This window comes from Cnephaeus nilssonii, assembly GCF_951640355.1.
Source record: "Cnephaeus nilssonii genome assembly, chromosome: X".
NCBI lineage: Eukaryota > Metazoa > Chordata > Mammalia > Chiroptera > Vespertilionidae > Cnephaeus > Cnephaeus nilssonii.
The window spans coordinates 70,085,375-70,225,164 of record NC_137071.1 but is presented as its reverse complement, the minus strand read 5'-3'; the positions used below and the strand labels follow the sequence as shown (position 1 = coordinate 70,225,164).

At 43.1% G+C, this 139,790-nt stretch overlaps 4 protein-coding genes, 1 long non-coding RNA gene and 1 pseudogene across 11 annotated transcripts; 3 read left to right on the top strand and 3 right to left on the bottom strand.

Annotated features, from left to right (window-relative positions):
• Positions 1-20,943: 20,943 nt before the first annotated feature.
• MORF4L2 (mortality factor 4 like 2) lies at positions 20,944-33,265 on the top strand. The gene is made up of 4 exons (XM_079765292.1): positions 20,944-21,068; positions 22,486-22,557; positions 29,587-29,687; positions 31,710-33,265. Exon 4 carries the CDS (start codon positions 31,734-31,736, stop codon positions 32,598-32,600), a length of 867 nt encoding a protein of 288 aa, XP_079621418.1. The 5' UTR covers positions 20,944-21,068; positions 22,486-22,557; positions 29,587-29,687; positions 31,710-31,733; the 3' UTR covers positions 32,601-33,265.
• Positions 33,266-60,790: 27,525 nt separating this feature from the next.
• Positions 60,791-64,687, bottom strand: TCEAL1 (transcription elongation factor A like 1). Of its 2 annotated transcripts, none has more exons than XM_079765543.1 (2): positions 63,634-64,687; positions 60,791-62,820 (listed from the first exon to the last, which is right to left on the bottom strand). In XM_079765543.1, the coding sequence occupies exon 2, from the start codon at positions 62,806-62,808 to the stop codon at positions 62,284-62,286; it is 525 nt and encodes a 174-aa protein (XP_079621669.1). In that variant the 5' UTR covers positions 62,809-62,820; positions 63,634-64,687; the 3' UTR covers positions 60,791-62,283. The 2 variants fall into 2 exon arrangements, with proteins under 2 accessions (XP_079621669.1, XP_079621668.1); XM_079765542.1 differs by having other exon boundaries at positions 63,661-64,687.
• Positions 62,848-87,347, top strand: LOC307095929. The gene is made up of 4 exons (XR_013813239.1): positions 62,848-63,232; positions 81,631-81,793; positions 82,170-82,271; positions 84,882-87,347. It is a non-coding gene; the product is annotated as an uncharacterized lncRNA (long non-coding RNA).
• A 12,962-nt stretch (positions 87,348-100,309) lies between these two features.
• On the bottom strand, positions 100,310-114,034 carry TCEAL3 (transcription elongation factor A like 3). 5 transcript variants are annotated; one of them, XM_079765527.1, is made up of 3 exons: positions 105,412-108,249; positions 104,490-104,556; positions 100,310-104,159 (listed from the first exon to the last, which is right to left on the bottom strand). In XM_079765527.1, exon 3 carries the CDS (start codon positions 104,135-104,137, stop codon positions 103,499-103,501), a length of 639 nt encoding a protein of 212 aa, XP_079621653.1. In that variant the 5' UTR covers positions 104,138-104,159; positions 104,490-104,556; positions 105,412-108,249; the 3' UTR covers positions 100,310-103,498. The 5 variants fall into 5 exon arrangements, with proteins under 5 accessions (XP_079621653.1, XP_079621649.1, XP_079621651.1 ...); XM_079765523.1 differs by adding an exon at positions 113,614-114,034 and having other exon boundaries at positions 100,310-105,502; XM_079765525.1 differs by having other exon boundaries at positions 100,310-104,164; positions 104,490-108,249.
• A 25-nt stretch (positions 114,035-114,059) lies between these two features.
• TCEAL4 (transcription elongation factor A like 4) lies at positions 114,060-117,607 on the bottom strand. The gene is made up of 3 exons (XM_079765528.1): positions 117,484-117,607; positions 116,831-116,901; positions 114,060-116,500 (listed from the first exon to the last, which is right to left on the bottom strand). The coding sequence occupies exon 3, from the start codon at positions 116,471-116,473 to the stop codon at positions 115,844-115,846; it is 630 nt and encodes a 209-aa protein (XP_079621654.1). The 5' UTR covers positions 116,474-116,500; positions 116,831-116,901; positions 117,484-117,607; the 3' UTR covers positions 114,060-115,843.
• A 9,600-nt stretch (positions 117,608-127,207) lies between these two features.
• On the top strand, positions 127,208-128,252 carry LOC307095334 (tubulin alpha-1B chain-like; annotated as a pseudogene). Its single transcript has one exon. The product of its transcript is annotated as a tubulin alpha-1B chain-like (transcript).
• The last annotated feature ends 11,538 nt before the right edge of the window (positions 128,253-139,790 follow it).

Sequence of the window (139,790 nt, the reverse complement as noted above, 5' to 3'; positions counted from 1 at the left end):
TTCTCTACCTCTCAGCAAGGTTGGAACAGTCATGGGCTGCATTGGGGTAGGGCATTGCTATACAATCCAATGAGAGGTCTTCAGATCTCCTACGATGCTCAACACTGTCAGAATGGGATCAGGAATTTTGGACTTTTAGAAAGACCATCCTTCCAGACCTACCTGAACTTCCTGGTCTCCGAAATATGTTTTTCCCTAACTAGCATGGTGACAGGGCATGCTTAGCTGTCAGAGAGTATAAAAAAATGCTTACTTTTTAAGGAACTTACCCACTGATGTTAGAAAACTTTTAAGAAAAGTGAAATCCAAGGTAGTAGAACCCAGGAGAAACTATCCTCAGAGTCTTTTGTTGGCTAGTTTTTCATTTGTTTCTTTTCTCCAAAGTCTCTTTATTTCCCAGGGCCCCTCATTTCCAACTTGCCCCATTACCTCCTGTTAGTAAGTAAATAATAGTGTTATGCAACCTTTTCCAGGATAAAGTGGGCTTTGAGGTGCCTGGGAGGAATTCTATCCTCCCAGGATAGAGGACCCCTATCCTGGACAAACACTGACTTGGCCAACCTTAGGGAAGTAGTTATAGAAGTTAGAGAGCCATAAGTTGGAATTATTTCTTAACCCTTCTCTTGCTTTCTTTTTCCTTCTACAATGAGGAAGGTTAGCAGTCATTTGAAGATACCAGAAATGTCAGAATAGAGAGGATGTAGAAGAGTCCATTTTGAGCCTGATATACCACATGGACATGGGGAAGCATGGACCTGGTACACTGAGTCCTTTGAAATGACCCAACTGTGGTGAGAATGAAAAAGGCAATATTTAAGTGCAGGGCTAACAGTTGGAAGGCAGAGGTAATCAAATGATTTCTTAAACATCTTGACCTTTCCCTGGACCTAGAATAAATAACTATGTAAATCCAATCTCTCTCTCTCTCTCTCTCTCTCTCTCTCTCTCTCTCCATCCCTCCCTCCCTCCCTCTCCCTCTCCCTCCCCTTCCCCCCTCTCTCCATCCTTCTCTTTCCTTCCTCTCTTCCTCAAATATTGTTCGGAATTAAAAATCAATAAATCTAGTAACCAAAGTAAATCCTATATTCAAACCAAGAACTCAGCTTCCCACTCCCTCCCCCCTTTTTTCTATTGATCTTGCCTACTCTTTCCTGTTCACTGAGATACATCTCTTGCCCATCTCTTGATTTTGAAGAGAGCATTCTGAGCTGACCAGGATAGCTGGACCAGAAGTTAATCTTATCAATGATATTATGACTCTGGTGCCAAGGAGATTCAAAACTAAAGGATCAGATTAAGGGAAGAGATTGAATTAAGGGGCAGAGAGTCCCTGTTTTCCCATTTCTGCCCAGGTAGTGCCAACCAATGAGATGCCACAAGCAATACCCTTTTGAAAGAAGCAGAAGAGTGTCTCTTTGATACTCTCTGTGCAGGGTTGGGGTGTCAGGCTGCTGCAGCCCGAAAGCGGGGGTAGGGAGGGGTGGACTATGGAGATGAGCTTATTGCACAGAGCTCTACTTGTTATAGATCTTGTCCAGATGGGCCAACTGCACAAATCTGCCCTGTTGGAAGTCTCAAGAACAATGCCCTGGAGACAGCTATAACACTGAGCAAAAGAGCCTGCCCAACTGGGACTCAGCTCAGGCCGTCAGCTGGTGCTGGGAGCCAGAGAAGCCAAAGTACAAACCAACATAATAGTCCAAAGGAGTTCACAAAGCTACTCAGAGGATATGCCAGGTGTAAGGTACTCTCCCGCCCCATCAGTGCTCCCAAGTGGAGAAGGGAGACACATGGTATCAGAATCAGGTACAACTGGCTTTAATTTTCTTCACCTTTCCTACACGTGCATTGGGGAAGGGAGGAATACTGGGTTCCACCGGGAACATCTGATACCTATAAATCTATCTGATCATGAAATTCTTGAACTTGGACCCTTCTCACCACAGTGAGTTGGCAGGAAGTAATATAAGAGACTCGGTTGGAGGGCATGTCCATTATTCCTCATTCTTATAGTACTCACCCCTCCAGAGACTCATACTACTTTCTGCCTGGATTACATATGAAGTGATTTTGAGTTTTAAAACAGCATATTTTCTAAAACAAAAAAACTTCATACATAAATAAAGTGTTTTGGTGTTTCCATTGATTCACTGTTAATATTTAATGCCAGTTAAATACTTTAGACATATATTTTTCCAGAGAAAATGCTTTATTCAGTTGTTGAGGCTATCAGTACCTCCATCTTTTCTTCAACTTGCTCTGCTCTTTGAAAATCCAGTGATTTGTCTTCCTCTTGCCCTTCAATGCACTAGCAGGGCCTCTTCCTCTCCCAGAATTCACAATCAAATCAAACAGAGCTTTCTGTGTGGAAGAAAGGTAAGGAATGCCATTTATTCCTTTTATTTTTCTCCCATAAGTCTTTCCCCCACCTATCACCAAAGAACCGACACTCTTCTAGTTGAAATGTTGACTCTTGAAGCTCTTTTCCATTTTCACTGAGCCATGAAAATATCCCAACTTTGTCCAGAACATATCACCTCTTGGGAATCTTTATATATGTGTCTCCACTTACCTCTCTCTCTCCAGTTTTTATTTACTATTACTAGTGTTGTGTTCATTATTATTATCTTATCATTTCTGGCTGTCAAAACCTTAAATTCAAATTCACTGTGTTGGGATTAAAGATCTTCCCAGGCTGCTCTGCTGATGAAAGACAAATGAGCCAAGCATTGGATCCACCAAGGAATTAGGAACCCAGGTAGTATGATGATCACTTGCTGAATGGAAGAAGTGTAGAATCAACCCATTGAGAGTAGAGATCACATCTTATATAACTTTTTTTCCTTTAATCCTCACCTAAGGATACTTTTTCCATTGATTTTGAGAAAGAGGGGAATGGAGGGAGGGAGGGGCAAGGGGGAAGAGAGGGAAGAGAAGGGAGAGGGAGAGGGAGAGGGAGAGGGAGAGGGAGAGGGAGAGGGAGAGGGAGAGGGAGAGGGAGAGGGAGAGGGAGAGGGAGAGGGAGAGGGAGAGGGAGAGGGAGAGGGAGAGGGAGAGAAACATCGACATGAGACAGACACATCAATTGGTTGACTCCCACAGGCACCCCAACTGGAGCCAGGGACCAAACCTGTAACTCAGGTATGTGCTCTTGACTGGGAATTGAACCCGTAACAATTAGGTGCATTGGCTGACGCTCTAACCACTGTGCCATATCAGCCAGGGCTCTTATATAACTTTTTAGTCCACACAGTTCCTGATATAGAGCATATACTTCTTGCATAGTTTATTATATGTACAATATTTCTATTCATTCTTTTTCCATTCAGCTATTCACCACAGAAAAACAGAACTGGAAGGAAACATAAAATCAGATAGCATGCACACACACGCGCGCACACACACATACACATATATAGGCTGGTCCTTGGGTATAACAGAACTAAAGTTAAAAAGACATCAAAACCCAGTAAATAACATTTTTGAATAAAGAATGATAATGATCTGATTAAACATTAATCATATTCCAAATATGAAGATTAGTATCAAGTTATATTTCAAAAACCAATTACCAATGAAAACTCTGGCAGTGACAAGGGAGTACAGTGAGGGGTTTTTGTCAATACAACCACCTGCCTCTCCCTGCTCCACTGGAGAGCCAGTCAGCCCTGAAGGGGTGGCAATTAGGCTATTCTTCCTAGCCTCACACTCCTTGCTCCATTGTACTTCACATCTAGGATAACATTTACAAGTCTACAAACTTGGACTGGTGACATCAGAACAGCATTTTAGACAATCTTAGGCCAGGGGGAGGAAGGACAGCTGATTCATGGGCTTTCTCACTCAGAAAAATTTTTCCATGGAAGAATGAAGTATGGCTGCTGTCATGAAGTCATGTGAAAAACTCACGTGAGAATTCAGCTATTGCCATCCCGCCTGAGTAGCTGTTTGTCTCAGTTGCTGCTTTCACCATGTGGCTTTCTATACAAATGTCCTGGATGCATTATACTGGGTGGTGCATTACCAAGGAAGTACATGCTCACTGTCAACATCCCTTAAGTCTAGGGAATGCTTTGTCTTACAGAGCTGAATCTAGAAAAATATGCACATATTCTCTATTTTAATAGCTTTCATGCATGACAATGTAGTGATGATTATGAGTGTGGCTTCGGTACCAGGCAGAGCCTGGGTTTGCATTACAAGACCAACACTCACTGGATACGGGTTCTTGGACAAATGACTTGACCTCCCTCAGCTTCACTTTCCTTCGCTAAAGGGTCATTTGAAGGCTCCGAAAATCTAGCACAGAATAACTATGTGGCCTTGAACAAGTCATTGAACCTTTCTGTGGGTCATTTTTCACATATGTTAAATCAAAGTGATACAGTACCTACCTCATAAGGTTGTTGTGCGAATTAAATGAGAGTGTGTAGGTAAAGTGCTTAACTCGGTACTTGGCACAAAGTAAGTGCTCAATAAAAAGTAGCTATTACATGACCAGACCACATCATCATAACCTCTTTTCTACACCTGTCAAATTTCTAGCACATAGGCCTGATTGGAACTTCAGATTTCCATTTTGTATGTCTCATCTTGCTGAGTTCACACTCACAAAAGCACAAAAGGGGTCAGGTTAAAATTACTTTTATATTTTCAGTGTCTCCTGCTGGCATATAACATGCTATGTAACCATGACATATCTTAATCTTTCTGAGCCTCAGCTTTTTCGGGGGGGGGGGGTAGAAGGAGGAGGAGAAGGGGAAAGAAGAGGGAGGACTAGTAAGGAGAGAAAGGACAGGGAAAGTCTCCTATTCAAAATGAAAAATAAAAACCACCCTCCTTTTTACTGTAAATTTCTCTCTAGCTATTGATTTATTGCCCTCCTTCATCACCAAGTTTCTTTTTTAAATTTAAATTTATATATGTTTTTACTGATTTTTGAGAGAGAGATTCAGAGAGAGGAAAACATCAAGATGAGAGAGAAACATAGATGTGAAAGCAAAACATCAATCAGCTGCCTCCTGCACATACCCCGACTGGGGACCAGGAAATGGATCAAACCGGTACCTTCTGGTACATGGGGTGATGCTCAACCCACTGAGAACACAGGCCAGGGCATCACCAAGTTTCTTAAAAGAGATATCCTTATTACATGTTTCTGCATCCTCATGACTACCATTTAACTCCTCAACACATTGTAATATATCCTTTGCCTTCTCCTGAACTCCCTCCTGAAAGTGTTTTTCCCATGTTCCTTACACTGCCTTATTAATTGCTATGTCAACTCAACACTTTTCTGTCCTAATTTTTCATGATTTCCTATAACATTTGTTGAATCTGCCACACCTTCTTTGAAATTCTCTTCTCCCTTGGTTTTCTTGTTTTTATTATTAAATTTTTTTCTTTATTTATTGATTTGAGAGAGAGAGAGATTTGTTGTTCCACTTATTTAAGCATTCATTGGTTGATTCATTTTTTTAAAATTTTTTTTATTGATTTCAGAGAGGAAGGGAGAGGGGAGAGAGAGATAGAAACATCAATGATGAAAGAGAATCATTGATCAGCTGCCTCCTGCACGCCCCCTACTGGGGATCAAGCCCACAACCTGGGCATGTGCTCTTTTTTTAAAAATTTTTATTTTATTGTTTTAAGTATTACAAATACAGAAGGTCCTCGGGTTACGTCAGAGATCCATTCCTAGACGTAATGCAATTTTCACCATAAGTCGGAACCCACCTACATAAGCACCTACGTCACTTACCTGGAGCACATACACAGCAGTAATGAAGTGAAACAGTAAAAAAAAATTGAAAGAAAGATAACAATTCCTGACCTTTACTTGTGGAAAATAAATAATCTACACTAATAAAAGAGAAATATGCAAACTGACCGTACCTCTGCGATGCCCACCAGCCAATCAGGAGTATGCAAATTAACCCAACAAAGATGGCGGGTTAATTTGCATATGCAGGCGCCGAGCGAAGACTGAAAGCTCTGGCCTGAGAGAAGACTGAAGACTGAAGACTGAAGACGACTAAAGACTTAAGACTGAAGAGGCTTGGCTTCTCTGCTGCGGCCAGAGCAAAGGCCTGGGTCCCAGGTGCCAGAGGAAACTGGTGCCGGCAGCCAGGGGAAGGAAGGCCTATTGCACGAATCTTCATGCAATGGGCCTCTAGTAAAAAACATAAAGCACATATGTACATACGTCAAAATGACGGAACTTTTTTTTTATAAATAAATGGGAGATGGTGATGTAACCACGAAACAACATACGTCGAGTCCGACGTAACCCAAGGACTACCTGTAGTAGTACATATGTCTCCTTTTTTTCCCCATTGACCTCCCCACAGCCTCCCCTACCCCCAGGCACATGCCCTCACCCCCCTCCCTGATGAACAAAAATAGATACAGAGGCAAAGAAGCATCGAACAGACTCTCAAACTACAGGGGGAAGGCAAGGGAGGGTTGGGGGGTAGTAAGAGATCAACCGAAGGACTTGTATGCAAGCATATAAGCATAAACAATGGACGCAAGACACTTGGCATGTGCTCTTGACTGGAATCGAGCCCAGGACCCTTTAGTCTGCAGGCCGATGCTCTATCCACTGAGCTAAACCAGCTAGGGCCTCCCTTGGTTTTAATTCTCCAGTTTCTTTTCTCGCCCCTCTGGCCATTGCTTCTTGATGTTCTTATTCTCCAGGATTTCATCTTTGGCTTTCACCTCTCTTCATTATATACTTACTGCTTGGCTGTTCTCAACTGTTTCTATGAATGTGGTATGACAATTCTCAAATTTCTACCTTCAGTTCAGATTCTCCACAGCTCTAGTCCTATTTTCCAATTATCTGTTGAATAATTCCACCTGAATATCCCACAAGTACCTCAAACTTAACAAGTCTAGAACCAAACAATTCACAATCATCTCCTTCAAACCTCCTCCTCCACCATCCCATCCTCCAATCTTGATGAGTGGTACTTCCACCTACCCAGTCACCTAAGACAGAAAACTGGGAGTCAGGCTTGATAATTTCTTTTTCCACAGCCCTCAAATCAAATCAAGCATCAAGTCCTATTGAGTCTACATTTCAGAAATCTGCCTCTTCTTCTCTATCCTCCCTGACCTCATCTTGGTTCAGATTTTGATTCTAGCCTCATTTCCTATCCTCCACAGTATCGTATATTTGGCCTTTCTAAAACATAAATCTATTTATGACACTTCCTTGCTTTAAATCCTTCAATAGCTCCCTATTGTCTTCAGGAAAAAGTCCCCATTGCTTAAATTGACCTCCAAAATATTTTCTGCTCTGGCTCCTGCCAGTGCCTCCAGCTTCTTCTCTCATCACTCCCGTCTCCCCTAAATTCACCCTGCATTTGATGCTGATCCACCTACATACCCCTGAACCCAATAACTCATCCTGTCTAATGCTCTGTGACTTTGCACATGCTGTTCTCTAGCTTTTAAATACCCTCCTCTGGCTTCTTCCACTCTACTCATCCATCAAGACTCTAACCAGATATCACATTTCCTGTAAGGCTTTCTCAAACCCCTGTCACCTAAGCATCCATATAGATTTGGGTTCTCTAATAATGTCCTGTACATAACTCTACATCTGTATTTGTGAGATTATGTAGTGTTCTTTTGTCTCTCCCTCACACATAAACATGAGTTTGAGGTAAAGGATTATAATGTATTTACCTTTGAATTCCCCATACCAAGCTCATAGCACGAAATGAATTAGTGTATGCTAGATAATTTTTTAAAGTGGTGAGTACTGTAGTTCTTTTTTTAAAATATATTTTATTGATATTTTACAGAGGAAGGGAGAGGGATAGAGAGCCAGAAACATCGATGAGAGAAAAACATCAATCAGCTGCCTCCTGCACACTCCCTACTGGGTATGTGCCCGCAATCAAGGTACATGCCCTTGACCGGAATCGAACCCAGGACCCTTGAGTCTGCAGGCCAACACTCTATCCACTGAGCCAAACCAGTTAGGGCAGTACTGTAGTTCTTAAAAAAAATTAACCACCCAATTGCAGCATCAGTCCTCACCAACTATACTTATTTTGTATCATGAAAGACTATAATATGAAGGTAACAAACATCCTGTATTCTTTTCCTTTTCAAAGCACTTAAGTATGTCATCCTCAAAGCAAACCTTAGGAGTAAAATAACCATATATCCATGCAAAAGATGAGACAATGAGGCTCAAAGAAGCCAAGTGACGTACCCAAACCTCACAACGAGTTAGTGACAGTGGCAAAACCAAAATCCAGGTTTCCTATTTTTCAGTTCAATCCTTATCTACTGGTCAAGGGATTTTCAAAGTCAGTTTCAAGGAGTCCTAGAACAGGCAGCCACCACCACCACCCACACACACACACACACACACACACACATACACACTACACACTTTTCAGGCAGAGTCACTCTAAGCTGATATATTTCCTTCACCATAATATTTTGTTTGTGGTGGGAAGGGGGGCAAAGGGAGAGTTTATTGCTGCTTTTACATTTAAAAATATATATATTGCATCATCTACAACTTTCAGAGATAATCCATTTATTGGATTGATGACTATTATAACTGTATTATTTGGATAAGAGTATAGAAAGTTGTTTTTTGAGAATAGACCAAAATGAAGGGCTATCATAACAAAGGAATCTAAAAGTTGAACATTTATATGAAGTTCCTCTTCAAGTTATCAACCTACATAAGTCCTAAATCCTATCAGTGTCTCTTCCCTTGCACTTACTAACATTGCCTTCCTGGTTTGTCTTCAATTTAACACTAATCCTTTACTACTTCAAGCCGTGAGAATCATTGTTATGAAGAAATCCCTGACCATAACAAGGGCAAGACTGCTTGGGACCATTGGTCACAGCAGAACATTTGCTATCTTGACTGCATTTACCACTATCCTCACACAAAGAAACAAACAATTGGCTTTTTTAGAAAACTAATCTCTGATGGGATTCCCATAAGGCAACCGAGTCAATGGATCACAATGTCTTAGAATTCTGAAACCTGGCTCACCAGAGCTGGAAGGGCCTTCCCAGATCTTTTAGTCTGGTCTGCTCATCACACAATATGGGAATCTGATTGGGCAAAGCCTACGCCCTAAGTGTAACTCCTTAATTTTGCAACTTAGTTGAACCTGGGAAAGGAAAGAATTAAATAGAAAGTGAAAACCAAAGTGTCTCATATTTTATTAGCTCCAAAGGCTCACTTCTGAGACTGGTCTGACACATAGATTGTGACAGATTCAAGGCTTTAGCTGAGGAAACTTTTCCTGTGGTGATCATTCAGTCCCCAATCTCTGCCATGTTAATCTGTTGGCTGATACCCATATTAGATGTCCACAGTCCCCATAGAAAGAGGATATCACAAATCTTGCAAGTTATTATATTACAGGTGTGAAATGGTCATGCCAATCTCCAAATTCTACAAACTCGGGCTATCTTTCTTCAGAGTTCCTTTGGGAATTTATTTATGAATCCCTTAGACTTATACTTCTTCTAGCCTTTCCCTAATAAACACAACCTGTTGTCACAGTTTGATTGGCTTAAGCTTCAGGTTATTCCTTTAAGGGAGGACACAATGTGGTTTCTCATTAACACATTGTTATCCTTCTATGAAATATACTCCATTGATTTGGGAGTCAACCCTTCCTGTCCCATCTCTCAAGATTTCAAATTCCACGTGTATGAACCCTCTTCACCCAAAGCTGCCTAACAGAGTAGAGCAATGAATCATGAAAATTAATCTCATTCTTGTCTATTTACTACTTATGTAACCTCTCTCCCTGGTATCCTGGTGGTGGATTTGAGTTCAGGGTAAAGGATTCAGGAGAGAAAGGGTCAAGACTAATGAATATATCTTCAAAGTATAACTGATACCATGTTTGATGTTATCCCTCAACCAAGAGATAACCAGTTAGGACTGCAGCTACAAAATAGTACACATTTCTCCACTTTACCCTTCCTTGGGGGGGCGGGGAATAGGGGTGTACTGCCTCTCTGACATCCTCAATTGAAATCTTCCTAGCCATATGGGATCTGGATCTAAGATGAAAAGAAACCATCCCCTGGCATTAATGTCTACCCAAGGGTGAGGTTGGGTGCTTTCTGACTATCTTGGAAAGTTTTCTTGGAGCCACATTTTGTTTCAGGACAGGTGCTCAATTTTTATTGGGAAATCTAATTCCTTTTCCTGTCATTCCTTGAGTTTCTCCACTCTGCCTCACTCAAGGGGTGCATCGCCTTATTAGGCCCAGACTCATAAGGATAAGGAATGGCTACTGCCTGAACACCCTTCCAGACAATCTCCACCCTGCCATTTAGCCTCCTAATGAAAGTATAAAAGTCTAGTGAATTGGCATATGCATCCACCCTTTGAGTCTCACCAAATGCTCAGTTTGACAGAGGACCTACCCCTGGCATTTAGGTCCTTTTAGGCACTTAGTGCCCTGCTAAGTCTCCCTGAGTCCAGATAAGGCAAAGCTTTTCACCAGAAATGTGAAGTCATCAAGTGAGTAATCGGTAAGAGGGGTTCCCTCAATTTTGAACTCCATTAAGGCAGGAAAAAAGGTCTTCTTAATGTGTGGATAAGAGCAAAGTGCTTGAAACAGTGGGGGTGGGCAATAAATGCCTACTGAATGAACAACTGCACATGTATAAGTGCATTTGGCCCTACTGTCAAATGTCTGGTTACAAAAACCACCGTTTTCTTGTGTTTTTGGAGGAGGGAGTGGTGGTGGGAACAGATAAAGAGAGAAAATAAGTCCACACGATAATTGGAAGGCTAGGGTTTGGCGTAAGCTGAGGATGGAGTTCTCCGTTTTGTTTGAGTTTTTTTGGTTTGCTTTTTCAAAAGTCAGTGTTGTCTAATGATTTCTTCATCCCATAATCAAAAACTTGTAAAGGTTTCCCTTTGCCCACAAATGTAAAAACAATCTTTTCAGGCTGGCTTTCACCAACCAATATTGCCTCATCTTCCTTATATTAATTCACCTATTTTTGTGGCACACCTACCAAAGTATGCCAGGCACTATACTAAATACAAGGGCAGCACAGTGAAGAAGAAATATAGCCACTGCCTCAGAGGGCTTATATCCTGGTGGGGAAGACAAATTTGGACTAAGTTATTGGAGAATAGTAAAATGGAAAAAATGTGGACGTACTATGGAAACATATGAGGGGGACTTGATCTAGTTGTGGTAGAAGTTGGGGGAGGAATATCATGGCTTCTCTAAGACAGAGACATTTAATATATAACCTCAAGGAGCCCGGCTGGTGTGGCCCAGTGGTTGAGCTGGCAACCCATGAACCACGGTTTGAAACCGTGACCTCAACCCATGAGGTCACGGTTTGATTCCTGGTCATGGCACATGCCTGGGTTATGGGATCAATCCCCAGTGGGGGGCGTGAAGGAGGCAGTCAATTGATCAATGATTCTCTCTCATCAATGATGTTTCTCTCTCCCTCTCCCTCTCCCTTCCTCTCTCTAAAATCAATTTTAAAATATTTAAAAAATTTTAAACAGAATTCTTAAAATAAGTAAGAGGAAAGGAAGCATGAAGAACATAAAAGGAAGCAGAAAAAGAATGAAGGGATTAGGGATAGGAGAGTTTTAAAGAGGGAAGTGATGTAACAGATTTGCATTTTGCAAAGAACATCTTAGTCCAGTGTGGAGAACAAATTGTGGGGAGATAAGAGTAGGTCATTAGGTGAAAATGGTTGTGGCTTAAAAGAATGAAAGTAGTAGATGCTAGGGGAACATAGTAGTAAGCAAGGGTACTTTCCCCAAAGTAGACACATTTCAATTGAGACTTGATGGCCGGGTCAGTCATGGTAAGAAGTTTGAGGTGTGTGTGTGTGGGGGGGGGGGGGGGGGTGATGAAGAGGGTCTCCAGCACAGTAATCTTCTGCTTTAGCCAAAGCAGTCCTCATTTTTGCTAATGCTTTAGTGCCAACCTGAAATGTCATGTGCCTTTTACTCCTAACCAAATGATGTCTATCTTTCTAAGGCCCTCTCAAATTCCACCTTTTCTGATCACACCCAGATGTGGTTTCTCTTGTTTCTAGACTCCTACTCCATATTTGTCACTTAGCTTTTAAAAATACACTACTTAATGTTATTACTTAACTTGATGCATTTCCCAACCCCCTTGTGGGCTCCTTGAATTTATGAACTGTCTTCAGTTATTTTGGCATTGCCAGGGTACCTGGCACAGTGATGGGCACTGATCAGTAAGGTGCTCATTGAATAAATGAAAGAATGAGGCCCTAGAGTCCCTACAGGCCTCCTTTAGTGATTCACTATTATCTGTGAAACTGACAAGGAAAAGGGGCATGCTTTCCCTAAAAGATTCTACTACTTGCATCCAAAGTCCTAAGATTTGAAGTCAATAGCCCCTTCTCACTGGTCACTGCTTCTCACCCCCTTACAATCCTGCCCCCTCCCACCACCACCACCACCTTCTATTGTTTCTTCTGTCTTCTGGTTGTCAGCCAGGATGAGAAAATGGTCTAGCTGTCCTCAGAGACTTACACCAGCCAGGACTGCTCCACAGTGCCATGAAGGGCCAGGACTTTTGTTTACAGCTGGGACCATGGTGAGGCGGTGAGCACAGCTGACAGCCCCACTCTGGAGCAAATATCAATCTTCCTCTGTCCTCTCGGCCAAGTTTCACAGACCAGCTCTATTGAAAGCTGGCTACACCGCCTGGGTCTCACTGATGTCCCATCCACAACTCTGGCCTGGGAACAGCTGGGTGAATCTCAGCTTTGTACCTTTTAGGAACTGCCCTGACTCTCTTCTCTGTCCCCAGTTTCTAATCATGTTACCTCAACCTCGGAGGCTCGCATGAACATGTCCTCCTAGGTCCCCTCACCCTAAACAATACCCCATGTCTCCAACCATATCTTCTCACTCTCAGCAGTGTACCAACACTCTCATTTGCTCAGTCACACAGTAAAACAGCACATAAAAGGACCAAACCAGTTTTCAATGTGTACTTTATGGATCCTGCCTTTCCAAGCTGAGTAGACTGGATTCAGGTACTTGAGCTGTGCACAGGCATGTGTAATCTTTGCCTTCAGATAGCTTTTCCACTGTTTTTAAACCTACAAATCATACCTGTTGCTGGTGTTGCTCAGTTAGTTGAGGGTGGTCCCGTGCACCAAAAGGTAGCTGGTTCGATTCCGATGGGGGGCTCGATTTCCGGTTGCAGGCTCGATCCCCAGTGGGGGGCATGCAGGAGACAGCCCATTGATGTTTCTCTCACATGGATTTTTCTCACTCTCTCCTTCCCCCTTCCTCAATAAAAACATATAAAAAAATAAAATAAAACCTACAAATCAGATGGGTCCTGAGGCCTTCAAAGAATATCCTTTGAGATCCCAAGTGAGAGCCTCTTTTCCACATTCTGTTCCCTGGTCTACTCCTTCCTTAGTAACTTTTCCACCTCTGGCACTCACCACTCACCTGAGGTGAGAATTAAGGCCTGATACACTACTAACTGCCTCTTGTCCCCAGGTTCCCTTTGCCTGTGTCTCTCTGCCTGCTGTCTAACAGAGTTTTCACCAATTCACTTGGGCCTGTTTCCGTGGTTTTTCAACCTCCCCCCAATTCCCCAACACCCAAGGAATATGATTCACCTCTTTCACTATCAGCAGCTCATTACATCAAGGCTTCTCCAGGGGTCTGGTGGAAGGGGACTACAGGCTGGAGATGATTCCCCCTCTAGGAGACCTTAGAATTTCTGGCACAGAGGCTTTTTCAAACTAAAACACCTCCCTCCCCAGCTTTTTACATGGCACATTGCTACTAAAGAGGCGTGCATTCCACCCAACCCCTTGGTTAATAAGTACTTTTCTAAAGAGAAACCCACGTGTGTTTTCCTCCCCAGGACTGATTAATCACTTCTAATTTTTGTCTTTATAAAATATTTTATTGTGGAAACCTTCAAAAACACACAAAAGTAGGAAGAATAGTATAATGAACTCTCCATGTAGCCATCATTAAGCTTCAACAATTGGTTTCCTTAAACCAGCAGTCGCCAACCTTATAGACCTCACGGACCACCGGTTGGCGACTGCTAATTTAGACTAAATATGCAGTATTTTAAGTATTCCTGGTTTGTCCTCTTTAATAATATGACAATTGAAATCTCTGAGAGGCATAGCTTTTAACATTTTCAGTAAAATGGGGATTTTGGGTACATAGGTATAAGCATGAACCAAGTTACCTCTGGAGAACTGGCTTAAGGCATCCTCTTAGGCAATGCTTGTATTGCAGGAGTCAGCTTAGACTGGTAGAAATCAGTACTCATCTCTGTTGGTTGATGTGTAACACAGATGATTTAACATGATAATTCCAAGTGAAGTCTGTGGTTAGTAAAGCCACAAATTCTGTAAGTTGCATACTAAACTATTGACTGAGGAAGGGGGAAACAAGGGATTATGTGCAAGTCTGGCATCCCAAGGTCACTCAAGGACTACATTCAATAAATTAAAATTCTCAGTGATTTGAAGATCCTTTTTCTGACAAATGAATGGGTCAGTTGGAGCAGGAATGGAGGGAGTTGATTAAAGGAGGAGAAAAGAGCTAGAAGAGAATAGATACCGCTAACAGGATATAAAATTTTCCCATGACTATTTCCATCCTTTGCCCTGTCTGTCATGGGCTAGCTAACTAGACTGATCCAGACTAATTTGCTGAACTAGTTTTAGGAAATCCCTATGGAATGAGGCAGGTACAAATAGATAGGAAAACACTTATTAAAGAAATATCATTAGCTAAGATTTGGAAACAGCCTAAGTGCCCATCAGCAGATGAGTGGATTAAAAAACTGTGGTACATCTACACAATGGAATACTATGCTGAGGTAAAAAAAAAAAAAAGGATGAATTCTTACCATTTGCAACAGAATGGATGGAACTGGAGAGCATTATGCTAAGTGAAATAAGCCAGTCAGAGAAAGATAAATATCACATGATCTCACTCATTTATGGAATATAATGCACAACATAAACTGATGAACAAAAACAGATCCAGAGACAGAGAAACATCGACCAGACTGTCAAACCGCAGAGGGAAGGTAGGGGAGGGTGGGGGTAAGGGGAAGAGATCAACCAAAGGACTTGTATGCATGCATATAAGCCTAACCAATGGACACAGACAACAGGGGGGTGAGGGCATGAGGGGGGGGCAATGGGGGGATAAGGATACATATGTAATACCTTAATCCAGTGGTTGGCAAACTCATTAGTCAACAGAGCCAAATATCAACAGTACAACGATTGAAATTTCTTTTGAGAGCCAAATTTTTAAAACTTAAACTATATAGGTAGGAACATTGTTATTAACTTAATTAGGGTAATCCTAAACTGGCCTTTGCTAAAAACTCAAGGGGCCAAAGAGCTGCATGTGGCTCACGAGCCACAGTTTGCCGACCACTGCCTTAATCAATAAAGAAATTTAAAAAAGAAAAAAATTAATTAAAAAAATGTATTTATGCCAAAAGTAAAAATAAAAAAGAAAAATATTTTGCTTAGCCTTGAAATATTAGGGTTTTGTTTTGTTTTTTTAAATATATTTTATTGATTTTTTACAGAGAGGAAGAGAGAGGGATAGAGAGTCATAAACATCGATGAGAGAGAAACATCGATCAGCTGCCTCTTGCACACCCCCTACTGGGGATGTGCCCGCAACTAAGGTACATGCCCTTGCCCGGAATCGAACCTGGGACCCCTGAGTCCGCAGACCGACGCTCTATCCACTGAGCCAAACCGGTTTTGGCAATATTAGGGTTTTTTTAACTTTTAAACTAACCAAACGTTCTTTTAAACATTATCCAATAAATTAGTCAGAACCAAATGAAAAAAATATCAAATTGACTTTAGAATGGAGCAATTTTATCTACTAACCAGAAGTCATGGGAAGACACTAATGTCCCTATCCATCATCCAGAACAGACTGACCACTACTTTCCAGGAAGGCTCTCTTAGCCACAAGATAGGCAAGGCCAGCAGATACTGTTGGACAGGACATGCTGCACCCTGTACAAGGTTACCGAACTGAAAGGGGACAAGCGGAGGCTGAAATTCATTCAATTGTCCTGATGAAGTTCCAACATTCCCGAGAAAGAAGAGTATTTTTCTCCTTGTTCCACTGGAGTGGACACTTTTTTGCAAACTGTCTGCCCCCAGGTGGCAAATGTTTCTAATCAGCACAAAGACATTGTATGAGCAAATGGTGGCCTTGAAAATTAACACAGAGATCTTGGAGCCATTGGGCACTCTGTGAAGGCTGGGGCCATAGTCTTTGGCTTTGGGTCTTGAAGCCAAACACACACTGACCTAAGCTATCTTTCTCTTCCAGCTGAAACAATGTAAAGACAGTGGTTCATAACCCCCATTTTCTGAATACCCATTAAGACTCAGAAATCTGCTGAAATTTGATCCCACTAATAAGTGGAAGGGACAGGAGAGTACTCACATATATGAGGATAGCATGACATAATGGGGGGAAAACATGGGCTTTGGAGTCAGAGAGAAGTCAGAATCTTTGTTCTGACATTTACTAGCCTGCAACTTGGAGTATTTAACTTCTCTGGGGGTTTCAGAAGACTAAGATAATAGATGTAAAGAGCTGAGCACAGTGCTATCTGGCACATAGAAGGCATTCAGTTTTTATGCCTTTTTCTGCTACTACTCTGACTACAAAGTTAATGCACATTAACACCCTTGGCCTTGAAACCTTACTCAGTAGAGCATAAGGATGAGTCTACTAGACAGAATATGGGAACAAGAGTCAAGAGATGTCAGTCCCAATGCCAGACACATCACCTTGGGTAAATTGCTTCCAACTTCTGACCCCATCAATAAAACAAGAGAACATGCTTAGCTTTGATGCTGAAAGGAAAGAGCAGGAAATCACCTTTCTTGGGTACTTGCCATGAATATGCACTATGCTTGGCCCTTTCACATAACTTATATATTCTAAATTAGCACTGTCCCATAGAACTTTCTGTAATAGAATATTCTGTATCTACTGGTATCTAATACAATACTGTTGGGGAGGAGAAGAATTCCCCACTTCTATCCTTCTTTAATTCTTACAGATGGACCAATAATAAAATAATAAAATCGACACAAGACTACATTAACAGGAGAAACAAATGATTTAATACTTGCACATTGGATAATCACATTATGATGCTCAGATCACAAAATGAGGCTCAAAAAAATGATCAAATAGGCACCTTTTAACCTTTTTCGACAAAGAAACAATAAATTTGTAAACAATTGACAGGACAAAAAAAGTTAGTGCTCATTAGAAAGGAATCTAAGCAAGGTTTGGCCTTAGGTAGTACATTACTAAAAGCTTTACAAGGTCTGTTTATATAGACTTTTTTTGACTCCGGATTTTATAACTCTTGTGATAAGGTTGTCTCTTAGTCCTTGGGAGAAGGGAGGGCAGTTATCACATGGATATTTCCTGCTTTTAGAGAGACAGAGGAGAGTCAGAGAGCTCCTCCTGCTGCTGTTGCTTCTCAAATTTTACTTCTAAATAATCAATATGCCATTGTGGGATATCTTGGGGAGGCCTGCTTTGGCCCCTGACAGTACTAACACTAGCCATAAGTAGTAATCACATGTCTAGTGGTTATTGTATTGAATACTGCAGCTCTAAGATTATGAAGGGGAAATAATTATTCCCACTTTATAGTGAAACTAAGGCTCAGGAAAGTTAAAAAAAAACTTGCTGAAAGTCACATAAATACATAATAAGTAGCTAAACCAGATTCAAAACCAAGCAGTAGAAAATTTAGCAGGGAAAGATCGCCTAGGTCAGTGTTTGTTTGGCTTCAAGACCCAAAGCCAGACTATTTATGGCCCCAGCCTGGCTCTACTACTTACAAGTTATATGACCAAAGAAAAATAATTATAGTCTCTAGAAATCACTTTCATAATCTATAAAATGATTATAATTGTCACCTAATTTGCAGTCCCATTGTTGGGATTAATGGGTGTAGAGCCATATAGAGTGTGGTACATAACAGGCTTTCAGTAACTGTGTTTCTTCATCATCCTGAACCCACACACACACATAGAAGAGGTTCAGACATAAACTAAAAAAATCACTGCAGGGTAGAGAGAGCATTTGGGAAATATTAAAGCAAGAAGGGAAACACTTATGATCTTTTATGTGATATCTTATTATAGAATGGATATGAGGAAGGGTATGAAATCATCAAAATATTTCCATTTATTTAGTTTGCTTTCCTATCCTCTTATTGACACTCTAGTCAACATTAGCCAAAGCAGAGAACAAGGGTATCGTAATGTATTTTGACACCCAGAATGACAAGCTATTATGGCTGAACAACAGAGTACTGTCAAGGGCTTGGGCTCTAGAAGCAGGTAAAATTCATATCCTGGTTCTCATTCTACACTGAGAAAATAATTTGACACCTCTACACATTAATTCTTAACCTGTGTAACAGGACTGATAATATGCAAGGTGTCTTAATAAGACATATAGATAATTTACTATTTTGCTTTACATTCTATAGCACCCTCTAGTGGAGTATACAAAATAAGCATTGCATCTCTGTCCTCCAAAGCAGTGGTTCTTACTTCAGTGTGCATTAAAATCACCAGAAATTCATTAGAACACAGCCACATTCTAACCCTAGAATTTCCTTTGAGATGGAGCCTACGAATCTGAATCTGACAACTTCCTGAAAGGTGATAATGATACTACTGAGGTGTCTGGAAAACACTTCTGAACCACTGTTCTAAATCCAGCTCCCCTCCCCTGTGTGTGTGTGTGTGTGTGTGTGTGTGTGTGTACGTGCACACACACACATATATGACTGATAACTAAGAGATATAAATTTTGCTGTTTGATTTTGATGTATTAGTATCCATCTAGTAAGAATTTTGTGAGTAATAAAAAGAATATCCATATGAAGGATATGACACAGCACCTAAAATATATAAAGCATGCAACAAACCAAGGATCACAGAACAGAAATCATTTGCCCATGGCCTCAAAGCTAGTAAGTGGTGCAATGGGGGTTAAAATTAGGTCTCTGACTCCGAAGACATAATAAAGTTTAGCAGTACCACTACAGAAGATAGGGTATAAACTCATGTCTAATACAAATTTTCAAGGGAAAAGATCAGTTTTCAACACCAGGGTCCAAGTTCTTATATGTCTTTACTGACCAAACAATTTGGTGGGGAGAGGAGTGTGAATGGGGGTTGAGTATTTGAAAAGGTGCACAGAAAGGGTTAGAATCTTCATCAGCATCAGTCCCTGGGGTAATTAATGAACTCTGACCCCCCCTCCCCCTCCCCCCGCCCCCAAAAAAGGCAAGGAAAAAAGAAGACTGGGATGGAGGGGGAACGGTGTTCCTTTTTTTAAGAAGAAACCAGGAAAAACATTTGGATCTAGGGCATAGTCCCCTGCCTGGTAGGGCTATTTATAGAAGTTAGTTAGTTTAATTTTTCCCTAGCAATAAATGACCACTCACACACACACACACAGTTCAGCAAATCAGAAAGGGGGAGAAGAAAAATCCCATCATTTCAGGTACCAAACAACCAATCCTTTGCTGGGGTTTGGCGGCATCTGGCGGCAGACTCAAGAGGTATAAACCTCTCAGAACTTGCTTGAAAATTAACTGAGTGCGTAGTTGCCTGAAATACACTGTGCTTGAAAATCAGGACGAAATGGTGAGAGCTTCAGCCCCCATAGGAATTGGAAGTCCAAAGTGGAGTGGAAGGCTGTCTATACAGATATTCTCAGCGGAAAATTTTGTGCCAGAATTGCACGCAACTTTGCGGGAAGGGGAGGGCTGGGGAGCAGGGAAGGAGGAGAAAGATACTAGAGAACAGGAAAGAAGCTACTCCTTGGGCTTGCTAAGATGAGAATGCGAGAGTTTGGCTCTTACCCATCGGAAGGCTATGGTTTAGAACAGGATTGTGGCACAAAAGAAGAATGTGGGAAGAAAGTGTATTTTTAGGCTTTAAACTTAAATTATAGAGGAGATGGAAATAGTTCTACCAAAGGCCCGTTATTACTGGTATGATCGCCTTGGCTTAATTATTTTGTTTTTCATTAAAACAATTTTCAAAAATAAAAGTACAGAACGCTCCCCACTGAGCGCGCACGCGCGCCTACACACACACACACACACACGCGCGCGCGCGCGAACACCCTCGCTCCCCGACCCAAACCAACGTTAGCGGCGCGCGCCTGCGCACACCCACCGCCTCCAGCGCCAAGAGGGTTGGCGCGCACACCCCATCCCCAAAGCCGAACGAGCTCGCCCGCGCATATTCACACTTGCCCCACCACCACACGCCCGCAGCACCCACCGTCCCGACTCTCACACACATCGAAACCGTTACTCTGCCTTTTTTTCCTCCAAGAGTTGCACAAGTGGCTCGGGGGTGTGGCCCCAGATATGACCTCGCGCTTCCCCACTCGCGGGAAGCATAGCTCATTTCCGCCCATCCTGTTTCCGTAGGCCACGTAGACACTTCCTTTCCCAATGGGGAAAAAAGCCCCCATAATGCCTCCCTGCAGAAAAAAAAAACAAAAAACCTGTTCTGGGGAACTCTGGGTCGTGAAAATAGGCCACGTGAACACCCTGCCCTATAGACTTCTAACCCACCAACTGTCGCGCTTTTGGAAGGCGGGCTAAGAACCTAAGAGAACGAATGTCATTGGCCAGGGCCAACACTAAAGAAGGATGGTGACTGGTTCGCTTCAATCCTTAACCGTGAAGAAGCAGGTTGCTCACCCCCCCTTTACTGCGGCGAAGTATCATTGTGACGTGATGGGCCTTGTCCAATCATTTGGTTATGGAACATTCTAAAACTAAGACAAGACGATTGTGATTGGCCGAAGGGTATAAGCCCGCCTCCTGGGTGACGTGTCTGCCTATGGATATCAGTTGCCAGAGAAACCTGGCTTTACTATGGCTGTTGGAGGGACGGCGGAGATCACACGTCCGCTGCTGGGAAGAAGTGGATTCCCATTTCAGGTTTCAGGGTGGGGGTGGGGAGAAAGGGTTGACGATTTCCTCTTCTCGCCGGGTATATAGAAAAGATTAACTAATGGTTTCACGATAGGGCAAAGCTGAATTCAGGTTCCGACGCCAACGCCCAGCTCGGGCTGACTCCTGTTCTTTCTGTGTCTCGGTTTCCATGTTTGTGAAATGGTGATAATAAGTCTTTACCTCAGAGACGTGTACCTCAGAAGCGTGTACCTCAGAAGCGTGTACTGTATGTTAGAGAGTATAAGGTATTTAATAGGAAGCCTAGCTCCAAAAGATAGTAGCTATTATTGTGGAGAGAAAAATCCGCGTAACAGAATGAGAAAAAAAACATAAATTATGTAAATTCGTTCATTATAGTGCGTTTCTTGCCCATTGATTTCTTTCCTAGAAGAAATTAGAGCTATAAGAGAGATATATCAATCTTCACTGACGAAATAATGTACTATTTGGAAATTAGCTCAGAATAGCGGGGGTTGGAATTTTCCATATTGAAAAGTTTAAAAAAAAATGGGGGAGGGGGAGAAAGAGATGGAGAAGGAGAGCGAGCTGGAGATGAACCACATGCGATGAGTAGGCCTTGTTTGGATCCTGATTCGAACACACCGACATTAAAATAAAAAGCTGTTTCAAATACATCGGGAACATTTGAAGATGGATTTGATATTTGATGTGTTTTTAAGGAATTGATGCCGATTTTTTTTAGAGGTTATAATGGTATGGTGGTTATGTTTTCAAATTGTCTTTTTTCTTACAGAGATATAAACAAAAATACGGATTAAATTTTTAAAATGTCAGGGATTGGCTTCAAAATACATTGATGACTAAGATTTGTTTCAAAATAATCACAGCAGTAGGGAGAAGTGGGGAGGGGTATAGATAAAACAAAATTGGCCCTAAGTTAATAATTGTTTAAGCTGAGTGATGGGCATATAGGGTTCCTTATACTATTGTTTTCCTTGATATATGTATGAAATTTTCCATAATAAAATCCAGAAGGTCAGCTATTTTGTGAGCTTTAAAAAAATCGGACTTGGGGGGAGCAGTGGGTGGGGTTAGGGATGAAACAAGATGGCCTTCAGTTGGTAATTGTTGAAGCTGGATGATAGATTTGAAAGGGTTTATAATATTCCCTCTACATTTTTAACCATTTGAAATTTTCCTTAATAAAAAGTAAAAAAAAAAAAAGGCAAAAACAAATTACTTTCTCAAAAATCAGGATAAATGTACACTAAAGTAAATTTGAAAATGTAACCACAATGAAGGAAAAAGAAACACTTGTACATTATTTATCAGCTTTGCTGTCCTTTGTGTGTGATAAAATGCAATGCTTGATGGAGGAGGAGAAAACCATCACCTCATATCTTTTTTATGTCCTTTCTTGTCCCCTTGTTTGACCTTCTAGGCCATTATCAGAAAAGCTAAGTTTGCTGCATAGTAAGGATCAGAAGGCCTGATCCTGATTACAGAATCTTGGGTAAGTGCCTCCCTTCTCCTGGCCTCTGTTCTCAAACAAGGTAATTCCACATAACCTTCTTTACTGTCCAGGAATATTTTGAATATTAGTAAGTATCTATCAGGGAAAGCACTCCATTCTAAGAAGGGAAAAATGGAGCTGAGTCCATTGGTGCTTCCAGTACATAAAGTACCTAAAAAACAGAGGGCTGTGTAATCTTATATTCCTTAATAAAAGATACTACAGTTGATCTCTAATAGTTCCATACATTTATGTATTGTTTTTCTTTGTGACATCCAGTATGCAGCATAATTTAGTGGTTAAGAACAAATACTGACTTCCTGAATTTAAAACCTGGCTCTGCCAATTAACTGCATGATCTCTTAGGCAAGATACTGATTCACCTTATCCCTAAATTTCCTCAAAAGTAAAATAAAGGTAATAATAGTTCCTACTTCATAGGATTGTTAAGGGGATTACATATAAAGTATCAGGACAATGCTTGACATTAGTTAAGTGTTTGATTTATTAATAATTATGGTTCTATTAGTCCTTCTGGTACACTTCTAAAAGCAATCGATACCTCTTTTTGGAATTGTAAAAAAAAAATAATAATACTGTTGGTTTCTCTCCTGATTTTCCAGAAGCGGTAGTTACTATTAGAACTGAATTCTGAAATTATAACTTCTGATTCACCCTAACAATCCAGAAAGATATTGAGTCTATTGATAAGGGAATTTCCAGAAACTATAATTTTAACCAGCAAATTATAACCATATTCAGTCTACTAGCAGCTTTTATATTATTCCTCCTTTGTCTCAGATTCAAAAATATCTGTGACACATAAAGTAGTCCCAAGATCCAGGAGAGATTTGATATCAATGTAAGTGACACATACAGGTGCATTAAAAGGTTTATTCCAACAAACTGTAGGAGATGTTGTTCATACTCATTTTTTACACACCCATACATAAAAATGTTAGTATTTGGAGTCTGCATTTCTGAATGACCCATCACTTACATGAAGAGAGATGAAGGTTTTCTGTTTCAACCGTTTCATTTACCTATGGAATCACTATATATTCCTTTTATATTTTTATTTTCTGAAAGCGAGGTTGCAGAGGAGGGCACTACCTGGTGGAAAACATGCAATAGATGGGTAGACACAAAACTCCTTTACAAGACGCCATTTGAGAATGATTAAAGGATACAGGGAGGGAGGTAGACTGTTAGGCCAATAGGAGCTCGGAGAAGGCAAGAGCCAGAGTAGCCGGAAATGGAGAAAGACTCTAGGAGAAAAAGAAACTTGACCTGGCCTTTGAGGATGGGCAAGACTTTACAAGGAGGGAGGGAAACCAGTCTGAATGCTATGCCTACAAAATATACGGTATACTGTGATAATGAAAAGCCTAGCTATATGTGAAATCCATGGATAAGAATAGATCAGAAAAACATTGTGGGTTAAATATGTATATTTCAATATAAATTTTTAGTCACAGAATTGATATGTGAATACATTCTCCTTATAATATAAAAATTTTAAATATTGCAGAGTAGATTTAGGTTTTCTTTCTCACCACCCCAATTCTCTTACTCTTCCCAAAATTAACAATTATTATCAGTTCTATTTCCTTCTAGATCTCTAAATTATATACCTGTTTTAAAATGTGTATGGATATATATATATATATATATATATATATATATATATATATATATATAAATAATATTGTTTTGTTTTACTTAAATATGGTATCACACTATAGGTACTGTTTTGCAACTTGCTATTTTGTTGTTGTTGTTAATCCTCACCTGAGTATGTTTTCTCATTGATTTTTTAGAGAAAGTGGAATAGAGAGGGAGAGACAGAGAGAGAAACATCATGTGAGAGAGACTCATTGATTGGTTGTCTCCCTGACGCACCCCAACCAGGGCTGGGGATCCAGCTTGCAAATGAGGTATGTGCCCTTGATGGGAATCGAACCAGCCGACACTCTATCCATTGAGCCAAACAGGCTAGGATGCAACTTGCTATTTTTAATCAAATTGTTTGGGGTGTCTTCATGTCCATTCATAGAATTCTATTCCTTTCATAGTGGCATTCCTTTAACTAGCATGATAGTCCATATTATGGATAAACCACCTTTTATTTTGCCAAATTGCTATTGATAGTCCTATAGCTAAAGTCCAGCGTTTTTATACTTCAAATAATATTGCGTGGAACATCCTTGGAATTAATTTACAAATGTTACCCTAGGGCAGGGGTGGGGAACGTCCAGCTGTGTAAGGCCTGCAAAATCATTTGATCTGGCCCTGCCAAAGTAACCGCAGGACAGACTTGAAATTCAATAAATCTAGGAGCTTTTTTTTTCATAGCAACAGATGTCTATATTAAGTGAATGGTGTTATAAATATCCAAATGGCCCTTAGCAGAAACAAGGTTCCCCACGCCCCTGCTCTAGGGCAACTTTTATGGCTTTAAACTATGATAATTAAACCAATGTGATAACTGGTGTGAGAACAGACATATTGCTGTGACAGAATAGATAACCTAGAAACAGTGATAACTTTAAAAATTGAATAATCAGCCCGAGTGGTGTGGCTCAGTGGTTGAGTGTCAACCTATGAACCAGGAGGTCACGGTTCGATTCCTTGTCAGGGCACATGCCCTGGTCTCGGGCTCGATCCCCAGTGTGGGGCATGCAGGAGGCAGCCCATCAGTGGTTTTCTCTCATCATTGATGTTTCTATCCCTTTCTCTCTCTCCCTTCCTCTCTGAAATCAATAAAAATATTTTTAATTGAATAATCAAAAATTACTGGGAAGAGAGTACCTTAAAAGAGACCCATATACCTATAGGAATTTAGAATGTTAAAATAGCATATCAAATCAGTGGGGAAAGGATGGACTCTAATATTGGGAAAATTTGTTATATATAAGGAAGAAACTGTAAAAAAAAAATAATATAGGAAATTATTTTTAAACCACTTTGGGAGCATTTTTCCTAGGCATGACATAAATGCCAAACAAAGTTCACAAATGAAAAGGTTGACACATTGACAGTTTGGACAAAATATTTCCAACATACCAAAAAAAGCTTAGTTTTTAATCATTAGGAATCAATAAAAGAAACAACCTAGTAGAAAAGGGGCCAAAATATTTACATAAGAAAAGGATATCTATGAAAAAATGCTCAATATCACACAAATTCAAATAAAATACCTTTTTAGATTGCCCCCCCCAAAAAAAACACAAATTTTTCTTTAAAATGTTTATCCAGTGTTGCTGAAGGTGTGGGTGAACGAACTTTTACACTTTTGCTGGAAGTGCAAATTAAAGCAGTTCTTTACAAAGTAATTTGCCTCTATCTCATCAAAGAAATTAGCAAATCCTTTGAACAGTTTCCACTTCCTAATGCTCTAATATATCTGTAAACTGATGTCTATTATAGCATTTCTGTAATAATGAAGTATTGATATAGGACTGGTTAAAGTGTGCTGTGTATGTTAATTAATATGGAACTGGTAAAATTATGCTCTGTAGAAATTATAGAATGATGTGGATATTAAAAAGCATGAACTAGGTATATGCAGACAGAAGAAGGTCCATGAGAAAAGATTCAGAGCAATATGTATTTTACTTTGTCAAGACCAAGTTAATGCATGATGATATATATATATATTCACATACGTGTATAACATACACACTTAGTTTTAAAGGTATGTTATTTGTGTAAATGTGTACATAAAAAGATTTGAAAGCATGCACACTCATTCTGGGATTGGGGAGGGGGTGTGGTAAGGAGAATGCCTGCATCTTTATGTATTTGGTATTTGTAGGTATATAAAGAAAAGATTACTCAATAAGTGGTGCCACAAAATAAGTTAGGGAAAAGTATATAGATTTTCAGTCCATAATTTACATAATAAATTCTGGGTAGATTAAGGAATTAAAATATAAAATCCATAAAAGGATGCCATCTTAATTTTTAAACTTAATGAAAGGAAAAACTACACATTTCATGATATAAAACTTAATCTTAACATCAGACGTAAAATGTCTGAGCTGTAAGTGTTGGAATCACTAATAACGGGGTCAGTGGAAAAAGGGGGACATATGTAATACTTTCAATAAATATTTTTTAAAGAAAGAATGGCAAAGAGCAAGAGCTAAGATATAAATGGCCAATAGACATTTTTTAAATGTTTAGAACATCATTAATAAAGAAATGCAAACTGAAAAACCAAACCCGTTTTCTTTACCAAATCTACAAATTAAAAGAGGATAGCCAAATAGCTAGCCAGTGCTATTTGACCAAAGTGTGAGATGGGAAATTGGTAAAACTTTTGGGGAAAGTAATTTGGCAACATATTACTTCTTGACCCACTAAATTTGCATCTAGGAAACGTACAGGAATAATATGAAATGCTTTACTATAGGATAAATTGAGGGGGCAGAAATAGAAAAAAATTTTTAAAGGGAATATCTGAGATTTGATATGCAGTAGGAGCTCACCTCTATTTAAATGAATATTTACACAAAAATTTAAGATAGAAAATTGAGGTAAACACACAGATATGTTTTCATAATGCCTGAGCTTGACCTATAGAAGACAAGTAAAAAAATATTTGACAACTTATCCCTAAATTGTGCCTCCATTTCCCCCATTAGTTGAATCACCTCACTTTGATTCACTATAGTATACCCATTGGGGACATAAGTGTTGCTTCAAAATTAAGCACTGTAAAGTGCCAACTTTTTAAATGAAGGATGTGCCCAGCACATCTGTCACCAGTCCATAGAGGTAGAGTGCAGTGACCTGAGTAAGGCTATCCATAAACTTCTGTGACAAGTAGGAACTAGTCAATCAAAAGAATGGTATTTCTTACCTTTGATGCCTGGCTTCTGGCTCACAGGTAATAATAATTGCTTGATCTGTAGGGTACTCAGGTGAAAATAAAGGTACTGAGACAATTCTTCAGAGAGGCTGCTTCCCTGGATTTATTCACTGGGCACAAACCTTGACTAGTTGTACAGGTATTTTCTGTGCAGTATCAGATATTTCATTGAACTTGGGACTTTATATAAATGATAGAAGCATTTGTAGAGAATGACGGAACTCACCCACTTAGAGAGCCAGGTAGAATTCTTTTTGTAGTTTTATGCATACACACATAATCAATACCAGTACGTTCAACTATCACTCTTAAGTTCCTCCTCACTAAGGAATTGAGGATGACCAATGTGGCTTCCAAAATAGTTTACTGTCCAATCTGGCTCTACTTCTGTGTGTTTTACAGTCTGGTTGGCACTGGCCCATCTTATTTTCTCTAATTTATAGATTAACTATTCCCTTGTTTATGGAAGCTCTATACTATATTAGCCCCAGGTGGGGGGGGGGGTTAATTTCACCTACATTACTTAACCATGTCCCCGTCACAATTTTTTTTTAGAAAAATTATTTTGTAAGCATGATAGTTTACAATATAATGTCATGCCACACTGGTCACTGATACTTCACAGATTCCCAGAGGGTCATTTTCTGTATTCACAGATTTTGATGCTCTCTGAGGCCCACAGTTGCCATTTAATTTCTGCTCAGAACTTTGTGCCCTTTCAGTTAGAGCAGTGGTCGGCAAACTCATTAGTCAACAGAGCCAAATATCAACAGTACAACGATTGAAATTTCTTTTGAGAGCCAAATTTTTTAAACTTAAACTTCTTCTAACGCCACTTCTTCAAAATAGACTCGCCCAGGCCGTGGTATTTTGTGGAAGAGCCACACTCAAGGGGCCAAAGAGCCGCATGTGGCTTGCGAGCCGCAGTTTGCCAACGGAGTTAGAGGATATCATTTGTTTAATGAAAGCACTAGCACCAGGCCTTTATTCCCAATAACTGGCTTCCCTGATTCAGGGCTGTAGCTTTCTAGCATTGCTTGCTTCTTTATTTCCCCCTCAGGGTTTCCCTGACACCTGCCTATGTTGTCTTAAGAACTAGAGGTTGGCTAGAGGGCTTTTTCTGTGGGTGAAAGTTGTACTTACCAGAGAAACCTGGCCCATTCTTTCCTAGAGGTTACCCTGACCTTAATAGTCTGGTATTTCTCCATCAAGATATTTTTCTATGCACTTAGGCACATTGACTTAAAACAGAAATTGGATCACACTGTATATTAGAATTGAGACTGATGCTTATTTCTCGCCCTGTGCTGTCTCTTTGGGGTCCTATTGTACCTATTATGCAACCTGCCTATTTACCTAATCTATAATAATAAAAGCATAATATGCTAATTAGACCAGACGTCCTTCCGGACGAAGCTGGGGCTGCAAGGGCTGAGGTGGCTGCTGGGGTGGGCAGAAGCCGAGCCCCTTGCATGAATTTCATGCATCGGGCACCTAGTAATATATAATTGAATATCTTTCCATGTCAGTACATGGATCTCTGCTTAATTCATTTGAATGTTCTTCCATAGTGTGCATACATAATTTAAATTGCCATTTCCCACCCTAGCCAGTTTGGCTCTGGTCAGGGCTCGTGCAGGAGGCAATCAATGTGTTTCTCTCACACTGATTTTTCTTTCTGTTTTTTTCTCTCCCACTCTCTCCAAAAATCAATGGAAAAATATCCTCAGGTGAGGATTAAAAATAAAAATAAATTGCCATTTCCCTATTGAAGAATAATTAGGTATTTCAGCTCTCCAGCATTTAAAAACATCACTGCAATGAACATCTTTGTGTCCTTGTCACATGTGCAGGTATTCCTGCAAGGTACTATGCTAGCTGTTTAATCACATATTTATGAAATTCTTAACATGAACCTGTGAAGGCTACAGGTAATTTGCCACATTCCATAGATGAGAAAAAGCTTACATATCTTGCCTAAGACCTGACAACTCCTATATGGTGGAGCCTAATTAAAATAGAAGTACGTCTTAACAGCAGAACTCATTTTTTTCTCTAATACTACAATTGTAAACCATATGTTTATAATTATATTTTTTTTCTGTGTTTCACAAAAATTCATCTTCATTGCAGATACTTGCTTTCCTTTCTAGGTTGTCTCCCACCTCATCCTTCCATATCTTCTCAGAAGATCTGTAAGATTCCATCTGGGAAAGCACTAGAAGTTCTTAGAAGACCAAGAAGAAAGGATTATGTAAGTCAACGAAATTGTTGTTATTTGTCACACCATAAGAATCCTAGAACACTATTTTTCATCTTACCTTACTAGCCCTTGCTTCTGCATTTTATACTATAGATTGTCCCTTTTCCTTATTGAAACTCAACTTCTTTGGCTTCCAAATCAACGTTCTCCTAATTCCTCTATGGCTACTTTGACCACTTTGTTTCACCTGTGGTATCTCTCTCTCTGCTCACCCCTTAAATATTCTTTCCTAGTTGTGTTGTTTTTTCCGAGAATCCCATACTTGGTTCAGTTTTTCTTCCTCTCCTCTCCATGAATGATTTCATTGATTCTCCTAATTTCCGCTACCATCTGTGTAGTGATTAGGCTCAGATCTCCATTTCTGGCTCTGGCCTCTCACCTGAGCTTTAAAGTCATATGTTTACTGCACACCTCACACTTAATAGATCCAATACTGAACTTCTTTCTTCTCTAACCCATTTTCTCCTCTGGATGCAGTCTCATTTGGAGATAATACTAATGACCTAATTACCCATTCTCAGTAGTTGGAGTCATCACTGACTTCCCCCTCACCAATTTACCATCTCCTCCAACAGGCTATCATGAAAGTGTATCATGCACCATTTATTGTTTGCTCCCAAATAGTCTATTTATAGCTATTATTGTACTAACCTTGTTATTTTTAATTTATTTTTTAATTATAGTGATTAGACATGTATATACCTCACGACGTGATCACCATGATAAGTCTACTACCCATCTGACACCATACATAGTTATTGACTATAATTCCCTATTAACTGGTAGTTTGTACTTCTTGATCCACTTCACCTTTCTCACCCATTTTCCCACCCCCTCCCATCTGGCAGCCATCAGTTTGTTCTCTGCATCTATGAGTTTCTTCCTGTTTCGTTCATGGATTTTGTTTTTTAGATTCCACATATGAGAGAAATCACATGATATTTGTCTTTCTCTGAGTTATTTTACTTAGCATAATAACCTCTAGGTCCATCCATGCTGTTGCAAATGGTAAGATTTCATTCCTTTTTATGGCTGAATAATAAAGATGTGGTGTATATATATATACATCTTTATCCATTTGTTTATCAATGGACACCTAGGTTGCTTCCATATCTTAGCTATTATAAATAATGCCACAATGAACATAGAAATACATTTATCTTTTCAAATTAGTATTTTCAGTTTCTTCAGATTAATACCCATCAGTGAAGTTGCTGGGTTACATTGTAGTTCTGTTTTTAACTTTTTGAGGGATCTTTATGCTGTTTTCCATAGTGGCTGCACCAGTATGCAATCCCACCACTGTTCTTGTTTTATAATTGTCACTTTAAATATTTGAATCGCTAGCACATAGCATAGTACCTGTTCTGAAACAGATATGCAGTAATGTATGCTGACTGAATAGATGAATGAATGGATGAATTACCTATTTCCTATTGTTTTATTGCTGATTCCAAAGTAACCATTAAAAGTCAGTGCTTTTATTAATTCATTAATTACCCAGGTTTAAAATGCAGAGCCACTTTTGACTCCTCCCTCTCCTTCGTTTACCAAATTCTGTATTCAGTTTCTCTTGACTCATCATTCTAGTTCAGGCCTACCTGGACTTCTACAGAAACCTGTACTGTTACTCACTTTGCCTCCAGTTAAGTACATCTTTCTTATTTCTTTCATGTTGTCATTCTTCCTGTTGAAAAGTCTTGAATTTCAATTCCACTGCCTTTTGTAGTTTCTTCCCCACTTAATTTATTTTCTTCTCCAAAATTATATTCCTGTCTTTTGGGTGATAATCAAAAAAAAAAAAGAATTTATGGGCAGGTCTGATGAGGTAGTGGGCAGTAATGAGGATAAAGGGAGGGGGTAGTAAGTCACTTAGAAATGGTTCTGAAATAGGACTTGAAATTCAAATTCCAAGAGAGTAGCATATACTGGGCTTTAATGGGCCTTTATGAAGCATAGTGTGTTAAAGGTCACTATAGAAAACAACCAAGTAAAATACTTTATATATTACAGTGGTTGAAATAAAAACAGGGTTGAATGAGTTCCAGAAAGCAGGGTTCTCAAACTCGTGGACAACAATCTGCAGAAGAAGACAACTTCAAAAAGCCAACTAGAAGCAATATGCAGAGAAGTAAGATGAGAGGGGCCTCATCAGGAAAGAAGACAGCTGGTCCACAGCAGAAGAATCTGGAACCAGCCCTCCCGGGCAGATGGGGGGGTCGCTCTGCAGAGAATCCCCCTTCTGGAACCGTGAGGAAGACCAGAAAGAACAAGCAGAAGACTCCTGGAAACGGGGATGGTGGCAGTACCAGCGAAGCCCCTCAGCCACCTCGGAAGAAAAGAGCCCGGGCTGACCCCACTGTTGAAAGCGAGGATGCATTTAAGAATAGAATGGAAGTTAAAGTGAAGATTCCTGAAGAATTAAAACCATGGCTTGTTGAGGACTGGGACTTAGTTACCAGGCAGAAGCAGCTGTTTCAACTCCCTGCTAAGAAAAATGTAGATGCCATTCTAGAAGAGTATGCAAGCTGCAAGAAATCACAGGGAAATGTCGACAATAAGGAATACGCAGTGAATGAAGTTGTTGCAGGAATAAAAGAATACTTCAACGTGATGTTGGGCACTCAGCTGCTCTACAAATTTGAGAGGCCCCAGTATGCTGAAATCCTCTTGGCTCACCCTGATGCGCCCATGTCCCAGGTTTATGGAGCACCACACCTACTGAGATTATTCGTAAGAATCGGAGCGATGCTGGCATATACACCCCTTGATGAGAAGAGCCTTGCATTATTGTTGGGCTATTTGCATGATTTCCTAAAATATCTGGCAAAGAATGCTGCATCTCTGTTTACTGCCAGTGATTACAAAGTAGCTTCGGCTGAGTACCACCGCAAAGCCCTGTGAGGGTCTACTGACCACTCACTATTATGTCTGGTATCTGTAAACACTCTTTTTGTTCTTAGTCTTTCTCTTGTATAATTGATGTCCTTTAAAATTGTTAATGTATAACAGGGCTTATATTTCAGTTTTTCTGTTTTGTTTTAAACAGAAAATAAAAGGAGGAGTACAAGCTCCTTTTCTCATTTCAAAGTTGCTACCAGTGTATGCAGTAATTAGACAAAAAAAAAAAAGAAACATTCAGTAGAACATTTTCTTGCATAGTTGACAACATTGCTTGAATGCTGGTGGTTCTATCCCTTTGACACTACACAATTTTCTAATATGTGTTAATGCTACGTGATAAAAATGCCCTGATTCCTAGTGCCAAAGGTTCAACTTAATGTATATACCTGAAAACCCATGCATTTGTGCTCTTTTTTTAATGGTGCTTGAAGTAAAACAGCCCATCCTCTGCAAGTCCATCTATGTTGTTCCTTAGGCATTCTATCTTTGCTCAAATTGTTGAAGGATGGTGGTTTGTCTCATGGTTTTTGTATTTGAGTCTAATGCACGTTCTAACATGATAGAGGCAATGCATTATTGTGTAGCCACGGTTTTCTGGAGAAGTTGATATTTTAGGAACTGTATTTCAGATCTTAAATAAAATTTGTTTCTAAATTTCAAAGCAAGTAATTTTGCATTGTGCCTTTAATATTACTAAAGCTGACTCGTCAGCAGGCCCAGGAAAGACCTGGGTGGTGTCAATTTTCTGACTCCTGGTGAATTCCTTTTTCTGTTGGGTGTGGCAGCCTGGAGTGTGCCCTGTCAAGCCAGTTGCCCCTCCTCTTCACTTCCTCTCAGTGTGGCTTCTTAAGGTGGGATCACTTTATACTGCTGCTTGGAAGAACCATCTTTGGTCTCTGCTTCTTGCCCCTATGAGTTGGGCTGGGTTTAATAGGATACTAGAGGACCAGTGCATGATTTAATCATGCACATGTAGGCTGTCTGTCCGCTGGTCAGGACCCGGTGTGGCCGGCAGCTCCTAAGTCCCTGGGCCCCTAAAGCGAGGCGGGGCGGGGGCGTGATCCTCCTGCGGCCGGAGCCCAGGCAGGGGTCTTGCCTTTGCCTCCCGCCCAGGAAGGCTGGGGCCACCGCCTCCTCTGCCTTCGTGGAAACCCGTGTCCTCTGCGGACACCAGGACACCGCCATGGGCTCCTGCGGCCCAACTGCCGCCAGACTCCTCCCCCGGGAGCCGCGCCGCCTCCAAACCTCCAAACGCCCTGGCTCGCTGCCCCAGAGACCCGTCTGTGCTGCAACGCGAGCTCAGCGTCCTGCCGGCCCAATCACCACCCCAGCCACCCTGAGTCCCGCCCCCTGTGTCTCCCGCTGGCCCAATCGTGGGCGTAGCGGAGTGATGGTAATTTACATACTACCTTTTTATTATGTAAGATTTTGTGGGTATTATAACAGTCCCTTAAACTTATTCTTTGCTCTTTCCCATAAGAGGAAGCATGGACAGCCCCCTCAGTATTACCTCTATCAGAAATACTTGAAGATTTTGGGGCAAGGATAGCAAGCAGCTTTCCCTTGTTTCAGCATTAATGTCATATTTCCTGTTTTTATAATCCCTTGGACACAGCATTGGGAATCCTAGAGTAGGGGATCTGTGGAGGAGAGGGGTGGATGTTGGATGCCTATGCTTATGAGTCTACCTTATATGGAAATTTATAGTAAGAACAAATATGGAAGAATCACATATACTCCTACTGGATCAGTTCAGGGTCCCAGCAGGAAATAAGTGGGACTCAAAATGGATGATATAAGGGGCTTAATAATGAATTTTTCCCAAGCTGTCAGCAGAAGAGTAGGAGGATCATGGTCTGCTAGGACTGCCACATTAAAGCCCCACAGACTGGGTGGCTTAAACAACAGGAATTTATTTTCTCACAGTTCTGGAGGCTAGAAGTCAGATCAAGGTGTCAGCAGTGTGGTTTCTTCTGAGGCCTCTCTCCTTGGCTTATAGAAGACCACCTCCCTGTGACTTCACATGGTCTTTCCTCTGTGCCTCTCTGTCTTAATCTTTTCTTTTTTTTTTTTTAATATATTTTATTGATTTTTTTACAGAGAGGAAGGGAGAGGGATAGAGAACTAGAAACATCGATGAGAGAGAACCATCGACCAGCTGCCTCCTGCACACCCCCTACCTGGGATGTGCCTGCAACCAATGTACATGCCCTTAACCGGAATCGACCCTGGGACCTTTCAGTCCGCAGACAGACGCTCTATCCACTGAGCCAAACTGGTTTCGGCTGTCTTAATCTTTGCTTATATGGAACCCAGTCATTGGATTAGGGCCCACCCTGAGGACCTCGTTTGACCTTGATTCCCTCTGTAAAGACTATCTTCAAATACAGTCACATTCTGAGGTACTGGGAAGGTTAGGACTTGTACATACGAATTTAGAGGTGACACAATTCAGCTTGTAATATGGTGTTACTACCTCTAGGAAAAAAAGAGGAGGGGGGAGGAGTAGGAGTGGATGTGAGAGTAAGGAGCAGGGTAAAGAAAGTGGGAGCAGTGAGGGCTTACTGGAATGGTAGACAGCTGTATGGTATGGGCCACTTAACAGCAGCTGTGATCACACGGATGTAGTCAGCTTACAGAGACCTTAAAGAGAATCAAAGGGAGAATCCAGGATGGGTGGATATACTCGACCTCACTCTTCCCTCCTTTCTATCTCCTACTGGGTATTTCCCTTTGGCCAAACTAAAAGCCAAAGGGCCAGGAAGACCTTTGATGTAGTTTACAGAGACCCCGAGCAGGGAGGAAAAGTAGATCAGGGAGACAAATGAGAGGTTTCTAGCACACATTCCTGAAATATATTCTTAGAAGAATTGTCCTCTGTGGGACGTAGGGCTTGCAACTACTTGAGTTCTTAAGAACTCATCAATTCAGAGGACAGTTGTAAAATAGCTTGTGATACTCATGAAACACTCTATAAGGGTTTCCTTTGTTACTAAAACTTTGAATAGGAGGTCTAGCAAACAATTGGATCTTAGCTCACATATTAGAAATACCACATTTTAAAACTACCTTTAAGTGAGCATAAAATGACCTTGAGATATAACCATAGCATGTTGGTGGGATACCCACTTAAGTTAAATTGGGGATCCTCATCTCCATTAGCTGTACAAACATCCTATGGTGTTAGCTAGCATCAGATCGCAAGTAGATTCCCACTGTCATCAGATGTCTCCACACTGGTTAGGGATGAGACGCTCATTTAAAGTATCTAGCTCCCTTGTCCCTCCTGCCTCTATCCAATTCTCTGAGTAGGGGAATATTTGGCAAGACTAGGTGCCCAGCTTACCTGAGCCTACCACAGAGTCTCCCTTGGGTCCTGACATGGAAGAAATAATCATATCTCTGCTACTGGAAGGACTTGCAAACCCTGACCTCTCCTCTTAATGCTCTCAAATGCCCTCCATTCCCATCCAGGGACATCTGGCTTGATTTCATCAATCCTTTTCAAAATGTAAAAGCCACTGGCTTCCAGCAGCTTCTATTTCCAGTTCTGCTACAAACCTCCCTCCTGGATCTCTGCAGGGCATGGAAGAGAGAGAAAATAGAAGAATACAGCCGAAACCGGTTTGGCTCAGTGGATAGAGCGTCGGCCTGTGGACTGAGAGGTCCCAGGTTCGATTCAGGTAAAGGGCACGTACCTTGGTTGCGGGCACATCCCCAGTGGGGAGTGTGCAGGAGGCTGATCGATGTTTCTCTCTCATCAATGTTTCTAGCTCTCTCGCTCTCTCTCCCTTCCTCTCTGTGAAAAATCAATAAAATATATATTTTTTTAAAAAAAGAAAGAAAAGAAAATATAAGAATACAATACACACGTTAGCATCTCAATGACTGATAATTCAGTATTTTCCAGTTAAGTTCATAAGTGGTTTGTTTTTATTTTAGCTGATTTCTTCTTTTAGTTCCTTTTTTTAAAAATGCCTTAGAATACTGAAGAGAAACCTAAAGTACTTTATTAGGATCTAAGTCAGACCATCCTATTGATAAAAGAAAGCAATTATAATAAGTGTTCCCAAACTATTACCTAAATATCTGTTGATTTAGCCCTAGCTGGTTTGGCTCAGTAGATAGAGCGTCTGCCTGCAGACGTGGGTCGCAAGTTCGATTATGATCAAGGGCACATGCCTGTGTTGCGAGCTTGATCCCCAGTAGGGGGCATACAGGAGGCAGCCGGACAATGATTCTCTCTCATCATTGATGTTTCTATCAACCTCTCTCCCTTCCTCTCTGAAATCAATAAAAATATGTTTATTCTTTAAATATATGTTGATTTAGCAAGATTCTCGATTCTGAAACTACACAGGTGATATAGTTTCATCTAACCATCTAGATGTCTAAATGGCTTCCCTTCTAAAAATAAAGGGTGGTTTTAAAGTACTGTATATTTTCCCCATGAGGTTCAGCACACAGCTGACAAGGTGGGTCCACAATAAACAACTGTAATAATTATTATTTTCATCAATATAATTATCAACATAAATGAGCCCATTTTCCATTCAGGGGAATGTATGTGGATTGGTACAGAAGCATGTGAAATAACTCTCATGACACCATGAAACACCCAAAAAGTAAAGAAGGTGGCCATTAAGTATAAGGCTCGTCTTGCCTAAGACAAACTTCTGGCACAGAATAAATGTTCAAAAAGTATAATTCTCTCTTCCTTCCCAAAAAGAAAGGGTGAAAAATGCATGCCTAAGATCTGTGGTTCTCAACCTGAAGTCCACACATTCTTAAGGTCTTTAAAGATACCATTAAAAATTAAAGAGCTTTTTTCTCTTCTCTTTTTTTCTTCTTTTTTTTCCTAATTCATTATGAAGGTAACACTTAGCTGAGCTTTCTCTACAATCAAATGAACAGTGAACTATAATAATGGTTAATAGTTTGCTTGCTTACAGAAATGCCAATTATCATAAGTTGCGTACATTTTTAAAATTTCAAAATGTAAAAGTTTGTATGAGGAAGAGAAGCTGCCCTGGCTGGTTTGGCTCGGTGGACAGATTGGCCTGTGGACTGAAGAGTCCCGGGTTCGATTCCAGCCAAGGGCACATGCCTGGGTTGCAGGCTCGATCCCCAGTAGGGGCTGTGCAGGAGGCAGCCAATTGATGATTCTCTCTCATCATTGATGTTTCTATCTCTCTCTCCCTCTCCCTTCCTCTCTAAAATCAATAAAATATTTTTTTTAAAAAAAGAAAGAGAAGCTGGAGATAGTCACAATTTTGTTTAAAATATAAAAAATATACTATTTAATAAATTCTTATGATAAGCACTGAAAGATTAAAAATAGGATATATAAATTCCTAAATACCAACGAAAACTCCATTGGCCAAACAAAAGCAGGAAAGGCGAGGAGGAAAAGGACACAAAGAAAAAAAAAAACATGGTAAATAGAAAACACAAAGGAGGAAGGTAGAAATATATATCTACAGTATGTCAGTAGTCATAATGTACATGCATTAAAATCATATTAAAGGGAAAACCTCAGATGGGATTTTTTCAAAGCACAGAATCCAGTTTCATGCTTTTTCTCAGAGATATTCTAAAATTATCCATAAAAGTTCAAAATAATGGAATGGAAAAATATATAATGTATATTTTATACTTAATATACTGTATAGGCAAATAGTACTAAGCAAACGAAAGTTGATGTAGCAAAATTAAAGCAAAAACATTAGTAGTATTCACCCTCAGGACATGGCATATCTCCTGTGCCCCTGGGCCTGGGCTGATGCAGACTTCACAAGCACTGCGCCAGGCACACACACAGCTAAAGTCACCAGAGAACCAACCAAACAGGCTGGGACACATTTAAGGCCCTTCTGGGAGTCTGGGCAAGGTGGGTAAGGGAGTGATGGGTGTGGTCTTGTCGGAGGTGGGGGCACTTCACTGTACTCCAAGGAAGGGCCAGCCCCTTCTGCTTCAGCTCCAAGTTACCTGGTCAGGCTCAGGTCAGACATCTTCTTGCTCAAAGATGATGCCAACCAATGTTCGCAGTTAGAAATGGGGCTTTATCTCCTCCCCTACAAAGTTCTCCAAAAGAGAAACAGAGAAGGAGGGAAAGGCCAAGTGCTCTGCCTTCAGATGGGGCCAGCCACCGCCCTCCAGGTTAGTACTAGTATGTCCAGGACTGCCTGGCCATCAGCCTAGGAGGGTCCGGTGCCTGCTGCAGGCTGGAGCAGAGAAGCCAAAGCCAGACAACCTGGAGATGAGTGTGGGTGGGGTGAGTCCTTCTAATCCTCAGAGCACCAGGGCGATGGATTCATCCTGTCTGTCAAACTGCCACAGTGAGCCCCTGGACCCTCATCTCACTCCAGCTGGAATCCAGCCCCACCAGCATCCACCAGGCTGCCATAACCTTCAAGACTGCTCTGGAGACACGAAGATCCCCAAGATGGTTTCACAAAGAAAACAAGCGAAGGGCACATTCAATCTTGCTTTGCTTCATAGATACCTAATTTTCTTGTATTACACTTGTCACTTTTTAATTTTTAGTTTTAGTACTTTAGAAAGGCATTCCCCTTGAATTTTTATGAATATTTTTCTTATAGCTTCTTTCTTCTCACTCTATATTATACACTCCCTTTGAGCACACAGAAAACTATACTTACTTCCTAGGCCCATAGCCACCCCCAATCCTTGCTGTTAGGTGAGGCCATGTTTAGGCCAATCAGCTGTGCACAGCAGTGATTTATATGTTACTTCTAGACTAAAGTTACTTTACAAGAGTGAGTGAGATTGCCAGGACACCCTCCCCTTGCCAGTGACCAACGATGTTCCGGTTGTGAAACCTCTGTCAGCCAGTATCGCTGACAGACTATGGGAAGCAGGGCCTCCTCACGCCTGACCTTCTCAACACATGTTGGCCGTTTATTGTGATAGAAATACACCTCCTCTGTGTTAACCCACTGAGGTTTAGAAGTTGTTACCTCAGCACAGGATTAGCCTAACCTGACAAACTCAGTGGTGGCTCTCAAAGTTTAGAGTGTAATAGAGTCACCTGAGAAACTTGTTAAAATGTATATTGTATGACTAAAATATATTGGGAGACAGGCATGGATTAGTGATGATATGAGAGAACTATTCAATTATCAGCTCATTGACATATCCTTTAGAATATTTTATTTTTTCACTATTAACCTTATAATAATATTTGTTACACAGATACAGATAATCTATTTGGAGAAATGAGACGGCACAAGCAAAGAGGAAAAATAAAAATCCAGAACTGACACACAGAGATATCTTGTTAACCTTCTGGTGTGTTATGTCAGAAATTTTCTTGTGGAAAAAGACCTTCTTTTTCCTACAGGAGAGGAATGGAAAAAAGAATCCATAGTACTACTTTTGTGAACTTCCTGTACACACGCACACAAATGGCAGGACAAGAGTGCAGGAAATGAACACACACAGGGAAAGGTGGCTATAGGGCAGTGATGGGCAACCTTTTGAGCTTGGTGTGTCAAACTTCGCCAAAAAACTGAGCCTAACTCGGGTAGTGTGTCACTTTGAGGAAAAAACATTATTTCGCAAATGTTTCATCCTCGGCATGCGGCCGCCTCAGCGGCCGCGTGTCATCAGAAATGGCTACGCGTGTCAGTGCTGACACGCGTGTCATAGGTTCGCCATCACTGCTAAAGGGAATGCACACAGCAGGGCAAGAGTAGAAAATGCATAACTATGGCAGGATGAGTGTGGAAAATACAACCATGGCAGGGTGATAATGCAGGGAATGCACACACACAAATGGCAGGAGAAGTAGAGTGTGGGGAATGAACAAACACAAGGCAGGAATAAGCATATGGCAGGGTGAAAGTGTAGGGAACGCACACACACAGCAGGGTGAGAGTCTGGGGAAGGCACAAAACACACACACAAAAGGGGGAGAATGTGAGGAATGAACACACAGCAGGATTAGTGTGTGGGGAGTGCACACACACAGCTTGGTGAGAGTTTAATACTCATACACAGAAGGAGGAGGGAGTATAGGAAATTCCTGTTTCTCATGGCAGGGTGAGAGTGTGGGGAATGCACACGCGCACACGGCAGGACAAGAGTGTGGAGAATACATACACATATGATGAAAGTGTATGTAATACACATAGAAGGACGAGAGAGTGACGAATGCACACCCATGGAAAGGCGAGAGTGTAAGGAATACATACAAGCTGCAGGATGAGAGTGTTGGGAATGCACACTTACGGCAGGGAAAATGGTTTAGAAAGTACACTAACGCACACGGCGTGTCGAGTTGTAAGGAATGCGCGCGCGCACGCACGACACACACACACACACACACACACACACACACACACACACACAGCATGGCGAGATTATAGGGAATGCACACACGCGCGCACAGCAGGGCCGAGTCGGAAAGGCACACGCAGCGGGTGAGTAGGACATGTCCACACCCACACAGCAGGTCAATAGCGCGGCACTGTACACACAGCACACTCCGCAGGGCGAGAGAGCGGGGGAACGCACTCCCGGGCAGGATTCCCATCCACTCCCAGGCCTGAGAGCTGCAGGGATGGCTACTCCCGCCCCCGGCGGCGGAATCCCTGGTGCTTACCTCTCTTCCTCCATCTTTCTCCCCCGGACACGCCCACTTCCTCCGCAACCGGAAGCTGGCGCGCACGCAGGCCCCAGCATTCCCCATTGGTCACCATTTTGTGAATCAAAATGGATAGAGGGCGTGGCTGTGCTGCGGGTCGCTGGCGCCCCCCTTTTCCACTCAGGTACTTGGTGGGTGGCTCCCACCTTCACGTCCAATTACAGGCAGCCTCCTGTTTCTCTGGGCCTGAGGCCAGCCTACTCTCCTTGCAATAGTGAGCTCGTACCGCCGGGCCCTCTGGACCCCTCCCCAAAACGGACCGGAGCAGGGGCAGGAAAGGGAGGTAGTCAGTGTAGTGCTGGACCCGCTTAGGTGTTGGCCTTCGCATGCGGATATCCTCTGCTCCTTCAGACCTCCTCAGATCCCGGGCAAGCGGTAGTCCTCCTCTTAGGCTGGTGTCCAGAAGCGTGCCCGCCTGCTTCCAAGGTGTAATAAGATGATGCCCGGGTGGGAAAGGACTCAAGCTATACGGTGACTTTAATTCACATCAGCCCTTTGTCCAGCGAGGCCCATGTTAACAGTGAGCTTGCGTCCCAAATTAACCCAACAGCGCTACCACAGGAGCCGGGTGATCTCTCCTGGCCCAGCCTCCCCTCCCCCCCCCCCCCCCCCATCTTTTCATTCTTTGCCAGAAACACGGAAACTGTATCATCTCCCTGGAATTTCTATTTGCCTTGATCAGATTATCAGATAGGATCAGCCCCCCACCCCGCACCACCACCACCACCACCACCTTGGGATCAATCCACCATGTCTCCTTTTTTTAACTCCTGCTCCCTAGACTCTCCGTCCACCTCCCCTCCCCAAAGACCTAAAGGTCTACCATTTTTCTTGCAGTCCTGTCCAAACACTGAAATAGGGCTCAGGAAATGAGGCTCAGAGTGAGAGTGAAAGATTTTTTTTTAATATTTTTTAATATTTTTAATTGATTTTTTACAGAGAGGAAGGGAGAGGGAGAGAGAGTTTGAAACATCCATGAGAGAGAAACATCAATCAGCTGCCTCCTGCACACCCCCTACCAAGGATGTCCCCACAACCAAGGTACATGCCCTTGATCAGAATCGAACCTGGGACCCTTCAGTCCGCAGGCCTATCCACTGAGCCAAACCAGTTAGGGCGAGAGTGAAAGATTTTTACTGGTTTGATCAAGCAATTGAATTGATACCCCTCGCCCGGGAACTGGCTTTCCAGGTCATTTCACTATGGACATTCCCTTTGCTGAGACCACATTTCACTTGCAGTGACCACATTCCATTATCTTCCCTCCAGGTATGCATAAAGAAGCCTCCGCCCAGAAAAAAAAGGCCACCAAAAGTCCTTTAAAAGCCCCTGACTCCTCTTGTTGTAAGGTACCCCACAAGTAAATACTCAGGACGCAAGACCAAATTAATGAGTCATTTAATCAATAAAGCCGGCGACTGAGAGGGAGTTATGGCTCCAAATCTCACAGTCCCGAAATGGTGGCAACATCAGGCTTATATAGGCAAATATCACAAAGGTATCGATTACATCTTTAGGTTTGGAATGATGAACCTGGTTTGCAAAAAGTTACAAAAGCTAAATTGAGCAAGTTCGTTATCTACAAAGATTAATTATAGTTTCGGGTCTTGGGACCACTGAGTCAACGGAAACACATTATCTGGAGCCACTGAGGCAATTTAGAGTAATCGTGCTGTCCTGGTCTCCAGGTGCAGAGGAATGTGTTTCGAAAGGCCAATAAGATCACAATCAATGGGATATTCAAACCACAATCAATGGAGTATTGAATCGAATGGGATAACTTATATAAGTTCAGAAAATCAAAATAACTTTTCTATTATTTTAGCAAGCAAATAAGTACAGAAGCCAGAACAGCAGGGTTAAAAATTAAACAGCAGTTTTTACCCGAGATGATTGCTACCATGCTTCACCCTCACTGGGTGCTGGAGCCATCCAGGCTCAGCCATCTGGTGTGTGGTGTGTGGATGATGGGATAAATTCGTAATCCCTCACCACTCTGGCATTCCTCCTTCGGCAACCAAGGGTGGGGAGCCATTGTCCAGGCTTCGGTCACCCCGAGTAGACAGTGGCAGCTGGTCCTGATTGCCAGCCTTGATCAGGCCTCCCTCCCTTATGGGGTCCCCCCCCCCCCCCCAGCCATCCAAGGAGGACGCGTGATCAGGATCTCTCCTTCTCCATTGCTGACCCTCCATCCTACACCGGCCAATCTTCTCTAGGTGAGTGACTTTCCACAAATTCCTCATCTGGAGTCTTCTGCCCCCACTCTCTCACTGACTTTTAGAAAGTCTCTTCCTAGCGCTAGGCCAGTAGACTCCTCAGCGGTTTGGCTTTGGATCCTTCTGGATTGGGGCCACCCAGTCCAGACAGTCACCCGTTACTTCTCATGGTGACTTGTTTAGCAGCAGGGACGCCTGCCCTAAACAGTCACCTTTGGATTTGTGGTCTGTCACTCACCCTTCCCCTCTCGTGGGCCACACCACACTCCCTCTGCACACTCACGGGGAGATCACGCCCAACCACCTCACTTTATTTTGTAACACTGTCTGGCCACAACCTAAACTAGATAATAAGTCTCAATGGCCTGAAAACGGCACTTTCAATTTTAACACACTGAACAATTTAGGTAATTGTTGTCACGGCAATGGAAAATGGTCAGAGATTCCCTACATCCAGGCCTTTTTCACCCTTAAGTCCCAATCCTCTTTCTCAGTCCTGCTCTACCCATCAGATCTTTCTCCTTCACACAAAACATCATACCCCTAACAATTCTGATTCTGAATCTACTCTTGACCCAGCAGATCACCAATCTATACCCCCTTATATATCCCCTTCCTCACCTGCAGTAGATTACCAAAACCCAGACCCTCTTAACCAGCAACCACCTTCTCCCCAATTCCTGAGAGGCCAAATCCTGAGAACATGAGCTCCAAAACAGCCCTTTCCCACCTAACACTCACTCTCAAGCTACCCAAAGAATGCCTTCCTCAACAACCACTTCTGTTCCCTCCCCACTCTACCCCTGAGGGAGGCAGCAGGAACTGAGGGCATAGTCTGAGTCCATGTCCCATTCTCAATGTCCAGCCTCACAGATTGAGAGGCATCTCAGGTCTTTTTCCGTGGACCCAACCACCTTTACTAAGGAATTTGAGTGCCTGACCCAGTCCTATGTCCTGACTTGGCATGACATCTATGTCCCCCTGTCCTCCTCTACAGAAATTTACCACCTTAGACCCCACCTCCCCAGAGGGAACCCTTCTTCTGAAATCCCATTTTATATCCCAATCAGCCCCCAACACACACCATAAACTTCGAAAAATAGATACAGGTCCACAAACCCCTCAAAAAGACCTCGTTAACCTGACCTTTAAGGTCTTTAATAATAGAGACAAGGAGACCCAAATCTAGAAACAAAGGAGAGATCAGCCAAGGCGGAGGCCCAGTAGGGGGCCTTCCAGCTCCTAGCCACCACTCTCATGAACCCCAAACGAAGCGCCAGTCCCCCAACCAAGGGTAAGTCAGGGGCTAAGCCTCCTCCGGGCCCATGCTTCAAATGCAGCAAGGAAGGACACTGAGCCAAGTCCTGCTCAAACCTGAGACCCCCGTCTGGGCCCTGCCCAAGGTGTGGAAGGGAAGGCCACTGGAAATCAGACTGTAGTCTGGCTCCTCCCGGTCTGGCCTCAGCCAGTCCAGCAGGCCGCCCTCTGGATCGGTTTAGAGCTCCCAGACCTCCTGGGACTGGCCACTGAAGAAGCTGCCCAGGCCCTGACAGGACCCCACAGACTTACATCACCAGGACAGAGCCTCGGGTAATGACTGTGGTGGCAGGTAAGCCGATCTCCATTTTAATTGACACTGGGGCCACTTACTCGGCCCTCTCCAAATTCGCTGGAACCCTTGTCCACTCCTCAGTCTCTATTATGGGGGTTGACGGATTAGTCTCACAGCCATTAGCCACCTCACCTCTACACTGCATCTTACTAAATACCCCCATTCACTCTTTTCTCATTCTACCTTGGTGCCCGGCCAGGGCTACCATGCATTCCCTCAATAAAACCCAGTTGTCCCAAATCACAGTTACCTACCTCAGTTTTACTCTCTCACCCCACAAGGCCAAGCCATTCCTTGGACTGTAAACGCCTTATCTCCTTATCTCCTCTATGACTGTCCCCTCCTCTGAACAAGAAATTTTCTTCTTTCTCAGGCTCACTGGGTACTCTCACCTCCAGGTTCACAACTTTAGTCTTATTGCAAAGCTCCTCTATGACATGACATGGTGAAGGGACCCCTCACTGAGCCTTTAGATCTGAAGGCCAACATTCTCACCCACCTTAATGCTCTGAAAACTGCTCTGACCTCAGCGCCTTCTCACACCCCACCCCACCCTACCTTTCCCAAAGAACAACTTTCTTTACTGCACATGCTTACTTAACAGTCCACTATTATCAGAAACTGAACTCATTATCTCCCAAACCTTAGCATGTTATCTCTAAGGAAAAATCCAGCAGTTTTGAATCCAAGTGTCTAGAGGCCTGGGAACAGTCTGCAGGGCCTGCTCCCTCCTCCCCCTGCCTTCTCTCCAGCCTCATATGCCTATACATAATTTTCCAAAGTCTATGGTAACTTAAAGACTTTGGAGCATTGCTGGGTTAAATGATAAACATCTAAATAATTTAAAATACCATACAATACTGAAACATTGATTGCTAGACACATTTTAATTCACCTGCTCTTAGTTTTTATCATAGAATGTCTCTTGTACTTTGTTGAATGTATATTTTCTTGAAACTAAGAGTGTGCTTAAAGTGTGTTAATAAATGTCAATCTAAGAAATGCTGGCTGTTTACTTTTTGGTTATCATTGAAAAAGTAAGGTTTCTAAGAGTGAAGAATTCTAATACTTTTTTTTAAAAAAGAAATAAAAGGTCTGTACAAGTTGCTGAAGGTATGAGAGAAAGAAAGAATATTAGCCGAAACCGGTTTGGCTCAGTGGATAGAGCATCGGCCTGCGGACTCAAGGGTCCCAGGTTCGATTCCGGTCAAGGGCATGTACCTTGGTTGCAGGCACATCCCCAGTAGTGGGTGTGCAAGAGGCAGCTGATTGATGTTTCTCTCTCATCGATGTTTCTAACTTTCTAGCCCTCTCTCTTCCTCTCTGTAAAAAATCAATAAAATATATTTTAAAAAAAGAATATTAGAGTAGAAATACTTAATGGAAGGTCTGAGGCATGGTTATGCATTTTTTGAAGGACATAGAAAGAAGGTTTGAAGACTAATTTGAAAGTGTGAAATTTATGAAGATTGCGTATGTGATGAGAAGGAAAAGAGAAATGTTGAAAGAAAGAAAGAAGTTCTAAAGTTCACTATTTACAAGAATTGTAAAAGGGCCATTTTACTCTGAGCAAGAAAGTGAGGTTTCAGTCGCCAAGCCTGGCAGGACAAGGTTGCTGGACACTTCTTAAGCTAAACCAGAATATTCAGCAGCAGAATTTTAAGACAGGAGTGTACATAATGCCTCAGACCCCCACTCAGCCTACTCTTCAGATTGACTGGGGGAGGGGAGGGCATCGGTATTTCATGGGTCAAATGTATGTTTGCTTACTTTGCTTTTCAATAAAGGAGCATTCTTTAATTACTTAATAAGTTAGCTTTTCACAATATAATCAAGGTCTCATATAAACTCATTCATATGAGAAGCCAATATTTTATGAGCAACTGGTTCTAGTAAAGTCCAAAGTAAAGTTTGCATATATATGCTATTGAGCACTAGCCAAAAAGAATGCTGTTTAGAAGTAAATTTAAGCTTAAAAAGAAGAAATTTAAAAATATCTTCCACTACTATTTATTGAGTAAACTAAAAGTTATTATTCAAGCATTAAATCTCACCATTAATGAGACACCATAAGTAAAAAGAAAGTTACTTTTACTTGAGATGTATGCATTGCAGCATTAGCCATGATATCTCTCTCCTATCTGTTTTTCTGGAAGGCAACCAAGTTGGTTGCTCTGTTTGAAAGAATGTAAAAGTAAGTTAAGGTCTAAAAGTAAAAACAGTAAGGATTAAGGTTCAGTAAAAATAAGAAGTTAAGCTAGTGAATGGGAGATTATAACCTCAGGAAATTTAACGTTCTAAATTTGGCTGGTCTGAGTGCAGTGGTGTCTTACAACTAATTGATCACAGCCAGTCTAGTCTGTCTTACTTCTTATGCAACCATTTAGGTGCCTGGCCTCAACTGCTCCTTTCCTTCCCTTTCTCTTTTCCCTTGGATAACAGCCCATTCTAGCATTCCCTCCCACTTTCATTGCAATAGAATTTCAACCACTCATCTGTCACCCCTTATTGGTAGCGCCATGGTGACTACCCTCTCAGCTTGGAGCGTGGAACCAGGAAAGGGCATCTCATTCCCTTTAGTCCACCTCTTCTCCTTACATCTTCCAGCTTGTCGCCATGATCAGAAATTTTTCTTCCTCTGTGGGAAAAACACATACATTTGTCTCCCCATCAGCTGGACAGGAACCTGTACTCTAGTCTCTCACCCAATATAGATGTAGCCCCCAATGATCAGTCTTTACCTGTCCCCGTAACCCATCATATCTGATACAAAAGAGGAGTCCTTTCTCCTAATAACTCTGGGCATCACAGCAGGGGTTGGAACAGCCATAGGGAGCTTAACCACTGCTTGCTCTACCTATTTTGAAACCCTGTCTTAGGACCTACAAGAAAGCTCTGGATGCCCAGCAAGGGGCAAAACTGGGCAAACAAGAACCTCACCCCCAGGGTAACCTATTCTCCCCTTTCACATCACTAGTCAGGCAACTGAGACCCCTAATCTTTCCCCCTCTAAAGATAACATCTAGGCCTCAGTTATATTTCAGCTCCAGGCCCAGAAAAGCAGCAAAACTAGACAAGTGACGCTATCGCAGCCTCAGAACCAGCTTTTACCTCCCAAGTCACTCAGCAGGACCCTTTTCGAGCCTTCACCAACCAGTCTCTCGGGGGAAATCTTACTGCTGCACCCCTCGTTCAGCCCACTACTATCAAAGTCCATTCCCCTGTGGTCTCCACATCCCCCCTCAGCAGGAAGCTGTTACAGAAGATATTACCTTTGTCCCTATTCCATAGGACAAAAATGCTGGAATGTTAAGTTTGATCGAGTAATTTAACTGATACCCCTCCCTTGGGAACTGGCTTTTCAGGCTATTTCACTAAGGACATTCCCTTTGCGGAGACCACATTTCACTTGCGGTGACCACATTCCATTCTCTCCGCTCCAGGTATGCATAAAGAAGTCTCCACCCAGAAAAAAGCCCGCCAAAAGTCCTTTAAAAGCCGCTGACTCCCCTCACTGGGTGCTGGAGCCATCCAGGCTCAGCCACCTGGTGCAGGATGATCGAATAAATTCGTAATCCCTCATCACTCTGTCCTTGTGCGTTCTTCCTTTGGCGACCTAACACAGCCTACATCTTGTTAGTTATTAGAGAATAGAAAAGAGCTATCTATGGCCATTTGGGAAGCAGGAGGTAGATTCAAGTGTGTGGGTAGCTAAATAACCCAGCCACCTGTTTTTCCTGCCCAGTGATAATACAAATACAGATCCTTTAGGCAGCCCCTTTTTTGGACGTTTGAAATATACAGAGCATCTGGAGGTATCCCTTGTGTGTGTGTGTTTGTGTGTGTGTGTGTGAGAGAGAGAGAGAGAGAGAGAGAGAGAGAGAGAGAGAGAGAGAGAGAGAGAGTTGGGGTGGAGGCCTTTCCATGAAGTCAGCCTCTGAGGTCACATAACCTCACAGTACTCGGAATTTCAAATTTTAAAAGCTGGTCACAATGTTCTGGTTTTCAAAAGTATTATTATTAAACTTCCACAACTGCTCTATTTGCCAGTTCTCTACCACATCCACATCCCTAGTAACCCTTTTCAATTGTAACCAAAATGTCCTGCTACACTTACCATCTCAGGAACAGATCTATGTGAGAATAAGCAAATCATCTTTTCTGTCAAAGAATAGTTTAGACAGCTGCCATTTTGGACTGTGTGACTTGGCAGGCACCATGTTGACCACATGGCTTGCAGCTCCCCTGGGGGCCGCCATCTTGAAACAGCAAAGGCCAACCCCTCCCTTTGAATTAGCCAATCATGAAAGACTGTGCACCTGAGTTCCAATCAAGAGTGAGGGACAGGTCATGTGTGTAAAGGGTTATATACCTGAGCAGACTGCCTGCTCAGTGTGGGCATGCTTTCAGACCATGTGTGCACACCCTTCTACGTAGAAGTAAAGATATTTGCCTTGCTGCCTGGCTCCCGAGTATGTTTTGTGTTCTATAAGGACCCCTGACTTGGGCAGCTTGCCTTATTTCTTACAATCTAGGTTGTGGAGCCTGACACTTTCAATATGGGGGACCCTCATTAAGAAAAAAGGATTTTTTTGCCCTAGCCGGTTTGGCTCAGTGGATAGAGCGTTGGCCTGTGGACTGAAGAGTCCTGAGTTCGATTCCGGTCAAGGGCACATGCCTAGGTTTCGGGCTCAGTCCCTAGTGGAGGGTGTGAAGGAGGCAGCCGACCAATGATTCTTTCTCATCACTGATGTTTCTATTTCTCTCTCTCCTTCTCCCTTCCTTTCTGAAATCAATAAAAATATATATTTTTAAAAAGAACAAAAGAAAAAAGGATTTTTAAAAAGGTAAGGTCAATGTAGGCAATTACGTACCAAAGTTAATATCTTACCTTATAATAGAGAAACATGCAAATTGACCGCACCTCCGCTATGCCCACGATTGGGCCGGCAGGAGGCTGGGGGCGGGACTCCGGGTGGCATATCCGCCGTTGAGAAGATCAAGATGGCGGTGCCCAGTGGCCGGGCCCATGCCGCCGCTCCCGGGGGTGCCTGGGGCGATGGCACCCCGGGGGGACGTGGCCGGGCGATCGGCACCCCGGGGGGGGGCGTGGCCAGGCCCATCGGCACCCCGGGGGGGCATGGCCGGACCCATGCCGCCGCTCCCGGGGGTGCCTGGGGCGATCGACACCCGGGGGGGCGTGGCCGGGCCCATGCCGCTGCTCCCGGGGGTTCCGGGGGTCGATCGGCCACTTGGGGGGGTGTGGCCGGCCCCTCCCGCCCCTCCCAGGGTTCCCGGGGGGGGGGGGCGATTGGCCACCTGGGGGGGCGTGGCCAAGCCCATCCCGCCCCTCCTGCCGCTCACGGGGGTCCCGGGGGTCGATCGGCCACCCGGTGGGGCGTGGCCCGGCCCCTCCCGCCCCTCCCGGGGGTTCCGGGTCGATTGGCCACCTGGGGGGGCTTGGCCGTGCCCATCCCGCCCCTCCCGCCGCTCCCGGGGGTCCCAGGGGCCGAGGCTTTCCGGGCCTTGGGCACCAGCGGGGATCCTGCACTGATCGCAGGAAACCACTGGGGGTCGGCTCCTGTGATCGGTAGCAGGGACGCTGGGTGCGGCGAGCCCAAGGCCAGGAAAGCCTGGGGCGGAGGCTTTCCCGGCCTTGGGCACCAGTGGGCAGCCTGCACGGATGGCAGGAAACCACTGGGGGTCGGCTCCTGCGATCCTTAGCAAGGATGTTGGGTGCCGCCGAGCCCAAGGCCACCGCCCGGGGCCAAGCCCCGACCCTGAAAAAGGCAGAAGGCGGTGGCCACAGCCAAGGCCTGGGTCCCTGGTGCCGGCAGAAAACTGGTGCAGGCAGCCAGGTGAATGAAGGTCTATTGCACGAATCTTCATGCAAACGGGCTACTAGTATATTTATAATGAGAAATCACGGCAAATTACAAAATTTGAACAGCTGATATATATATAAAACATTTCAATTTCCATACAAATAACAGTTTAGTTAATTAACTGCCTGGTACACCTCTGAATTTTTTCCCTACAATTTGTGACTACAAACCTCTCTTCATATGACATCTTTGTAATGTCACTTTTTCTAGGGAATATGTAAACATAATTCAATCCTTTTGCATGGTGAATCTATTATTATTATGTATAAAGGTTTCAGCTTTACAACTCATTGTTGGTAATGGAAAATTTTTAGTATTGTTAAATTTGAGTAAACTGCTGCCAACCTCTGTCTAGATTCTTAAATATTATTTTAAAAAAATATTTTTATTGATTTTTTTTTAAAAAACAGAGGTATAGAGAAACATCAATATGAAAGTGAAACATCGATCAGTTGCTTCCTGAAGGCCCCCCCACCAGGGATCAAGCCCACAACCCAGGCATGTGCCCTGACTGGGAGTCAAACTGGCAACCTTTCAGTGCACAGGATGGCACCCAACCCACTGAGCCATACTGGCCAGAGCCATAAATATTCTTAATAACAACACTCACAATCCAGTTTGATGTCAATATCCTAAAGAGGAGCAGAATTTGCCACCCCAAAATATGCCTCTTAGGCATAATTATTTTAGGCTGATTATTTTTTAAAAAACAGCATAAGTAGGAAAAGCTCTGAAAACTGAGTAGAAGTTATCCTTTTGTAAAATACATTTACGTTTATAGGGAAAACATTTGTAAGGGTATCTCCCTCTCTGTACCATGAAGAAAAGGATAACTAAAACTTTAGAAACTCTAATAAAGGGAGAAAGCAAAAACTGAAATCTGTATAACAACCTTTCCCTTGGTTACTGACACTTTGCCTGGTAACCTCCCATACCTGGCCTCCCCCACCCCATCTTCTTTTGTCTCTAGCTGGAGATGGTATTTAAAGTGGTGACTTGGTCCATTTGGGGGAGTTACTCAATTTTCCTGGTCTCTCCTAAGTATACAGGAGGTAGACATGTTATTACACTTCTGTTTGTTTTTCTCTTGTTAATCTGTCTTTTTTATGGGGGTGGATTTAAGGGGGCTCTCTGCCAAGAACCTAGAAAGGTAGAAGAAACATTTTTTCCCTCCCCCACAGTCCATTGTAGATTTTGTGTATTATGGTATCTTTGTCAATGCCAGCATCTCCTTCGAAGTCACCAAGAAACTAATATGAACCTATGTGGATGTGATTGGGCAAAGCCACAGGCATGGTTGGTTTTACAAACATCTGGAGTCCATTTTTGATTAATCATATTATATTTATAGGGTAGCAATGGGAGCCAAGACTACAAAAATTTCTTGAAATCAGGTAATGAAGTTGGAGTTAGTATCAAATTCTGGTAAGTGGCTGATGTTAAACTATCATGCTCTTAATTTGAGGCATGAGATATGAGATATGTTCATGGTTCACTAAACATATGAAAGACAATAGAGTGTAGCCTTAGACTCATTAGCATTAGAGTCAGACAGCCCTAGTTTGAGTCCTGGAGCTACTCAGTACCCTGTGAAAATCTTACTAGTAATTACTTAAATACACATGCAAGGGACTGAGAAACCCATGAATAAACTATCCAATTAAACCCAAACTAAAGGTAATTCCAAGTCAACTTCCCCTTAGCTGGATCCCAAACATGCCACATTCATCATACCAACAACAAGAGAAGTCAGAGTAGGAAAAGATAGTTGTCTCAAATTGTGGTTTTAGCTAACTTTACAAAAATATGAGAGGTAGTGTAGCTCCTATATTAGTTTTATATTGCCATGTAACAAAATACCAAACTTAGCTTAAGTTTATTTAGCTCACAGTTGGGTAAGTCAGTCCAGACATGTTGTGACTGGGTTCTCTGCTCAGGATCTCATATGACTGAAGTCAAGGTATTAGCCAGGCTACACTTTTATCTGGAGCTTAGAGTCTTTTCCCAAGCTTACATGGTTGTAGGTAGAATTCAGTTCCGTGTGGTTGTAGGATTGAGGTGCTGTTTTCACTGTGTCCATCAACTGGGGACCGCTCTTAGCTCAGATATCACCCATGTTCCTTGCCACACGGCCCCTCTATCTTCAAAGCCAAAAGTGGAAAATCTCCCTTACATTTAATCCCTTTTATGCTTCAAATCTCTCTGACTTAAGGAAAGGCCATCTCTTTAAGGGTTCTTCTGATTAGGTCATTGGCCTTTTGATTAACTCAATGATTTGGGCACTTGATTGTATCTGAAAAATCCCTTTTGCCATATAACGTAACATAATCATGGGAATGATATCATATTTACAGGTTCCACCTATAATCAAGAGGAGGGAATTACACAAGTGCAAAGGCCATTGGGGATCACCTTAGAACGCTATCTACCATAACCCTTTCTAGAGGCCTTAGATGGTGCCCATACAAATGAAAAGGCCATGAAGCTTAAGCTTCATTAGCTTCAAGGTGAATTCACCTCTGCATTTCTGTACCCATTCAGAGTTTTTCACTTCACCTAAACAACTGTCTTCTGCTAGTGAATCCCCCAAACTTCACTGATGCATGATCATGGATTAGTTACTGCTTACAATTTAACAGAAATCAATAAATAAAATAATATAAAAATAAAATAAAACAAAACAAAATAACATAAAATTGCTGGCTGTTTGGTCGCTGAAGGAGGAATGCACGAGGCCAGAGTGGTGAGGGATTATGAATTTATTTGATCATCAGAATATCAGATGGCTGAGCCTGGATGGCTCCAGCACCCAGTGAGGGGAGTCAGCGGCTTTTAAAGGACCTTTGGCGGGCTTTTTTTCTGGGCGGAGACTTCTTTTTGCTTACCCGGAGGGGAGAGAATGGAATGTGGCCATTGCAAGTAAAATGTGGTCTCAGCAAAGGGAATGCCCATAGTGAAATGACCTGGAAAGCCAGTTCCCGGGGCGAGGGGTATCAATTCAATTGCTCCATCAAACCTAACACCGGCTCTAAAATTAAACTGACTGACTATATGGGACACATATCTGGATTTGAAAATTAGAAGCTTTTAAGGAAAAGCATAGAAAAAAAATTCTTCAAAGAAAAGGAAAGTAATAAGAAATTTTAGAGACTGTCTCAGAACTATTCTGAAGCTAATAAGTGCCTACACCCCATATCCCCCCCTTCCTTTCTGAGCTTCCTTGTCCAAACTTGCCCTTTCCTCTCCCTTTTTCCTTCCCCTTCTATCTCCTCCACTACCACTGACTTGAAGGAAAAAGAGAATAGGAATTCTAACAAATCCCTTTGGAATAAAGCTGGTCTCAGCTAGAGAGGAACCAGCAATTGTTCCCGACTTTATCCAGGACCCTGATGGATTCACAAAATTTAAACTGTTGGAATATGTAATCCTGGCTAATCTGACCACTTTCAATTCTCATACACCTACTGGTTTCTGAGAGCAAGGCAACAGAATTATTAAATAAAGTCTGCTGTGAAAGTGTAGAGGAATCTTTTTGCTGTTTTTTGTGTGTTTTTTTTTAAAAGCCAGGTCACCATAAGAAAGATTGTAGAAAAAAAAAAAAAAAACACTGAAGTGTGATTTACAAAGAGAAAACAGAAGCAAACATAGGGCTGCTCCAGGACTATGAGAGGATATTTCCCCCTTCTCCTTACTAATATTTTAGGAGAAATTGAAATTATCATAAAAGGGGAAGTTACTAAGAGTCTTGTAGATACTGGGGCTACTTTATCTGTTCTTAACACTACCCATCTAAGTTTTCCTCTCCCTTGGAGTAAAGCTTCTGTACAATGGTAGGGGCAGAAATAGAATATTGGGGACCAGCTGTAATTATAAGAAATATTAACCATGCTCTGTTAACTGACTGTTTTGTTCTGATTAAAGAACGCTCATTCTAACCTGGCTAGGAGTCAGGGCTCTCATGCACTGTCTTCTAAGAGCCAGAGCATCCTGGTTAGCACAGGGCTCTCTCTCCAAGGTCCTAGACCCTAGATCAGTGATGGCGAACCTATGACACGCGTGTCAGCACTGACACGCGTAGCCATTTCTGATGACACGCGGCCGCTGGTTTATTAAATACAATTACATATAACAATTATACATTTATGTTATTTAAACTATAAATATCGCGAAATAATGGTTTTTCCTCAAAGTGACACACTACCCGAGTTAGGCTCGGTTTTTTGGCGAAGTTTGACACACCAAGCTCAAAAGGTTGCCCATCACTGCCCTAGATGCTTTCTGCTCTGGATTTGGCCGGGCAAGTGGGACCTAGGACCTCACCTGGAAACGCAGATTATCATGGAAAGATTAACAACCTTGTTGCAGAAAACAGAATCGCCAGCCCTTTGAAGACCCTCAACTCTGTGCATATTACTAAATCCTTTGAAGGTCCTTAGCCTTTGCATATCACTAGCCCTTGAAGACCCCCAGCCTTTGCAGGCCTGCAGGCCTTTGCAAATCTCCAGCCCAGCCCGTAATACCTGTAAACTGCCCATTTGGCATACCCCTTTGCCTAATTCCCCTTATAATCTTTGTCCTTCTACCCCATATAAGCAGCTGGCTTATGGGGAGAGGCAGAGCAGACTTTTGTGGATGACCTGCTGCTCTCCCATACTGCTGGCAGTATTGGAATAAATGCTCATATATGATTTTTTAAGAAAGAATGAAAAGAAAAACCTTTCACAATCTCTTATCAAGAACAGACCAATGGTCCAGAAAACATTGTCCTTTTAACAGAGAAAAAGAAAGTTAAGTTTTAGTTTTATATAAGTATACTATTGACATTAAAGCTTATGTTTAAAACCCTTATATTAATTTGTTCAATTTTAGCCAGTTTGACTAGGTAAGATTGTCTCTCGCATCAAGGGGTGTGGTTGTTATAATACCCATATTGGATGAATGTCATGTGCATAGAAAACAGACAAGAATAAATAAAATATATAAGATATAACTACAGGCTTGGCCGGTGTGGTTCAGTTGATTGAGCATCATCTCGTGCACCTAAAGGTCACCGGTTTGATTCCCAGTCAGGGCACATACCCAGGTTTCAGGCTTGATCCCCATTTGGGGTGCATATGGGAGGCAACCTATTGATGTTTCTGCCTCTCTCTTCCTCTCTCTCTAGAAATAAATAAAAATATATAAAAAAGACATAACTACAAATATACAGGGTGTCCCCAAAAATGTATATACACTTTGAATAATTATAAAGGCAGTGTTTATTAAAATACATTTAATTTTCAAAATGTAATAGAATTTATAGACATTTTATATACATTTTTGGGACACCCTATATATATGAATACATAAAGGTATTTGAATGTATAATAAAGTAATATACATATATACTATATAAAAGTACATTGATAGAGTATATAAAAGGAGATATTTATACACACAATATGACTACATGTATGTTAATATTTACAATTATTTTCTCCAGGTAAAGGAACTATAAATAACTTATATCTTCTTTTATACTTTTCTACATTTGATGTTTTCTAGTAGAAACATATAATTTCCACAATCAGAGAAAAAGTGAAAATAAGACCATCCAATTTAAACACCCATGCACACACACACTTATTTTGACTTGAGACAAGAAAATAAACATCTAACTACTATATGTTGTTTCTTATATCATCTCATCCCTCACCCCAGGAAGAGGCCAGTGTGGGTCAGGGTGGAGGCATTGCCCTCCATAATAACAAGTCTTCTCCCCACATCCACCTTCTTCTGTCCCTTCCCTCTCTGTACTTTGTTAGCTGCGTTCAGCTCGCAGTTCTCGCTCTGGTCACCAGATGGCGCGCTGACCTCTATTTTCTAAATACTCTTCAAAGCCAGGCTGCGGGCTCAATTCCCAATAGGGGGCGTGCAGGAGGCAGCCGATCAATGTTTCTCTCATGGATGTTTCTCTCTCCCTCTCCCTTCCTTTCTCTCTTTAAAAAAATCAATAAAAACATATTTTTACAGGGTATTGTCTTGGTAAAAGGAAGGTTTAAAGAAAAAGTTGATTTTTATACATAGGTTTTGAATCAGTCCATTCAATACAACCCCACTTTACTTTGAAAAATATATATTCATATTAAAGGCTAGAAGGAAATACAATTAAATTCTTCATTCATTCATTTATTTCAATAAATATTCATTCATAGGGTGCTTACTATGTGCCAGGTATCCACAGTCTCAATCCATATTTCCAGGCTGATTTCTTTTCCAAACTCGATAATTAAATCTAACTATCTGGACAATAACTACCTGCTGACCGGACAATTCTATGTGGGTAAATATAATGTGAAAATTCACCCAAATGCAAAAAACCAACAAGGATATAATACTTAGCAAGTCTAAGTTAACTACGTATTCCCTAAACCCTGAAGAACTACAATCAAAATTGAAGGCAGTATGGTAGAGTGGGAAGGAAACAGAATTTTATTCAGACAAATCTGAGTTAGAACACAGGATTGGCCTCTTGTTAATCTGTATAAGCTTATTCCTCCTTTGTAAAGGTAATTGAGTTTCTATTAGTATTTCTGAATTGGAGAGAGAGGAATCTCTGGGTATTTTGCAAGGACCGGAAAGCTGATCCCTCTCCACTGCCTCACCACAGGGCTCTCATGCACTGTCTTCTAAGAGCCAGGGCATCCTGGTTAGCACAGGGCTCTCTCTCCAAGGTCCTAGACCCTCAATGCTTTCTTCTCTGGATTTGGCCGGGCAAGTCACCTCTTGGACATGTGATGGAGATACAGCATTCTACATGGGCAGGGAGATGGTGAGGGAACCGAGAACCAGGCTCTGGATGCTGCTGATCCTCCACCATCAATGTCTTCAGAAGCATCTTCACACCAATTCACAGCTTGACCTCCTTGGCCCTAAGTTGTGGGCTGGACTTGCAGTGCATGGGGGTGTTCACACAGGTAGTGACACCCTTTTCCCCCTGAATTGAAGGACCACATGGTTTTGCAAGCTCCCTTTACCTGGGGTCTCCTGTGCCCCTGGGCCTGGGCTGATGCAGACATCACAAGCACTGCATCAGGCACACACACAGTGAAAGTCACCGCAGAACCATCCAAACAGGCTGGAACACATTCAAGGCCCTTCTTGGAGTCTGAGCGAAGTGGATAGGGGAGTGATGAGAGAGGACTGCTTCAGGCCCAAGTTACCTGGTCAAGCCCAGGTCAGACATTTTGCTCAAAAATGACCCCAAGCAATGTTCGCAGTTAGAAATGGGGGCTTTATCTCCTCCCCTACAAAGTTCTCCAAAAGAGAAACAGAGAAGGAGGGAAAGGCCAAGTGCTCTGCCTTCAGATGGGGCCAGCCATCGCCCTCCAGGTTAGTACTAGTATGTCCAGGACTGCCTGGCCATCAGCCTAGGAGGGTCCGGTGCCTGCTGCAGGCTGGAGCAGAGAAGCCAAAGCCAGACAACCTGGAGATGAGTGTGGGTGGGGTGAGTCCTTCTAATCCTCAGAGCACCAGGGCGATGGATTCATCCTGTCTGTCAAACTGCCACAGTGAGCCCCTGGACCCTCATCTCACTCCAGCCGGAATCCAGCCCCACCAGCATCCACCAGGCTGCCATAACCTTCAAGACTGCTCTGGAGACATGAAGACCCTCCCAAATGGCATCACACAGTGAAAAAAAATAAAAACAAAGTCAAGCCCAGCCGGGGCTCAGTGGTTGAGAGTTGACCTATGAACCAGGAAGTCAAGGTTTAATTCCCAGTCGGGGCATATGCCAGGGTTTCGGGCTCGATCCCCAGTGTGGGGCATATAGGAGGCAACCAATCAATGATACTCTCTCATCATTGATGTTTCTATCTCCCTCTCCTCCCTTCCTCTCTGAAATCAATAAAAATATATTAAAAAATAAATAATAAAAATTAAAATGTGCTTGAACAAGACTTTCACCCTTTTAATTTTGATACAATCATCTGTATTTTCTTCTGTGTCATAGTTTATTAGTACTAAAGTCAGGAGTATATTGCCCAGCTGGTGTTGCTCAGTGGTTGAGCATCAACCCATGAACCAAGAGGTTATTAATTCAATTCCTGGTTAGGGAGTATGCCTGAGTTTCGGGTTCCATCCCTAGGAGGGGGCATTCAGGAGGCAGCCAATTGATGTTTCTCTCTTATTGATGTTTCTATCTTTCCCTCTCTCTTCCCCTTCTCTCTATAAAATCAATAAAAAACATTTTTTTAAAAAAAATCAGGAGTTGCCCTAACCGGTTTGGCTCAGTGGATAGAGCGTTGGCCTGCGGACTCAAGGGTCCCAGGTTCGATTCCAGTCAAGGGCATGTACCTTGGTTGCGGGCACATACCCAGTGGGGAGTGTGCAGGAGGCGGCTGATCGATGTTTCTCTCTCATCGATGTTTCTAACACTCTATCCCTCTCCCTTCCTCTCTGTAAAAAAATCAATAAAATATATATTTTTAAAAATCAGGAGTATATTGTATACAGCAGTGGCTCTGTGATTTGTATGCTAATTTATAGAAAAGCAGATTTAGTGGGTCTGGGGTAGAGCCCAGGTCTCTGCATTTTTAATAAGGGAAACACTGATATATAAAATATATAACCATCAAAACAACAATGAGGTACCATCTCACACCTGTCAGAATGGCTATCATCAACAAATCAACAAACGACAAGTGTTGGCGAGGATGCGGAGAAAAAGGAACCCTCATGCACTGCTGGTGGGAATGCAGACTGGTGCAGCCACTGTGGAGAACAGTATGGAGTTTCCTCAAAAAACTGAAAATGGAACTCCCATTTGACCCAGTGATCCCACTCCTGGGAATATATCCAAAGAAACTAGAAACACCAATCAGAAAGGATATATGCACCCCCATGTTCATAGCAGCACAATTTACAATAGCTAAGATTTGGAAACAGCCTAGGTGCCCGTCAGCAGATGACTGGATCAGAAAACTGTGGTACATCTACACAATGGAATACTATGCTGCCATAAAAAAGAAGGAATTCTCATCATTTGCAGCAACCTGGATGGAATTGGAGAATATTATACTAAGTGAAATAAGCCAGTCAATGAAAGAAAAATACCACATGATCTCACTCATTTATGGATAATAAAGAACATTATAAACTGATGAACAAAAAGATAGTTACAGAGACATTAAAGCAACAAACAGACTTTCAAATTACAGGGGGAAAGGTAGGGAGAGGGGGGGTAGGTAAGAAATCAAACGAAGGACTTGTATGCATGCATATAAGCATAAACAATGGACGCAAAACTCTGGGGGGTGAGGGCATGTGTGGGTGTGGGGTGGGGGGGGTAATGGTAAGATATGTACACATATAATACCTCAATAAAAAAAAATTAAAAAAAAAACAAAAACAAAAAAATAAATAAAATATATAACCAATTTTAATGTTAAATCTGGGAAAATAATCCCTCCACCCCACCATGATCCTTTTGGAACTGCAAAGTATACCTTCTGGAGAAGTTAACACTCACTGAAGCTTATTAGTCAAACAGAAATTAGGTTTCATGACTGAGTCATACTTTTTTTTTAAACATATTTTTATTGATTTCAGGGAGGGAGGGAGAGAGATAGAAACATCAGTGATGAGAGAGAATCATTGATCAGCTATCTCCTGCACGCCCCACACCAGGGATCGAGCCCACAACCGGGGCATGTGCCCTGACCAGGAATCAAACCCTGACCTTCCAGTTCATAGGCCCAGTGGATGCTCAACCACTGAGCCATGCCAGCCGGGCCCGAGTCATACTTTTAAAAAATTATTAACCACCATCTGTGTGTCTAGAATTAGCATAATTAATAGAACAAAATCATAGGTTTTATAAAGGTAGTTTAACAGAGGAATCCTAATATCTGACACACACACACACAAAAGTACTTTGTAAATGGGGTAGAAAGGAAAAGTCCAAGCTTGGGCCTTACTTTCCTCTTTAGTGTAAACAAGTTGAGCAAGTCAGCTGAATTGATCAGGCAAGCCTGCCAGAAGAGAACTCAGCCTAAAGCAAGTATTAAGCACTTAAAACCAAAATCATTGGAGATTATTTGGGAAGGAGGTTCCAATTCCAAGTACACATCATTGTGTCTGGCTCACAAATTTGCTTCCTAGCCAGGACCCAATGAACTGATGGTTGAGTCCAATGGAGAAAAGGGAAGCTTTCAGAAAAAAAAAATAGAAAGGACTATTTTGCTAAGAGTTCTTTAAGACATTGACATTTAAGCAGCACTGGGATGGTATCCACCTGGGTAAGTATAATATTAAAGCTGGAGGAGGGGCATTCACTGAATATTTGTAGGAGACACAGTTCAGCTTTGGCTCAGCAGGGACTCCAGAGCGATCAGTGAGACTTGCATTCAGTGATGGGGGTCATGGAAGGAGCAGGACCCAAAAGAAGGGCAGTTGTGCCTAACAGACATGACAGTATCCAAGGAAAGCGAAAAGCAGGGCAGGAATAAAAGGTGGAGTTCACCTGGAATCTCACAGGAATTGTGAATGCAAGTGAGCCCTCCTTCCTGGCTTGAGTTTGACATGCTTGCTCTAGGGGTTGGGGTCCTGAATGCTGCAGGTGGGGGAAAAACACACAGCTCACATGATTTTTACCTCATTTTGTTCCACAGCAGCCCTGTAAGTCAAGTATTACTCCTATTTAAGTGGGAAAAGATTGACCCTTAAACAAATACATATTTCTGCCTGAGATTCAGAAGAAACATGGGATTTACTTTTTAATAGTTCTGACGAGTATTTATTAAGTGCTACATTGTCTTTATAAGGTGGTAAGTGTGTAAATTGCTTGACATTTCCCCCATTATATTGGGGTGTGGAATTTTTTGCAACACAAGTAAAATGTGTTCGTCCCTAAAAAAATGAGACGTTCCAACAAAGCAAAAATGAAAAACAAACACCTATTATCTTACCACAAAGACAGCCACTGTTAAGCCTTTGAAGTATATACTTTGCTTTACTTTGCATATTAATATATAAATATACATTTTTTACAAAAATGGGATACTACATATACTTTTTGAAAATTGCTTTTTTCACTTCACAATATATAATGTCCATCTGTCCATGCAAATGGATGAGACACATGATTGATAGGGAGACTTGCAGATGGGAGGGGAAGGAAGCCCAATTTTACACCAGTTACAAGCGAAACACCTTAAATAAAGCCATGCAAAAAAAAAAAAAGTTAAAATTAGGAAGATGGCGAGAGGGATTCGAGTGGCAATACTGAAATTAGGCAAACCAGCATTAAAGGCCGGACACATTAAATAGGATAAGGACGGTTCCGTCTCGCCTTCCAGTGCATGATCATCAATTTGTTTCGTACTCTTTTCATCTCTTCCATCTCCTCGGCTACCTTTATCATCTCCTCGTTGCTCAAATTTCTGCCGTGTATGTCCCCTTTAAATTGCGGGCGAGAGCGAGCCAGCCGCTCCTTAAAGCTCCCTTCTTCCAGCTTGTGCTTTCCCACTCCGCACGGAGGCTGCTCCATGGGGGGGCGCGCCTCGAACAGGTCCGGCCCCGAAAGGCGCTCCTCTGGGGGGCGCCCCTCGGACGCCAGCAGCTCGGGAAGGAGCTCGGGAAGGAGCTCCTCGGGAAAGAACTCCTCCTCGGAGGAGGACTGCTCTTCCGAAGACGGCTCCTCGGTAGAAAGCTCCTCCGGACAAGGCTCCTCGGGACGATGCTCCTCCGGACTAGGCTCTTCGGGCGAGGGCTCCGCCTGAGGCTGCTCCTCGGCCGTCTGGGGCACGCCCTGTGGCGGTTCCTTCGCTGGGCAGGATCTGTCCATGTTGGGAACAGCCTTCATAAGCACAGTTATTCGGAGGAGACAAGAAAGGCAGTCGAGTCAGCAGATTTGGTGGCTGGACCAAAAACCCCGGCCCTGGGCTCCAAAAGCTGCCTTTTCCTGATTCGGGGACCAGGTCCTCCCACCCACCCGGGCCGAGAAGCCCTGACCTCCGGGACCCCGCCCAGGTCGCCCCCTCCTTCCCGAAAGCCCACCATTTTCCCAGCAGGCCTTGCCCGCGGCCTCTCCCGCGGCGGCAGGGGCGGGGCGGTAACGCCACCGCGACTCGGTTCCCACCCGCGGCCTTCCTCGCACCCCAGCGCGGTCCCCTGCCCACCCCTTCCCGGACCCGGACCTCTCCAGGCCGTTTGCTCCCAGGCGCTCTCTCCGCTGTGACCTGCAGACCCGCAGCCGGACGCCAGACAGGGTAGGGGGAAGGGAGTCGGGTAGGGAGGAAGGACTGACTGACACTCGCGCCCCTTTCTGGGCACCAGCCGCCAACCCCGCGCCAGCCGGCTCTGCTTCCCCCTCAGCCAGGCACCCCCACCCCCTCCATGTCTCCCTTCGTCTCAAGCTTTGTCCTTCGTGCCCCCCACCCCCACCCTTCGGTGCTCATCATTTCTTTTCAGGCGGGATGTGGAAGCTAAGGATTATTTAGAAACTGTATCTAAGTGTCTGTGGCTCCCTCCCAGGGTTGGTCCACTCACCTCCCCACCCCCAAAACCACCATTTTCTGCACCGAAGTGCGGGCGCGGGGCTGGCATAGGGAAAGGCCTGGACTCTGCCATTCTGATCCCTAGGATTACTGGGCAGCACTGACACTCACACCGATTTCAGAGGACCGCGGGGACTTACTTCCTTCTGCTTTTCCCCTCGACCAAAGGGCAGACGGTGTCTGGACTGGCAAAAAGGACCAGGATGAGAGGGACTTGGGCAGACATAGGCTCCTGGTCACGTGAGGGCCTCGCGTCACCGCCGAGCTCAGATCCCCAGTTACCACTTTGACCCACGGCGGTGCTGCAGCAATCTGCCAGTATTTCCAGATCCCCAATGCACTAGGCATCGTCACTCACCTCTCTTTGTTTATATTTGCCTTTTCCTGGTTACCAGGGACAGTCAGTATCCAGCCTTGGGGGTTATTGCCTCTTCCCCTCAGCAGCTTCCCCTGATACCACCTCTCCCCCTTTCTCACGTCATCAGTCACCAAGGCCCATTATTTCCCCTTCACTCCAGATCCTGCACTGAAATTTGACTATTTCTCCTTAATGAATCAATATCATATGCCACCTCTCCCAGTTTAAATCCACATCCATAACTCTGTCATGTCCATGTAGGCTCTGTCAACATGGTTTGCATCTCTTATCACTTTCAGGGGAGATAACCTTTCATTTTTCCATTACTTAAGAATTTTATTTTTTTGTGAGCCACCACACCTATATCACAAATAGAAGCTCTAGAGTCTAGTCTAATTTGGTAGTCATTCAGTTCTAGAACTCTAGAAAGAATTAAGTTTGTAAAGTATGTAATTCTAAAAAGACTGAATACTTTGAATTTCATAAATCAAATATATATTTGTCCAAGTACAAATAGTCTGGAAACTTATCTGAAATGGGAGCATTTTTGGTACAGAGTGTGACATTATATATATGTGTGTGTGTGTGTGTGTGTGTGTGTATATATATATATATATATATATATATATCCCAATGCATGCAAGAGTAGGCCTTCCTTTCCCCAGCTTCCGGCACCGGCTTCCCTCCAGCAACCGGGACCCAGGCTTCCCTCTGGCCACCGGCAGGCACCCTGGACCCGGGCTTCCCTCGGGCAGGCACCCGCGACCTGGGCTTCCCTTGCAGCCCATCTTCGTCCAGAAGGTCTTTCGGAAGGACATCCAGTCTAATTAGCATATTGTGTTTTTATTATTTTATATATATATATATATATATATATATATATATAGAGAGAGAGAGAGAGAGAGAGAGAGTAATGTAAATAATATAAGTATACTAGTATACAGTATATACTATTCATAATATAAGTATATATATATACTTATATTATGAATAGTATATAAGTATATATATAGTATATAAGTATATATATATATATATATATATATATATATATATACACACATATATATATACTAGAGGCCCGGTGCACGAAATTCGTGCACGGGGGGGGGGCAGCAGGGAGTGTGTCCCTCAGCCTGGCCTGCACCCTCTCCAATCTGGGACCCCTCATGGGATAACCAGCAGTTGGACATCCCTCTCACAATTCAGAACTGCTGGCTCCTAACCGCTCACCTGCCTGCCTGATTGCCCCTAACTGCTTCTGCCTACCAGCCTGATTGTCCCTAACTGCTCCCCTGCTGGCTTGATTGCCCCTAACTACCTCTGCCTCGGCCCACACCTGGTACCCAGGATTCCCTCCTCCAGCTGACCACAGGCACCCAGGATCCGGGCTTCCCTCCCTCTGGTCAGCCATAGGCGCCCAGGCTGGCTGCAGCCTTAGGGGATGGTGGACAGGGGGCTTCGCCTGTGCTGCAGCTGCAAGTGCTGGCGCCCAGGACTGCAGGGTGGGCGGCTTCTTTGTCTCCCAGGCCACAGCCAGCCACAGGTGCTGGTGCCTGGGACTGCAGGGTGGGCGGATTCTCCATCTACCATGCTGTAGCCAGCTGCAGGTGCTGGCACCTGGACCACAGGGTGAGCGGCTTCTCTGTCTCCCAGGCCACAGCCAGCCGCAGGTGCTGGTGCCCAGGTCCGCAGGGTGGGCGGCTTCTCTGTCTCCCAGGCCACAGCCAGCCACAGGTACTGGTGCCCAGGACCGCAGTGTGGGTGGCTTCTCCATCTCCCGGGCTGCAGCCAGCCTCAGGTACTGGTGCCCGGTTTCTCCATCTCTCCCAGGACGTGGGGCGGGTGGACATGGGGTGGGCAGCTTCTCCAGCTGGCTGTAGCCTGGGATCATAGGGCAAGTGGCTTCTTCATCTCCCAGATCGCATCCACCCTCAGGTACTGGCACCCGGTTTCTTGTCTCCCCCAGGACGTGGGGAGGGCGGCTTCTCCAGCTGGCTGCGGCTTGGGATCACGGGGCAGGCGGCTTCTTCATCTCCCAGGTCGCAGCCAGCCTCAGGCGCTGAGGCCGGGTTTCTCATTCTCCCCCAGGAGGTGGGGCAGGCGGACCTGAGGTTTCTGCTGCTGGCTGCAGCCTGGGATCACAGGGCAGGCGGCTTCTTCATCTCCCGGGCTGCAGCCAGGCTCAGGCACTGGCACCTGGTTTTTTGTCTCCCCCAGGACGTGGGGTGAACCGCTTCTCCAGCTGGCTGAGGCCTGAGATCACGGGGCAGGCAGCTTCTTGGTCTCCGTGGCTGCAGCCAGCCTCAGGTGCTGGGGCCCGGTTTCTCCGTCTCCCCAGGACATGGGGCGGGCGGACCTGAGGCTTCTGAGGCTGGCTGCAGCCTGGGATCATGGGACGGGCAGCTTCTTCGTCTCCCGGCCGCACCCAGCCTCAGGCGCAGGGCCCGGTTTCTCCGTCTTCCCAGGACGTGGGGCAGGTGGATGTGAGGCAGGCGGACCTAAGGCTTCTGAGGCTGGCTGAGGCCTGAGATCATGGGGCAGGCAGCTTCTTGGTCTCTGTGGCTGCAGCCAGCCTCAGGCGCTGGCGCCTGACTTCTCCAACTCCCAGAGACCTGGAGAGGCTGGGGGGCGGGGCTGCCGCCATGTTTTCAGTTTAATTGCATACTCACTCAGATTGAATGGTGGGCGTGGCTTGTGAGTGTAGCGGAGTGATGATTTGCATATTACTCTATTATTAGATAGATATATATACTATTCAGTCATTATTTTTCATAATAGAAGCAAGAGATTTTGCTGGGACTCAGATCCTTAACCAGCCATCTCTTGGTGTTGCTGGTTGAGGAAGTTTATATTAATTCACTAAATCAGCAAGTATTTGGGGCATGGGACTGCTAGACCCAAAAAGATAGATTCAGCACAGAGGACATTCATATTAAACTGTGCAGTAGTTCTGTTGACCACACACTGACTAGTGGGATTAAAATCATGCTAACATAATTGTCATTACAAATCTGTATTTTGGGATCAAATTGGGTTTTATGATCTTCACCCTCATGCCTGCATCTCACTTACTCCCGTCAGCCTGGATGCTACTTTCTCATGCAGATGCCCTTTCTTCCAGAGAGCAGACTATACCTCTCTTCTCTGAATTTTATACTTTCAGGGTAGGTGGTGATCAGATCTGTGAAGCTCTTGGGATTGCTTCTCTCAAATCCAGTGTGACCATCTAGTATGTTTCCAAACAAATTCATACATGAAATTTTCCATTTTGTATCTTTTTGTCCAACATTTAATTTATTCTGAGCTGAGATAGCAAAAAGACAGATATTAGTTCACCTTTATATATTTTCCATAACTGTTACTTTTTAAAACCAAGTTGTACTGCACTATATTTCTTTTCTTTTTTTTCCACCAAGGCTTGGTTTCATTATTTGTATGGTTTCTTTCCAAGAGGAGCCCCATTTCATTCATTTCTTCATTTCTATCCTTTTTTCCTTACATCCTGTGATGGAGAACTCATTACCTTAAAAGACCCCCTATTGAAAGTTCAGGCAATTCTAATCATTCAGAATGGGTTTTTGATGTTGTTGTGCTGAAATCTTCTTCCCAATAGTTTACACACATTGATCTTGGTTCTACCCTCTGGAGGGTACAAGTATAAAATACAAAAGTGCCTTTTACCCTTGATAGCCTGACACACCAGAGTCAATGTTCTGGTTCTTTCCCCTTCCCATCTGTGAAGCAATCTACTTGACCTTTCTGTGACTCAACTTCCTCATCTTCAAACTTGGAGACATAATAGTTCCTACCTTATAGGATTGTTAAGAGGAACGAGTCAGTATATGTAAAGGGCCTGGAAGAGTACCTAGCACAGTGATGGGCAACCTTTTGAGCTTGGTGTGTCAAACTTCGCCAAAAAACTGAGCATAACTCGGGTAGTGTGTCACTTTGAGGAAAAAACTAACTCCAAGACTCTAGTCGCAAATGTTTCATCCTCAGGAGCAGCAAATGTTTCATCCTCGGCATGCGGCCACGTGTCATCAGAAATGGCTACGCGTGTCAGTGCTGACACGCGTGTCATAGGTTCGCCATCACTGAGTCCTAGCATATAGAAAGCACTCTATAAGCATTAACTATGATAATAGTAATAATAATAGTATGACATAGTGCTAATAACACTAATTATCATTCTTTTATTATTAACATTAATTGATCACTTATATTGGGGATTCTAACTAAGCACTTTCAATGTTATCTCATTTAATCCTTAAACAGTTATGTTCTTATAAAAAAACCTCCTCTCTTATTTCATCTCTTTCTGATGTGATATATCTTTTCAAAGTAACTCACCATCCTATATATTCCTGAATTTGTAAATTTCTCTGAAAATACTAAATATTGTGACTAGTGTAGAATGAAGTGATCTTATCACATCCTTCATTTTAGAATAGCCACTATACGTCTATACATCCATCCTAAGATCTAGCAGATATTGTGGATGCCATATCACAGTTGAATCCAGTTGTGTGTATTTTTTTAAAGAACCAATTGCATCGCCCGGCTGGTGTGGCTCAGTGGTTGAGTGATGACCCATGAACCAGGAGGTCATGGTTCAATTTCCTGTCAGGGTACATGCCCAGGTTTCAGGCTTTGATCCCCAGTAGGGCGTGTGCAGGAGGCAGCTGATCAATGATTCTCTCTAATCATCGATGTTTCTATCTCTCCCTTCCACTCTCTGAAATCAATAAAAATATGTTTTAAAAAATGCATTGCATAATTGATTTAGAGACTTTTTTTATTTTACTGATTTGAAAAAGAGAGAGAGAGAGAAACATCGATTTGCCACCCATTGATGCATTCATTGGTTTATTCTTGTTTGTGCCCTGACTGAGGATCGAACCAGCAACCTTGGTGTAGCTGAACAATGCTCTAACCAACTGAACTACCTTGACAGGGTTACAGTTGTATCCAGTTTAAGTTGCAGTCAACTGAGACCCTCCCCCCAGATCTGTTTCATACATCCCTGTTAATATACTACTATAAATCCATTTAAACCCATGTACAGAAGCTTCTATTTTTCTGGGTTAAATGTTGTCTTGTCAGATTCTCTCCCTCATTCTTTGAATCCATGTTCTGTTATTCAGTACATTAGCTACAAAATATTAATTTAAAGCGCACCAATCTCAGGAAAGATCTAGGGAGATCTCAGCAAAGAGCTCTGACTCCAAATAGAAAATTCCTTTTCCTGTTGAGCGTGGCAGCCAGGAGTGTGTGCCCTGCTGGGCCAGTTCCCTTCATTTCCTCTCTCAGTGTGACTTCTCAGGATAGGATTACTTTCTAGTGCTGCTGATAGAAGACACAGTTGCCCCTGGAAGCTCCCAAACCAGTATAAGTTAATCCTTGGTGAGAACTTGGTAAACATAGGGGGTGGGCAGACAAGGGAGGTAGGAGGTTTTGGAACCAGGAAAGGAGGAAGGAAGACAGTGTCTTGGTATTGGCTCTAAGTCTCTGCCTGACTGTAGCTGATTTGGGGTTCCCTTGAGAGGAAGGGCTCTCAACAAGGAATAGGTCAAGGGGGTCCTACAATGGTGACAACCATTTGTTACAAAGGAATGTGATCGGCCCCTTGTCTGTGTGTGATCAGGGTGGGGCTGTGAAATAATCCTTCTGATAGATTTGATTTGATACTGCCGATGTAAGGTCCTGTGACGATATGTTGCTGGGCTCACTATTGCTAGTGAGAGTTGAAGTCTAAGAAGCTCCATTTTACAGGTGAGAAAACTGAGGCTCTGGGATGTTACAGATTGTTCCCACAGAAACAGATGATAGTAAGTAGCTAAGGTGGGATTTAAACCACAGCAGTATGACATGAGAAATTGAACCTCTAACCACTTTGTAAAACTGTTCCTGGGCAGTGGGCTCCAGACACCTTTATGTGCAGCTGGAGTGGGCAGCGCAGGCCTTTTCATGTAACTGGAGCTGAAGGCTGGCAAGGCAGCCAGGGTGCAGGGGAAAGACAGTCAGCCCTGGCAGCTGCTGCCATGACAACGGTCTCCAGGGGCGTGGCCATTTTATAAGGGATCTGAGGAAGCCCACAGGTTTCTAGTTCAGGGATTCCTGTACCCTAGTGAGGCTGCACTTCTGCAGCATGATCAGAGCCCTCCTCCCTCTGAGCCCCTCTACAGCACAGACTCCTTGGAGGTCTCGTTTCACTGTTCAGGGCCAGTCAGCCTGGAGTTGAGTTCTGCCCTCCAGCCCTGAAGTTCCCCCTGCTGCCACTGCTGCTGCCTCTGCATTCTTTCCTAATGACACCCATGGCAGTTCTTTGGTCTTAAGACTTGCTGCTGTGGACTACAGCAGGCCTTGTCCAGGCTGTGGCTCTCAGACTCTCCTCCCCCACCTCCACCCCAGGGGAAATAGTCAAGTGGGAAATGTAATGACTAGAGCCTTCTCTTTTCTGCTTCTGGCCTTATCCCACCAGGGCCTACACACACACCCTGTACATGCTCAGAGAAACAAGGAAGGATCTTTGAGGAAAAGTGGGATAGCAACTCAGGCTGCTAGGAAATACTCAGGCCCGGGGAAGGCAGGGCCAATCTGGGTCAAAGGGAGGCAACACCAGGCTCTGGGCTGGGCAGGAGGACTTGGGCTGTCACTCACTCGCTGGAGGGCTCTGGAGGCTGGGAGTCTTCTACCCCTCTCTGTGCTTCTATGTTCTTTCTAAAAGGTAGAGGAAGGAGTTGTGGTAGAACAATGAATGAGATCCCCTCCAGCTCTAGGATGCTACAACTCCATGCTGTCCACCATGGTGAGGAGGGGCTTCTCATAGAAACACCATTAGGGCTGAGTGGGGACCTCTGCATTCTGTGGCTGCTGCTGCCTTTCCCAAGATCTAGAAGAGCTCAGAGCACAGAACTCATCATATGCTGGCCTTCTCCGCTGGGCTCTGACACACTCACAGCCTTAGTCTTAGCCTTTCAGAGACTCTCAAAAGGGCCTAGACACCAATCTGATGTCTGGATGACAGGTTGGGACAGAGGCAAGGTTGGTGACATAATTTACATGGCCTAGTGTAAAATGACAATGCAAGGCCTCTTGTTCAAAAGCCAAAAGAATAAAAAAACAAACTCTTTATTGTGGAATACTTTTTAAAATATATTTTTAATTGACTTCAGAGAGGAAGGGAGAGGGAGAGAAAGATAGAAACATCAATGATGAGAGAGAATCATTGATTTGCTGCCTTCTTCATGCATCCCAACTGGGGATTGAGCCCGCAACCTGAGTATGTACTCCGGGAATTGAACTGTGAATTCTTGGTTCATAGGTCGATGCTCAACCACTGAGCCACACCAGCCAGACTAGAATACTTTTAAAAAAACAAGAATATCGAAAAAGATCCAAGATGGCGGCGTAGGTAAACATTTTAACTGCTGCCGTCCACAATAATTTCATAACTACAACTAAGAGACAAAACGTTTATCACCCAGAACCACGGGAAAAGCTGGCTGACTGGAGGCTCTACAACTAGACAGAAAGAGAAAAGAGCATTCAGGGCACAAACGCTGAAAAACTGAGGTACGGGGGCACGTGCAGGATACAAGCTGGTGGCGGAGCCCAGTTGACAGCGGGCGTTGCTTTCTTCGGCCCGAAGAGAGACAAGCTCCCGATCTCTCTGAAATCCAGTTTCTGGGGAGAAACTTGGCTGTCTGCCATCGGGTTGGAAAGTGAGGGTGGCTTGCTTGCAGAGCTGTGCGCAAGAATAACCATTTGCTGTGCCGGGGCGCAAGACGCGGGGACACGGTCGAGACGGCTCACGGCCAGCCTTCACTGTTTGCCACGCCCTAGCCTAGTGACGCCCTGAGACTCCACCATGCACAATCTACCAACATACCCAAGCTCCAAGCAGCGGCTTTTGCATATGAATGGCCTTCTCTATTGCAGTTTAACCTAGTAAACTTGCAACCCAGTACTCGGGTCGGAAAGTGAGGGTGGCGTGCTTTCAGAGCTGTGCGCAAGAATAACCATTTGCTGTGTCGGGGTGCGAGACGCAGGGACGCGGTCGAGACGGCTCACTGCCAGCCATCGCTGTTTGCCACGCCCTAGCCTAGTGACGCCCTGAGACTCCACCCTGCACAATCTATAAACACACCCAAGCTCCAAGCAGTGGCTTTTGCATATGAATGGCCTTCTCTATTGCAGTTTAACCCTAGTAAACTGGCAACCCGGTACAGACAGCGCCAAAGCCTCCAAGCTCCAAGCAGGGAGGAGAGGACTGTCGTTCTCACTGTAGCACCTGCAGGGCAGCCTCAGACAGTAGCTTACCTGCACCCCATTGGAGATTCAGAAGCCAATGCACCTAGTGGTCAGTGTGAGACACCAGATTTCAACTCCTCACATTTATAAGTGACACATTCAGGAGGCAGACTCAGTGAGCACCAAAGCCCCACTGAAACAAGTCCTGCACCATAAGCGTGTCTCCAGCGCAGCAGTTCTCCCATTATAGACACAGCGGGTCCTCACAGCCAATTGGCCTGGAGGTCAATTCCTCCCAGTGTACCAACAGCAATCAAGACTTAACTACACCAAGACTTTGCACTCAGCCCACAAAGGGGTGTACTAAGAGCGACCACCTTGGGTTATTGGGGAATCTGAGCTACTGGCCCCTATAGGTCACCTACCACACCAAGCCACTCCATCAGCACAGGGAGGCAGCCAAAATGTGGAGACACAGAAGCATGTCACAAACGGGAGACATGGAGGAAAGTAAACTACTGGACGACACAGTGTTCAGAACCACATTTATAAGGTTACTCAAGAATCTTCTAAAAACCGTTGAGAAACTTGAAGAGACCTCTGAGGAACTTAGTGAGACCTTCAAGGACCTTAATGAGAATGCCAAAAAAATGGAAAAGGACCAGTCATAAATTAAGCATACACTGTCTGAAATAAAGAATATACAGAAACTCAACTGTAGATCAACGTACCCCAAGAGTCAAACCAAAGATCTGGAATATGAGGAATCAAAAAACACCCAACCAGAGAGGCAGAAAGAAAGAAGAATCCAAAAGTGTGAGGTTAGCATAAGGAGCCTCTGGGACGGCTTTAAGCGTACGAACATCCAAATTTTTGGTGTGCCAGAAGAAGAGAGAGAGCAGGATATTGAAGGCCTATTGGAAGAAATAATGTCAGAAAACTTTCCCTACCTGGTGAAAGAAATAGACTTACAAGTCCAGGAAGCGCACAGAACCCCAAACAAGAGGAATCCAAAGAGGACCACACCAAGACACATCATAATTAAAATGCCAAGGGCAAAAGACAAAGAGAGAATCTTGAAAGCAGCAAGAGAAAAACAGTTAGTTACCTACAAGGAAGTACCCATACGACTGTCAGCTGATTTCTCAACAGAAACTATGCAGGCTAGAAGGGAGTGGCAAGAAATATTCAAAGTGATGAACAGCAAGAACCTACAACCAAGATTACTCTACCCAGCAAAGCTATCATTCAGAATTGAAGGCCAGACAAAGAGCTTCACAGACAAGAAAAAGCTAAAGGAGTTCATCACCACCAAACCAGGATTACATGAAATGCTGAAGGGTATTCTTTAAGAAGAGGAAGAAGAAGAAAAAAGTAAAGGTAAAAATTATGAACAACAAAAAGATATCAAATACATACATACCAACAAGTGAATCTAAAAATCAAGTGAATACAAAAATTCTGAAGAACAGTATGGACTGGTGAATATAATAGAAGCAGGGACTTAGAAAGGGAGTGGACTGACAATTCTCAGGGGGAAGGGGGTCTGAGGGGTGCAGGAAGAGATTGGACAAAAATTTTCCACCTATGGATGAAGACAGTGGCGGGGGGTAAGGGCATGGGGTGGGGTGGGGAATCAGGTGGAGGGGAGCTATGAGGGGGGAAAAAAAGAGGAACACCTCTAATAATCTGAACAATAAAGATTTATTATAAGACAAAAAAAGAACAAAAACAAGAATATCAAAAGTACTAGAATACAAGTATAAAGTTATTCTTTCTCCTATCGTCTTTCAACTTTTCATGTTTTTTTAAAAAATAGACTTCATTTTGTTAGAACAGTTTTAGATTTACAGAGAAATTGAGAAGATACAATAAAGAATTCCCATATACTCCACACCCAGTAGCATCTTACAATAGTATGGTACATTTGTTATAATTAATGAATCAATATGAATATATTGTTATTAAAGTCTATACTTTATTCGTATTTCCTTTGTTTTTACTTAATGCCCCTTTTTTCTTCTCCTGGATCTTCTCCAGGAGACCCTGTTGCTTTTAGTTGTCACATCTCCTTGGGCTCCTCTTGGCTGTGACAGTCTCAGACTTTCTCTGATTTTTTTTTTTTTTTAATCCTCACCTGAGGATAGGTTTTTTAATTGATTTTGAGAGAGAGAAAGGGAAAGAAACATCGATGTATCGATGTGAGAGAAACATTGATCAGTTGCCTCCTGCATGCTCCGGGATCAAGGATCGAACCCAGCCAAAACCGGTTTGGCTCAGTGGATAGAGCGTCAGTCTGCGGACTGGAGGGTCCCAGGTTCGATTCCTGTCAAGGGCATGTACATTGGTTGCATGCAAATCCCCAGTAGGGGGTGTGCAGGAGGCAGCTGGTCGATGTTTCTCTCTCATCGATGTTTCTAGCTCTCTATCCCTCTCCCTTCCTCTCTGTAAAAAATCAATAAAATATATTTTAAAAAAAAAAAGGATCGAACCCACAACCTGGGTATGTTCCCTGACCAGGAATCAAACCCACAAACTTTTGGTGTATGGGACGATGCTCCAGCCAACTGAGCAACTCAGCTAGGGCTCAGACTTTTTCTGATTTTGATGACCTTTACAATTTTGAGTATACTAGGCAGGTATTTGTAGATTGCCCATCTATTAGGATTTGGCTGGTGTTTTTCTCTTGGGTAGACTAGGGTTATGGGTTTTGGGGAGGAAGATCACAGAGATAAAGTGCTATTTCATTGCATCATATCAAGGCTACATGCTATCAATATGATTTATGACTATTGATGTTGCCCTTGTCATGGTGCTTTTTATTTATCATTTAATATTGTTCTAAGTAAAGAAAAATTAAAATGTTAAGTTATTAACATGAATTAAACAGTTCATATTGTACAATGCCAATTTTATTTTTTTAAATATTTTATTGATTACAGAGAGGAAGAGAGAGAGAGACATCAATGATGAGAGAGAATCATTGATCGGCTGCCTCCTGCACTCCCCCTACTGGGGATCAAGCCCACAACCCAGGCATGTGCCCTTGACCAGAATCGAACCCAGGACCCTTCAGTCCACAGGCTGACACTCTGTTCACTGAGCCAAACCAGCTAGGGCTACAATGCCAATTTTAAATGCAAACATAAAAGTATCTGACTCATGAAGAATCACCAGAATTGCACAATTCATATTTCTGTAGCTCATACTGCATATTTACTTCTTACCAGAACAGTGGAAATGCTGCACAAAATTAAATCAACTGTTTTTATTTCACTTCTTGATACATGCACATGTGCATATTCTACAGGACTGAAAGGAAAAGGAACTGTGGTTGCTGTATCTTTCCTGTTGTCATCATGAATTTCGTGCACCGGGCCTCTAGTCATAAAAGTCATAGGCTTACCATTTATATGTTTGAGTGTTGCCAAATTCCCCATACATCAAGAGTCCATTGGAATTTTGTGCTTATGGGGCATAGGGAATGCAGTGTGCAAGTGAGGCAATGAGAATGGCAGACATACATACTGTGTTTCTTCTCTCCTGTCCTTTTGCAAATACCATGCTGTCTTGATTACTGCAACTTTATAGGAAGCTCAAAGTCAGGTATTATCAGTCCTCTGATACTGTTATTTTTAAAGATTGTTTTAACTGCCATAATTCCCATGGATTTCCTCACAGATTTTAGAATCAGCTTGTTGATTCTCACACAAAAAGCCAGCTGTGATCTTACTTGAAATTATATTCAATATACAGATTAATCTGGGAAGAATTGCTACTTTGACACTATTGAGTCTTCTGATATGTGAACATGGTATATTTTGCCATTTTTTTTAGGTCTTCCATAATTATTCTCAACAGTATATCATAGTCTTCATGTCATGCATAAAATTTATTCCAAATTACTTCATGCTTTTTAATGCCATTGCAAATGGTATTTAATTTTTTTCATTTTCTAATTATTTATATACACTGAGTGGCCAGATTATTATGATCTCTGAATGCATAGTAATCTGGCCACTCAGTGTATATCCTATATAATAAAAGGCTAATATGCAAATTGTCCCCTCGACCAGGAGTTCAACCAGTAGGCAGGCCAGCCAACCGCCCATGTCCCCTCCCCCTGGCCAGGCTGGCCGGACCCCCACCCATGCACAAATTCATGCACCGGTGAATTCATGCACCGGGCCTCTAATATATATATATATATATATATATATATATATATGTACACACACACACACACACACACACACACACACACACATACACACACACACACATTGAGCCCACAACCCAGGCACATGCCCTGACTGGGAATGGAATCATGATCCCCTGGTTCATGGGTCAACGCTCAACTACTGAGAGACACTGGCCAGGCAGTTCTAATAACTTTTTATAGATTCTTAGGGCATTCTACACACTCATGATATTCCTGTAAATAAAAAGTTTTACTTCTTGCCCTAGGTGGTTTAGCTCAATGGATAGGGCATCGGCCTGCGGACTAAAGGGTTGTGGGTTCGATTCTGGTCAAGGACACCCAGTCAGGCGCATGTGGGAGGCAACCAATCGATGCATCTCTCTCACATTGATGTTTCTCTCTCTCTCTCTCTGTGTCTCTCCCCCTCCATTCCACACTCTAAAAATCAATGGAAAAATATCCTCGGGTGAGTATTAACAACAAAAATGTTTTACATCTTTTCCCATCTATAGGCCTTTTCTTTCCTTGCCTATTGCACTAACTAGGATTTCCAGTACAATGTTGAATAGCAGTGGTGAGTGCAGACATCCTTGCATTATTATAGGAAGAAAGCATTTAGTAGTCTTTCACTATCTATACTGATAAAAGGGTAATATGCTAATTAGGGAAGACTTCTGGATGTCCTTAGGGACATCCATCCAGACCAAGCCACAGCAGCTGCAAAGGCAGCTGGGTGGCTGTGAAGGCCGAGGGCCAGTCCAGAGGTGCGGTCCCTTTTGCAGAGGCCTTGGGAGTAGGCCGGCATCTCAGTAGAAAGGAGAAGGGAGAAGGTGGCAGTTAGGCAGTTAGGGGAATAAGGCCAGGAGGGAGAGCAGTTAGGCAGTTAGGGGATCAGGCCAGGGAGAGCAGTTAGAGGAATCAGGCCAGGAGGGGAGAGCAGTTAGGGGGATCAGATCAGGAGGGGAGAGCAGTTAGGGGGATCAGGCCAGAGGGGAGAGCAGTTAGGCAGTTAGGGGATCAGGCCAGGGAAAGCAGTTAGGCAGTTAGAGGGATCAGGCCAGGAGGGGAGAGCAGGGAGATCAGGTCAGAGAGGAGAGCAGTTAGGGGGATCAGGTCAGGAGGGGAGAGCAGTTAGGGGGATCAGGCCAGAGAGAAGAGCAGTTAGGCAGTTAGGGGATAAGGCCAGGAAGGGAGAGCAGTTAGAGGTATCAGGCCAAGATGGGAGAGCAGTTAGGGGAATCAGGCCATGAGGGGAGAGCAGTTAGGGGGATGAGGCCATGAGGGGAGAGCTGTTAGGGGGATCTGGCCAGGAGGGAGAGCAGTTAGCAGGATCAGGCCAGGAGGGGAGAGCAGTTAGGCCTTTAGGGGGATCAGGCCAGGAGGGAAAGCAGTTAGGGGGATCAGGCCATGAGGGGAGAGCAGTTAGGGGGATGAGGCCATGAGGGGAGAGCTGTTAGGGGGATCTGGCCAGGAGGGAGAGCAGTTAGCAGGATCAGGCCAGGAGGGGAGAGCAGTTAGGCAGTTAGGGGATCAGGCCAGGACAGGAGACTAGTCAAGGGGATCAGATCAGGAGGGGAGCACAGTTAGGGGGATCTGGCCTGGAGGAAAGAATAATTAGCGGGATAATGCCAGGAGGGGAGAGCAATTAGCAGGATAAGGCCAGGAGTGGAGAGCTGTTAGGGGATCAGGCCAGGAGGGGAGAGCAATCAGGGGGATCAGGGTGCTGCTTGCATGGTGGGTGGGCCGCTCACACAGCTTCTGCTCCTCGGACGGGGGGGGGGGGGGGGGGGGGGGCGGCGGGCCGCTCATAGGGCTGCTTCTTTTTGGATGGGGGCAGGCTGCTCATGCAGCCGCTGCTCCGTGGATGGAAGCGGGCTGTTTACATGGCTGCTACTTACGTGGTCGTGATGCCCTTGGCTAAAGCATTGGTCTGGTCAGTTGGGAGCGTGCTTCAGAACTCACAGGAGCCCGTGACAAGATTGGCTGGAGACTCAGTGACAGTGGGACCACAGCTGAGGCAGCAAGTCCCTGGCGGGGGGTGGCTGTAGAGTCCCAGGTGTTATTTGAGGGCACCCTGGGTGGAGGTGAGGTGGGCTCCCAGTCACAGCAACTCTCCCCTTCAAAAAGGCATGGCCTGTGCAGAAGAGCCGGCCTCTCCAGGACTGTATGCAATGGTAGCAGAGACTGCCTGGTTAGGCAAGCCCGGTCAGCCTGCCCCCAAAGGTCCTGCGGGATCTAACTGTGCCTCACTCACATACACACACACACACACACACACACACACACACACATACCCCATGTCCACACACTCCTCTTTTGCTCCCTCACTCACTCATGCTCTCTCCCTCACTGCCGCCTCTTCCTGCCTCTGTAGTTGGGTCTGGGGTGTTATTGACCTGTTTGTGGATGGAGTTTCCTCTCCAGGTGTCTGGTTTTGTGGCTCGCTCTCTAGCACATTGGACAAACAGGATAAAATTCTCCTCAACAAGACATGACACAAAGGGAACAAAACACGAATGTACTCACAACACTGATAGCCCCAATATAAGTGACCACCAGAGAAAAGAGAATTAGGGGAGAGAAAAGAGAGCACAAATGATATCGAAGAGAGAAAAAATGGTATGAGAGAAAAGAAAAAGAAAGAAAAAGGGGGAAAAATGTATATATGGGGAGAAAACACCAGAGAACAAAAAGATAAACCAAAACATACAAACACCAAATACCCAGTAAAGAGGGTGGGGCAGAATCTTATATACAGAAAGTAAGGTTAAGAATTGGATGAATATGGGGAGGACCTCAGTTCAGTATAGAGAAAGTAGAAAGAGGATGAGTGGATAAGAAGAAAGAGAAAGAGAAGAAAATAATAACAAATTTTAAAAAATTAATTAAAAATAGGATAAATAAAATAAATTAGAATGGTGAAAAAAATAATGCGAAAAGAAATAGAAAATAAAGAAACAAATGGAAAAAAGAAAAAGATAAAATAATAATAAAATAAAAATGAAAAAGTGAAGTATTCCTTTGGCTGGTTTAAGATCCCACTTTTCTATACTGTCTGTGGTTCCTGTTTCCTGTTGCTGGGACTGAAGGCCTCTGTTTGGGCCAGTCTCTCAGGGACTATTCAGATTTTTTTTTGTATCCTTTGTACCACTCCGGGTGTAGTCTGGGTGTGGCTGTATTAGTTGCCTGGAGACTGCAGGGAGGGGCTATCTCTTCAGGAGAAAATGGCTACCTAGGTCTAGCAAGTCAGGTATGGCTCAGTGCCAGACTCGCGGCCACCTTTCCCCAACCCTCTCCTCTCCCCGGCCTCTCCCCAGACTCTACAAGTCTGCACCTTTTCCTGCACCTCAGGCACGGGTGAGTGTCGTATCCAAAAGGTCCTATGAACTAGGCTCAGCGAAGAAAAGCACAGGCCACAGAGAGCGGAAAGAGCTGCACCACTGCGAGCCCCTCTCCTCCCGGCACGGTCCTGACTGCCCCCTCTGGGCTCAGTCTCTCACGAATGTGGACCCAGATCTAGAATCGCCTGCCACCAGCAGTCCTGCGGACCTCCTTTCCACAGTCAGACGCTGTGCCTCTCCTAAGGGACATGGCCTCGGTGCCATGCGGTTTCCCTCTGACCCTCTGGGCTCCGAGGTCTTGCAGTTCTCTCCAGCCCAGATCCTGATTTTACCATTCTCCAGGCATCCTCTACCCTTCCCCCTTGCCTGCTTCTTTTTCATGATATGTGTTATACTTTCCTATTTATTTACACATCTCATAATTTTTTGTTGGAAACTGCACATTTTAGATAATGTATTATAGCAACTCTGGGTATTGGCTCTCCCTCCCCATCTGGGGCTTGTTATTGTTATTTTCTAGTTACTAGCTGGATTATTTTAGAGCAAGCATGTCAAACTTGTGTCCCGCAGGCCGCATGCGGCCCACAACGAATATTTTTGTGGCCCAGCCAATATAACGGTATGTAAGAAACGTTTTAATAAAAAATTTTGGTAACTTAATTTTTACAATATCCTGTTATACATAATTATTAATAACGAACTACAACGTTCGCTAATGACTGATGACTATATTCGTCTTGCATTCATTTCCCTTACTCGCCTTATATGCAGGTGCTCCATTTCTCTCCACTAATATTAACAGCGAATATTTTAGCAGCTGATTGCCACATCATTAGTCTTGGACTGACTTGTTTGGTGTGTGCAACAGGAAATATTTCACTTTTGGAGAACAAGAAAAATAGGTTCATTTGCATTACACTTACTAATTTGTGAAGTTATTCAGTGTCTGGTAAGTTAATGTTCAAGAAAAAAGATAAATTTTTATTAAAATGTTCTATTATTTTATGTTAATGATTCCTCATTTCAGCCCTTTGTATTCAGCATATCTCTATCAAAATAAACCTACGTTTCTATGGAAATTGAAACTTTTGTTTTTTTGTGGCCCACATAAATTTAAACCTTGTTTATTTGGCCTATGTTAGCCTTTGAGTTTGACATGCTCGTTTTATTTTTTAAAATATTTTTTATTGATTTCAGAGAGGAAGGGAGAGGAAAAGAGAGATAGAAACATCATTAAGGAGAGAGAATCACTGATTGGCTGCCTCCTGCACACCCCCTACTGGGGACCGAGCCCGCAACCTGAGCATGTGCCCTTGACTGGGATCAAACCTGGGTCCCTTCAGTCCACAGGCCGGTGCTCTATCCACTGAGCCAAACTGGCTAGGGCTGACATGCTTGTTTTAAATAATTTAGATTATTTTATATAATCCAACTAGTCTCTAAACAAATAATATCTGTGCCCATACAGTATGACACCTCTTATTTTGCTCCTCAGTGGGCACAGCTTTAGGTATGCTCACAATCAGGTGGTTTTGTCCGGGCTCTGTTTGACTATTTCCCTGAACACACACAGCTATTTATTTATTTGTTTGTTTGTTTGTTAATCCTCACCCGAGGATATATTTCCATTGATTTTTAGAGAGAGTGGAAGGAAGGGAGAATGGGTAGAGAGAGAGAGAGAGAAAGATAGAGAAACAATGTGAGAGACACAGCAATTGGTTCCCTCCCGCATGCACCCCAACCAGGGCCAGGGTTCAAACCACAAGGTATGTGCCCTTGACCAGGAATCAAACCCATGACCCTTTGGTCCTCGGGCTGATGCTTTAACCACTCAGCAAAACTGGCTAGGGCCACAAAGAGCTTTTAAATGCCACTAATTGTCTGCTGATTGCTCTATTGTTTTTTAAAATAATTTATTTATTTATTAAATATGTTTCTATTGATTTTTTTATAGAGGAAAGGAGAGGGAGAAAGATAGAAACATTGGTAAGAGAGAATCACTGATTAGCTGCCTCCTGCATGCCCCCTACTGGGGATTAAGCCCACTACCCAGGCATGTGCCCTGAACAGGAATTCAGCCGGGACCTCTTGATGTTCAACTGAGCCACACCTCCTGGGTAAGCACTATTATTTTTAACAATTCCCTGAGGCATAAATTGTTCTAGTGACTGAGATTAGTTCTTCTCCTGGGTCTCCTCCTAGTTTTCTCTCCCAGGTTTTCTCAGGTAAATAGCTGACCTAGAATTTACTCTATATCTCTAATGAATCTACTATTATCCTCTAAAAAAGATAATGCTGCAGCATGTGTGGCATTAGCTGACACTACTTATAACACCAAAAGTGTAACTTGATTCAATTATTACTGTTTTACATTTCTATTTATTGCCAAGAGAGAGAGAGCGAGAGAGAGAGATTTTTGTTGTTCCACTTATTCATGGGTTCATTGGTTGATTCTTCTTTTTTTTTAAATATATTTTATTGATTTTTTTACAGAGAGGAAGGGAGAGGGATACAGAGTTAGAAACATCGATGAGAGAGAAACATTGATCAGCTCCCTCCTGCATACCTCCCACTGGGGATATGCTCACAACCAAGGTACGTGCCCTTGACTGGAATCGAACCTGGGACCTTTCAGTCTGCAGGCCGACGCTCTATCCACTGAGCCAAACCAGTTAGGGCTCATTGGATGATTCTTGCATGTGCCTTAACTGTGGATCGAATCCACAACCATGGTCTCTCAGGAGGATGCTCAAACAAACTGAGCTACCTGGCCAGGGCTCAATTCAGTTCTGATACTAATTCATTAAATTAATGCAGATCCAACAGGTTAAGGGCTGACTCCTACAAAAATGCCCCCACCAGCCACAAATGCAGTACCCAGGGTACTCACACTTTTGCCCAGCCAGCTACAAATTTGGGGAGTTCTCATGATCCCCTCTTCAATTTTTTAAAAATATATTTTTATTGATTTCAGAGAGGAAGGGAGAGAGAGATAGAAACATCATTGATGAGAGAGAATCATTAATTGGCTGCTTCCTGCACATCTTCCACTGGGGATCGAATCCAGAACCTGGGCATGTGCCCTGACCAGGAATGGAACCATGACCTTCTGGTTCATAGGTCGACGCTCAACCACTGAGCCTCGTCAGCTGGGCTCCCCTCTTTAATTTTGATAGTTTACTGGAACAACTCAGAGAACTCAAAGTGCTTTAGTTACTAATACCAGTTTATTTTAAAGGATACTACTCAGGGACAGCTAAATGGAAGAGAGGCTCTGGGCAAGGCATTGGGAGGAGAGAGTGGTACAGGGTTTCATCACATAGGCATATTGACTAAGTCATTAGTCATTGGTGATTGAACTCAATCTCCAGCCCCTCTTATCTCTATAGAGGTCGGGGATCAGGGTGGGGTGAGACTGAAAGTTCTAACCCTCTAATCATTTATTTGATCTTTATGGTGACCAGCCCCCATCCTGATATTAGGGGGGTCACACCATGTATCACCTTGTTAATAATAAACTCAGATGTGATCAAAAGGGGCTTGTTGTGAATAAAAAATACACTTCTATCATTTAGGAAACCCTAATTGTTTTAGGAGCTCTGTGCCAGGAACAAGAGACAAAGACCAAATATATATTTTTATTATACCACATACCTCCACTGTTTTCAAGAGCAACTTTAGGCTTGATCTCCACACTGTACAAATGAAGTCATTTCCTTTGGGAAGATTTAGGGCTCTCTGTTTTATAGTCTGCTTCTCTCCCTAGGTAAAATATCTAAGCCATGGCTCTGGAGTTTACAATATTTATTTTATATTATCACAGTATCCTATACAATAAAAGGCTAATATGCAAATGGACTGAACAGCAGAACAACCAGTTGCTATAATGCACACTGACCACCAGGGGGCAGATGCTCAATGCAGGAGCTGCCTCCTGGTGGTCAGTGCTCTCCCACAGGGGGAGTGCTGCTCAGCCAGAAGCCAGGCTCATGGCTGGCGAGCACAGCAGTGAAGGCGGGAGCCGCTCAGTGGCAGTTGGACATTCCCCGAGGGCTTCCGGACTGCGAAAGGGCGCGGGTTGGGCTGAGGGACACCCCGCCCCCCCCCCCTGCACAAATTTTGTGCACCGGGCCTCTAGTACCTTTAAATAATATTATGTGACTTTGTGGATAATGGAAGAACTTTACTACTGTGTATTCCCCCTCTCATTCTTTATTATTTTATATTTTGCTTGTACATGTGTTATAATCCCACAACACATTGTTATTATTTATTGTATAATTTTTTCTCTTTAACAGTGTTATTGAGATATAATTTATATGCCATATAATTCACCCACATAAAGAGTACAAATAAGCCAGCCAATGTGGCTCAGTGGTTCAGCATCGACCTATGAACCAGGAGGTCATGGTTCATTTCCCAGTCAGGGCACATGGCCAGGTTTCGGGCTCAATCCCTAGTTGGGATGCCTGAAGGAGACACTGGATTGATGATTGTTTCTTATCATTGATGTTTCTATCTCTCCCTCTCCTTTCCTCTCTCTGAAATCAATAAAAACATATATTTTTTTAAAAAAAAAGAGTACAAAGCAGTGGTTTTTAGTACATTCACTGGGTTGGGCAGCCATCACAATCTAATTTTAGAACATTTTTATTACCCCCCAAAAGAAACCTGGTGTCCATTTTCAATAATTTCCTATCCCTACCCTTTTGCCAGCCCCAGGGAACCCCTAATCTACTTTCTGTCTCTATACATTTACTAATATGGAAATTTCTTACAAATTGAATAATAAAACATAGTCTTTTGTGACTTCTTTCACTTAGTATATTGTTTTAAAGGTTCATTCATATTATAACATGTTTCAGTACTTCTTCCTTTTAATTGCCAAATATATTTTATGATACATATCACATATTATTTATCTATACCTCAGTTGATGAATATTTGGTTTTTTTTCCTGGGCTATTATTAACAATGCTGCTATGAATATTTGTGTTTAAGTTTTGTGTGGCCATATATTTTCCTTTCTCTTGGGTATATACCAAGGAATGGAATTGCTTGGTCATAAGATAAATCTGTGTTTAACATCTTGAAGCATTGCCAGTCTATTTTCCAAGGCATTTTACATTCCCATCAGCAATGTTAGAGGGCTTGTTTCTCATCACCCTCGCCAAAACTTTTTCTTTTCCACCCTTTTCATTTTAGCCATCATAAATTTTCCCGCATGAGAGACTGGAAGTCATAGCAGATCTACCTAATACATGGACACAAACCCAAACAGGCAGCCAAAATGGAGAGACAAAAAAAGAACAAGCCCCAAATGAAAGAACAAGAGAATGCTCCAGAAGAGATAAATGAAATGGAGATAAGAAAAGTATCAGATCGCCCTAGCTGATTTGGCTCAGTGGATAGAGCATCGGCCTGTGGACTGAAGGGTTCTGGATTTGATTCTGGTCAAGGGCACATGCCTGGGTTGTGGGCTTGATTCCCAGTAGGGGACGTGCAGGGGGCAGCCGATCAATGATCCTCTTTCATCATTGATGTTTCTATCTCTCCCTCTCCCTTCCTGTCTGAAATCAATATATATATTTTAAGAAATGTATCAGATACAGAGTTCAGAATGATGATTACAAGGATTACAAGGATGCTCAACAGCATGAAAAAAGATGTAAAAACTATGAAAAATGACCAATTGGAAATGAAAGATGACATAGTACTAATAAAGAACACATTGGAAGGAATATACAGCAGATTATGGGAAGCTGAAGATCAGATCAATGAGTTTAGAAGACAGGATAGAAAGAAATCAGAGAACCAAAAATAAAAAACAATTAAAACAAACAGGAGTATAGCTTAAGGGAGCTGTGGGACAACATGAAATATATCAATATTCAAATAGTAGGTGAGCTAGAAGAGGCAGAAAGGGAGAAAGGGATAGAGAACATGTTTGAAGAAATAATGGCAGAAAACTTCCTTAACATGGTGATGGAAAAAGACACCAGTTCAGGAGGCACAGAGAGTCCTAAGCAAGAAGAACCCAAACAGGCCCACGCCCAGACACAGCATAATTAAAATGCCAAAAGTTAAAGACAAAGAATATTAAAGGCAGCAAGAGAAAAGGAATTTGTTACCTACAGAGGAGCTCCAATAAGGCTGTCAGCAATTTTTCATCAGAAACTCCAAGGCCAGAAGGGGATGGCATGAGATATTTAAGGTAATGAATGAAACCATGACTACTATATCCAGCAAGGCTATCATTCAAAATAGATAGTGAAATGAGTTTCCCAGACCAAAAAAAAAAAAAAAAAAAAAAAGGCTAAAGGAGTTTATCACCACCAAACCAGCATTGCAAGAAATGCTAAAGGGACTGCTGCAATAATAATAATAATATAATAGTAATAATAATAGTAATAGAGAGAGACATAAAGAATTAAAATGGCAATAAATAGTCTGTACCAATAATCTTAAATACAAATGGATTAAATGCTCCAATCAAAATACATAGGGTTCCCTGACTGGTGTGGCTCAGTAGTTGAGCATCAACCTATGAACTGGGAGGTCACAGTTTGATTCCCAATGAGGACATATGCTCAGGTTAACGGCTCAACCCCCAGTGTGGCATGTGCAGGGGGCAGCCCATTAATACATCTCTCTCACCATGGATTTTTCTATCTCTCCCTCTCCCTTCCTCTCTGAAATCAATAAATATTTTTATTTATTTTCATATATTTGTATTGATTTTTTTAGCCCAGCTAGGGCTAAAACTTTTTTTTTTTAAGACACGGGGTATGTGAATAGGTAAGAAAACATGACCCAAATATATGCTTCCTACAAGAGACCCACCTGAGAAGAAAAGACTCGCACAGGATGAAAGTGAAGGGATAGGAAAAAATTTTCCATGCAATTGGAAACAAATAAAAAAGCTGGGGTAGCAATACTCATGTCTGACAAAATAGACTTCAAAATGAAGGCCATCACAAGAGACAGTCATGGTCAATACATAATACTAAAGGGATTAATCCAACAAGACAATATAATCCTGGTAAACATGTGCACCCAATATAGGAGCACCTAAAAAAACTTCTGGAGGACTAAGGGAGAGATTGACAATAATACAGTCATTGTAGAGGACTTTAACACCCCACTGACTTCACTGGGTAGATCTTCCAGACAAAAAAAATCAATAAGGAAACAATGACTAAATGATACACTGCATAAGATGGATTTAATTGACATTTACAGAACATTTCACCCCAAAGTTGCAGAATACACATTCTTCTCAAGTGCACATGGGTCATTCTCAAAGATAGAACACAATTTACAATAGCTAAGATCTGGAAACAGCCTGAATGCCCATCAGTAGATGAGTGAATAAAAAAGCTGTGGTACATTTACACCATGGAATACTATGCAGCAGTAAAAAAGAAGGATCTCTTACCCTTTCATATAGCATAGAGGGTCCTGGAGAGTATTATGCTAGCAAAATAAGCCAGTCAGAGAAATAAGTATCACATGATCTCATATGTGTAATCTAATGAACAAAATAAACTGATGAACAAAATAGATCCAGACATAGAAGCATGGAACAAGCCTGTCTGTCAAATCCCAGAGGGGCAGGGGAGGGTGGATGGGTGGTAAGAGACTAATCAAATAACTTGTATGCATATATGCATAACCCATGGACACAGATAATAGTGTGGTGAAGACCTGTGGTGGGGGGTGGGGGCGGGCTAGAAGGAGTCAGTGGGTAAAAAAGGGGGACATATGTAATACTTTCAACAATGAAGATTTTTTTTACCTGTGAACAATAAAGATTTTTTTTTAAACTCTGAAAATTTAATATGCTTGTTTATCTATATATATCTATATCTATCTATCTATCTATCTATCTATCTATCTATCTATCTATCTAAAAGCCTAAGCAACTGGAATGACTGGTCACTATTATGCGCACTGACCACCAGGGGGCAGACACTCAATGCAGGGGCTGCCCCCTGGTGGTCAGTGCACTACCACAGCCAACCTCCCACATTCCTCCGCCTGGCCCCGGGGCTGGGACAGGGAACCAGGGATTGGTGGCAGCAGACATGGCCCCTTTCCCAGGGTTCCAAGGGCTGGTTCCCTCCTTGGGACAAGCAGGCCCCAATTGGCCCACCACCCGCCCACCATGGTGGTGGCATGGGAAGGGGGAAGATGGGGGGAGGCGGGGAACCACGCAGTGGTGGGGCACCAATGATGGCAGTGTCGGTGACTGCTGTACGTTCCTTCCACACCCAGCCCAGCAACTGTCGCCTCCTCTCTGGGCCGGCCCTGATCAGCCTGGCCCCGATCAACCCTGATCACTGGCCAGACCTCGGGACCCCATCTGTACGTGAATTTCATGCACCAGGCCTCTAGTTTTTTAATAATACTTGGGAAATTTGTAAAGTGTTGGTGTTTATTCTTTTTTTAATTTTTATTTTATTTTTTAAAAATATATTTTATTGATTTTTTACAGAGAGGAAGAGAGAGGTATAGAGAGTTAGAAACATCGATGAGAGAGAAACATCGATCAGCTGCCTCTTGCACACCCCCTACTGGGGATGTGCCCGCAACCAAGGTACATGCCCTTGACCGGAATCGAACCTGGGACCCTTGAGTCCGCAGGCCGACGCTCTATCCACTGAGCCAAACCAGTTTCGGCTGGTGTTTATTCTTTAACTATTGGTAGATGGAAAGAAAAACATACTCCTGTGTGTCTCCTCTACTCTCAATACTCTACTGCCACAGTACTTCACTGCTGACGCCATGTGTGCGAGTTTTCCTCACATCAAGCAATTCTGTGATACCAGCTAGGTGTCCTGTTTTAACTCAGTTCTATCTCCCAGGAGATAGCATCAGATCCCACAAATAGAGTGTTCAGTCCTACAACACTGCTTCCACCCCCATTTCAGATGCCAATTGCAAGTCCAGGTTACCTGTGCTTCTGATTGGAGGTTCCCATGACCCCCTCCTCAGGTTTGATTAATTGCTAAAGCAGCTCACAGAACTCAAGAAGCCATTTAATTTACCAGATTATCAGTTTATTATAAAAGGATATAACCCAGGAACAGCCAGCTGGAATAGTTGCATAGGGCAAGGTATGTGGGAAGGGGCATGGAGCTTCCATGCATTCTCTGGGAGAGTAAATCTAGCACCTCCATGTGTGTACCAACCTCACAGTTCAGAGATTTTTTTATGAAGGCTTCATTACATAGGCATGATTAATTAAATCATTGGCCATTGATTAGGTCAACCTCCAGCCCCTCTCCCCTCCCCTCAGGTGGGGTGGCGGGAGGGAAGTAGGGAGGAACTGAAAGATCCACCTCTCTAATTATGGTTTTTCCCCTGGCAACCAATCTCCATCCTTAGGTTACTTGGAGCTTTGCAAAAAAGGTCACCTCATTAATATAAACTCTGATGTTGAAAAGGGCTTGTTATGTATAATGAGACAATACCTTTATTGTTCTTATCACTTAGGAAATTCCACGGGTTTTAGGAGTTCTGTGCCAGGAACAGGATGAATACCAAATATATATTTCTTATTATAAAAAACAACTAGAGGCCCAGTGCACGAAAATTCATACACTCGGGGGGGAGGGGGTCCCTCAGCCCAGCCTGTGCCCTCTCGCAGTCTGGGATCACTCGGGAGATGTCCGACTGATGGCTTAGGCCTGCTCCCCGGGGGATTGGGCCTAAGCTGGCAGTCAGCCCTCGGACAACCCAGGAGCCCTTGGGGGGTGTCCATCTGCTGGCTTAGGCCTGCTCCCCATTAGTCAGAAATCCTTAGCACTGCTGCAGAGACCGGAGAGGCTCCAACCACTGCCGCTGCACTGGCCAGCCATGAGCCAGCTTCAGGCTGCGCGGTGCTCCCCCTGTGAAAGTGCACTGAGCACTAGGGGGCAGCTCCTGCATTGAGCGTCTGCCTCCTGGTGGTCAGTACGCATCATAGCAACCAGTTGTTCATCTATTAGGGTCAATTTGCATATTACCCTTTTATTATATAGGATATCACAGTAGAATTCACCAGTGCAGCTGTCTGGTTCTAGGCTTTTCTGTGCAGAAAGTTTTAAAAAAGATTTTTATTGATTTAAGGGAGAGGGAGAGAGAGAGGGTGATAGAAACATCAATGATGAGAGAGAATCACTGATCGGCTGCCTCCTACACACCCCACAGTGGGGATCAAGGCCATAACCCAGGTATCTGCCCTTACCAGGAATTGAACCGTGACCTCCTGGTTCATAGGTCAACACTCAACCACTGAGCCACACCAGCTGGGCATAAAGTATTTTTAAAAAATAACTAATTTAATCTATTTACTTGTTATAGGTCTTTTCAGACTTTATATTTCTTCTTGACTCATTTTTGGTAGTGTGTATCTTTCTAGGAATGTTTATTTCTTCTAGGTTATCTAATTGTCATACAATTGTTTATAACAGCAAATTGCAACCTTTTTCATCTCATGGCACACATAAACTAATTAAAATTCTGCATCACACCAAAAATATATTTTTTTGCCAATATGACAAAAATAGGTATGATTTTGATTCATTCACAATAGACAGATATTGTGTTGTCTGTGTCATTTTTTAAATTTGACAATCTAAGGGAATAGAGGTCAATGCCCCTAACTAAATAGTCAGGAATTGCATGTTTTAAAAATTCTTGCTGCACACCAGTTGAAAATCGCTTATAGTATTGTCTTACAATCCTTATTTCACTCATGATTTTAGTAATGTGAATCCTCTCACTTTTTTCTCTTTTTCTTCAGTGTAGTTAATTATTTGTTACTTTTGTTATTTTCAAAAACCAAAATTTGGTTTCATTGATTTTTCTCTATTGTTTTCATGTTCTCTATTCCATTAATTTCCTAATTTCTGCATCCTTCTACTTGCTTTGTGTTGAATTTGTATTCTTTTCATAGTTTCATGATGTGGAAGATTAGGTTATTGACATCTTTTCCCTTTTTTAAAATATAGTTATTTACAGCTATAATTTTTTTCTCTAAGCTCTGCTTTAGTTGCATCTCATATAAGTTTTGGTATGTAGTGTTTTCATTTTCTTTCATCTCAAATTAATGTGTAATTTACCTTTGTTCTCTTTTTAAACCCAATAGTTTTTAAGGAGTATATTTTTTATTTCCCACATATTTGTGAAATCCCCAGATATCCTCATGATACTGATTTCTAATTGCATGCTCTTTTGATTGTAAAACATTTTGTATTATTTAAATCCTTTTAAATATTTTGAGATTCAATTTATGGCTTGACATAATTATTGGGAAAAGTAGAACAAACTAAACTAAAGCAAACAGAAGGAAGGAAATAATGAAGATTAGAGTGGAAATAAACATAATAGAGTATAGGAAAACAAAATGGACAAATGTTAGCTACACTCACCAAGACAAAGCAAGAATACTCGTTACTAAAATCAGGAACAAAATGGGGACATCACTACTGACATTAAAGAAATAAAGAGTATTATAAAGGAGTAATATGAATAACTACATGTTAACAAATTAGGTAACCTAGAAGAAATGGACATTTTCTAAAAAGATATACTGGCCCGGCTGGCATGGCTCAATGGTTGAGGTTGACCTATGAACCAGGAGGTCATGGTTCAATTCCTGGTCAGGTCACATGCCCAGGTTGTGGGCTTGATCCCCAATCGGGGGCATGCAGGAGGTAGCCCATCAATGATTCTCTCTCATCATTGATGTTTCTGTCTCTCCCTCTCCCTTCCTCTCTTAAATCAATAAAAATATATTTTAAAAAGATATACTGTACTGAAACTGATTAAAGAAGAAATTGAAAATTGGAATAGACCTCTATAAAGAGATTGAGTTAGTAATCCAAAAACCTCAAAAAGAAAAACCCAGGCCCAGACAACTTCACTGGTTCATTATACCAAATTTTAAAGAAAAATTAACAACAAACAGCCCAGCCGGCATGGCTCAGTAGTTGAGCATCAACCTATGAATCAGGAGGTTAAGGTTCAATTCCCAGTCAGGGCATATGCCTGGGTTGTGGGCTCAGTCCCCAGTGTGTAGCATGCAAGAGGCAACCAAATGATGATTCTCTCTCATCATTGATGTTTTATCTCTCTTCCCTTTCTCTCTGAAATAATTTAAAATATATATATTTTTAAAACCTTTAATATTCTTCCAAAAATAGAAGAGAGAACACGTCTCAATATATTCTTTGATGTGAGCATTACCCTGATATAAAAACAAAAAAAAAATTACAAAAGAAACTACAGAACAATATTCCTTATGGATATAAACACAAAATTCCTCTACAGAATACTACAAAAATAATCCAACAGCATATATAAAGGATACCATTATCAAATGGAATTTACTCCAGGAATATAAGTCTGGTTTGACATCCGAAAATCAGTCAATCAACATAAAATGCCATATCCTATCTAATAAAAGAGAAACATGCAAATTTACTGTACCTCCGCTACACCCACAGCTACACCCACCAGCCAATCAGGAGCTAGTATGCAAATCAACCCAACAAATATGGCAGTGGCCACAGAGCTGGAGAGAGCAGGAGGCTTGGGTTGCCCCTGGCGATGGAGAAAGCCAAGCTTTCCGCCTGCCGTGGCCTGCCCTGGCCTCCACTCAAGGCTACAAAGTTTCAATTATAGAAGATAAATAAATCCCAGATACCAGGGCCTCTGCTTGGGTCACCGGAGGGGCGTGGCCAGCCTGAAAACCACCACAGGCTCCTGGCCCAGGCCACCCCACGCCCCAAGGGAACCCCTACCCTGATCCGGGACACCCTTCAGGGCAAACCAGCTGGCCCCCACCTGTGCACCAGGCCTCTATCCTATCTAATAAAAGAGTAATATGCAAATTGACTGTCACTCCAACACACAAGATGGCTGCCCCATGTGGTCAAAGATGGCTGCCCCCATGTGGACACAAGATGGCCGCCACAAGATGGGCAGTTGGGAGGGACCAGACCTGCAAGGGAGGGCAGTTGTGGGCGATCAGGCCAGGAGGGGAGATCAGTTGGGGGGGACCAGGCCTGCAAGGGAGGGCAGTTGGGGGTGATCAAGCCTGCAGGGGAGGGCAGTTGGGGGGGCCCCAGGCCTGCAGGGGAGAGCAGTTGGGGGGGATTAGGCCTGCAGGGGAGGGCAGTTAGGGGTGACCATGCCTACAGGGGAGGGCAGTTAGGGATGACCAGGCCTTCAGGGGAGGGCAGTTAGGGGCAATCAGGCTGGCAGGGGAGTGGTTAGGGGGTGATCAGGCTGGCAGGTAGAAGTGGTTAGGGGCAATCAGGAAGGCAGGCAGGCGAGCAGTTGGGAGCCAGCAGTCCTGGATTGTGAGAGGGGTCCCAGATTGGAGAGGGTGCAGGCTGGGCTGAGGGACACCCCCCCCCCTGCACGAATTTCATGCACCGGGCCTCTAGTTAACACAATAAAGGAAAAACACATGATCATATCACTAGACACAGAAAAAGCATTTGACAAAATGGGAACTTCCTCAACCTGGTAAGGATATACCCAAATGTAACTATAGCTTACATCATACTTCATGGTTAAAGATTTAATGTTTTTCCCTTAAAATCAGAAACAAGACGAGAATGTCTAATCCCCATACTTTTATTTAGTATTGAACTATAGGTCTAGGGCAATTAAGCAAGAAAAAGAAATAAAAGGCATCCAGATTAGAAGGAAGAAGTAATTCTCTCTCTATTTATAGTCATGATCTTATAGATAATATTCCTAAGGTATCCACACTGAAAAAAAGCTTTTAGAACTAATAAGTGTATTTAGAAAGGTAGCAGAATACAATATCAATATACAAAATGAGTTTTATTTCTGTACACTAGCAATGAACTATCTGAAAATGAAAATTAAGAAAATTACTCTTTTCAAAGCATCAAAAAGAATAAAACACTTAAGAATAAATTTAACCAAAGAAGTGCAAAATTTGTATGCTGAAAAAAGAAACATTGTTTAAAGAAATTAAAGGAGACGTAAATAAATGTAAACATATGCTGCTTCATGGATTGTAAGACTTAATATTGTTAAATTGTCAATACTTCCTAAATTGACCTCATTCATTGCAATCTGTATCAAAACTCCAGCTGATATTTTTTTCAGAACTTGACAAGCTGATACCAAAATTCATAGACATCCAGAGTAACCCAGAATCTCTAAAATGATCTTGAAAAAGAAGTAGAAAGCAGGCCTCGCAGTTCTCAATTTCCAAATTCATTACAAAGCTACAGTAATCAAGACAGTGTGGTGCTTGCACTAGTATAAGGATAGACATATAGATCAATAAAACATAATTGAGAGCCCTAACTGGTTTGGCTCAGTGGATAGAGCTTCGGCCTGCTGACTGAAGGGTCCCAGGTTCGATTCCAGTCAAGGGCATGTACCGTGGTTGTGGGCACATACCCAGTGGGGAGTGTGCAGGAGGTGGCTGATCAATGTTTCTCTCTCATCGATGTTTCTAACTCTCTATCCCTCTCCCTTCCTCTCTGTAAAAAATCAATAAATATATTTTAAAAAAAACATAATTGAGAGTCTAGAACTAAGCCTTCATATTTATAGTCAATGCATTTATTATTTTTTATCTTCACCTGAGAATATGTTTATTGATTTTAGAGAGAGAAGGGAAAGAGAGAGAGGAACATTGATGTGAGAGAGAAACATTGATCACTTCCTCCTGCACATGCCCTGACCAGGGATGGAACCTGCAACCTAAGTATGTGCCCTGCCTGACCAGGAATCAAACCCGCAACCTTTTTGGTGTATTGTTGACCCTCCAACCAACTTAGCCACCCCCACCTGGCCATGGCAGTTCAATGCATTTTTGACAAATATACCAAGACAATTCAATGGGGAATCATTTTTAAAGAAATGGTGCCAGGTCAACTGGATATTTACATGCAAAAGAATGAATTTGGACCCTTACTTTTCATGATATAAAAACTCAAAGTGATCCCTGGCCAGTGTGACTCAGTTAAGTGTCATCCCATGCACCAAGAGGTCACCAGTTTGATTTCTAGTTAGAGCACATGCCTGGTTTGTGGGCTTGATCCCTGATAGGGGGTGTGAGGGAGGCAGCCAATCGATGTTTCTCTCTCCCTTCCTCACTAAAACTAATAAAAATGTTAAAAAAAAACAACAACCTCAAAGTGAATCATAGTTCTGAGTGTAAGCACCAAGCCTATAAAACTCTTAGAATTAGCCCTAGCTAGTTTGACTCAGTGGATGGAGTATCGGCCTGTGAACTGAAAGGTCCCAGGTTCAGTTCTGGTCAAGAGCACATGCCTGAGTTGCAGGGTCGATCCCCAGTGGAGTCATGCAGGAGGCAGCCAATCAATGATTCTCTATCATCATTGATGTTTCTATCTCTCTCCCTTTCCCTTCTCTGAAATCAATAAAAATATATCATCCTATCTAATAAAGAGGGAATATACTAATTGACCCTCACACCATTGCAAAGATGGCGGCGCCCACAGCCAATAAGGAGGGAATGTGCTAATTGACTGCCCCACCCTCAAAGATGGCAGCGGCCACAGCCAATAAGGAGGGGATATGCTAATTGACTGCCATGCCCTCAAAGATGGAGGTGCCCACAGCCACAAGATGGCAGCACTCAGTCCCCTCAGCCCTGCTGAGGCGGCAGGCATGTGGCAAGGCTGGGCCTGCCCCCAGGTGGGCCCAGCTGCTCCGTACGTCTGCCTCCGAAGTCCCCCAGTCCCCTCAGCTCCCCAGATGCCTAGGGCTGGTCCGAGGCACAGGCAAGCCTCAGATGGCAGCTGCCCAGCTGCCCAGGGCCAGCTGAGGCACAGGTAACCAGGGCTGGCCGAGGTTTGCGCTGCTGGCAGTGGCAGCAGCAGAGGTGTGATGGGGGCATCTCCTTCCCCTGATTGCCAGGTCGCCTCCTGCTCCTGAGGGCTCCTGGACTGTGAGAGGGGGCAGGACGGGCTGAGGGACCCCCCTCCAGTGCATGAATTTTCATGCACCGGGCCTCTAGTCATAATAATAAAAGGCCAAGAGGCGTCATGACCAAACGAATGGTCACCATGAGGGGACCCCTGCCATGATCAGGGGTGTGGCCGGCCTTCAAACTGTGGGTGGCGCCTTGTGCAGGCTGGCCCAGTGCCCCAAAGGGGACCCGCACCATGATTGGGGGCATGGCCGGCCTTCAAATTGTGAGCGGCCCCTTGCACAGGCCAGCCCAACACCCCAGAGGGGACCCATGCCTCAGGCTCCCCACCCTCACGAGCCTGCATCCAGCCTCACCAGTGGCTGCCGCTCCGCTCAGCCATCAGCCCACCAGAATGGGAGGAGAGGAGAGGAGGATGGAAGCTGCCAGTGTGAGTGCGATCAGAATCACAGATTGCCCTGCTAAAAGCCACACACTCCCACCAAAAACCAGTCCTATAGATGTTTAATCTCTCCCCGTGTGCCTCCCTGCCCTGCCTCTGCTGATGGGACCCTGCCCCTGACATGCCTTTCTCCGGGTTGCCGCCATCTTGGGAAGGTTAACACCCAGCTGACTGCCCAGGCCTCAGGCAGCAGACACCATGACAAAGAGGTCATGGAGGGTCAAGGCACTGCCTCTGGTTGAAGCAGGTGCTGTGGGAGCAAAGGGACCAAAATAAATAGTTATGTCCAATAGACATCTAACTCCACACGAGGTGTGCAAATTAGTCACTGTTAGAACCGAATTTAGTACTGGTGTGCCCCGTTTTAAACAGACTCCCCCAAATAGACTTACTATGTTGATAATTCACTTTACTACAGAAAGAATGCACAAAGATTCTTGAAATAAGCAAACTATTTTGCACCTCATAGTATGAGATGTTTAAATATCATTAAAAATAATCTCTATGAGTAAAGGGAGTTGATATTAACAAAATCTAATATACCCAATTCAAAATGTCATTCAGAAATGCATCTACTATGTAAAATCAAAGTATGGGATCTAGGGTTTGGAAAAAACAACTTTACTCCACTCTACCTGCTCATCCCCTCAGCCTTATGCTTTGCACAAAAGTCTCAATAAAGAGATGGAGCAGAAGGAAAAGTAATGCCTCATGGAACTGAAATTTATCTGTTTCTTCAACAAATATTTATAAAAGTTGTATTAACTTTGTGCCTATATTATAGAAACACAATACACCTCTGTCCCCATCTTCAAAGGGCTTAAAGTCTCTGTGAGTTCCCGGTAAGGTAAACCCGTAAACAGCCAAAGAAGGAGCAGGTTTCAATACAATTCTTATTATAAAAATTACTGAATAAAAAGCTGTCCTCACTCTCCCTTTAGAACAAGAACTAAAAGGAGCAAATAAATATAATGAATGAATCCGAACTCCTTTGGGGACCCCAACCCTCAGAGACTAACACAGGTTTTGTGAGGCCTAAAGTTTACTGAACCTGAAGGACTAATTTTTTTTTTTTTGGGGGGGGGGGGTTTAAATAAGGTTTAAAAATGACTTTATTTAGAATAAGAAAATAAATTACAAATAACTGTAGGCTTGGGGAATCTGTCCCTTTCTCTTTTATTTATTTTTTATTTTTAAATATATTTTATTGATTTTTAACAGAGAGGGAAGGGAGAAGAATAGAGAGTTAGAAACATTGATAAGAGAGAAACATTGATCAGCTGCCTCCTGCACACCTCCCACTGGGGATGTGCCCGCAACCAAGGTACATGCTCTTGGCTGGAACCGAACCCAGGACCCTTCAGTCCGCAGGCCCACGCTCTATCCACTGAGCCAAACCAGTTAGGGCTGTCCCTTTCTCTTTTTAAATCATTTCAGGCAGGTTATCCAAAATGCTGCTGGTGGCAACTTGCTTGCTCTCTCCCCCAGAACAAATCCAGCCCTCACAGGGGCTCTGAAGCTTCTTTAGCTTTACCATAAAAACAAACAAACAAACAAACAAACAATCATTTCAACAACACTCCTTTCTGGACAAAATTCTTTCTTTTTAAATTTTTTAATTTTATCAAAGTAGTAAATACATAGTTCATAATGTATCTTTTTTTCCCCAGGTGTGTAGTGTAATGGTATATCGTTGTTTTTATTCTATTGTTGACACTATTATAGATGTCTCCCATTTCCTCCCCTTTACTCTCCTCCACCCAGTTCCCCTCCACCTCTGGCCATCATCACACTTTTGTCTATGTCCATCCCCCTCCCCTCTGACCTCTGTCAGTCCCTCCCATCCTATATAATAAAAAGCTAATATGCAAATCAACCAAATGGTAGAACAACCAGTCGCTATGATGCACACTGATCACCAGGGGGCAAATGCTCAATGCAGGAGCTGCCCCCTGGTGGTCAATGTGCTCCCATAGGGGGAGTGCTGCTCAGCCAGAAGCCCTGAGCTGGGTTCACGGCTGGCAAGCGCAGCAGCGGTAGCACTCCTGCCTCCTTAGCAGCACTAAGGATGTCTGACTGCTGGCTTAGGCCCCTCCCCCGCGGGGAGCAGGCCTAAGCCGGCAGTTGGACATCCCCTAAGGGCTCCCGGACTGCAAGAGGGCACAGGCCGGGCTGAGGGACCCCCGTGAGTGCACGAATTTCATGCACCAGGCCTCTAGTTTAAAAAGAAAGGAAGGAAGGGAGGAAGGAAGGATGGAAGGAAGGAAGGAAGGAAGGAAGGAAGGAAGGAAGGAAGGAAGGAAGGAAGGAAGGAAGGAAGGAGGGAGGGAGGGAGGGAGGGAGGGAGGGAGGGAGGGAGGGAGGAAGGAAAGAAAGAAAGAAAGAAAGAAAGAAAGAAAGAAAGAAAGAAAGAAAGAAAGAAAGAAAGAAAGAAAGAAAGAAAGAAAGAAAGAAAGAAAGAAAGGAAACTTAGAAGTAAACATAGGAGTAAATATTGGTTGCCATAGGTTAGGCAATGGTTTCTTAAAGATGATACCAAAGTATAGTCAATGAAGATAAAACAGATGAACTTAATCAAAATGAAAAACTGTGCTTCAAAGGACACCATCCAGGAAGTTAAAAGAAATCCCACAGAATGAGAGAAAAGATTTGCAAATCATATATCTGATAAGGGCTTATATCCAGAATATATAATGATCTCTTATGAGTCAACAATAAAAAGGCAAATAACCTAATTCTAAAATGGACAAATGTTTCGAATAGATATTTCTCTGAAGAAGATATACAAATGGGCACTATACCCATGAAAATATATTTGATATCATTACCCATTACAGAAATACAAATCACACCTCAATGAGATATCACTTCACATTCACTAAGATAGATTTTTCAAAAGACAGACAAGAACAAGTCCTGGTGAGAATATTAAGTAATTGGAACCTCATACATTGTTGGTGAGAATGAGAAATGGTACAGCCCCTTTTAAAAACATTTAGCACTCTGACTGGTGTGGTTTAGTAGTTAGATCGTCGGCCCACAAACCAAAGGGTTGCAGGTTCGATCACCGGCCCAGGCCGGGGCATGTGCAAGAGGCAATCAATCAGTGAGTCTCTCTCACATCAATGTTCCTCTCTCTCCCCCTGCCTCCCTACATTCCACTCTCTCTAAAAACTCAATGGAGCCCAGCTGGCGTGGCTCAGTGGTTGAGCATCGACCTATGAACCAGGAGGTCATGGTTCGATTCCCAGTCAAGTCGCATTCCCAGGTTGAGGGCTCAATCCCCAGTAGGGGGCGTTCAGGAGGCAACCAATCAATCATTCTCTATCATCATTGATGTTTCTATCTCTCCCTCCCGCTTCCTCTGTGAAATCAATAATAAAAATATTCTTTAAAAAATAGAATTAAATTTGCCCTAGCTGGTTTGGTTCAGTGGATAGAGCACCAGCCTGAGGACTGAGGGGTCCAGGGTTTGATTCCAGTCGAGGGCACATGCCTTGGGTTGCGGGCTTGATCCCCAGTAGGGGGCATGTAGGAAGCAGAAGATCGATGATTCTCTCTCATCATTGATGTTTCTATCTTTCTTTCCCTCTCCCTTCCTCTCTGAAATCAATAAAAAATATATATTAAAAAATTTAAATTTAAAAAATAACCTTGGGTGAGGATTAACAAAAATAAAATAAAAATAAAAAACATTTAGCAATCCTTCAAAATTTTAAACCTAGTTACCACATAACCCATTAATTATTTTCATAGGTGCACATACTCCAAATAATTGAAACATGCATTCAAACAATATCTTTTTCACAGATGTTTAAAGGAGCATTATTCATAATAGCCAAGAATTAAAATAGCCCAAATGTTCATCAACTGATGAACAGATAATAAATGTGGTATACCATTTAATGGAGTATTATTAGTCAGTAAAAAGGGATGGAGCACTGATACATGCTGCAGCATGGGTGAACCTTCAAAACATTATGTTGAGTGAAAGAAGTTAGTCACAAAAGACCACATATTTTTATTCCATTTGTATAAAATGTCCACAATAGCCAAATCCATAGAGACAGAAGGTAGATTAGTGGTTGCCAGTAACTGGGTGGGGGGAGAATGGTGGGGGAGGGGAATATTTAGTGTTTGCTAATGTACAGTTTCTTTGGGGCATGGTGAGGATATTCTAAAACTAGAGGCCCAATGCATGAAATTCATGCATTGGGCCTCTAGTATCTCAATAAAACTACTATCTTAAAAAGCATGATTATTTCTGTGCCGCACTGGCACAGCCAAGGGTGAACCTGAGTGGGGGCGGCTGAAAGGCTTAGAAGACAGACAAGAGAATGAAAACTGGGTCTCAGTGGGACGCTGCTTCCTGAGAGACAGTGCTGCACCCACAAGCCGTGTCTTTATTTTATAGCCAGATTTCCACGAGGCAAAGTAAGGGCGTGGTCAAGAGGTTTACAACATTCTCATAGGTTTCGATCCTACTCAACTACATGCACCTGAACTCTATCAAGCCTACATTACTCAGGCACATGGAGCCACGTGTTCGGACCATAGGTTCAAGCTTACAACTCTAGCTGTTGGCTATAATTGTGCTAGGAGGGCTCTGCCCTCCAAGCTGGGACTTGCACGTGGCCACGAGAGGACTGTGCCCTCTCATCAGTCCAAGGCTTGAACCTGTCCAAAACACTGTAGCCACGCCCCACATATTTCCATTTAAAGACAAAGTAGTCTCTCTGAGGTGGAAGAGGTCTCCTATAATCAATTTTTTTAAAATTGATGACTGGTATCCCCTAGAAATGGTGCCATGTTAGGGGCTCAACATTGGTTCTGTACTCAGCTGTGACAGTAGTTATATAAGGTTGGTAAGAAGAGTCAATATTGTTGAGCTTTTGCATAGCTCTATTCCTCCTTCCATGTCCACTTTGTACATGGACTCATTGAGCAAACACTGGGATTGCTGGGAGGAAAGGCTGAATGATATCTACAGAGATGGTCATTTTTTCTTCTCCCAGTTATTCTGTTTCCTCTATAATGGATGCCCTGAGTGGGTACATTCAATATCTGAATAAGTATGGGTTATGTAGAAGGGAATACCGACTGGTAGCCTTTAGATCCCAAGATCCCCCTACTGAATGAATGGAATTAGTCGTATTATAAAAGAGACACCAGAGAGCTCCCTTGTCCCTTCTGCCATGTGAAAACATCTGTTAATGAACCAGGAATCAGGCCCTCAACAGACACCGAAATGCTGGCACCTTAATCTTGGACTTCCCAGACTCCAGAACTGTGAGAAATAGGTATTTGTTGTTTTAGCCACGCAATTGGTGGTATTTTTGTTATAGCAACCTGAATTAAGACAACATCCAATTGTTCTAGCATCACTTGTTGAAAAATCTATTGTTCCCTGAATTACTTTAGGACCTTTTAAAAAAATGAATTGACTATATATATATGTGTGCCTTTTCCTGGACTGTTTTAGTCCACTGATCTATATGTCTAGCCTATGCCAATACTACATAGTTTTGATTACTGTAGCTTTATAGTCTTGAAATCAGTCAATGAGTCCTCTTTGTTCTTCATATTCAAAATATTTTGGTTATCCTATGTCCTTTGATTTTTCATATAACTTTTAGAATCCTGTTTTTCTGGGATTTCTATTGGGATGGTATTGAATTTATAGATCAATTTTGGAGAGGATTATCATATTAACACTATTCAGCCTCTAGTCCATAAGCGGTATATCTCTTTAAACTCAGGATTCCTGATTCACTCATAATTTATTAAGTAAATGTGTCAACTACACTGTAAGGAATATCAGAATGAATAAGAAAAAATCTACTTTGAGAAAAGAATATACTGGTTGGCTAAATAAAAAATGTCTCACATTGAGAGTTTTTAATATTTTCAAGAGCACTATTACCCTTTTCATTTGGAATTGGTTTGGAATGGGAAGGGGTATTTTCAGCTTGAAACTCAGTTGTGTGACCCTCAGTTCTGTGTGGACAAGTCTCTTGATTTTGTATAGCAAGCAAGCCAGAAGACATTTTAGAGAGCAAACACACTAAGAAAGGCATGTAAATTTAGATATGGTTTCCCTGGGGTACTGCAGTGTGGTGTTTAGTTCAAATCAACATCCATTGCCTGGTGCATATATTAGTCTCAGGACACAGCCCCCAGTGGACCAAAAATATCTAAGTCTTATGAAGAGAAAAGAAATTATAAGCAAATATAAAATGAACTAAAAATAGTGACTACTTTGCTATGCACTATGTAATACAGTGGGGCCCAAGCAGCCGTTGGGCGGTACCACCTGGGTAGGTATAACTCTGAAGTTGGGGGATGGGCTTTATCCACACTCCTGTAGGAGTCAAATAGGGGCTTTGGCCCTTTGAAGACTATAGGGAATCATAGGACCTTTGTCACCATGAGGACTCCATCGTATCAATAGCTGTCAGCAGAGGGTATATGGTAATATCCAGAGAAGGATGGTACCTCTTCTCAGCTACTTGGATTTGTTCCTGGGCACAGGTGAGCTCTCCCCTGAGTGTCTGACAGGATACAGGGTTCTTATACTGCAAAGGAGCCAGCCCAGCACAGCTCACATACTTAGTACCTCATTTGATCCACTCAGTTGTTAAAACCACCAGATTGATTCCTCTAGCTATGAACCCTAGAGATAATACGTTTTACTTATCATTTTACATTCTGACAAGAATTTTTAAGCGTTTTCATTGCCCTCATAAATTCACTGAACATTACCATGTATTGATTCCTGGATTTTTTTCTTTTTTCAGATTTTTTTGGGATTTTTTTAAATTATGACAAACATAATCCATATCCTTTAGGAAAAAGTGGAGATTAGTGAGCAAAGCAAAGAAAAAGAATCACAAATGGAGCCATAGAGCAGTAGAGGACCCAGGATACGGGACATCAGTGCCCACTGACATGGTTACAACTAGGGGATGACATAGGGATGGTCATGTCCACAGAGGAATGGCATGGAGGTACCTAACCATCAGGTGACTGGACTTATTTTTGAGTACAGGCAAGACCTTTTTTTGTCTACCATGCAGGAAACACCATCACCTGCTTTTTAGTGCACACATTTTCAGAGTCTTCTCTGTGCATAAATGCATTATGCAAACATATTCACATTTTTACAAAATTGGGCTGGCACTGTATATGTGGTTCTGAAAACAGTTTTCTTTATTGTTTTACAAAGTACCATGACCATCTCTTCCATGCACATGGATGAAAATCCAGTACTGAAACGGACAGAACTGTATAGTTGGATCAAAAGGCTGCAGGTAACAAGAGTGACAGACACCTACAGTAAAGTATCGGCTTTAGGTCTAAAGCACATTGCCTGGCAAATACCACCCAGGGAAAGCAGGGTTAGAGTATTCTCAACAGATAAATCAGAATTGAAGTCCAAGGGCTTTAAAGATATGGGATATTATGTAAGCCCCTTTGGCCCCTACCTCCACCCCTCACTCCCCTGACACCCCGCTGGCCCCTTGGGAAGAATGGATCCTGTACATCTCTTTGCATCCAGTGAAAACTACCTGTTTTCTGTCTTTTCCTTAGCTCTTCCTGAGCCCTTGCTACATCTCCACATTCTCTCATCCTCTCCTCAATGCCCAAATGCCTTTTCTGTAAGTCCTCCTGATAGTCCTTGAGGGAATCATCCGTCCACCTGTCCGTTTTTTGCTTTGCTTTCCGGGGCACATACTCTTCAGCCGGGCGTTTTTCGGCAGCTCGCAGCTGGCTCTCTGGCTTGGCCTGGGGTTCTGGCTTGGCCTGGGGTTCTGGCTTGGCCTGGGGTTCCGGCTTGGCCTGGGGTTCCGGCTTGCCCTCATTGCGAGCTTTTCCCTCACCCTGGGACTTGCTCTGCTTTTCTTGTTTCCCCTCATCACCTGGCTGTCCTTGATCTTGGAGCTTTCCCTCGTGCTCTGGCTTCCCCTCCACTTCTGGCTTTTCTTTCCCGTCTGACTTTCCTTCGTCCTCTGTATCTACTTCATCGTCTGGCTTTCCCTCGCTTTCTGGCTTTCCTTCATTTTCCGTGTAGAGCTTTTCCATGTTGAGATGTCCCCTCCCTTTCCTGTACTGGGGGGTGGGGTGGGGTGGGGGAGGAGGAGAGGAAGAGAAGACAAGGAAGACGGAGGACTGGCTCAGACAGTACTGGCATCTGGCCCATGGTCAGGGTTCCCCTGAGCTGGCCTTCTGTCACATTTCCCCCACTGTACGCACGAGCGCCAACCATTTCTCTGGCAAGCCCTACCATTTTCTGTACCATCCCTCAGGGGGCGGGGATATGTGTATATTATATGTGGAAGTAGGATGGGCAGTGGGGCCCTCAAATTCTGTTCAACCTTCACCCTCCACCAACACTCCTAGCCCATGTCCAGCGCCTCTTTCCACTTTCACTGACCTGCAGGGATTCTGGACAGGATCTTCCTTTCCGTGCCTAGCAGAGTGCTGGGGTCAGACACACAGACCTGCAGACAGACAAGAACCCGGGCCAGTGGCTGTGCGCTCAGTGGACTGGTGTCCCTTTCCTGAATCAGGGGATTCCACATCCAACGTTGCCCTCCCCTACCTGCCCCGCACCCAAGTGGCCATATCTCTTTTCAGGACTGGGACACCAGACCAGGAAGCTTCCCAAACTGTTTGTGCTTCTGTGTCCCCCTCCCCTGCAGTTAACCCACCCCACCCTCACCCCTTTTTCGTGGAGGTCGATATTTCCTCACAGGCCCAGTGTGAGGTGGGGGGCGGGGGGGTATTTCCAGAATATGCCTACGTTTCACTGTCGCACTGCGGTACGCGCCCCCTCACATTTCGGGCTCGAAAATGGATGGAGGGCTTAGAGGTGGGGCGTTGAGGAGGTGGCGGGGCCTGTGATGGGGTCTTCCTTCCTCACCTGCCCGCGCAGTGCTGCGTCCACCTCCTCCCCCATCTCCGTGACTCTTTAGCTTCCCCACCCCACCGCTGTTCCCTATCCTCACATCCACCTTCACCCCAACCATGGCCGCTGGCAAGGCCCACCAGCACACTCACCTGCGGGCCCGGGCCAGGCCTGCGCCTCCTCAAATTCATGGAAGCCCACTCGCCCCTCGCCTGCTGCCAGGGCATCTCAGGGAGGTGGCACCCCACGGCAAGGGGAGCTGACGGTGTTGGGATTTGTCTAGGGGCGGGGGCTGCTGCCCACGTGGGCACTCGGCGGATCACGTGAGCGTCGCATCACCCCAACTGGACACCCCCCCCTCACCCAAATCCTGGGAGACGAGGCTGCTGCAGACCATGGGTGGGGGGGGGGGGGGGAGAAGGCGGGTGATGGCAATGGGGGTACTCACTGAATTTTTTCTCCACATCCTTGACAGCAGGAGGCAGCTTTCTGCCCGCAGGTTCATTACTTGGTGTATCTCAGGTCCTCGCCCAACATCCCTGTGAGATACCCATTATCGCCAGGTGTGACAGCTAATCACAGGGAGGGTACCCTACTTCACTAAGAGTGCTCAGGAACTCAGCCCCACAGCCTGTTTTCAAGACCAGCTCTGCCTGACTGGAGTCTGGTGGTGGTGCCTGCCAGAAAGTTGTGCTGCCTCCTTAAGTAAGGTGTTCCTGGGCCTCCTCTATTCTCAGTCCACAAGTTCTCTCCGAGTTATCTGTTTATTTTCCTCCAAGCATAGGTGATTCCCAATTTAATTACATCTCCAGGCTAGTCCCTCCCCTGAGGCTCAGACCTGTTTTTTGCTTTCCCACTAGCAATACAGGAATGTTTCCCCACGCCCTTTCTACCATATGAGACTGACGCGCTACCTACTGCACTACTCCTTTCTACCATAATGTGTAACTTTTTAATTTCCACTAATATGATAGGTGAGAAGTCTCTCAATTGCATTTTATTTTAATATCATTGTAAATTGTATGTACACGTCTTTCCACATATTTCTATTGGGTGGTTGTTCTTTCTCATCTCATTTTTCAAGTGCTCTTTATACATTAACTAAGGCTAACTGGCTTATTTCAGGTCCATCCATACTGTCTCAAAGAGTAAGAGAGTCTTCTTTTTTACAGCTGCATAGTATTCCATTGTGTAAATGTACCACAGCTGTTTTATACACTCATCTACTGATGGGCACTTGGGCTGTTTCCAGATCTTAGGTATTGTAAATAATGCTGCTATAAACATAAGGGTGCATATATTCTTTCTGATTGGTATTTTGGGGATTTTAGGATATATTTCCAGAAGTGGGATGGCTGGGTGAAATGGCAGATCCATTTTTAATTTTTTGAGGAACCTCCATACTGTTTTCCATAGTGGCTGTATGTCTGCATTCCCACCAGCAGTGTACTAGTGTTCCCTTTTCTCCACATCCTTGACAGCACTTTTGTTTATTGATTTATCGATGGTAGCCATTCTGGCAGGTGTAAGATGATACCTCATTGTAGTTTTAATTTGCATGACTATGCTGATTAGTGACTTTAAGCATTTTTCATGTGTCTATTGTCTGCCATACATTTTAATATGTAGTCAAATTTATCATACTTCTTTGCATCTAGATTTTGATTCATAGTTAAGAACTTTTTTTACATGAGGTCAAAGAGGAATTTACCCATGTTTTCTTTTATTTGTCTTGAGGGTACCTGTTAATGAATAAAGGTTAAGGAGTAAACCAGCACCAAACTGAGTTGAACCTAAAGCCGACTCAAGGTACTAGAGTAACAAATATCAACACCAAAGGCTCATTGAAAGAGGAGGAGTTTCCTAACAAACCATCACTCATATAATGCTGGGAACCAAAATGTTTCAGATTAAGGTTAATTACAAACTGGAAATACACTAGCCCTCAGAAAGTCTTTAAGTTTGGTTTTGCAACATATAGGTGGCCTCTAAACATAGATTATGGTGGTTCCATACAGGAATCACCCTTACTGGACTAGCAAACAAAATCTTCTTTGGAGTAAAATACTGTTAACTTATTTCTCAAGTTATTTCAATAAACAAATGTCCATGTACAATGCTGACACCCAAAAATAACCAGAAACACAAAGAAAAAAAGATAATTACGTGAAAAGCAGCAGAGATAACAGGTAACAAACAGATCCATTAGCTTTGAATTATTGGATACAGACTATTAAACCATAATGCTCAGTGCAATACAGTCTCATAACATAGAAATCCACACCTGAAACCTATATGACCCTATCAACCAATGTCAACCCAATAAATGTAATGAAAATAAATAATAACGACAAAAATACTTAGTGTATTAAGATAAATAAAATCTAATCTTGACATTTCAACAGAGAACTAGAAGAAAAAAAAAGGAAATTTTAAAACTAAAAAATAACTTAACTGAAATTAGAAGCTCAATGGATGGCCTTAACAGCCAAATAAATACAGCTCAAGAAAGAATTACCTCTTGCTGGTGTTTCTCAGTAGTTAGAGCACCAGCCTGCTGCACCAAAGCACTACCTTTTGATTCCTGGTCAAGGGCATGTGCATGGGTTGCAGGTTCTTCCATCCCCAGCCCATTAGGGCATGTGCAGGAGGCATTCCGTTGATGTGTCTCTCTCACATCAATGTTTCTCTCTCTCTCTCCCCCCGCTACCACCCTCCCACTCTCTCTAAAATATCAATGAGAAAAATATACTCAGGTGAGGATTAGCAAAACAAAAAAAAAAAAGAAAAAAGAAAAGAAAGAATTAAATTATATTCAGAAGAAACTATAAGGCTGAACAGGTAGTCAAAAAATATTTAAAATATATATGGGAGAGTATAATAAGGTCTAACATGCTTTGTTTTATTGAATTTATTGGAGTGACATTGGTTAAAAAAATTCTACAGGTTCCAGGTGTACAATTCTATAATACATCATCTGTATAGTGTAACGTGTGTTCACCACCGAAGGTCTAACATATGTTTAATTAGAGTTCTGAAAGGAAAAGAGAAATTGAAGTGTTCAGAGGCAATATTTGAAGATATAATGGCTGAGTATTTTTCAGAACTGATGAAACACATTGATCCATAGATCCAGGAAGCCCAACATATCCCAAACAGAATAATTAAAAAGAAACTCATTCATAGATGTATAATTGAACTTACACAGAATCAAAGACAAAGACAAATAACAAAAGTAGCCAGAAAAAATAGAGTATGCCTTGAAAAGAACAAAAGTTAGGCTGATTCTAACCAGTTTGGCTCAGTGGATAGAGCATCGGCCTGCAGACTGAAGGGTCCCAGGTTCGATTCCGGTCAAGGGCATGTACCTTGGTTGCGGGCACATCCCCAGTGGAGGGTGTGCAGGAGGCAGCTGATCGATGTTTCTCTCTCATTGATGTTTCTAACTCTCTATCCCTCTCCCTTCCTCTCTGTAAAAAATCAATAAAATATATATTAAAAAAAGTTAGGCTGATTTCTGGCTTCTTAACAGCAACAACGGAAGCATGAGGTTGGTGGAATATCTTTAGTGTCCTGAAAGAAAATAAATGCCAAGAAATTGATAACCAGCAAAAATACCCTTCAAAAATAAAGGTGAAATAAAGACCTTTACAAATAAATAGAAACAGACAGAGTTTGCCAGCCACAGGCATGAACCAAAAGAAATACTAAATGCTACAGGGAAACTGGAAAATGATTACAGATGGAAGCCTGAAAATGAAGGAAGGGATAAACAGCAATTAAAAGGACAAATATCTATGCAAGTTTAAATTAATGCTATATAAAACAATAATATTATCTTATTAATGCATGTTGATAAAGAATGAATCAAAAGGGCTGGAGCAAAACTATTTAAGTTTCTGCACTTCCAGGCCTGTGTAGCTCAATTGCTTGAGCGTAGTCCTATACACTGAGAGGTGCCCGTTCGATTCTAGGTCAGGGCACATTGCCAGGTTGTGGACTTGATCCCCAGTAGGGGGCAATGTTTCTCTCTCATCATCTATGTTTCTATCTCTCTCTCTCCATCACCCTTCCTCTCTCTGAAATCAATAAAGACATATTTTTAAAAAGAAATGTAGCCCTAGCAAGTTTGGCTTAATGGATAGAGCATCGGCCTGCAGACTGAAGGGTCCCAGGTTCGATTCCAGTCCAGAGCACATACCTCAGTTGCAGGCTTCTCCCCTAGCCCAGGCCCTGGTTGGGTGCGCGTGGGAGGCAACCAATCAATGTGTTTCTCTCACGTTGATGTTTCTGTCTTTCCCTCTCTTCCACTCTCTCTAAAAATCAATGGAAAAATCCTCGGGTAAGGATAAAAAAACCAAACTAACTAACTAAAAAACAACAACAATAAAAAAGAAATGTAAAAATATTTTGAACTAAATGAAAAAAAATCACAATTTGGGGAAAGTAGCAAAAGTAGTGCTTCATGGGAAATTTCTAGCTTAAATGAGAAAAGAATAAAGATCTAACATCAATAACCTAAGCTTTCTCTTAGGAAACTAAAGAAAGAAGAATAATTTAAGCCTAGAGCAAGCAGAAGAATGAAATAGAGAAGAAAAAAATGAAAGTGAAAGAAAGAAAACAAAAAATTAACAAAACCTTTCTGGTTCTTTGAAAAGATAAATAAAATTTATAAATCTCTTGCCAGGATAACTAAGAAAAAACAAAGACCTAAATTAACAATATCAGAAATTAAGTTGGGATTATCACTCCTGATTCCATGGACATTAAGATAATGAAGGAATACTGTGACTAACTCTATGCCTACATATTTGACAACTTAGGTGAAATGAACCAATTTCTTAAAAGACAAACTACTAAAATTCACACAGATATAAATAACTTGAATAGCCATTTATTTATTAAAGAATTGAATCAATAATTAATAACCTTCCAAAGACAGACATCATTAGGACCAAATTCTACCAAACATTTAAGGATCACCAGTGAACATTTAGAAATCAGTGAATTCTACTAAACATTAAGGAAGAAATAATACCAATTCTCTACAATTCCTTCCATAATATAGAAGTAGAGAGAACATTTGATTCATTCTATGAGGCCAGTATTACCCTAAGTACAAAACCATATAAAAGACAACACAAAAAAGGAAAACTACAGACCAATTTCTCATAAACAGACACAAAATCCTCAACAAAATATTAGCAAATCAAATCCAACAATGTATTAAAAGAAATCATACACCTAACAGTGGAACTTATTCTAGGTTTTCAAGGCTGATTCAACATTCGAAAATTAATCCATATAATCCACCATTAACAGACGGAAGAAAAATCATATGATCTTATCACTTATGTATAAAAAGCAATTGATAGAATCCAATATCCATTCATGATCAAAGCTCTCCAACTAGAATTAGAGGGGAACTTCCTCACTTTGTTTTTTTTTTAATCTACAAGAAGCCTACAACTGGTATCATACTTAAGGATTAAAAAGAGGACACTTCACGTAGCAATATCTTTACTGATACAGCTCCTAGGGCAATGGAAACTAAAGAGAAAATAAACAAATGGGACTACATCAAAATAAAAAGCTTCTGCACAACAAAAGAAACCATCAACAAAACAAGAGAGCCCACAGCAGGGGAGAACATATTTGCCAATGTTATCTCCGATAAGGGTTTAATCTCCAAAATTTACAGAGAACTCATACAACTTAACAAAAGGAAGATAACCAATCCTATCAAAAAATGAGCAAAGGACCTACATAGATACTTTTCGAAAGTGGACATACAGAAGGCCAAGAGACATATAAAGACATGCTCAAAGTCACTAATCATCTGAGAGACGCAAATAAAAATGACAATGAAATACACCTCACACCTGTCAGAATGGCAATCATCAACAAATCAACAAACAACAAGTGCTGGCGAGGATGTGGAGAAAAAGGAACCCTCATGCACTGCTGGTGGGAATTTTAGACTGATGCATCCACTGTGGAAAACAGTATGGAGTTCCCTCAAAAAATTAAAACTGGAACTCCCATTTGACCCAGTAATCCCACTTCTAGGAATAGATCCCTAGAAATCAGAAAACACCAATCAGAAAGGACATATGCACCCTATGTTCATAGCAACACAATTTACAATAGCTAAGATTTGGAAATAGCCTAAATGCCCATCGGCAGATGAGTGGATTAAAAACCTGTGTACATCTACACAATGGAATACTACGCTGCTGTAAAAAAGAAAGAACTCTTACCATTCGCAACAGCATGGATGGACATGGAGAGCATTATGCTAAGCGAAATAAGCCAGTCGGAGAAAGATAAATATCACATGCTATCTCACTCATTTGTGGAATATAATGAACAACATAAATTGATGAACAAAAATAGATCCAGAGATAGAGAAGCATCCAACAGATCATCAAACTTCAGAGGGAAGGCGGGGGGGGGGGGGGGGGGGCGGGGGGGTAAGAGATCAACCAAAGGACTTGTATGAATGCATATAAGCATAACCAAGGGACACAGACACTAGGGGGGTGAGGGCATGTGCTGGGGGAGTGGGGGTGGCCGGGGAGAGGTCAATGGGGGAAAAAGGAGATATATGTAATACTATATGTAATACTTTAAACAATAAAGAATTTAAAAAACAAAAAAAGAGGACACTTCACCCTATGAGCAAGAACAAGGTAAGTATGTCCTTGCTCATTGCTCCTATTAAACATCATACAGGAAGTCCTAACTGGTGCAATAAGACCAAAAAATAAATAAAATGTATACAGATTGGAATGGAGGAAATATAATCGTCTCTATTTGCAGATGACATGATTGTCTATATAGAAAATGCCAAAACAATGACAAACTCCTGGCCACAAAGTTTCAGGATGTAAGATTAATATACAGAAGTTAATTATTTTCCTACATACCAGCTAGGAACAATTGAAATTTGAAATTGAAAAAAATTGTTTATAACAGCACTCCTAAAATGCAAAATGTGGCAAAAGAATGTAAGTGTATTACAAATATGAAACAACCTTACTGAGAGGGATGGGAGGAATAAGGTGCTGACATAAGTAAGTTTGGAAATGAATGTAGTCTATAAGACTATAGGCAAAATTTTCTCTGTATATAAATATTAAAAATATATAAATAAGTAAACATATATAAAAATGTATATATCCTATATAATTAAGAGGGAATATGCAAATTGACCATACCTCCACCACAAAGATGGCAGCACCCAGAGCTGAGGCAGGGGGTTTCCGTAACACAAGATGGTTGTGCCCACAGCGGAGGCTGAGTTCCCTTAATGAGCAATCACCAGGGACTTGAGGCTGAGCCCTCCCCCCCGCCCTGCCCCTGTGGGGCTTGACAGGGGACCTCAGGCCGCGCCCCCCACCTGGCAGGGCTTGATGGGGGACCTCTGGCCATGCCCCCGGCCTGGCAGGGCTTGACAGGGGACCTCAGGTTACGCCCCCCTCCCAGCACCGGGCCGGTGGACCTGAGGCTGAGCCCCCCACCCAGCGGGGCTTGACAGGGGATCTCAGGCCGTGTCCCCCCCCCCCCCCCCCAACAGGGCTTGACGGGGGACCTCAAGGCTGGGGGACCTGAGGCTGCGCACCCCCCGCCTGGTGGGGCTTGACAAGGATGGGACCAGCCGGGTCTGGATCTAGCCCAATGAGGGGGGGGCAGGCCAGGTCTGGGTCTTGCGCGATTTTGAGGCACATGTGGATGGGCGGGGACTTGACTCTGGGTCTCGTGGTGCACCACAGACTCTGACAGGAGGAAGATTTTCATATATATTTTACTAATTTTCTTTCATCTCTGACACTTCTATTATAGAGAAAGGGCAGATAGCAATATTAAAATATTTCCTCTAATTAATCCCCTTTTAATGTGCATGAATTTCATGCACCGGGCCACTAGTGTGCCCGATTATTATATATCCATATATCTCCTTACTCTGTCAACTCAGAGGGCCTGGAAGCAATGATATCCCAACAGTAATGAGTACACCTAGCTCCCAGATCCTGGTTTTTAATACTATTCTCCAACTTAAGGTATCAGGACTCCTTGGAGAAATGGTTACTTCTAGAACTTGGGCAGGAAATATGCAAAACTAGTGTATCTTGCAGTGCCAGAAAGAGTTACTTACACACATATCAAATAGATACAAAAACCAACTGAAAGAGCTCCCTATGGCCAAAAATTAAAATGGGTGCAATCAAAACATTAAAAGTAGCATTAGATTATAATCTAAAGTATCAAATAAATATTAATGAGACCATGCTGATATAAATAAATTAATAAAAGGGGGAGAAGTCAAATATCCCATGCAGAATTCCAAATAATTTTGAAGACAGTCTACCCTCAAGTAGGTAGAACACTCCACTCCTTAAGTGTGGACTGTGCATAGTGACTTTCTTCCAAAGAGTACATATAGCCTTGGCCAGCATTGCTCAGGGGCGGGGGGCAACTAACTGATTTGTCTCTCTCAGATCGATGTTTCTCTCCTCCCTCTCTCTCCTTCCCCCTCCCTCCTACCCTCTCTAAAAATCAATGGAAAAAATATCCTCCCATGAGGATTAACAACAACAACAAAAAGTATATACAATATGGAAAAGGAGATATAAAAGAGTAACTTTACCATGGAGAATCCTGGCAAACACTACCTCAGTCAGGTGACCAAAGTTAACATCAACAGTGATAATACTTATAGTATATATCCTTTATATGATGTGATGAGAATGGCACTTTATCTCTGTGGTCCTCTTCCTAAAAGCACTTAACCCCTGTTAATCACAAGAAAAAAAATCAAGCAAACCGAAATTGTGGGACATTATTCTTTTTTAAAATACATTTTTATTGATTTCAGAGAGGAAGGGAGAGGGAGAGATAGAAATATCAATGATGAGAGAAAGCCACTGATCAGTACCTCCTGCATGCCCCACACAGGGGATCGAGCCTGCAACCAGGGCATGTGCCCTGACCAGGAATCAAACCATGATCTCCTGGCTCACAGGTCAACTCTCAACCACTGAGCCATGCCAGCCGGGCAAATTGTGGAACATTATACAAAATACCCAACCAGTACCTCTCAAGGGTGTCAAGGGCATCAAAAACAGAAAAAATCTGAGAAACGTCACAGCCAAGAGGAGCCTGAGACAAGGATGACTAAATATAAGGTGGTATCTATCCTGGATGGGATCCTGGAACAGGAAAAGGACATTAGGGAAAAACTGAGGAAATAGGCATACAATGTATACTTTGGTAAATAATAATGTATTAATGTTGGTTCATTGTTGCAAATATACCATACTGTTTAAATGTTAAAAATAGGGGATATTGAGTCTGGTGGGTGTGGCTCAGTGGGTTAGTCATTGTCCTGTGCACTGAAAGGTTGCTGGTTCGATTCCAGTCAGGGCACATGCCTGACTTTCCTGGCTTGATCCCCAGGAGGGGTTGTGCAGGAGAGAGCTGATCATGTTTCCCTCTCACATCAATATTTTCTCTCTCTCTAAAAATCAATTTAAAAATAGGGGCTACTGAGTATGGGGTACACAGAACTCTACCATCTTTGCAATAATTCTGTAAAAATCTACGACTGCCCTAAAATAACTTTATTTTAAAACAATATAAATTAACAAAAGGCTAATGAAGAACCGAGGAGGGGGGGACCACATGGGCCTGTTAAAATGGTAAGGCAGAGCTTAACAGAAATTTCCTGGGAGACTATTCCTTCTAAGAAAAAAAGAGTCAGCAGACAAGAGATTAACAGGTGAGAATAGCACAGCATCTGGTCACTCAGATTTTTCTCCTGGCTCAAACCCCAGTATCTAAATCCAGTGGAGACTGCTGTATGCAAAAACACACACAAACCAACGAAAAACTTGGAAAGGAGTGTTTTCTAGGAACTTTATAAAATATTTAGGTCCAAGTGACAAATGGGTACTACCCACCCGAGTTAGGGTTAACTCTATTGTAGACAGAGAATTCTCCACCCTTCTGTTGAGATACTGTACTGCTTTAGTCCATCATGATCTCCAGCCCACCAACAATAGGGGCCTTAGGAGGGTGCAGGACCCATGAGATGAGGCACAATGCCCAAGAGACATGGCATTAACCAGGAAAGAGTGGCAACTACCCTCAGCTACCTGGACTTATTCCTGGACACAAGTGGAACCTCCCTTAATCCTCTCCCAAACATCAAAAACAGGGAAAATTCAGGGGCTCTGGTCCTGCTAGTGCAGGGGAGAGGGTAGTAGCTAGCCCAATACAGCCATACTCAATATCTAATCTGATCTTCTCCGCAGTCCTGGAAGGCAAGTTTTATCCCCAATTCACAGATGACAAGACTATCCCTTGCAACAATGCATATGTAACTATGAGGTTGATTCTACCACAACTTTGAGTCCCAGAAGTAGTGTTTTACTTACCATTTCACATGCTGATAAGAATTTTAAGTGTCCCCAGGTTTTTCATAAGCACAGAACTGTTCTTTTGATTGCTTGGTATTGTTTTCCTATTTTTTATCTTTCATTATTTTTATGATGAAAGTAATATGAACAAAAAAAATTACCCACAGATAACCACTATTAATCTTTTAGTAGACATAGCTTTCAGTTTTTTTTTTCTTGTACATAGATCATTAGGTCAATATCTTTGCAGCTTTACAAAAATCGCACTGATGCCATATATATGGTTCTGCAAATTTTTCTTTTTAATTTTACAATGCATCATAAACATTATTCCATGCAATGGACAAAAATCTGCTACTGAAACATAGAGGGCTGCAGCTGGATAACAAGAGTGACTACTAAAGCAAAATATTAGCATAAGGTTAAAGCCCTGGGCCTGGCAAATGCCTGCCACGGGCACTACACAAAAGGAATGTCTTCAAAGCCCCTTTGTGGGGCCCTACAGCCACCCCTGAGTTCCCTAGGGCCTCTGGGGTGGAAGGGGTCCTGTAAACTTTTTTGCATCCACATAAACCCCCCCAATTTCTGTCTGGTTTTCTTCACCTCATCCTCTACCCTAGCCATCTCGTCAAATTCTCTTATCATCTCCTCATTGCTCAAATGCATATCGTGTATGGCCTCTTTGTATTCCTTGAGGCACTGCGCCAGCCCCTTGTTGGTTTTTCTTTTGGCTTTCCTGGGCACATCATCCCCAGCTGGGCGCTTTCCTCCAGCCCTTGGTTCGATGGCTGGTTTTCCTTCTTCTTTTGGCTTTCCCTCACTCTCTGGTTTTCCTTCTTCTTTTGGTTTTCCCTGGCTCTCTGACTTTCCCTCTATCACTGGTTTTCCCTCCTTCTCTGGCTTCTCCTTAGCTAGTATTTCCTCATCTTCTGTCTCTCCCCTGTTTTCTATCTTTCCTTCATTTTCTAACTTTTCCTTGTCTTCCAGAGTATCAGCTACTTCTGGCTTTGCAGCATTCTGAGGCTGTTCATTTTCCATCTTTCCTTGATTCTCAGGCATTCCTTCATTTACACTGCAGAGTTTTTCCATGTTGAGATGGCCCCTCCTTTTCCTGTCCTGGGGGTGGGGTTGGGGAGAGGGAGGAGATACAGAGGAGACAAGGGAGACTGAGGACTTCGGGTGGAATGCAGGTCTGGATAGTACTGGCATCTTGCCCCTTGTCAGGGTTCCCCTAACCGGGCCCCGCCCTCCTCTACCACCCTTTCCTCACCATTCCTTCCACACACGTGAGCCAACCAATTCTCTGGCAGGCCCTGCCATTTTCTCTACATTTGCGTGGCAGTGTGTGTGTAAATGTGTTGGAGGTGGACAGTGGGGCCCCAAATTCTGCTTGGGACGTGCCGCCCACACTCCCGACCCCTTTGGGACACCCCTCCTTTAACTGACCTGCAGGAATTCTGGACAGGTTCCTTCCTTTTATAGCCTAGCCGAGTGCAGAGAACAACAGACACGCAGACCTGCAGACAGGGGAGACAGGAGCTGGGCGTTCGGTGGATGCACAGGGACTCCGATACCTTTCCTGAATCCTGGCCCTAGTCACCCAACGTTTTCCTCCCCGATGCTCCCCACACCGCAGGCGCCATTTCTTGCCATTTCTTTTCAAGCCTGGGGCGCCAGACCAGGATGTTTCCCACCCTAATTTGGATCTCTGCGTCCTTCTCTCCCTGAGGCAACTCGCCTCCCCACCATGAAGGTCAACTTTTTTTCTCTACGCACAGAGTAGGCGAGGGGGTTAATCTCCACGGTCTCACTGCTGGGGTGTCCCCCAGTTCACCATCTCCGGCTCCAAAATGGACGGAGGGCAGCGAGAAGGGGGTGCAGAGAGAGGGGGCACGGGTGCTTGGGGGTGTCCGCCTTTCCCACCCTCCACCCATCGGCCGCTCGCTCCCTCTTAGCCATTTCCCCACCGCCATCTCTAGCTACAGTCAGGCCGGCTTCCCTCCACCCCTTCCCCATCCCCAACCTTTCCCCTTTCCGTGCCCATTCCTTCTCGCCCATTCCAGTATTCCGCAGGCAGCGAGGAAGGCCCTCGCACTGACCTGAAAGAACCTGGAGCAACAATTAGGAGTTCGCAGACAGCGCCGGGTCCGACCGCAGCGAAGGAAGGCGGGCACCCGGACTGGTGCCCACAGCTGCGCCCGGCAGGTCACGTGAGCGTGCGTCCCCCGAGCCCCGCCCACTAGCCGGGGACTGCCAGCCGCCACCGCCTCTTTCCCCCAGTCCCCCTTACCTCCCTGGGCCCTTTTGTCCTTTACCTCTTCTTGAGAAGTTTGTCAAAGAAAGAATTTTAGTGAAAACCGCGGAGACTTTTTTTCTTCAATGGGTTGGGCTGCCCAGGGGAAGAGTCTTAAGAATATTGCTCTTCAATTCCATTGAAAGAACGTAGACCAACCCCCATAAAATGGTAAGAATGTGAACTTTAATATTGTACAAAGAGTAGAAAGTTGCATTGAGAAAAAAAATAGGAACAATATTTCCCTCAAAATGAAACGTTTCTTTTTTCCTTACATGCACAAACATACATTTTCTAATGAATTAGTATTTAAATCTAAATGAAATTACATTTGAGGCAAAATAAAAGAATGATTGCATATAACACAATGACCAGACCATATATGACAATAGAACTGTGACCCGCAACCTCTACAGCGAGCAGCCCAAGAAGCCAAACAGCCTCGGCTTCAAACTTCAGGACTTGAAGAATGACTGCAGCCAACTCAGTCATAAAAAATGCCTTGCTTCTAGTTAACGTTCCTTCAGGTTCCTCATGCCAATGACCTCCAATCAGAGTACCTGAAGGCTTCCCTGTTTTCTCTCTAAAGCTTTCCTATCCCCCTGCCTGCCTTTAAGTTTGCCAAACACAAGTGAAAGTGGCTGACTCTCTTGTTATAACAAGATTTGAGTAAGTAGCCACCATTTCCACATAAGCTTTTTGTGTGGAAGGCTTTTAAAAATATAATAACAGAGGTGAACACTTAAGGAAAACAGTGCCCTAGCCGGCAGCGATATTTCTCTCTGTCTTTCCCTCTCTCTTCCACTCTCTCTAAAATCAATGGAAAATTATCCTCTGGGTGAGGATTAAAAAAAGAAAAAAAAAAGGACAACAGTGATAGGTTTGATTACAAGAAACTGTGTAATAGATTTGTTGAGGGACTGGGGAACACATGCACTTTTCCCTGCCCTTGTTGAGTGTGTTGGTAAAATTTTTCTGAAGGGCAATTTTCTATATGGTTTAAAAATAAAAATATTTGCCCTAGCCGGTTTGGTTCAGTGGATAGAGCATCAGCCTGCAGACCAAAGGGCACATACCTTGGTTGCAGGCTCCTCCCTGGCCCCGGCCCTGGTCTAGGGCTTAAGGAGGCAACCAATCAATGTGTTTCTCGCACATCGATGTTTCTTTCTGTCTTTCCCTCTCTCTTCCACTCTCCCTAAAAATCAATGGAAAAATACCCTCAGGTGAGGATTAACAAAATAAAAATATTTGATATTTTGGTTCAGTAATTCCACTTTCAATATTTTTCCAGGGAGATGATAATGCATTAAAATATAATCTTATGTTTTAAAATAATTCTATATTTTAAAATTCCCATAACAATTGTTTATTACACATTTATTCTTTGCTGAAACTAAGGCTTCAGGAGTGATTCTGTAGGCTTTGTTTATAATGGGGGGAAATGGAACATCAAAATTGTCTATCAGTACAGATTTAGTTACATAATCTTCTTAGTACATTTTGTTTTTAAATACATTTTATTGATTTTTTATTTTTTACAGAGAGGAAGGGAGAGGGACAGAGAGGTAGAAACATCGATGAGAGAGAAATATCGATCAGCTGCCTCTTGCACATCCCCCCACTGGGGATGTGCCCGCAACCAAGGTACATGCCCTTGACCGGAATCGAACCTGGGACCCTTCAGTCCGCAGGCTGACGCTCTATCCACTGAGCCAAACCGGGCAGGGCTCTTCTTAGTACATTTGTTTACCTTGGTTATCTTTGGATACTTGGTTTAGAAAAATAATCATTTTTTATGTTAAGTGCTCAATATACAGTAAATATAATTAACTGTCATAATCCCAAGGGAGAGGGAGAGAAAGATAGAAACATCAATGATGAGAGAGAATCATTGACTGGCTGCCTCCTGCATGCCTCCACTGGCGATCGAGCCAGCAACTAGGGCATGTGCCCTGATTGGGAATCAAACAGTGACCTCCTGGTTCATAAGTCGATTCTCAACCACTGAGCCATACTGGCTGGGTGGGAACTCATATTTCTTTCTTTAAAAAAAAAATCTGTATTATTGAGACTATTGCAGATGCCCACCCACCCCCATTGTCCCCTCCACCCGGTTCCTGCCCAGCCCCAGGCCTTCACTACCCTACTGTCTGTGTCCATAGGTAAGATCTTTGATTAATTTCTTCCCCCTTCCCTCTGAGATTCATCAGTCTGTTCCATGCTTCCATGCCTCTGATTTTGTTTTATTCGCCAGTTTATTTTGTTCATTCGATTTTTATTGATTTATTTTGATTTTTAGATTTGATTGTTGATAGATATGTATTTGTTGCCATTTTATTGTTTATATTTGTTAATCCCTTCTCCTCTTCCTCCTCCTCCTCCTCCTCCTCCTCCTCCTCCTCTTCCTCCTCCTCCTCCTTCTCCTCCTCCTTCTATACCCTTCAACATCTTACCTTATAATAGAGAAACATGCAAATTGACCGCACCTCCGCTATGCCCACGATTGGGCCGGCAGGAGGCTGGGGGCGGGACTCCGGGTGGCATATCCGCCGTTGAGAAGATCAAGATGGCGGTGCCCAGTGGCCGGGCCCATGCTGCCGCTCCTGGGGGTGCCTGGGGCGATCGGCACCCCGGGGGACGTGGCCGGGCCCATCGGCACCCCCAGGGGGGCGTGGCCGGGCCCATGCTGCCGCTCCCGGGGGTGCCTGGGGCCATCGGCACCCCGGGGGGACGTGGCCAGGCCCATCGGCACCTGGGGGGCGTGGCCAGACCCATACCGCCACTCCCGGGGGTGCCTGGGGCCATCGGCCACCTAGGGGGGCGTGCCCGGGCCCCTCCCGCCCCTCCCGCCTCTCCCGGGGTTCCCGGAGGCGATCAGCCACCAGGGGGGGCGTGGCCCGGCCCCTCCCGCCCCTCCCGGGGGTCCGGGGGTCGATCGGCCACCTGGGGGGGCATGTCCGGGCCCCTCCCGCCCCTCCCGGGGGTCCCGGGGTTGATCGGCCAACTGGGGGGGCGTGGCCCTGCCCCTCCCGCCCCTCCCGGGGGTCCCGGGGGCCGAGGCTTTCCGGGCCTTGGGCACCAGCGGGGAGCCTGCACCGATCGCAGGAAACCACTGGGGGTCGGCTCCTGTGATCGGTAGCAGGGACGCTGGGTGCAGCGAGCCCAAGGCCAGGAAAGCCTGGGGTGGAGGCTTTCCCGGCCTTGGGCACCAGTGGGCAGCCTGCACGGATCGCAGGAAACCACTGGGGGTTGGCTTCTGCGATCCTTAGCAAGGATGTTGGGTGCCGCCGAGCCCAAGGCCACCGCCCGGGCCAAGCCCCAACCCTGAAAAAGGCAGAAGGCGGTGGCCACAGCCAAGGCCTGGGTCCCTGGTGCCGGCAGAAAACTGGTGCAGGCAGCCAGGTGAATGAAGGTCTATTGCACGAATCTTCGTGCAAACAGGCTACTAGTTTCATATAATACTTGTTTGGTGGTGATGAACTCCTTTTGCTAAGAAGCTCTTTATCTGGCCCTCAATTCTAAATGAGAGCTTTGCTGGGTAGAGTAATCTTGGTTATAGGACCTTACTATTCATCACTTTGAATATTTCTTGCCACTCCCGTCTGGCCTGCAAAGTTTCTGTTGAGAAATCAGCTGACAGTCTTATGGGCGGTCCCTTGTAGGTAACTAACTGCTTTTCTCTTGCAGCTTTTAAGATTCTCTCTTTGTCTTTAACCCTTGGCATTTTAATTATGATGTGTCTTGTGTGGGCCTCTTTGGGTTCCTCTTGTTTGGGACTCTTTGCACTTCCTGAACTTGTAAGTCTATTTCTTTCACCAGGTGGGGGAAGTTTTCTGTCATTATTTCTTCAAATAGGTTTTCAATTTCTTGCTCTCTCTCTTCTTCTTCTGGCACCCCCATAATGCCAATGTTGGTATGCCTGAAGTTGTTCCAGAGGCTCCTTACATTATCTACATATTTTTGGATTCTTTTATCTTTTTGCTCTTCTGATTGAGTGTTTTGTTTTGTTTTGTTTTTGCTTCTTCATATTCCAAATTGTTGACTTGATTCCCAGAATCCTCTACTCTACTGTTGAATCCCTGTAAATTGTTCTTTATTTCAGTTAGTGTATGCTTAATTTCTGCTGTTCTTTTTCATGTTATTGAAATTCTCACTAAGGTCCTTGAAAGTCTCACTAAGTTCCTTGAAGCTCTCATGAAGATCCTTGAGTAACCTTGTAACCGTAGTTTTGAACTCTGTATCCAGTAGTTTGCTTGCTTCCATTTCTTTCATTAGTGACATGTTTCTTTGTCTCTGCATTTTGGCTGCTTCCCTGGGTTTGTTTCTATGTATTAGGTAGAGCTACTATGTCTCCTGGAATTGGTAGAGTGGCCTTGTGTAGTAGATGTCCTGTAGGGCCCAATGGCTCAACCTCCCTAGTTACCTGAGCTGGGCACTCTAGATGCACCCTGTGTGGGCTGTGTGCACAGTCTTATAGTTGAGTCTAGGTTGCTGTTGTCATCTCTGGGAGGAGTTGACCTCCAGGCAAATTGGCTGTGATTGCAATGGGAGAGCTGCTATGCAGGAGGCAAGGCCCAACTGTGAAACAAGGCAGGCTGGTGCTAGTGCCAGGTCTTGGGCCTTTTATAGATAGGTTTGGGGCATGCTGTCACCAGCTGCAGCTTGTTTGAGAGATTTTTAGCAAAGTCTGAAGCCTGCACCAGGACAGGCCATTCATATGGAAAAGCTGCTGCAAACAGCTTGGGTAGGGCTGCAAATTGGATGGGGTGGGGTCTCAGGGACTCCCCAGTGTGGAGTTAACAGTGTGTTCCATGCTGATGGAGACTCAGATATGGCTGCCAGTCAGCCCTGCAACAGGAAAGGTCCTAGCACAAGAACAATGACCCCTGCAAGTATGCCCTGTTTGGGAGAAAGCTGCCCCTGGGTTCCTGCTGCCTTTCCCAGACAGTCCAGTTTCTCTCCATATGTGTCTGGGTCCCCATGAGCTGCCAGGTGTGAGGTATTGAGTTCATGTGCACTCGTACACCAGTCCTTTAAAATGAACAGCTGGGTCTCCAGCAGCCTCTGTGTCTCTTAGCCACAATGCCTGCTGCTTTTTACAGTCTATAGTTACAGGGATTTCTCCTCCCAGTTCTGGAACTCAGCCTCTGCAGAGATGATCTTCCTGATTAAAAAATCAGCCTATATGGGTGCCAGCCCAGCCCAGCCTGTGCCTCTGCCCCTCCTTCCAGTCTCAGTGTGCTTTCTTCTTTACTTGTCTAGTTGTAGGATTTCCATTCAGCCAGATTTCAGCTGGTCTGGATGATGGTTGTTCTGTATTTTAGTTGTAATTTTGATGTGGTTGTGGGAGGTGGCGAGTACATGCATTTACTTACACTGCCATCTTGGTTCCTCAGAAACTCATATTTAAACAAAGCAGAATGACTTATAAAGCTACAATCTTAATGGAATTTAGTACTGGAACAAGCATAGTAAGAGGAATAAAACAGAGAGAGCCAACTAACATCCCCAAATACCTAACAAGTGTTTAGTATGTGATAAAGAAGCATTTCTGATCAGTTGTAAAAATTAGGTTATTGCAGAAAGTATATTTGTAACACTGGGGGTCTTGATCCGGCATCTAGAAGGGTTCAGGAACCTGGAGAAGGCGCTGTGCGTAAATTAATCAAGAGTCCAGAGACGAAACATAATTTTGAAAGGCATCATGGTGAGTCAGAGAAGACTTAGCTAAAGGAACCAAGCTCTCCTTGTCTCAGGACCCCTTGCTTTTTATTAACACAATTTGTCCTAAGGCAAGGTGGAGATATACACATCAAAGGGTAGGGTTAGGTACAGAATCCATTGTTAGATTGGGGAATTGCCTTTGGCTGTTCAGGTGTTTGGCCAACAGGAGGCAATAACATGAAGATTGAGATGCCCTCAGCTGTCTGGCAGCAAGCAATCATTTTATGCATCCTTTTCAGGTTTGGGGAAATGCCTTTAGCCATTCCCAGATGATTCAGCCCTGCTGATCTGCTGGAATTGGCTTCTGGCATATTTGTATAATTAGTTAAATAGTTAAAGGAAAATATAGAGCCTTATTTTCTGATATATCCTCAAATTCTTTTCAGAATAGACAAGAAAAATGAAATAAAAGGCATCCAGATTGAAAAGAAAGAAGTAAAATTATCTCTAGTTGCAGATGACATGATTTTGTATACAGATAATCTCAAGGAATCCACCAAAGAACTATGAGAGCTAATGAGTTCAGCAATGTGGCAAAAAAACACACACCTATAAATATATTGTTGAAAGAAATTAAAGAATACCTAGGTAAATGGAAAGACTGCCTATGTTCATAGAGTAGAAAACTTAATATTGTTAAGATGGACATTTCCCAAATTGATCTATGGACTCAACACAATCTCTATGAAAATCTCAGCTGGCTTCTTTGCAGAAATTGACAAACTGATCGCAAAATTCATATGGAAAGGCAAGAAACTCAGAATAGACAATTTTGGAAAAAAAAAAAAGAACAAAGTTAGAGGCCTCACACTTCCAGATTTCAAAACTTACTATAAAGCTACAGGAATCAAGACAGTGTAGTAATGGCACAAGAACATGCAGGTCAATGGAATAGAATTGAGAGTCTGGAAATAAACTCTTACATTTACAGTCAATTGATTTACAACCAGAGTGCCAAGAAAATCCAATGGTGAAAGAATAGTTCTTTCAACAAATGATGTGGAGACAGCTAGCTATCCACATTCAAAAAAATGTATTTGGACACCCACATCACACCATATATTAAACTTAATTCAAAATAAATCAAAGTCCTAAATGTAAGAGCTAAACCTCTTACACTCTTAGATGAACATATAGGTGTAATTCTTCATGACTTTGGATTAGGAAATGTTATTCTTTTGGCATTGTGAACCAGGGTTACAGGAGGTCAGAACTCTCAAGAACTGAAAGCTGACATTTTTACATTTTTGTTGTTGTTATTAATCCTCACTGGAGGATATTTTTTTTTCATTACTTTTTTTTTTAGATAGAGAGAGTGGGGGTAGGGGGAGAAAAAGGGAGGGAGAGATAGAAGCATCAATGTGAGAGAGACACATCATTGGTTGTCTTGCACACGCCCCATCCAGACGGGGTATGGAACCTGCCACCCTTCGGTGCATGGACCTACCCTCTAACCACTGAACTACAACGGCCAGGACAATAGCATCTTCATAGTGCTTGCAATGAAGAGTATGGGAAGCGTTTAGATAATCAGCTTATTCCATACCTTTGAATTGACTCTTACCCATAGAACCATCCAATCATATTTAATATCAGTAGGTTTGTTGTCAGGGCTTTCTGCATTACATTTAATCCAATCAAATGTTGTATTTATCTAAGGCCTTATTTGCATACAGGGTGTATAGAAATAGACACCACTGGCTTACAACCACTTTTTTCTTTCATTCCAGGGTACTGGAAAACCATGTCTGTCATGGCTGAGCAGTCTTCTAAATTTATCTTTTCCAAGAAAGGCATCAAAAAAGCCACTTCCAATACAGAGAAGGGGGAGATTTGTAAGAGTTTCCCTAAGACATTTACTTCACCTACAATGTTTTGAAGCAGGTTCACCCCAATATTGGCAATTCATTAAACATCAAACGTATCGTGAATCATTTTTGTAATGATATCATTAAATGCATTTCATACTATGTCTCCTTCTTGGGCCCACTCCAATCAGCACTCTACCATCACCTCCAGAGAGATCAAGACTGCCGGCCATGCACCTGCCCCTGGGGAGATTGGCAAGCACTCATTGTCTGAGGCCACCAAGACTGTTCTCAGGTACACCAGCTACAAATGAGCTGCCTCTGACCATCTGAGCATTGCAACCCAAAGGCTCTATTCAGAGCGACCTCAGTTTTCATAATAGTAACTATATTCCAGCAGGGTCTGATCTTTATTTTTCGAAGTGTGGCATTCTGTTAATATTAAAACATCTTTTTTTTACAATTAAATAATTATTACTGATTTTATTTTACTATATTTATAGTCTAATTCAAGCATGTCAAGCTCACGGCCCACGGGCCGCATGTGGCCCACAACGAATATCTTTGTGGCCCAGCCAATATAACAGCATGTAAGAAACATTTTAATAAATATTTCGTAACTTAATTTTTACAATATCCTGTTATACATAATTATTAATAACGAACTACAACGTTCGCTAATGACTGATTACTATAATTGTATTGCATTCATTTCCCTTACGCGCCTTATGCGCAGGCGCACCATTTCCACTAATACTAGTAGCGAATATTTTAGCCAATTGTCACGTCATTAGTCTTGGACTGACTTGTTTGGTGTGCACAACAGGAAATATTTTGCTTTTGGAGAACAAGAAAAATAGGTTTATTTGCGTTACACTTATTAATTTTTGCAGTTATTCAGTGTCTGGTAAGTTAATGTTCAAGAAAAAAGATAGCCGAAACCGGTTTGGCTCAGTGGATAGAGCTTTGGCCTGCGGACTCAAGGGTCCCAGGTTCGATTCCGGTCAAGGGCATGTACCTTGGTTGCAGGCACATCCCCAGTAGGGGGTGTGCAAGAGGCAGCTGATCGATGTTTCTCTCTCATTGATGTTTCTAACTCTCTATCCCTCTCTCTTCCTCTCTGTAAAAAAATCAATAAAATATATTTAAGAAAAAAGATAAATTTTTATTTAAATGTTCTATTATTTTATGTTAATGATTCCTCATTTATTTCAGCCCTTTGTATTCAGCATGTCTCTATCGAAATAAACCTACATTTCTATGAAAATTGAAGCTTTTGTTTTTTTGAGGCCCACATAAACTTAAACCTTTTTATTTGGCCCGTGTTGGCCTTTGAGTTTGACATGCTTGTTCAAAATAAAAATGTTTTGTTCAATGTTACATTGTATCACTTTACTAAACAGTTAATTCTTTTACTAGTAGTTATTCTTCTAGGTCAACCTTTCACAGGGTCTGTAAGATAATGTTATTTACTTTTTTTACTCTCATTCTCTCATGACACTATGGCATAATTTTCCAGAGATATATTACTAGTATGTACCACAATAACAACACATTTAGTGCAGGAATAGATATAAGAATCTATATGCCAACCCTGTCGCATGACCCTAGAACTAAGAATCTTTAGTCTACAGAACTCAAGTAATGGCAGTGTGGCCATCAGAGCTCTTCAATAAGAAATATCTGGGGCCCTAGCTGGTTTGGCACAGTGGATAGAGCATCAGCCTGTGAACTGAAGGGTCCCAGGTTCGATTCTGGTCAAGGGCACGTACCCGGGTTGCAGGTTCGATCCCCAGTATGGGGTGTGCAGGAGGCAGCCGATCAATGATTCTTTCTCATCGTTGATGTTTCTATCTCTCTCCCCCTCTCCCTTCCTCTCTGAAATCAATAAAAATATATATTTTAAAAAAAGAAATACCTGGGTAAGAAGCAACAACCTCTCCTCTTCCTCTCCACCATCTGCTCAGCAGCTGCTAAGTAGCAACCATGCATGAGTGAATCTTCATCCACACTGGCCAGACTTATGTCCAGATTGGCAATGCCTGCTGGGAGCTCTGCTGCCTAGAATATGACATCTACCCTAATGGCCAGATGCCAAGTGACAAGACCAAAGGGGGTGGGTAGAGATGACTCCTTTAACATCTTCAGTGATACAGGCACTGGAAAGCATGTGTCCAGGGCAGTGTTTGTAGACCTGGAACCCATAGTCATCGATGAAGTTCCCATTGCTACCTACTTCAAGCTCTTCCACACTGAGCAGCTCATCACAGGCAAAGAAGATGCTATCAATTACTATGCCCAAGGGCACTACACCATTGGCAAGGAGATCATTGACCTTGTCTTGGACTGAATTCAGAAACTGGCTGACCAGTGCACACGTCTTCAGGGCTTCTTGTTTTTCCACAGCTTTGGGGGGAAGTGGTTCTGGGTTCATTTCCCTGGTGATGGAACGTCTCTCTGTCGATATGGCAAGAAGTCCAAGCTGGAGTTCTCCATTTACCCAGCTGCCCAGGTTTCCACAGGTGTAATTGAATCCTACAACTCCATCCTCACCACCCACACCACCCTGTAGCACTCTGTGCCTTCATGGTTGACAATGAGACCATATATGACATCTGTCATATAAATCTGGATATTGAGAGGCCAACTTATACTAATCTGAATAGGTTGTTAAGTCAAATTGTGTCCTCCATCACTGCTTCCATCAGATTGGATGGAGCCCTGAATGTTGATCTGATCCAATTTCAGACAAACCTGGTGCCCTATCCCCATATCCACTTCCCTCTGGCCATATATGCCCCTGTCATCTCTGCTGAGAAAGCCTACCAGGAACAGCTTTCTGTAGTGGAGCTCACCAGTGTGTGCTTTGAACCAGCCAACAAGATGGTGAAATGTGACCCTCACCACTGTAAATACATGGCTTGCTGCCTGTTGTACTGTGGCCATGTGGTTCCCAAAGATGTCAATGCTGCCATTGCCACCATCAAGACCAAGCACATCATCTAGTTTGCGAACTGATGTCCCCTTGGCTTCAGAGTTGGCATTAATTACCAACATCCCACTCTGGTACCTGGTGGAGACCTGGTCAAAGCACAGTGAGCTGTGTGCATCCTGAAAAACAGTTCAGCTATTGCTGAGGCTTGAGCTCTACCGGATCACAGGTTTGAGCTGCTGTATGCCAAGCATGCCTTTGTCCACTGGTATGTGGGTGAGGGCATGGAGGAAGGAGAGTGTTTTGAGGCCTGTGAGGATATGGCTGCCCTTGAGGAGGCGTATGAGGATGTTAGTGTAGATTCTGTCAATGAAGAACATGAGAAAGGAGAGGAAGGCTAAAGTTAAAATGTCACAATGATGTTGCTTTTTACAGAGAAGCTTATTCTGTTTTAAACATTGAAAAGTTGTGGTCTGATCAGTTAATTTGTATGTAGCAGTGTATACTCTCATATACAATTATTTGCTTATGCTTTAAAACATAAGCAAATAATTGTATATGAGAGTATACACTCATTTGGTTATAGACCTAACCTGTCTATATCTTTGATGGTTTCAAATAAAATATTCCTTGTCTTAAGTGAAAAATAAAGGAAAGATCTGTGCCTAGACCAAATATGGACAAATGCAGAACTGACCAGTTAAACCCTGACAGATTGGAATTCCTTTGTGCTTTCTCTTGCTCCTGGACCCTACACCATAATTGGCCAAGTTCCAAAATGCTTTAATCAAAACTTCACCCACCAGCATTACCTCATGCCACCCTGTTCTCCCTAACCCTTAAAATTTGTCCAGACCCCAAATCAGGAAGACAGATTTGAGCAGTATCCCCTGTTTCCTGTGGGTTGACTCAGCAATAAATAAATAAATAAATATCTCTTTTTCTCAGAGGCCTGTGTCTTACTTTAGGCTCCTTTGCCCATCAGACAGCAGGCCCTTGCTCAGTAATGCAAGGCTAGCTAGCTAGCTTAATTAGGAAGGTTTAGGGAATAATGAGGGTCCATGGGAGAGGAATGCATAGATGGGGACTTGAAGACGCCAGGGTGCTTATCTTACTTGTACAGAGGATAGAGAAATGCCTTAGGACAGGCATCCTCAAACTACGGCTCGCGGGCCACATGCGGGTGTTTTTGCCATTTTGTTTTTTCACTTCAAAATAAGATATGTGCAGTGTGCATAGGAATTTGTTCATGGTTGTTTTTTTTAAACTATAGTTCGGCCCTCCAACGGTCTGAGGGACAGTGAACTGGCCCCCTGTTTAAAAAGTTTGAGGACCCCTGCCTTAGGAGGTAGGGATTCAGGTAGATGGAAATATTTCTGGCCTGAGCAATTAAAACAGCCATAAACCAAGGACAGGGATATTTCTGGCCTGAGCAATTAAAGTGACCATAAGTTAGATCAAAAGTAGCCCTGACCTGATCAGCTGGGAGAGCTATAAGATAAAGCATCCCCAGGGCAGCAAAACTGGGAGAAAGCCATACAATAAAATCAAAAGTGACTCCAACCTAAACAGATAAGATGACCAAAAGAGGAAAAGTATGGATGTGGGGGTTGTGGGAGCTGATTACAGGGCTAAGGTCCCACAGGAGAAAAGGAGGGTCTCCAGCCTGTTTAATGCCTCGAGACAAAGAAAACAGCAGTCACCCTTCTTAGGGGCCCCTCTGTCTATCCAGGAGGGACAGAGTCTTAGGATTAGGAACTTAGAGGACACCTTTCTTTGGTGACCCCTGTGACCCCCTGTGCCAAGGGGGACAGAGTCTTAAGCTTAGAATTTAGAAGTAAGGTTTTAGAGGTAGTATTACAATAAAGTTTCTGTACTTTTCACCTACCACCTTTTATCCATGGCTTCATTCATCAAATCCATCTGTACAAGAACCCAGGAAAGAAATCACCCTTGCATCCTAATCACTAAAACAACCTGAATCAGTAATAACAGCGTATTTCCAGCACCCTAACAGTTTTGCATGTATCCATGTTGGCCATATAGGCAAAGGTTGAACCATTGTTCATCTAAGTCAGTGGTCAGCAAACTCATTAGTCAACAGAGCCAAATATCAACAGTACAACGATTGAAATTTCTTTTGAGAGCCAAATTTTTTAAACTTAAACTTCTTCTAACACCACTTCTTCAAAATAGACTCGCCCAGGCCGTGGTATTTTGTGGAAGAGCCACACTCAAGGGGCCAAAGAGCCGCATGTGGCTCACGAGCCGCGGTTTGCCGACCACTGATCTAAGTAATGGAAGTGTGGTAGGCAGTTAGACCTGAGCAGAGCAAGTGTTACAGAAAACCAGAGAAGAACCAAGCAATACTTAGAGAGATGGAGTTACATTTATTACGTGTGGGCCCAGAGGAAAATGTCTCTCAAATTCTGTGCCCCAACATGGAGGAACTTTCCCTATTTATATGTTTTTACCTTCTTTGTCTCCCAAATATGGGGTGTTTCTGGCCTCCTTTGCAAGTTCTTAAAGAGCCCCTATGTGCTGGGGCCTTGAGACCTCAACCAAAGGCCTGGCCAGGTGCCAGCACTGATAATTTTGTCCGGGGAAGGTTTAATGGCCTCTCTGAAGTAGGAGTAGTCTTATTTTCCTTATTATTTAAGTAAGCAAGCAATTACAGAAGCCAAATAGCAGGGTTAAAATTTCAAACAGCAGTTTTTATATAAGATGGATGCTTCACAAGGACGAAGGGCCAGGTACAGAAGGCTACCAGGGTGAAAAGCCCCAGCTGCCTAGCAATGGACAATCAATTGTAGGGTGGAACCTCCCCACCAGGGTGACTTTTCCTCTCCTAGCATATCTCTGGTCATGCGGTTTGTACCCCCTGATCTTTCTTCCCTAGAGATAACATTTAGACTTCAGTTGTATTTCAGCTCCAGGCCCACATAAGCAACAGAACTAGCCACAGCTGACCTCAGGACCAGCTGCATTGAATAATGAACCCTGCCCCGTGCCCACCAATCAATCAATGGAGACCACAACCCTGAAAGGAAACACCTGGAAAACTGCTGAATATACTATTGAGATCTTCCCTTGGGACCTCCCCTAAAATCTCCACCCTTAAAACCCTTAGTTCTGAGGTCCCTCTGGGTTCTCCCTCCTGGGAGCACGCCCATGAGTTTCCCTTTCCTTTCCTCCTCCCTGTCCCAGGCACATTACCTTTAGCTTCCTCATTCTCAAGCTCCAAGGAAGGGCTTTCCTTTACCTCTATAACTTGTTTCCTAAATCCATTTCTTCTAGAAATTACTTCTACCTCTGTGATTTACTAAATAAATGTTCTCTTACAGTTTGGGACTTGGCTCTGAATTCTTTCCTAGCCAGAACCCAAGTACCTTTGCTGAACCCATATCTGATCTGATCCCACCGGTCAGACATCTGGTGCAGTTCCTGCCGCCTACAACAGAAGAACGCTTTTTGGTCTTCCCAGAGCATAAGAGCAAGCAAGGCTTCTGAGCAGCTGTTACCACCACAACATTTCACACTCACCATCCCCTTGCCTATCTAGCAGGAGGTTTCCCAGAAAGTTTCTTTGTTGCCTACTGGATTCTGATGGGAAGTGACTTTCAACCTCTCTCCTTAGAGACACAGCTGTAGGCTAAACTTCAGCTGCAGGACAGCATTGACGCCTCAGAAACAGAATGTCCTGTTATCCATTCTGCACTCATCTGGCCCCTTTTCTTTTTCCCATTACTAGGGACAAGGGAACTACCTTTGGCTACTCATCCTTCTTATGTCTATGTAAGTAATGCACTGTCTGAATCTAAAAAGGGCTCATTGTTTTCTTTACTAACCAAATCAATCATCTTGTCTACGTGTTGACATCCATTTCCAAAGGACTCTGAGACAGTTCTTTCTTGAAAACACAATCTCTGGCCTGTGGATGATTCCAAGTCTTTAGGCAAGCATCAGAGTAAAACAAAAACAATTCGAGATGTGATATTGGGATTTATAATTAGAAATATATATATTTGGTTCCTGGTACAAAGCTCCTAAAACCCTTGAAATTTCCTAAGTGATGACAACCCCCCCCAAAAAAAGGTGTCTTTTGTTATGTTAAGGAGGTGGATTGGGATGCCTCTAGGTAACAGGGATGGGCTATTGCTAGGAGAACCAGCCCAGTGTTTAGAGGGTTGGAACTTTTAGTCCCACCCCTCGCCCCCATCTTCGGAGAGGGGAGAGGGGCTAGAGATCAAATTCAAGCACGAATAGCCAATGATTTAATCAATCATTCGCCTTGGGCAGTGGGGGGATTGTGGGTGCTGAAGCCTTCATAAAAATTCAAAAGGATGGGGCCAGAGAGCTTCCAGATTGGTGAACATGTGGGGATTGGGGGAGAGTGGTGTACCTGGAGAGGGCAAGGAACCTCTGTGCCCCTTCCCACATACCTTGCACTATGCATCTCTTCCATCTGGCTGTTTGAGAGTTATAGCCTTTTAAATAAACCAGAAGGTAGTAAGTAAGAAAATGTTTCTCTGAATTCTGTGAGCCACCATAGCAAATTAATCTAACCTAAGTTGGGGTCATTGGAACTGTTAGAGGTAGAAATAGAATATTGGGGACCATGCCGAAACTAGTTTGGCTCAGTGGATAGAGCGTCGGCCTGTGGACTGAAGGGTCCCAGGTTCGATTCCGGTCAAGGGCATGTACATTGGTTGCGGGCACATCCCCAGTGGGAGGTGTGCAAGAGGCAGCTGATCGATGTTTCTAGCTTTCTATCCCTCTCCCTTCCTATCTATAAAAAATCAATAAAATATATTTTTAAAAAAAGAATATTGGGGACCAGCTACAATGATAAGAAATATTACTCATGCTCTGTTAACCGTGATGGTTCTGTTCTGATTACAGAAAGCATATCCTAACCTGGCTGAGAGTTGTACGCCCTAGTGAGAAGGCTAAGAGGCTAATTCCAATGTAACCCTGATGTTTGGGGGGCTAGCAATCTGAATCTGTGCAGTAACCTAATGTACATTCTTGATAACCTATAATTAAGTCACTGCCCCTTTCCTCCACAATCTGGTCTTGCAAGACCTGTTATCTAAATGCTCACATTTTACAGAGGCCATAAACCATGAATAACACACAACCCCCAGGAGGGGGTTATCAGCACTGGTGCCAGGCCAGGCCCTTAGATATGATCTCAAGACCCCCATCCCAACCCATGGGGCTTTGTACAAAGCCCACGAAAGGTCCGGAAGTCCCCATCCATATTTGGGAGACAAAGAAACCAAAAGGGGATAAAAGAAGGGCTTCCATCATATTAGTTTGCTCAGACTCTGGAGACAACTCCTCTGAGACCGCCGGCGTAATAAAGCTGTGTAACTCCATTTCTCTAAGCGTCACTGGGTTTCTTCGGTTTTCTACAACACTGGGACATGGGTGCTAACATCAGAATGTAGTCCATCCTCCTGTCCCCAAAACTGCCTATCATTATGGAAAAATTTACAAACTCGTGGCTGAAATAATCTAGTCCCGGAGGCGCCTGCCTTCTGCAAACCCTCCAGCCCACATGACTTGTAACCTGTGATGATTATCCCGTGCCTACTTTCCTATGCCTGTAATTCTTACTTTCCCATGAAATCTTTGTCCTTCTACCCAATATAAGCAGCTGGCTTATCAGGAGAAGCAGACCAGTTTTTTGTGGATGACCTGCTGCTCTCCCATACTGCCTGCATTATTGGAATAAACACTCATATACAATTCAACCCTGTCTCTGCTTAATTGGCACAAGTAGTGATAGGAAGCCCAGACCCCTTGACTGTCCAGTTACAGAACCCTTATATCTATAACTGATGGGTCAGAAGCACAGGACTTTTAGTTGGTGAGGAGAGTATTGTAGGACTGAGTGCTTAACCTGGGTATCTGACAATATGTCCAGGTAAATAGTGTCATAATTGAGTTGAACTGTAGGATAACTAGCTGGTGTCAGAAAATTGTTGGGTGGTATGGAAAAAACTACTTTGGAATTGGTGTCAGATTGGAGTAGATGACATAGGCTTAAAATGGCTGTGTTTAATTTATTGATGGTAATTTTCTGAAGTGAAAGAGCTGATGAGCTTATAACAAGAATAACTGGCAAGGAAATTTTGTTCTTTCTGTGGCTTGTAAAACAATGATAATAAAGACAATTCACAAAGTTTTAGACAAAAATATGTATTAGGATTATTATTATACCTATTTTCTACAAAGACAATAAATGTTATATTTGATTACAAAATTACATGAACATAATTTTTATAAAGGAAAATAATCCAAAAATATAACATAGAATAATCCAGGGACATAATGTACATAACATACCATGAATATACCAAGCATTCAGTAAGAATCTATACCAAGATAAAGTCAAATAGATTAAGTCTGGAGTATGGACAAAAAGGGGCCACCTGCTAACCTGACTAACTCAGGGAGGGCCTGTGTGGTAGTCTTGCAAACTCAGAGACCTAAAGTAGCCACAAAGGATGGTCTGAAATTAAAACCTTTTAATTAAAAAGCAGTTGATAGTGGGTAGTCACGTCCTAGGCCAGTATCTTCCCTGACGAAGATCAACTTTGATCTTTACTGAGCCTATTCTCTTTTTGCATCTAAAATAACCTATCTGTGGAATGTCAGGGTAACTTGTAACTTCCCGTTTTTTTCCAGACCCCACAGGGCACAGACCACTGGGACACAGACCACAAATTCCCTCATTGTTATTGTTATCATGTTAATTGTTGACTGTTAACCATCCTGTGCCCACCTATGTAAAAGAAGCATGTGTCTATCATTTTACTTTTTATCCAATCCCAGAGGTTTCCCCACTTTGCTTTTTCCCACCTCTTTAATCTGTCACCAATGGATTTCATGTAACCCACTTATATCTCCTCCTTTGATGGTAATTTATAAAAATAGGTGAAAAACCACCATTCTCAGGAGCATTGTCTCAATGGGTTGAGGTTCTGCTTCCTGGCAATTGCCAACAGCTTGGCTCAAATAAACTCTCAAAAATTCTTTACAGGTTTGAATGTTTCTTATGTTAACAGGAGTGGGTCCTAAACATCTGTATTTAATAAAACTTTATAGGAAAGTCTTTGCCAGTATACTAGTATATACATGGATTTAACTAGTGTCATTGTGTAACTTGCAATTTTCATCACACATTTTATTTCAGAGCTTCATCTATATTCTAGTTGCTATAGCCCTAGTTTATGCATTTTGACTGGTATATTGTTTTTTGCTGTGTGATGGTACTATGATTTATTTATTCAGAACAATCTGCTGATGGATATATATATTTTTTAAATATATTTTATTGATTTTTTACAGAGAGGAAGGGAGAGGGATAGAGAGCTAGAAACATCGATAAGAGAGAAACATCGACCAGCTGCCTCCTGCACACCTCCTACTGGGGATGTGCCCGCAACCAATGTACATGCCCTTGACCGGAATCGAACCTGGGACCCTTCAGTCCACAGGCCGACGCTCTATCCACTGAGCCAAACTGGTTTCGGCTGCTGATGGATATTTGTGGGGTTTTTATTTGTGCTTTTAAAAAGAGTAATGCAAAGACCTTTCTTATATAGGTCTCTATGAGAACACCTGCCAGGAGTCTGGGTATATACTTGTGGATCCATTTAAGGTGTTATCAGATAGGTACAACCTGCTACATATGACCAAATTGCTCTGAAAAGTTGATGTACCAGGACACAATCCAACTAGTTGTGTATGGAGGTTCCCATTGTCCAAATTGTACATCTAAAGAGGAGACTCATATACTAGAGGAATCCACAGGCAACAAAATCTCAGACATATGCCAAAAGAACTTCTTCACTGACACTGCCCCTAGGGCAATGGAAGCTAAGGAGAAAATTAACAAATGGGACTACATCAAAATAAAAACCTTTTTTACAGCAAAAGAAACCATCAACAAAACAACAAGAAAGCCCACTGCATGGGAGAACATATTTGCAAATGCTAGCACTGATAAAGGTTTAATCTCCAACATCTACAGGCAGCTTATTCAACTTAATAAAAGGAAGATAAATGATCCAATAAAAAAAATGGGCAACGGACCTAAACAGAATATTTTCAAAAGAAGACAGAAGGAAGGCCAAGAGACACATGAAAACATGCTCAAAGTCACTTATTATCCGAGAGATACAAATCAAAACAGCAATGCGGTACCATCTCACACCTGTCAGAATGGCTATCATCAACAAATCAACAAACAACAAGTGTTGGCGAGGATGCGGAGAAAAAGGAACCCTCGTGCACTGCTGGTGGGAATGCAGACTGGTGCAGCCACTGTGGAGAACAGTATGGAGTTTCCTCAAAAAACTGAAAATGGAACTCCCATTTGACCCAGTAATCCCACTCCTGGGAATATATCCGAAGAAACTAGAAACACCAATCAGAAAGGATATATGCACCCCTATGTTCATAGCAGCACAATTTACCATAGCTAAGATTTGGAAACAGCCTAGGTGCCCGTCAGCAGATGACTGGATCAGAAAACTGTGGTACATCTACACAATGGAATACTATGCTGCCATAAAAAAGAAGGAATTCTCATCATTTGCAGCAACCTGGATGGAATTGGAGAATATTATACTAAGTGAAATAAGCCAGTCAATGAAAGAAAAATACCACATGATCTCACTCATTTATGGATAATAAAGAACATTATAAACTGATGAACAAAAAGATAGATACAGAGACAGTAAAGCAACAAACGGACTTTCAAATTACAGGAGGAAAGTTAGGGAGGGGGGGGGATAGGAAATCAAACGAAGGACTTGTATGCATGCATATAAGCATAAACAATGGACGCAAAACTCTGGGGGGTGAGGGCATGTGTGGGTGTGGGGTGGGTGGGTAATGGTAAGATATGTACACATATAATACCTCAATAAAAAAAAAGAAAAAATAAATAAAATAAAGAGGAGACTCAGTGCCTCATTTCAAACACAGGCCTGTGAGTCAAGCACAAGAGGATTATGATAGCAGCTCTTTCTCTTAGTTGTGTAACCCTTAACCTCTCTGAGCCTTACTCTTATAGTCTGTAAAAGGATATCCTGATTACAGAGTATACAGAACATATAGACCAGCAACAAATGTTTATTTCCTTCCCATTCCATCTTTTCCCCACTTTAAAAGAGATTTTTTGTTTTAACCTTAAGATTATCACTATCTCTTAGAGAAAATATGAAGAATGTTAAAAGAAAAAGGACACCAAACACACCCATGTATATTATGGAATAGTTTCTGGGCTATTTCTGTAATAAAGAATGCTATCACAAAAATGAGTTGTGTGTTAGAGTGAGGTGAGAGAAAAACAGTCTTTCCTGTTGAATGACTATGCCTTTGTTCTGGCCTCTTTGGGTCTAGTAGGTTCAATTTACCTATACCTGATGAGCTGGGAGTTTGGGCTCTTCTTGGAGCTCCAGAAAGATGAGGGATGATTGGCAGGGAGGGACACTGGAGTGAGAGTCAGAAGCACTGCCTGAGCTTCACCATTCACAGGACCTTGGGTGAGTACTGTATTTTTTCATATATAAGATGCCACCATGTATAAGATGCACCCCACCCCTTTTCCAACCCCAAATTAAGAAATCGATATTTTAACATAAAACAGAAAACACATTTTTATTTAGTAACTAAAGGTTTGGTGCACGAATTCGTGCACCAGTGGGGTCCCTCAGCCTGGCCTGCGGAATCGGGCTGAAACTGGCTCTCCGACATCCGCTGAGGGATCCCGGATTGCGAGAGGGCGCAGGCCAGGCCGAGGGACCTGACCGGTGCACAATCAGGGCCAGGGAGAAACGCAGGAGGTTGGCCAGCTGGAGAGGGACCGCAGGAGGGCTCCAGGGCATGTCCAGCCCATCTTGCTCAGTCCCAATCGGCCGGACCCCAGCAGCAAGCTAACCTAATGGTCAGAGTGTCTGCCCCCTCTGGTGGTCAGTGCACGTCATAGCGACTGGTCAACCCGTCGACTGTCTGCCCCCTGGTGGTCAGTGCATGTCATAGTGAGCAGTTGAGCGACCTTAGCATATCATTAGCATATTATGCTTTGATTGGTTGAATGGATCGAACACTTAGTATATTAGGCTCTTATATAGGATTACAGCAGATAAGGTTTACATACCAGTACTATGATATTATGCAGCATATCATTTTCTTCAGCCTCTGTTGCATCACTGCTCTCTTCTTCATCACTATTAGTTCCAGACATATCAATTTCTTCAACTTCTGTTGTATCACTGCTGTCTTCTGAGTCATTGTCTATATATGTGAGATCATCCTCATAAGCTGGTGGCATTTTTCTGAGCTAACTTTGTGTTCTCAGGGCCAACTCTTCTCTCCTCATGAAATTGAAGCACCATTTTGCCTTTCCTGTGAAGTCAACAATGTTCATTTCTCTTGCAAACATTCTTGCCTGATATTGAATAAGCTTGACTGACACGCATAAGCCACGCTGGTGCTGCTCCATAACCTAAGTCTTAAGCCTCTGCTCCCAGATTGCCCATTTTGCTGGTTTTCCTCTTAAGGCCTTCTTCTTTTTTGGCATCTTAAGGAGCTGTTCTCCTTGCTTTCTCCACTGTCTGATCATACACTCAGTGGAAGGAGGTCCAAATTGTCTCTCTGCAGCTCTATTTCCATGCTCTTTTGCATAGCTGATTACACTCAGTTTGAATTTTGCAGAGTAAGACAATTGCTTACCGGTATTTATCTGTTTATTTTTGACATCTTTATGGGCTCAGAATGCTCCAGTCCCTGTTGCACCTGCGCACTCTCCACCTCCACCTCCAGTTATGGCATCAGCTGATGTCAGTAACAATAAGGCTCATGGTTGGAGGAAGCCTGTTTGAGAAGGTATGGGCAACTATGCACCCTCGTGGCTCCCTCTTTGGCTGACTTCCGTGTATAAGACGCCCCTCGATTTTCAGTCTAACGATTTTAGAAAAAAATAGTGTCTTATACATAGAAAATATGGTAATTTTCTCTCTCCTCTCCTCAGCTACCAAAGAGAATTTCACCAGGAAGCCAAGTCAATGAGGGTATGGTACCAGGAATGGATATGTACAATGTTCTAGGTACTGCGTCATCTGCTTTACTTGCATTTCTTCCTTTTTGTCAAGTTCTTTTGCTCCAGTGGACTTCATGGGGCAAAGTCCAGCATCCTATGAAAGAAAAATAAAGATCTAATTTGGATGGTAAAGAGGCACAGAAATCCTCTCTGAAAAATCACATTTAAAAGGTAACCTGCCTAGCCAGTTTGGCTCAGTGGATAGAGCATCGGCCTGCAGACTGAAAGGTCAAGGCTCCTGGCCCTGGTCAGGGGCATGTGGGAGGCAACCAATCGATGTGTCTCTCTCACATTGGTGTTTCTCTCTGTCTCTCCCTCTCCCTTCCACTCTCTCTAAAAATCAATGGAAAAAATATTCTCCCATGAGGATTAAACAAACAAACAAACAAAAAAAAAAAAAAACAACAACATAAAATAAAAGGAAACCTGAAGTGTGAAAAGGAGAGAGCTAGGGTAGGAGATTCCCAAGCAGGGGGAGCAATATGTGCAAAGGACCTGTGGTGGGAAGTAGCTTGACCCGTTTGGAATAG

Bases quoted from the DNA above. Each gene is read 5' to 3' on its own strand.
- MORF4L2 (XM_079765292.1), top strand. From the start codon at position 31,734: ATGAGTTCCAGAAAGCAGGGTTCTCAAACTCGTGGACAACAATCTGCA.
- TCEAL1 (XM_079765543.1), bottom strand. From the start codon at position 62,808: ATGGACAGATCCTGCCCAGCGAAGGAACCGCCACAGGGCGTGCCCCAG.
- TCEAL3 (XM_079765523.1), bottom strand. From the start codon at position 104,137: ATGGAAAAGCTCTACACGGAAAATGAAGGAAAGCCAGAAAGCGAGGGA.
- TCEAL4 (XM_079765528.1), bottom strand. From the start codon at position 116,473: ATGGAAAAACTCTGCAGTGTAAATGAAGGAATGCCTGAGAATCAAGGA.